Below are 144,179 nucleotides of genomic sequence, written 5' to 3'. Positions count from 1 at the left end.
ACAGGCAGGATCTCATAGCCTTGGGATTACAAGAAAATCTCTGAGTCTGACTTTAACCATTTCTGTGTCCTTAAGGTCTCACATTCAAAGAATGGGGAGTTTTGGAAAAGTCTCAGAGCCCCTAAAAATTTTGTTTTTAACATCACTTGCAAGACTTCTCTGGGGTCTCAGCCATCTCTGGAAGGGTACTGAGACTTGATGGGTTACCCAGCCTTCTCACTGGGTCTAACCCTTTATTATTCATTATTTACTACTTTGGTAATATTTAAAACAAATTGACAAAAATATAAAAAATTAAAAAGTACTTACTAAGCTCATAGTGTATTCAAAAGAAACTCCGGACAAATGGCTAACTATGGTGCCTATTAGCATACCAAAGTCTAAACTTGTCTCCAGACTTACTCTGCACTAAAAGAACCTGTTACAGAGTCCATGGTGGCATCTTAGATCTTCTTACCCCACCCTTACCTTAAACTTCTACAGCTCCTGTGCATCCCTTCCCCTAGCTTCTTAGTCCTATATAACCATATCCTTTTAACCACATGTTCTCTCTCTCTCTCTCTCTCTCTCTCTCTCTCTCTCTCTCTCTCTCTCTCTCTCTTTTCTTGGCTTTAAGTTTTCTTTTTATCCCCTTGGCCTTTCTCTCTTGCTCTTTCTCTCACTCTCTCCTCTCATGGCCTGGTTCACACTACTGGTCATGTCAGGTCAACTACTTTCTCTCCCTGCTCTGGACTCTTAGATGCCTCTGGCTGTCCTCTCTCATATCTACAATAAAATTCTTCCTCTCAACCTTGGCATGACCATGCCCTCACATTATACAATAGGAACGTTATAGTTGCTGCAAATGAATAAGTCAAATAGAGACACCTGACTTTGTGAAATTTTATTAAGGAGTATACAAAAAATTAAGAAAAATGCATGTGAACAAAGTAATTTGATATTGCTCTTAGTGTTGTGATGAGGATGTTATGAAAGATCTCCCATGCTCATGGATTGGAAGGATCAGCATTTTAAAAATGGCCATCCTACCAAAAGCAATCTACAGATTCAATGCAATCCCTATCAAAATTCCAACCCAGTTCTTCATTGAGTTGGAAAGATCAATGTGCAATTTCATTTGGAATAACAAAAGACCTAGAATAGCAAAATCCATCCTCAACAACAATAAAATATCTGCAGGAATCACTATCCCTGACCTCAAGCTATATTACAAGGCAATTGTGCTGAAAACTGCATGGTACTAGTACAGAAATAGGCATGTGGATCAATGGAATAGAATAGAAGATCCAAAAATGAGCCCTCATGTATATGGTCACCTGATTTTTGACAAAGGAGCTGTAAACATTCAATGGAAAAAGGACAGCCTATTCAACAAATGGTGTTAGTCCAACTGGTACTCAGCATGCAGAAGAATGAAAATAGACCCTTTCTTATCTCCTTGTACAATGCTCAAGTGTAAGTGGATCAAAGATCTCCACATTAAACCAGATACACTGAAACTATTAGATGACAAAGTAGGGAAAACCTTAGAACACATAGGCACAGAAGAATATTTTCTGAACAAAACACCAATGGCTCAAGCTCTAAGATCAAAGATTAACAAATGGAACTTAATGAGATTGCAAAGTTTCTGTAAGGCTAAGGACATTGTCAAGAAAACAAAATGGCAGCCAACAGAATGGGAAAAGACCTTTACCAACTCCACATCACATAGAGGCCTAATATCCAAGGTATACAAAGAACTCAAAAAGCTAGACACCAGAGAATCAAACAACCCCTTTAAAAAATGGGGCACAGAGCTAAACAAAATATTCTCAGCTGAGGAATATCGAATGGCTGAGAAACATCTGAGGAAGTGCTCCACATCCTTAGCCATCAGAGAAATGCAAATCAAAACAACCCTGAGATTTCACCTCACACCAGTCAGATTGGCCAAGATCCAAAACTCAGAAGAGAACAGGTACTGGTGAGGTTGTGGAGAAAGAGGAACACTTCTCCACTGTTGGTGGAGTTGTAAACTGATACAACCACTCTGGAAATCAGTCTGGCGATTCCTCAGAATATTGGACATAGTACTACCTGAAGATCCAGCTATTCCACTTCTGGGCATATACCCCAGAGACACTCCAGTATACAACAAAGATGCATGCACCACAATGCTCATTTGCAGCTCTTTTTATAATAGCCAGAAGCTGGAAAGAACCCAAATGTCCTTCAGTAGATGAATGGATACAAAAATTGTGGTACATTTACACAATGGAATACTACTCAGCTATCAGAAACAATGACTTAAGCAAATTCTTAAGAAAACAGTTGCATCTAGAGAATACCATCCTGAGTGTGATAACCCAGTCACAAAAGAACAGACATAATATGCAGTCACTGATAGTGGGATGCTAACCCCAGAGGCTCGGACTGCCCCAGAAACAACGCACAGACTGTGTGAAGTTCAAGAAAAAAAGAAAAGAAAAGAAAAGAAAACAAAAACATTATGCTCAATCCTTACTCACCAAGAAAATGTTGACTAATTCCAGGTTACATCCTGTTTTACATGTACTTTTTGCTCATTGTAACTAGTAAGACCTTTATGTAGAGTATCAAACCTTAAAAAAAAAAGCCAAGCACTGACAAAAATGTATTTGTATACATTTATGCAAAAATGTTTAAATTTTTTTTCTTTTTTCTTTGTTTTTTAAAATAAAGTTTAAAAAATTATGTTAGATGATGGAAAGAATAAGAAAACTATATTGAATATTCAGAGGGAATAGCAGAAACAACATTTAATATAAGAATTCATTGACCAGGAATTAATCATTTGTTATTCAAGAGGAGAAGAGTGTTCAAAGCTGAACAGTGAGTGAAATAGCCCTGAGGAACAAATAGCATTAGTATATCTGATGATTAGAATGTATCTACAACTAAAGTAGGTAAGTGATATATGATGATGTTGGTGAATGTGTGAACCATTTTCTCGAGTAAAAGTTTCCTTATACAAAACAACCTGTAGGACAGAGAATGTAGATGCATTGGTGAGCAGAAGCAAAACAGCTAGATTGGAGTCTACAGCCAGGGCAGAATGGCTACAGTGGCAATAAAAAGAAATGCATAAGCAATATTGCTTGGAAATACAATACTCTGGACTTTTATTTAAGCTAATATTTTAAAAAATATAAAAATCTGTTTAGTCTTTTTAGACATTGGTCCTAAGCAAAATGCTACAGCATATTCATAAATGAGAAAGATAAAGCTAGTGTATATTTGAAGTTATGCTATTATAATAAAATGAATATGAAAAATAATATACCTTCCTTGTGAGAAATCACTTTGCATATTTAGATATTAATGAGAAAAGGTCTTTACTAAAGCATCTGGCCTGCTGGGGCTAAGGTCCAAATAAGTGTTGGCCTCCAACAGAAGATTCTTACTAACTTGTATATGCTTTAGATTTAGGCACCCCAAAAACTCTGCCATTCTTAAATCTCCTCCTGGTTATACTCTGAACAATTTAAACAGGTAGGAGACTTCACAGGAAAGAAATTATATGTTACTAGAATTAATTTTAAGTATACCAGTAGTGTTCTTTTTGAAAAAGTTGTTAGCCAGGTTCATCCTGCCAAGTGGCACAATTGTTTCCTGATAAGATCACAGGGGAATCAAGTGCAGACCTGAACTTCAGAATAATGTTGACACTATGCGGCTTGGCTGCCCATTAAACCTATGTCCTTCAGGTTGGGATTTGGAGCCCAATAGCTGATTAAGGCTATCTCCTTTGTTATGGCAATGGAGCCTAGTGGCTGATCAATCCTGGTAAATAAACATTTCCATCCTAGCTCTAGTTTCTCCTGTCTCTAACAAGCCTGGCTTCCAGACTATTGTTATCTTTGGGCTATTTTGGAGACAGTGCTCCTTAAGCTACATTCCACTTTTGTGACTTAATATCTCCTAAGCAAATCTATTATTAAATTCTTTATAACTTTAATTTTACTACTTTGAGTTTCTCCTATATCACTATGATTTTATTGGGGCACCATTTGTTCCTAATTTATAAGCTACACTGAGGTCAAATATGATACAAACTGGATTCATCATCTATATATATATATATGTTTAGTGTCCCGGGAGCATTTTTTTGAAAATGTCTTCTACTTTAGAGAGTCTACCACATTCAGAACTGGTAGTTTCCTGTGGACATTTAAAAGAGTACATAAATGGAACTGACTTTCTACCTGATGGTGAATTGTTTGTGATTCATCTTAATATTTTTGGCTTTCAATCCTACATATTAAAAGTGAGTCACACGTATCCCCACAATGTCAGAAAGATAGCAGCCTGATGACAGAGAAGTAATTTAGGTTCTAGAAGTAATAAACTGTTGAGATGTATTTGTTTTGCTTTTAAATGATTAAGGAATACATGACTAACATATTTAGACATCTGTAGACTATCACCATGCAAAAAAGTACAGAAGTCCAAAATTATCTCAAAGCTAGGACACATATGTAGAAAGTTCTGTTTTAACTCAAAGAAGAATGTTCTAACATTCAGAGTTATCTGTTGTTAATCAGAGATACAAGGAACTCCCAGGTCTGAAAAATATATAAGCAACGTTTGCTTCTAATGTTGACGAGCCCACACCCCAAGGGAGATTTTTCCCAAAACTAAACAAATTTTACAGAAGCTGAGATTTGAAGGTTTCTAGTTAGACCAGTTTTATCTTTAACAAACAGAACTTGCTCACTAAACGGCCAAGAGCAGATGTACACCTTTTTCAGAAAAGAGGAAGGGGCAAGCTGGATTACAAAGTACAAGTCAGCACTTAGATTTAGGTCTATTGTCTCACACCAGAAACAGTTCCTTATTTTGTTTCTTCAATTTCTATATAACTTAATATTTCCCAAATAAGCTTGTTAATAATACTCAGTGTTGGAACTTAGTATTTTCATTTGTTGTGCATTTTTATGTGGATTTATTTGTTTTTCTCTTTATGATTAGCATTCCAATCATCAGAACTCATATGCATTGACTACATATTTTTTTTTTTGTCTCTTGACTTTTTGAATTCAGAGATTTTGTTCATGGTTACATTATCTTCAGCCACAGAATCACTTGCTAACTCAAATCGTAAGAGGGCACTTGAAAAACTTTCAAGGCCCGGCTGCCCAAGCCAAACACTCAAGAAGTCTGATTTCTTCTTTACTATATCCTTTTCTTACTACAAACCCTCCTCCATCTCCCGCTCTAATTCTTTTTTCCTGCCCTTTTATCTCTATTATCAGTCGACTTTTACCCCAATTTTGCTGTTTTTTCTCTTGAATTCCTATGATGTAAATAAGGTGTTCTCTAAAAATTACTTTTATATGCTTCACTGTTAGGAACACTGTGATTATTACCACCTAGTGACCTCTTCTTGCACATGTTAACCCCTATCCTTTGCACCACATCCTCATTTAAAGGCTGACTTGGGGTTTGGTTCTTTGTATAATCTAACCTAAGACAATTAAGCGTATACACTAGTACAACTACTTCCTCCTATTAGAAACACCTATCCATTAATCAACTCTGCCATTTAATAAAGCCAACTTGTATGGAGCTGAGTGGTGAAAGAAGTCGAAGTCCCTGTCCATGTAAAACTTCCATCCTAGGATAGGGGGGTAGACAGTGAAACAGAAAAGTAGGGGCTAGAGAGATGGAACAGAAATTATAAGCAAAGGACCCGGATTTAGTTACCAGAACCCAGTGTTAGATGGCACAATTGCCTGTAATTCTAGCCCCAAGATATCTGGTGTTTCTGGCCTCTAATAGGCACACACATTCATATGCACTTACCCACCCAGAGGCACATCAGAAGTATACATAAATCAATAATAAAATAAATCTTAAAATATCAAACCTTTCTAAGTGAAAATACAGGGGCTAGAGTGAAGCTCAGTGACTGAAGGTATGTCTATAACATGCACAGCCCAGGCAGTATTCCTATTAATTAAACATTTTTAGTTAGACTAGGGACAAATATTTCGTTATCTAATGTACGACATGATTGCACTTAATAACATGTTTCAAAATTGATAAAAGTCTCTATTTTAATATTTCTCCACAAAAAAGATTTGTGAGATGATTGATATTGACTTTATTGAATCTTTCTACATGTACATAGATCAAAACACAGTTCTATTGAAGAGCTTAGGAGTCTTGCGGAAGAGGGGGGAAGAAGGATCAAAGGAACCAGAGGAGTCAGGTGCACCATAAGGACCAGGCTCACAGAATCAACTGACCAGGTCTCCTGGGGATTCCCAGAGATCAGGAAACCTGTTGGTTTGACACATGTTATGGCTGGGTAGCTTGTTGTTCTTGCAGGATTCCTAACAGTGGTGAACAGATGCTGTCTCTGACTCAGCTTCTTGCTTTTGTGACCCCACTTTCTCATACTGGGTTGCCTTATCCAGCTTTAATGTGCCTGTTTGTGCCTGGTCTTATTGTAGCTTGTTTATGCCTTGTGGTTGATGTCCCTGGGAGGCCTGCCATTTTCTGAAGGGAAGCAGAGTGGGGGTGCATATGACTGGGAGGAAAGACTGGGGAGAGGGGAGGGAGGGAAAACTGGAAACTGCAGTCAGCATGTAATATGTGAGAGAAGACTATAAAAACCCGAACTTTTATGAAACAAACTACAAATAGTGTATGTTAGCAAAAGTTACAAATAAAATGTTGAGGCAAAGGTAACAAGTAACTAAAAGGTGGCTACTAGTATAGCGTTTCCAGGGGAGACTTTCCTGAGATAATTATATCTCAAAAAAAAAAAAAAAAAAAAAAAAAAAAAAAGAATGAAGTAGAACACTGAAACAGGAAAAGGAAAATGCCAGGATGAAGCTGAGAAACTGTAGGCTCCACCACAAAGTGCTTTCAGAGCATGTGCAAGGTCACAGGCTTATTTGCTAATATTCCACACCTCAAAAAAATAAAAGAGGAAAGAGATAAGAAAAATGGGAAGGAAGGAGTCATAAAGACGTGGGTGAGGAATACTAGTATTCAGCTAACTTTTTCTTTTGTACGAAACACAGGACTTCAACCAATAAAATGGTATTGTCCATAGTTGAGGTTGATCTTTCTACCTCAAATGAATCTAATAATCTCTAATGGGCATTCCTAGAGGCTAAGCTAAGCTAGATAACCCTTTACAGACATGCCTAGAAACTTGCCTCAGTGATGATTCAAAATCATGTTAAGTTGAAAATATTAATTATAACACACCCCTGGTCAACATGACACACAAATGTATCAATTTTAAAACATAACCTTCCTTACACTTACTAGGCTAATGGCTGCCCCATAATATAAATTGCTTTAAGTAAAACTTCAAGTCGCCACTGTCTTTGACAGGATTTAAAAATCCAGAGTCTGTTTCATCAGAGACTGGAAATACTCTTAATAAAATCTACATACTTCTAGTATAGCATAACACGGTATAAATGTTACTATTTCAAAAAAAGAAGAATGGGAGTACAAAAGGAATAGTCAGACTGAAAAAACAATCCAAAAATTTAACACATCAAAAATGAAATCCTGTAACACAGTGTTCTGCACCTGGAGTTCATGGTAGACTTTTCAGGGCTCTAAAGGGTCCATGTAAGTTCCACTCATTCTACTGTTGTGCCTGTATTATAGAAAGCCTCTGTGTACTTGTATCTTTTCTGTAGGGATATCATATAGTTCTGGCATTTAAAGCATCGTGGAGTTTCCATTGACACTTGGTCTCAATGCAGCCCAATTTAGAGCTCAATGGAGTGGTCCCTCCAGAGCCCTTACAGGGAATCCAACCTTGCTACAAACTTCCTGGCCTAAGTGGATCCCTGAATCACTTGTGCAAGACTCTCTTTAACATTTTCAATCACTCATCTGTAATACCTGAAAATCCAATACCACATGAACAATGTTCCTATGTTCCCCTGCTAGATTAAGACAGAGAATGGCTCCCTTAGGCAACAATTGCAGAAATATTTGTTTGCTGATCCTGGAGAAGCATTTCTTTATTATGCTGCCTAGTTTTATGTGAACTTGACATAAACTATAGTCATTTGAGAGGAGGAAATTGTAGTTTAAAATATGCTGCCAGAATCAGGCTGTATGCAGACAAGCTTGTCAGGTGCTTTCTTAGTTAGTGATTTGTGGGGAAAAGCCAAGCCTATTGTGGGTGATGTCATCATTATAAAGGTTGTCTTGGGTTCTAAAAGAAAATAGACTGAACAAGCCATGATGAAGCAAGCCAGTGAACAGCATTCCTTCTTCAGGCCTCTGAATCAGCTGTTGCTGCCAGGTTCCTGCCCCCTTTAAGTCTCTGTCCTGATATCCTTTAGTGATGAATAGCAACATGAAAGTATAAACAAAATAAATTCTTTCCTCCCCAACTTGCTTTTGGTCATGGTGTTTCATCATAACAATTGCAGTGCTAAGACAGGTTGATACCAGGATTGGGGTATACGAAAAGGCCAGACATGTTTTCTTAAGGGAGGACTATGAAAGGACTTTGGAACTTTGTCAAGAAAAGCCATTTTGAGTTCAATGCCTGATAAGCTCTTCTGTTGGAGGTTGAAAAATAAGAATGTTGAGGACAATGCAGAAGATGGAACCCAGCTTGCAAAGCTTCAGCGGGAAGTTTAAAATCTTTATCCAGACCATTTGTTATTTTGAATTGAGATTCTGGATTCAGCTAGAGCTAAAGAATCAGCCGTGGCTAATTAGATGCCAGAAGTACTAAAGAAAACCCTTTGCTTTGCTGAAATGTTCAGTGCTGGTTAGTTGCAATTGAAAATTAGTGATGATTAAGTGGAAACCCACATAACTGAAGTAAAATCTTCTGAGGAGTGTTTTCTCAGAGTCAGCACACAGAAGCTCTGTTCCAGAAGTGATCAAGGTTGTACCTCACACTGACAGCCAAATATGTTAGAGTAAGAATGATCCAGATAATACTGATTTTGAAGGCATGAAGGGGTAATGGAGTGAAGTTAAGGTTTGGCATTCTGAGAGCTCGGGAGAGGCCATTGGTGGACGTATACCCTCCGTGGCAAGTCGATGGACTAGGATTGAAGGTGACATACAAAGAAGTTGATGCTTGGCACCAAGAACAGAGCCTATGAGAGTCTGTTGGTGAAAGTGCAGCCCAGATTTAGCAAATAACTACAGCATTCTGGAGATGCCCATGGATGCACCATGGGATGACCACCAAGAACTGCACCACTGTGAAGTGGAGCCATCCAGAGCATAAAAAACAAGCTGTGGGGGGGGTGGTATTACAGGGCAGAACAGGAGAAATGACTCAACCCCTTCCTTCTCTCATGATAAAGGAGCACAGAAGATAATAAGTAAATCCCAGACATTAGATGTTGAGTGATTTACATGTTTGGACTGTAGTTTTGCTTTGATTTAATTGTGACTGTGACCTGGTGCTTCCCTCTTGAAGAAGATATTTAATTTATTTTCTATTTTACAGGCGCCTACAATTAAAACACTATAAATTTTTAAAGACTTTGGATTTTAAAAGAGATTGGCTATTTTTAAAGAGATTGAACTTTTAATGTGTTTGAATTTGTAAAGATTGTGGGATTTTAAAGTTATTTATCTTTTTACTATGAGATCTTGGGGATTAATAAGAACAGAAAGATGTGGGTTAATAGTAATGTGTTTGTGTGCCAATAGTAAGCCCAACTGAGACACTTAGGCAATTTATCTTAGACTAAGAGCTCCTTTATCATCATCATTCTTGGTTTAGAGTCTCTGAAAGAAATTTGCATTTTTACAAGTTGGTAGGCAGGTCTTATCCTTAGAGAACCTTTACTGTTTTCCCAGTACAAAGCATGCCTTGGCTACCACTTTAAACTTGTTTGGAATCTTGTTTTTTTTAATGAACATTTTTTTGTTTCTTTATGCACCCCCATGCTATTCTTTGTGATTTAGACTTGTATAAAATAAGAGAGCAATAAACATGCCATATCCTGAATGCTAGCTTGTCCTGAAATTTTCTTTTCAAATATCAGGCCATTTCTTTTCAATACAGCTACACTAATGTTTTCCAGATCTGATGTCTAGTCTTGGTAATCAGTTTGACTACATATAGAATCAGCTAAAATCTAAGCAAATAGACATGCCTGGTTAAATAATTTCGTGGTTGGATCATTTGACCTGGGAAATCCCATCCTTAATCTGGGTCACACCTTCTGGTGGCAGCCTACATAAAAGGACAAGAAAGAAGGACATTTTTGCATTTTACCTGCTTACCCTTACTCTCACCAGCAACCTGGATATTAAAGCATTCCTTCACTGGGTTTAGAATCTTCTTGAATCTAGCATAGATTGAAGACCAGTGAAGACATTAATCTTCATGGACTGAAAAGCTGCTAGGTTCTTGGCATTTACATGAAAGACAGCCATTAGTGGACTAACATCACCACAGTTTTTAAGTGACTATAATATAAATTCAACCTATCAGACCTATTCCTTTAGAGCATGTGACAAATACATCAAAAATGGACAGTTTAGCCATATCCTTTGCTAGAATATAGTCGGAATGTTCTCTAGTTAAGTTCCCAATAGAGCCCTTGTTTCCTTCTGAAAAATGAGGAAAACACACACTGTGCATATTTTCTCAGTTTTTTTGACCTTCCTAATTTCTACTGTAATGTACCATTAAGCTATTTCTGTGTACTTCGCTAGCACAAAATCTAAGATTATCCACGTCCCTCAAACCATTTCCAAAGGTTTTGGAAGCACATGCTCGGGTTTATCACAGAAACAGCCCCACTTTTTGCTACCAATTTGTTGAATGACTTACTTTTCTCCTTGTTCTGACAAAAATATCTGAAAAAGTAACTTCAGGGAAAAAAATGGCTTATTTGGCTCACAAGTCTAAGGTACAGTCAACAATAGTGGGGAAATCATGGTGACAGTGCTTGAGAAATCTTGTCACCTTAAATCTGCAGTCAGGAAGCATAGATAAACAACTGCTAGTCCTCAGGTTGCCCTTTTTGTTGTTGCTGTTGTTGTTGTTGAGTTCAGAACTCCAGTCCATGCAATGGTGCTTCCCAATTAACTTGGGTCTTTCCCACCTAATTAGCATAATCCAGATAATTTCACAAGAGCATATGAAGAGGGTATTTTAAGTTATATAATCCCTTTCAGGCATTTTACAGAGGCTTGTCTGTTAGATGATCATATCCAGCTAAAAATATTATCACACTACCAGAGGTGTTAAATTATACGTATGGTTTCGTTTAGTATGTCCTTATTTTTCATTTTGGTGATGGGAATGAAACACAATAATTCTCTAACAAATAATATTCTTTGAAAGGAAAGGTGTAACTCATCATTAATAGAAAAATTTAAAAAGCACTAATGACCAATATTGATAGTCTTATCTATAAGCATAATTTTTAGCACTAAGGATTTTTTCTCTTTACTTGTTTTTCTTTTTATGAAACCTAGCATTAGCTTATGTATTGATAGGTGTAATGAAGCTGTGATGGTGAGCTGGGACTCACAATAAGTTTCTAAGTAGCCCTATTATATGAGTAGTACATGGAGTACTCAGGTTCTGAACTTTGTGCTGAGACAGAAAGTAGAATATATGCTCAATGGGGGAAAAATACCATCTATTAACAACTGAAAAGTACTGTGTGGGAGGGTCACTGAGCCCTGATGACAAAAGATTGGGATGAGACCTAGGGAGCCAACTTAATAGCTTGTCAAATCAGTTTGCTATGTGTAACGGTGCCAAGTGACCACATCTTAGAAAATGTGACACATTGGCATATACAAAACCCTTGAACAACTGAACAACATGCTAGCTAATTGAATTTTGCTTTAGTAAGTCAGAAGGCAATTTGAGATCTTGTAGAGTCTCTGAGCTTATTGTGAAGAATATTAACTATGGAGACATGAATACAAAAAACTTTCATTCCTTTTAATTCAGCAAAATCTTTTTTTTAATAGCAGCTACTGCAATAGCCAAGTAAAAACTGGGGGGACAAAGAAACGGAAGCTGACTATAATGGAGGTATATTTTGGAAAACTCAGGGGAAGAGAGTGAATATGATGAAAATACATTGTATAAAATTTTCAAAGGACCAAAGAAATTCACATTAGGAGCTTACAGTTTAACAAAGTAGATTGACATTTATAGGATAATTTATTACTGAGGGGACTGTTTTTATTCTACAGGGTAGGCATAGAAAAGATCTGAATAATTTATTCCTATAGGAGTGTTGGAGAATTTTCATGTTTTAAAATGACTTTCAAGTAAGGGTTATAATTCTAGACATATAGAAGGGGGAACAAGGGCATTTCAGAGTAGGGGTACAGTATGAGCATATGAGCAAAGGCATAGAGTAGGAAAGTCTGTTTTCAGGGTATATTTGCCCATCAGCTGAATCCTTGTTTCCAATGATATGGCATGGAAGTCAAAAAAAAAAAAAAAAAAAAAAAAAAAAAAAAAGACTAAAACTGACTTGGGCACAAGTTTGGCACTGGAAGAAGCTGACAATGTTTTAAGGTTAACACAAAAAACCACATTTCATTGCGCTATTTGATTCATCATTTTTATATGATACTATTTTTTTCTTAGTTTCTTGAACAATGTATGCATTAATTTCCAGTGCCCTCCCATATACAAATAACAATCAGGCTGAGACATACTTTATGGAAACAATCTCATTTACAGTAGTCTCAAAATGAAATATAAAAATAAAACTGACCAACATATATAACTATATACAGGCAATGTACATATATATATGTGCAATGACAATTGTTAAAAGACATAAACTTAAATTGGAACGAGAGCTAAGAGGAGTGTAAAAGAGGATCTGAGAGAAAGGGGAAGGGAAATGGTATAATTATAATCTCAAAAAATCTTTTTTAAAAGAACTTTGAATGAAAAGAAGTTCAGACAGAAAAGCATTGAGAACAGAATTCTGCCAGACTTTAAAAGATCTACAACCAATTCTCCTTAATAATTAAACACACACACACACACACACACACACACACACACACACACACACACACACCAGAGAAACAGAAGTTCTCCCAAATTCCTTCTACAATCCAGTTTTATTCTAATACTCAAACCAAATACAGACTGGACAGAAACAAGAAAAGAAACCAATCAACCGATATTCCTAATAAACATGAATGCAAAAATCTCCAGTAAAATACTTTCAAGCCAAATACAGATATATGTCAAAAGATAATATACCAGGAAATTGTCCTATCCCAGAGATACAGAAATGATTTATCATACACAACTAAAAAAGTGCAATAAATTGTGTAAATAGATTTAAAGACAAACATATCATGGTTGTTTCAATAGATGTAAAAAATAAGCTTTGACAAAATCCATCACGATTCATGATAAAAGTTCTGAAGAGAGGAGAAACAGAGGAGACATACCTCACCAATAATGAAGACTATATGAAAAACCAAAGTCAACATTATCTGAAGTGGATAAAAACTTGAAACAATCCCATTAAAATCAGTAATGTGGGGCTAGAGAAATGGCTCAGTTCAGAGCACTGGCTGCTGCTCTTCCAGAGATCCTGAGTTCAATTCCCAGGAACCACATGGTGGCTCACAAACATCTGTAATAGGATCCGCTCTGGTGTGTCTAAAGAAGTGAAAGTGTATTCACATACATAAAATAATTTCTTTTAAAAATCAGTAATATGCCATAGCTGGCCACTTTCTGCATGCCTTTTCAATACAATACTGAATTTACTACCTAGGAAAGGCAAATAAATCGACTAGTAACTTACAAAGGGAGGGAGTAGAATGGAAAGATCAAGTGGGAAAAGGGATAGAAGAAGGGGACAAAAAAGAGAATGTGAGGATAATAGCGAAAATTAAGGATCATTGGAGTAGTCGTATGGAAACCTAATATAGCAGAAGCTTCCAAAAACATACATGTATGAAGGCTATCTAAATGAAATTGCCAAATTATAGAGGTAACAGTCACAACTGAACTGTATGTCTCTTGCCATAAAACTAAGCTTTTAGTACTGGAGTTGGGTTATTTCTAATTGAATTGTTGGCCAGTGGGGCCCCATGGGAAGCCCCAAATAACTCAGACTGTTGCTAAGGACATGGTTGCTCCGTAGGGCCCCATTTGCTGAAGACAACATCTACACAACTCATTACGTGTGAGGAAGGTTGAGCTGGTGCCCATATAGAACTGAACTGTCACCATTAGTTTCCTTGATCTTTGGCAAAGGAAGGTACTCTGTATGTAGCAAAAAGAAAAGAAAAGGGTTGTTTGATTCTCTGGTGTCTAGCTTTTTGAGTTCTTTGTATATCTTCGATATTAGGCCTCTATCTGATGTGGAGTTGGTAAAGATCTTTTCCCATTCTGTTGGCTGCCATTTTGTTTTTTTTGACAATGTCCTTAGCCTTACAGAAACGTTGCAATCCCACTAAGTCCCATTTGATAATCTTTGACCTTAGAGCTTGAGCCATTGGTGTTTTGTTCAGAAAATATTCTCCTGTGCCTATGTGTTCTAAGGTTTTCCCTACTTTCTCATCTAATAGTTTCAGTGTATCCAGTTTAATGTGGAGATTTTTGATCCACTTATACTTGAGCTTTGTACAAGGAGATAAGTAAGGGTCTATTTTCATTCTTTTGCATGCTGAGTGCCAGTTGGACCAGCACCATTTGTTGAATAGGCTGTCCTTTTTCCATTGAATGTTTACAGCTCCTTTGTCAAAAATCAGGTGACCATATACATGAGGGCTCATTTCTGGATCTTCTATTCTATTCCATTGATCCACGTGCCAATTTCTGTACCAGTACCATGCAGTTTTCAGCACAATTGTCTTGTCATATAGCTTGAGGTTAGGGATAGAGTGATTCCCGCAGATGTTTTCTTGTTGTTGAGAATGGATTTCACTATTCTAGGTCTTTTGTTATTCCATATGAAATTGCACATTGATCTTTCCAGCTCAATGAAGAACTGGGTTAGAATTTTGATGGGGATTGCAATGAATCTGTAGATTGCTTTTGGGAGGCTGGCCATTTTTAAAATGTTGTTCTTTCCAATCCATGAGCATGGGAGATCTTACCATTTTCTGAGATCTTCCTCTATTTCCTTCTTTAGAGGTTTGAAGTTCTTGTCATACAGGTCCTTTACTTGCTTAGTTAGAGTCACACCAAGTTATTTCATAGTTTTTGTGACTATTGTGAAAGACTAATTTCTTTCTCCACATGTTTTTCCTTTGAATATAGGAAGGCTACTGATTTGTTTCAGTTAATTTTGTATCCAGCCACTTTGCTGAACTTGTTTATCAGCTGTAGGAGTTCTCTGGTGGAGTTTTTGGGGTCACTTAAGTACACTATCTTGTCATCGGCAAAGAGTGATGTTTTTATCTCTTCCTTTCCCATTTGTATTCCCTTGATCTCCTTTTGCTGTCTAATTGCTCCAGCCAGGACTTCCAGTACTATGTTGAATAGGTAGGGGGAGAGTGGGCAGCCTTGTCGAGTGCCTGATTTTAGTGGGATTGCTTCAAGTTTCCCGCCATTAAGTTTGATGTTGGCTGTTGGTTTGCTATATATTGCTTTTATTATGTTTAAGTATGGACCTTGGATTCCTGTCCTTTCCAGGACTTTTAACATGAAGGGGTGTTGGATTTTGTCAAATGCTTTCTCAGCGTCTAGTGAGATGACCATATGATTTTGGTCTTTGAGTTTGTTTATATGGTGTATTACATTGATGGATTTCCTTATGTTAAACCATCCCTGCATCCCAGGGATAAAGCCTACTTGGTCATGATGAATGATCGTTTTGATGTGTTCTTGGATTCGGTTTGCAAGAATTTTGTTGAGTATTTTTGCATCAATGTTCATAAGTGAGATTGGTCTGAAGTTCCCTTTCTTTGTAGGGTCTTTGTGTGGTTTAGGTACGAGGGTTATTGTAGCCTCAAAAAATGAGTTGGGTAATATTCCATCTGATTCTATCTTTTGGAATAGTTTGGCGAGTATTGGTGTTATATCCTCAATAAAAGTCTGATAAAATTCTGCACTGAACCCGTCTGGACCTGGGCTTTTTTTGGTTGGGAGGCTTTTGATGACTTCTTCTATTTCTTTAGGTGTTATAGGGTTATTTAGATGGTTTACTTGGTCTTGGTTTAACTTTGGGACCTTGTATCCTTCCCTTATCCAGTCCCTCTATTGATACTTTCCATTCCTTGTTTTGAATTCATGATTTTTCTTTATTACAATTGTTACGTATAGGTGCATAATATTTATGTGTTTACATATCTTTACATACAAATACAGAATTGCAGCCAACCCAATGAGTCCATTTAGTGTTGCATATATATATACATATGTATATTCAAATCTATAATATGTAAAATATATTTTAGGAATTACTACTTCATACTGAATAACCATTTAGAGGACTCATCCCTGGTGAAAAGTTTTTCTGCCTCCCTCAGCAGCCTTTGATTTCCTATAACTCTTCATCATGGAGTCATGTGAAATTTTCTCCATACATTTTAGAATGTCAACTAGTGTTGATATTGTTCAGGTATTGTTTAAGCTGCCATATTGAAGCTTCCTTGATGAAAACTGACATCTACAAGTGTCTAAGGATATTTGGATTACAATTAATAATTAAATTATACTGGTTTAGTAAAGTGGCAATAATAGGCCCTCCTATAAGATTCATAACATTGTTTTAGAAACCTTTTTTACCTGATATATGTAGTACTCACTCCTCATCAAAAGGCTTCTCTTTATTTTCGATGGTGTATCACAGAAAACCAAAACTAGTGAAAGTATCGAGAATATCTCATCATGTTATCAGCCTCCACAACCTAACTCCTGCAACTAAGGCCAAGGGAACATTTTGGAAGAAGGGGCAGAAAGATTGTGATAGTCAGAGGACTTAAAAATCTGCTGTGAGATTTGGGGAGCTACATAAGTAATATTAAGTAATATTGCAACAATATGACTGCCTACATATAACCCAAGGAATGACAATTCTAACAGACATGCTAACATGCAAGGGCATCATCTCAGGGAGATACAAAGAACCAGGGATAACTAATGACTCTTGAGAGCAGGAGAATTAGTCTTTCCCATGTTTGAACATCCTAATTGGCTAAACAAATCCACATGCTTGTCCCTGAAGGTGTATACACATGAGCAAATCTAAACAGAATTAGAAGATTATATTTACATATTTACATATAAAATATTAAGGAAAATTTTATTACATCCTTAGGTTTTCAGTACTAGGTACAGAATTCTGCTAAACAGGTCTTAAGTTCAATTATACAGCTATTGGTTACCACCAAGATATAAATGCTATTATTATATCCTTTGGGATATCCCTCTGTGTTGGCCATTGTCTTGTCTCATATGCATAATAACTGGGTAGTATTGTTGATTGCTTTTTCTCTTGGAAGCTTCTTTAAGCCTCCTTTTAGTTGCTATACTCTGTAAGTATATGAATGTCTCTAAGATACTGTGGTTTGTTTGAGAGTTACTCCCATAACGTTAGAATACTTGGTTACCAATTGGTGAAACTATTCGAAAAGTATTAGTAAGTATTGTCTTCTTGGATGGGGTACACCACTAGGGGAAAGCTTTGCTATTCCTAAGGTTCCTCTTTCTGTCTCTTGCTTACAAATCAAAATGTAAGCTGTTGCTCAAGCTGTTGCTCCAGCTGCTATGTTAGCTGTTCCTGCTGCCATACCTTTTCTTACCATTGTGGCAAGACATTATGATAAATATCTCTTACATTCTAAGAGACTGGAACATTTGCTGGAGTTCGCAGCCATACATCTCAGATTGTTTGAGACTATTATTCTGCTGTGCACTCAGCCTGTCTATTTAACCTACTTTTAGGAGAACAATGTAACACTAAACACTGTCTTGCATTTTCCATCTAATTTACTTTCATGGCCTAACCTAGTTCACAACTGTAATCTTAAAGTTATGCACTTGTTCTTTCCCTGCCCCAAAATAACACATGTATCATTTGCTGAAACAGCAAACACAGTTTTAAACAAATTTCTAAAATCATCCATAAATGTTGAAAATATCTATTTATGGGTATTGGTTGATAAACAGTAATGTTGTAGTATTTTGTTTTTTGTTTATGTGTCTGGGGGGGTCATTTGAGGTCACTTGGAGCCAGTGACTTAATCTATTAAAAAACACTGATAATAATTTCTATAACATGTCTCTCATTTTGTCCCTATGTGATACTTTCTGGGCTATGCAATAAAGTCAAGCCATTTGTGAGAGACACAGACATACAGGCACAGGCATAGGCAAGACACAGAGACAATTTCACTAGACAGCCTTTAGGCAGGCATAGACTGGAAATCATATAACAGACAGACAGGGGACAGAATACACAGAGAATATGAAGTAGAGAATACAAATTTTAAGTCACTCTTGGTTAAACAACTCCATGGGGAAGAGAATTTATTTCCTTAATGAGACATTGGTGCATTATTAGTAACTTATAGTTCATCACCAGTAAATTTTATCTATTTACTCTGTTATATACTTAAATTCCCTGAAACCATAAACCCCACTAAATGCTTTCTTTTATCAGTCACCTTGGGCCTTAATTTTTTGTCATATCAATAGACAGGTAACCAAGACAGATAGGGAACTATTTTTAAAATGAATTTTATTTGGTTCTGAAAGGCATTAGTCATAGTTCTAAAGACTGTTACATGGATATTCAAACATTAAGACTACAAGACATACCTAGTACACTGTGGGGAAATTCTCTGAATCAGAGAATAGGGGGTTAATCCTGACAGGAGTAGTATGTTATTGCTGCAGCTCTGTTCTTTCATCCATCAGTAAATATGATGAGAAATTGAGGGACTCTAATTATGGGCTTTTTATGAAAATAGTTTGGGGGCATCTATTGCAAGAGAAAGAGGGCAGACACCAAATTTTAAAATCAGGATAATAGTTATCAATTTGTACTGAGAATCCTATTAAGCTGATAGCAAAGTGGGAATGATTTTTGATTAGCCATTGAATATTGGACAAGGAAAGGGAGGGGACAAGGATGTCAGGTTTTTTTCCTAAAATTTTTAGGGCTCTGTCCCTCCCATTTTAATCATATTACCAAATCCATCCACCCCATTTAGAAATCAGGGTGTGCCACCCATCGGGGTGTTGGGCCATTCCAGCAACCCCTGGGGTTGATATAGCACACAGTGTGATTACACCATCAGACTAATTTATCTTGGACTTTCAATCAAATTGATACGTTTAATCCATGAATTCACTCAATATTTTACTCTGCTAAACTTTTGTGGCTCATTGCTCTCTGGGCCTTGAGTAACATTCTCCATCATTCCTCCTTCATGTCTACTATGTTTCAGCAGCTTAAGATCCTTCAAGGAAATGTCATTCAACATTTCCTTAATCAAATATATGGTAGTATTTAGTAAAGTCTCCTGGAAAACTCTTCCAGTGATATTTCTGTTCTCTAACTTGTATGATGGTTTAAAATCCCCTCTAAAGTCACAGAAATGAAGTACAAATGATGGGAGAACTTGAAAAAATATTCTCTCCCAACCACTATAACTTACATTCATCTTGTTCACATATTTTAGACACTAACTAAAATAATGAGAATTCTGTACATGTACTGTATAACAGTCTACACAGTTCATCGAGTGGAAAGAACTCAAGATCACTGCTTAGATTTTACTTTAACTATATTGCCCTTTAAATTAAGAAAATGGAATACAACATAGGGAAATATAGATCATGTGCATGTTTGCTTGTATATTTATAATTGCAGAACTATAATAAGACATTAAACATATAAGTACTTATTATGAGCAGAACTACATGATTATGAGAAATGGAACATTTGTACTGTTTAATGGGAAAGTGTATATGGGTAGGGAATACATACATTTAACAGTAAGTATGCCATATAAATAAGCTCAAATTATCCACAAAATCTGTACATTCTTTAGTGTCTCAGTCCTCACAGAAGGCAGATAAGACATTCCCTTTCACTCCAAGTGCTAGTGGGAAACTGGATGTTTGCTAACATAAAATGTTGTGTGTCTTACAGATTATAAAATGAGGAAAGGGATTGGTAGAGAAAGAGGGTGTTTGTAGAACTGCTTCAATTTCAGATGTTTTTCAGACCAACTGAATAGTTGTGACTCATCTTGCTTTTACAAGTTGCTAATCTTGAACTAAGCTCCAGAACTTAGATAGCCATATGATTCGAAATGTTCTTTCCTGTGTGATACCTCAAAGTTACAACTCTTGTGTTAACAACAACAATCCCATATACAAACATAAAACAAACTTTCCTTTTCCTTCTCTACAATAGGAGATACACAGTGGAATATATTGGAACCAACATCCTAGTGATAAATGCCAATAGATCTCCAAATTGCAAATTTGCTAAACAGTATCCCCAGAAAGGATAAATACATTGCATATTTCAATCCGAGCCTTTTATTTACTTTTAAGCATGTGTGGTTTGAATAAGAATTACCCTTATAAGATCATCTATTTGAATGCTTAATCATCAGTGAATAGTACTACTAAGGATTAGGTGGTATGGCCTTGTTGGAGTAGGCATTGTGTGGGTGGAGGAAGTATATCACTGGGATGGGCTTTGACATTTCAGAAGCCCAAACTAGGGCCCAAACGTGCTTTCTTCCTGTTGCCTGAAGTTCCAGATATAGAGTTCTCAGCTACCTTCCTAGTGCTACCTAGTGTCTGTCTGAGAGCTACCATGCTCCCTGCCAAACAATGATGGACTAAACCTCTAAAACTGTAAGCAAGCCCCAATGAAATGCTTTCTTCTTTAAGAGTTGCCCTACTCATGATGTCTCTTCACAGCAATAGAACACTGACTAGGATAAAAAAAATAAGTACATACTTATGTACACATGTGGGAGCAAAAGTCAATGCCAAAAGAACCCCTCTTGTTTGTGTGACAAAGTGAACTAATTATCCACCCAACCTTGTGGAGCTTTCTTATACTCTGTGTTTTCTGTCTACAATAATGATGGTTCCTTCCTTTTTAAAAAAAATAAGGATGTACTTTATTATGTCATTTTATTTGTATTGGCTATTTTATGTATTTACATTTAGAATGTTATCCCCTTTTCTCCCTCTCCCTTCCCCCATATCACCCTGCTTCTATGAAGATATTCCCAATCCCAATTCAACACTCTGGCAATACCCTATTAATTTCCTTCTATCTCCGTGTAGACTGCCTAAATGTTGTTTATTCTTTGAGGATGAACTAAAACTTTCCACATTCTAGGAACTTTTACTATCCATCCATAATATTTCTCTGGTTATGTCCAGCTTTATTATCTATATTACACACTTTAAATTTCTTCTCTCAATGATTTATAGAGCATCAGCAGACATAGTGTAGTCCTCCAAAATAGAAAAGATGAAGTTAGTAGACACCACCAACTATTGGCTATTCTTTGAGGTTAATAAAAAGGCTGTTATCAGTCTCCATTGACCGTGGGCAATGAATACAGTTGAATGAGTTCCAAAATAAAGATCGGTACACTTCATAACCTATTTTATAGAGTACATTTGTGTCCTTCATGCTATATGAAGGAATGAATGTGGACACATTGAGAATGATATTTTTTAGTTAACCTTCAGTTTGAGAGACTGCAAAGCAATGAAAAACCAGCGGCCTTGGTGTGTACTATAAACCTTCTTCTCCCACTGCAGAGAGAATCAAGGAAACTTGCTTTGCTACAAAGAAAGAGAAGGTAAACAATAAGGAGAAAAGCCAAAACACCATAAATTTCAGAAACATGGAGTACAGAGTGCAGTTTAAAGATTCAATTCTTGTTCTTTTCCTATATGGCAAGTAGTATCAACCTATTATAATACAAATTAGGAAATACCCTGGTAAAAGTTGTAAAGCTCTCTAGATCTTCCAGGAAGACACATGAAGTAGACCCAAACACTCCAAATTACCACCTTGCACAGTACTCAGTTCCCTTTACCGGAGTTTTTATGATCAAAGTCAATGTTGTGTTACACATTGACATGAAACTCAAAGCCAACTCATAAACAAATTTATTTAACAAATATTAAGCCATTGCCATGTTTCTACTACTGTTTTCAGCATTGAGTATTAGTGACTATAGAAAAGATACTTGATCTCTACTATAATAATATTTACATTTTAGAGGAGACAAATAGATAACAAGCAAACAAATTTAGTAGCATTTATGACAGAAGTGACACAGACTGTTACAAACACTATGAAATTTGGTAATGGGATAAAAATAATCATTTGTGGTTGAGGAGCTACTATGAATAATTTTATAGACTGAATATTTGTGTTTTCTTCAAATTTTATTTGTTCAATCCCTAACTTCTAATTTATAGTGTTTAGAAATGAGGTATGTGGACAGTGATTAGGGCTGGATGATTTAGTCAAAAGAAAGGAATTTTGATATGGTAAAATTAATGTCCTTAGTAAAAAGAGCATTTAAAACCCCTTTTGTTCTTTTTCATTGTCAAAAAAAGGAAATGGTAGCCATCTACAACTCAATTGTAAATACCACCTTTACTCAAACTAGCAGGTGCCCTGACCTTTGTTACCCAGCTGTAGAATTGTGGTAAAGGTTATAGGATGTCTGCTCTTGGCTGCTAACTTGACTACACCTGAAATTTAACTGTAACCCAAGGAGCAGGTTTGACATGTGGGGAATTTTTCTTATTTATATTACTGGAACTGGGAAGGCTCACCATAATCTAGGTGTTTTGAAATGGGAAGATCAATTTTAAATCCTACCACACCTGATGGCAGCCTATATAGAGCACAGGAAAGAAAGAAGGAAGCATTTGTTCTTTGCCTATTTTCCTTGACTCTCATGAGCATATTAATGCTTTCACTAACATTAGAGGCTTCTTTGAGATTCTGGCATATAACTGAAGAGTAACTGAGACATCCAACCTTGTCGACATTCCATTAGTTAACAACCATTGTTGTATGAGCTGGACCATTAGAGAAGAACCCACTCTAATAAACACCGTATATTTATTCTTTCAGTTCTGTCTTTTAGGGATCCCTGAATAATAAAGTTGATATTTTCTTATTGCAGATCAAATAGACTAAAGTACAGGGAACTGTCAAAGTAGGTATGTTTGTACAAGTGAGGTTGAGATAGACCCAAAAGTTTATAGGAACAGCTATGTACATGTTGTGGTAAAGAGCATTGCAGGCACAGAAAACATAGAGCTCAAGATTAATAATGAAATTGATACATTTGAAAAAAAGGCCAATAAAATCAAAGAGCAAGTAAGGGACATTAATAGAGCATGAAGTTGGAAAGACTAGCATGGGTAACATCATGCATGGTCTTGTACGCTGTGGAATTAATTTAGTAGAAAATAGTGGCATTTAGGAGTCAGAGGCATGTGGATATCTGTAAATTTGAGGCTAACCTGGTCTATTCCAGGGTAGATAAAGTTAAACAGTGAATGAAACGCTGTCTCACAAAGTAAACAAATATAAAGTTGGTGAGAATTTTAAAGCAGAAAGTTACTATGATCTCATCCAAAATTTAATAAAATGACTGGTTTCTGTAAGAAAGTGATATAAAACAGAAATAAAAGACTAGGTAAGGGATTATTTCAGTAGGTCAAGTGATGATTAATAGCAGCAATAGCAGAGATGAAAAAAAGATTGAGTTGTTTATAAAATGACTAGTTTTAAATAAAGGTGGCTTATTAAATACCTAGATATTTATCTAGGCTTATAATTTAAGAAAATGATAAAATGAATAAGATTGATGGAGAGTCCACATGTCGGTGTCTCAAAGTTTGAAATGTATATTAACACTCTAATCAAAAGTATCAAGTAGAAAATTGCATATGCAAGTTTCATAGTTTCATGGAAAGATATTGTCTCTCCCATACCCTCTTTCTCCCTGCTCACAGTATTACCCATACTTCCTACAGTTTCAAAGTAAAATTTTACTGTCTACTTATCAGCTAGTCTCAGAGTTCAAAATTAGTTTTATTCTCACCTGAAGCTAAAAGAAAATTACCCCTCCCAACAAATTGTAAAAAATGACTTAAGCAGAAAAGGCTTGTTTTCCAGGCTTGGTAGAAATATAGTTAAGTTCTCAACACTGAGCCAAGTGAGTTGGTGCTTGCTTTTAATCTCAGCACTTAGGAGGCAAGGCAGGTGGCTCTCTGTGGCTTTTAGTCCAGCCTGGTCTACATAGTGAGTTGCAGGACAGTCAGGTATACACAGAGAAACCCTGTCTCAAAAGAAAAAAGAAAAGAAAAGAAAAGAAAAGAAAAGGTACAACTGAAGATTTTATACACTTATCAACAGGAAAGTCCTTATTTCACTGTTAGTTGGAGGACAGACACTAATAACAATGTATCATGAACTCTAGTGTAGAGGTTCTAATGTATATGTAATGGCCACAACCTCATAATAATTATCACAACTAAGCTTCGAGGTAAAGAGCGGTGAGATGTCGAGATGCCTACTCTGGAATCTCCGGTTGGGGAAAATAATACCAGCTTATATTCTATGTACCTCTACAAAATGGAGGTAAGGGCAAACATTGGTAAATGTTGAGAGTAGAGAATAATTTCTTCAGAGACTAAAACAGTAGGTATTTGTTTTCCAAGGCTTTCTTGTGGTACTATATGATAGAGATTTTGTCAACGAGTCATACTAGAGATTCTGGAAAAACTTATATACATGCTTATTGAAATGAATATAATAAATAAATAGTGTTTAAAAGATAAATGAATGACTTACATAGCAAGATCCATGCCAGCTAGGGCTAAGTCATAAGGTATTGTCTCAAAACAAACCATACAAAACAAAAATAAAGAACATTAGATCAGTGAGGACAATCTCCTCCTCCTCTCTGCCTTAGCTAAAGCCATGATGGCTAAAGCAGCACTTATACTTTTGTGTTTGCAAGGAAGATACCAAGAGTATCTGATTGATTTTGATTCTGGAAAGTGTTGGGCTATTCACTAACTACTAACCATTCTGAGTAAGTTAAGAACCCTTACTTCTTTGAGTCATTATTCAGTGGATCTTATATATAGCCAAATGCAATCCTAACAGATCTGTTCGTGTAGGGAAAGAATTCAATACATGTCTACCTGAATATATGTTTATTGTCATACTGTACCACTTGTCATACTAGGAACAATTCATTAGAATCATATACTGCTATAGACTTTTTAAGAAGTTCTGTAATGCAGACATTTTGTGGCATAGAAACGTGAAAACTCAGATTTAATGTATAAACAACAGAAAGAATGTGGTTGTGCTGTATAAGCAAAACCAACAACAGGAAGACATGCAGAAGAAGATAGAGAGGAAAAGGTGTGTTGCTTTTGCTCCAACAATCTCCCAACATCACCTCATATGTTCCAGTCACTTCTGAAAGAGATGTTTTTATTTTGCCTTCCTGAAACCCAGCATCTGAACTATCTCTAGGTGAAATAAGAGTCTGGAAGATGACACTGGAGATGTGGTACCAGCAGCAAGAGTGGAGATTGAAAAAAGTGGCTGCCTTGTTGAAATCTCCCAGTAGGAGTCAAAATCTTTCATGTAGAAAGATAATCCCCAAAAGAAATCATGGAGAGCTATGCTACAGAGCTCTCTAAAAATCTTCAGAGTCATCCTGGGCATAAATTTTTTAAAAGTCCCTGATTCAACCTGCATCCCAGCCAAATCATCCAACCGAGCATTTCTTCATTTTTTTTTCCTGACTGGGCTCCACAAAGTTATCCTTAAAATTGCATCCACTCTGGCTCTGTCCTAGCTGTTAGACCCATTGTCCTATTATGGGAGTATAGAAGAATTCCCAAATGTAAATTCTACTGCAAGATTTACTAGCAATCAAAGAAGTTAAAATCCCAGTATATTGAGAGTCCATATGACTCTATCCATATGAAGAAAACAAATAGCAAATGCTGGTAACAATGTGGACAAAAGAAACCCTTATATACTTCTGATGGGAAGTGCCCTGGTTCAGCCACTAAGAAAATCAATATGGGGTTGAGAGCAGAGAATACAGGGGGAGAGGGGGAAAGAACTAATCAATGTTTAGATACCATTTGCTCCTTATTTTCAGGTTTCTGGTTTTTTAGGTGTTAACATCATCATGACAAGCTTCATTTTTCAAAGTGAGAATGATTTCTGAGTCAGATCATGGCTTCAGCTGCAAAAAGTCATTAATTCTAAACTGTGAATTAGTAATTGAAAAGCAGAAATCCATGTCCTGAAGGAATATGAATTCTAATAAGAAAAAGGAAGAATACATTTGAAACACAGGGCACCACTCTAAAAATGCGTCATCTAAAAAAAAAAAAAACTGAAAATCCTGAGAGACAGGAAGAGACAGAGAGAAGGGGGTTGTGGAAGGAAAGGGGGAAGGGAGGTAGGTCATCAGGAAGTCTGTATATATTTGTTTTGTTTTTGTTTTTTCCGTGAGAAGAGGTTTACTGGGGGGAAGCAGAGAAGAGAAGAATGAAGAAGAAGGGAGCAAAGTAGATAGGGTAGATATTTATTTTAATTTTACATATTTTTAGTGAGCAATTCTTTGAAACCACTTTTCTATGTTAAAGAAATCTTCACCATGGTCTGAGTCTCAGAAGGTAGAAGGGTTTGGGTAGCGAGATGGCTTACTTGCAATTTTTAAAAAGAAATAATAGCAAAGTGCAGAAGAAATTCTTCTCACCAGTGATAACATGATAACCTCCAGATCCCCCCTTTCCTGGGTATCCTAAAGTGATCCTTGTGAAAATTCTTTGAGATAGTGCATGCCTGGTCAATAAATTATCATTCTAATCATGTTTTAAAAAGTTTCTTGGATGGCTGAGAAACACTTAAAGAAATGTTCAAACCCCTTAGTAATCAGGGAGATGCAAATCAAAAGGACCCTGAGATTCTGGCTTATACCATTTTGAATTCCTAGGATCAAAAATTTAGGTGACAGCAAATGCTGGAGAGGATGTGGAGAAAGAGAACCATTCCTTCATTGCTGGTAGGATTGCAAGCTTGTAAAACCACTCTGAAAATCAGTCTGGACATTCCTCAGAGAATTGGAAATAGATCTACCTGAAGTTCCAGCTATACCAATCTCGGGCATATACCCAAAAGATGCCCCATTATGCCCCAAGGGCATGTGCTTCTCTATGTTCATAGTGCCCTTATCAAAAGCTGGAAACAACCCAGATGACTCACAACAGAAAAATGGATTCGGAAAATGTGGTTCATTTACACAATGGAGTACTACTCAACTATTAAGAACAAAAGCATCATAGGTTTTGCAGACAAATGGATAGAACTAGAAAATATTCTTTGTGAGGTAACTTATACCCAAAGGACTCAATAATAAGTTGATATTAGCACCCCACAAAAAAGTACAGAACATAGGATACAATCCACAGAACTCAAAAGAGTTAAAAGCTGAAGAGCCCATGTGAGGTTGCCTCAATCCCACTTGGGAGGGGGGAGAAAGAAATCACAGGACAGTCGAGGAGGGAGGTTCTTAGGTAGGAAAGGAGACAGGGAGGGGAAGATGGGAACATGACCAGCTATTGTGTTGGGAGAACAGGACTGAAGCCCTGAGGACCAACAAAAAGAATGATAACAGGTAACTTGGGGAGGTAAGAGGTGGGATTACCCTATAGAAGGTACCAAAAACCAGTGACGTGTGAGACTCTCAGGACTCAAATCGTGGGACCTTAGATGAAATGCCCTACAGTGGAAAGAGGGAACTTGTAAAGCCCACCTCCAGCAGAAAGTCAGGGCATCAAGTAAGGGATGGGGTTGCCATCCCACAGTCAAAAATTCTGACCTATAATTGTTCCTGTTTAAAAGAACTGCAGGGTCAAAAATGGAGAAGAATCTGAAGGAAAAGAGGTCCAGTGACAGGCCCAGAGTGGGATCCAGTTCAAGGGAAGGTCCTGGTTCTGACACTATTAGTGATGCTATGGTGTGCTTACAGACAGAAGCCTAGCATGGCTGCCCTCTGAAAAACCCAACAAGCAGCTGAAAGGATCAGATGCAGGTATTTACACACAACCAATAGACAGAAGCTGCCGACCCCTGGAGTTGAACAAGAAGGAGGAAGCTGAGGGTGACCCTATAGAAGGACCAGCAGTCTAATTAACCTGGACCCCTGAGATCTCTCAGACACTGGATCACCAACCAGGCAGCATACACCAGCTGATATGAGGCCCTTATCACATATACACTAGAGGACTGCTGGGTCTGGGTTCAGTCAGAGAAGATGCACCTAACCCTCAAGAAACTGGAGCCCCAGGGAGTGGGGAGGTCTGGTAGGGTGGGAGTTTGGGGGTGGCAACATCCTTGTGGAGACAGACAGGGAGGAGGGAGGTGGCTTGGGATGTGGACCAGCCAGAATATGGACCTGAATGTCAATAAAATCTAGTCTGTAAAAATAGATTAAATTAAAAAAGATAAAGTTTTAATTCTTTAAATCGCAAACACTAACCCAAATAAAGGAGATAGAATCTGATCAATAGAGCTCTCTGCTCTCTGCCCAGACCAATGGTACTTAGTATACAGGACTATTTTCCTAAAAGTATATTCTGCACTTTGGCACATTCCTTTCATATCCCCCACACTTAGCATTTTATCATTTGTACCTTTTCCCATTTGTCCTCTTTGGTCACCTAGACAGTTTTACCTCTACTTTTATGCCATGTGTAAATATATGGTTATATACCCACTTACATAAGATCTAGTAATAATAAATGAGAAAAACTTTGGTCATTGTCTTTGTGAATCTAACTTAATTCACATTAATTAATCTAACATGATTGTCTCCAGTTGTGTCATTTTCTGCAAGTGATAAATCTCATTTCTTTTGTTATGGCTGAGAATTCTACTGCTTATATATATACACCACACTTTCTATATTCATATCACTATTGCAGGACAACTAGATTGGTCACATGACCTGGCTACTGTTAATAGTGTAACAAAAATATTGATGTGCATTTATCTCTTTGATAGGTGGCATAGGGATCTTTTGCACAAATAACTTAAAGTGAAATAGTTGGGTCATGTGATTTATTTAGAGCAGAGTAATATGGAATCTCAGTATACTGGGGGGATTTGCACTTCTTTGGTTGCTAATTAGGTTGAACATATTTTCCTGTATTTACTGGCATATTGAACTTAATTGTACTTTATCTTTTGAGAACTACACATTTCATTAGGCTGTTTATTGAGTGGCTTGTTTTGTTTGTTTTTGTATTACGTTTAATATTCTAGATGTTAATCCTCTTGTCAATTGTTCAAAAATAAAATAATAATTTGTAACTTGTCTCCACATGATTATTGCCCTTTAATATTATAAGCTCTCATATGAGAATTTTTAGCATATATCTTGAGCAACTGTAGTTCTAGTCAAAAGGAACTCAATGTGCTTCTATCTTCTAGTGTTTCTGGTATTTTTCCCTCTAACTTATTCAGAGCCTCAAGTCATACAGCAAGGTCTTCAATCGATGTGGAGTAAATGTTTATTCAGGGTGAGTCATAGAGCCTAGCGTGATCCTTTCTATACATGTATGTATGAGATATCTCAGCTACTTGTTGAATACTATCTTTTCTTCAACATGGTTTTGGTATCATAAAGAATGTATGTGGCTGTATCCATGTGGGCTTATATCTATATAAGCATTCTGCATTCTCTTACATTGTCCTTACATGTCTGCTGTTGAGAAAGTACACTGTTTTTGTAGCTGTGGTTCTGGCTTTGTAGTAGTATTTGAAATTTGTTATAACAATATTTCCAGAATTAATCTTTATGCTAAAGATCAGTTATATGAAGTGATTTTGGGTTTCTGCATGAATGTTATGATCTGTTTATTTCTGCTAGTAATACTGATAGGGATTTCATTGAATCTGTAGTTTGTGTTTATACTATATACTCTTTCTTAATTAATTATTTCTTATAAATTATAAGCACAGGAGGGTTTACATCTTCTAGAGTCTTCCTCTATTTCTTCACTGAAATTTTTCGTCTAAAAAGACTTATTTACTTCTTTGATTAAGTTTATTACAGATGTTAGGATGTTTTGGTAACACATTGTGTGTTGGTTGTTTTCTTGATGTTTTCTTTAGCATGTTTCTTAATGATACATAGGAAAGCTACTTATTCTTGAATATAAATTTTGTAACCTGCTGCTTGACTGTAAAAGTATTTATTGCATCTATGTTTTATGCTGTAATTTTTATCAGTTTTTATGTATAGAAGCAGAATATAGCAGTAAGCACACAGGAGCATATTTGCTATTTATATCATTACCCTGCTTCTACCTACCAAGGTCGGGAAAGTTATATGACACATGGCTGTAAATACTTCTTGAATATTGTCATCTCTTTCATTATAGTAATTTTGAGTAATTTTATGCTATATTTTATTGAGTATATTGTGTATATCTGTAGCCTGAAATTCTTCTTCTGTCACCATTGCCTATAGATTTTTTCTTTTCATGGTGTCCTGTAGTTCTTAAATGTTGTGTTCGTATTTTACCATTATTTCATCTTTTTTTCATGTCTCAATGTTCTGATTAATCAACCTTGTATTTCATTCCTGCTATACTTTGTGTCACTTGACAAATTTTACTGGTAATGCTTTCAACTCAGATTTTTCTTCAATTTTATTAGATATTCTCTGAATTTGCAAATGTTATAACTCCCCCCCCCTCCCCTCTCTCCTCTCCCTCAACTTGCTTTCATGAAGGTGCTTCCTCACACAATCACCCTCTCTACTTCAGTGCCTTGGCTGGTTGGTGATGTTGTTCTTCCCATGAGGTGGCAAACCTTTCAGCTCTTTCAGTTATTTCTCTAGCTCTTTAATTGGGATACCCGTGTTCTGATGTTTAGCTGCAAGCATCGTCATCTGTATCTGTATGACTCTGGGAGAGCCTCTGAGGAGACATCCATATCTGGTTCTGACAGTAAACAGTTTTGGCATCAGAAATAGTGCTTGAGTTTGGTGGCTGAATAGGGGGGTAGCTCTCCAAATGAGGCAGATTCTGTAGAACTTTCCTTCAATCCATGCTCCCCTATTTGACCTTGTATTTCCTCCTCTGTTTTGTTTTCCCTTCTAAGAAAGACTGAGGCATCCACATTCTAGTCTTCTTTTTGAGCTTCAAAAGTTCTGTGGATGGTTTCTTGAGTATCCCAAAAATTTTTTTTGGGGGGGGGTTGATATTTATTGGGGCGGGAGGGGGGTAGAATCTGCTTATAAGTGAGTACATATCAGGAGTACTCTCTTGTGACTGGGTTATAGTACTCAGGGTGATAACTTCAAGTTACATCCATTTGCCTAGGAATTTCATGAACTGGTTACTTTTAATAGCTGAGTAGTAATACATTGCGTATATGTACTACAATTTCTGTATCCATTGCTCTGTTGAAGGACATCTGGGTTCAATCCAGCCTCTGGCTATTACAAATAAGGTTGCTATGAACATTGTTGGGCATGTGTCCTTGTTAGATGTTGGAGCTACTTTTGGGTATATGCCCAGGAGTGGTATAGCTGGGTCCTCAGGTAATACTATGTCTAATTTTTATGGGAACCGCCAGACTGATTTCCAGAGTGGTTGTTTAAAATTCCACCAACGGTGGAGGAGTGTTCCTCTTTCTCCGAATCCTCGCCAGCATCTGCTGTCCTCTGAGTTTTAGATTTTATCCATTCTGACTGGTGTGAGGTCGAATCTTAGGGTTGTTTTGATTTACATTTCCCTGATGACTAGGGATGCTGTACATTTCTTTAGGTGCTTCTCAGCCATTTGATATTCCTCAGTTAAAAAGTCTCTGTGTAGCTCTTTACCCCATTTTTAATAGGATTATTTGGTTCTCTAGAGTATAACTTCTTGAATGCATTTTATATATTGGATACTAGCCCTCTATCAGATGTAGGACTGGTAAAGATCTTTTTCCAATTTGTCGGTTGCCCTTTTGTCCTTTTGACAGAGTCTTTGGCCTTACAGAAGCTTTGCAATTTCATGAAGTCCCATTTTTCAATTCTTGATCTTAGAGAATAAGTCATTAGTGTTCTTTTCAGAAAAATTTCCCCTGTGCCTATGTGTTCTAAGCTCTTCCCCACTTTCTCTTCTATAGTTTCAGTGTGCCTTGTTTTATGTGAAGGTCTTTGATTCACTTGGACTTGAGCTTTTTACAAGGAGATAAAAAGGAACAATTTGCATTCTTCTGCATGCTGACTGCCAGTTGAACCAGCACAATTTGTTGAAAAGGCTGTCCTTTTTCCATTGAATGTTTTTAGCTCCTTTGTCAAAGATCGAGTGACCACAGGTGTGCGGATTCATTTTTGGGTCTTTGAGTCTATTCCATTGATCTACCTGCCTGTCTCTGTACCACTACCATGTAGTTTTGTTTTTGTTTTTGTTTTTTTTGTCACAATTGATCTGTAATAGAGCTTAAGGTCAGGGATGGGGATTCTCCCAGAATTTTTTTATTGTTGAAAATGGTTTTTGCTATCCCCTGTTTTTTATTATTCCAAATGAATTTTCAAATTTCTCTTTTAACTCTATGAAGAACTGAGTTGGAATTTTGATGGAGACTGCATTTAATTTGTTGATTGCCTTAGGCAAGATCGCCATTTTTAAAATGTCGATCCTTCCAATCCATGAACATAGGAGATCTTTCCATCTTCTGAGGTCTCCTTCAATTTCCTTCTTCAGAGCCTTGAAATTCTTGTCCTACAGATCCTTCACTTGCTTTGTTAAGGTTATACCAGGGTATTTTATATTCTTTGTGACTATTGTGAAGGGTATTGATTCTTTAATTTCCTTCTCAGCCCGTTTGTCCTTTGAGTAGAGGACACTTTGAGTAGAAGGCCACTTGTTTGTTTGAGTTAATTTTATATCCAGCCACTTTGCTGAAAATGTTTATCAGCTATAAGAGTTCCTTGGTGGGATATTTGGGGGCACTGAATAAAACTATTGTATAATCTGCAAATAGTGATATTTTGACATTTTCCTTTCAAATTTGTATCTCTATGACCTCTTTCTGTTGTCTTATTACTCTGGCTCATACTTCCACGACTTTATTGAATAGATAGAGAGAAAGAGAATGGACAGCCTTATCTAGTCCCTGATTTTAATGGAATTGTTTCAAGTTTCTCACCAGTTACTTTGAAGCTGGGTACTGGTTTGCTGTATAATGCTTTTACTATGTTTAAGTATCGGCCTTGAATTCCTGACCTTTCCAAGACTTTTACCATGAAGGGGTGTTGAATTTTATCAAATGCTTTCTCAGCATCTAGAGAGATAATCATGTGATCTTTTCTTATATTTTGTTTATATAGTAGATGACATTGATGGGTATCCATATATTGGACCACACTTGTATCTCTGGAATGAAACCTACTTGATCATGGTGAATGATCATTTTTATGTGTTTTTGGATGCAGTTGGCAAGAATTTTATTGAGTATTTTTATATCAGTGTTCATGAGGGAAATTGGTCTAAAGTTATATTTCACTATAGAGTCTTTGTTAGGTTTAGGAATAAGCATAATTGTGGCTTTGAAGAATGCGTTGGGTAGTATTTCCTCTATTTCTATATTGTGGAATAGTTTGGAGAGTATTAGTATTAGGTGTTCTATGAAGGTCTGATAGAATTTTGCACTAGACCCATCAAGTCCTTGGCTTATTTTGTTGTTGTTGTTGTTGTTGTTGGGAGGTTTTTGATGACTGCTTCTATTTCTTTAGGGGTTATGGGGCTGTTTAGATCATTTATCTTATCCTGATTTAACTTTGGTACATGCTATCTGTCTTTCGAAGACTGTTTTGTTAATGGTCAATATGGTAAATTTTGGAGAAGGTACCATGAGGTGCTGAGAAGAAGGTATATTCTTTCGTTTTAGGATGAAATAGTCTATAGATGTCTGTTAAATCCATTTGGTTCATAACTTCTGTTAGTATCACTATGTCTCTGTTCAGTTTCTGCATCCATGATCTTTCCATTTATGAGAGTGGGGTGTTGAAGTCTTCCACTATTATTGTATGTAGTACAATATATGCTCTGGGTTTTAATAGAGTTTCTTTTATGAATGTGGGTACTCTTGTATTAGGATATTCTTGTATATAGATATTCATGATTGAGAGTTCATCTTGCTAAATTTTTCCTTTGATGAGGAAAAGTATGTGTTCTTCCTTTTCTTTTTAATGACATTTTGTTGAAAATCTATTTTATTCGATATTAGGATGGCTACTCTAGCTTGGTTCTCAGAACCATTTGCTTGGATTTTTTTTTCCAACCTTTTACTCCAAGGTAGTTCCTGTCTTTGTTGCTGAGTTTCCTGTATGCAGCAAAATGCTGGATCCTGTTTACATAACCAGTCTGATAATCTATGTCTTTTGATTGGAGGATTGAGACCATTGATGTTAAGAAATATTAAGGAATAGTGATTGTTTTTGCCTGCTATTTTTGTTGTTAGAAGTAGATTTATGTTTGTGTCCTTACTTCTTTGGTATTTGTTGCAAGAAGAATTGTTTCTTGATTTTCCTAGGGTGAAGTTTCCCCCTTTGTAGCAGAGTTTGACATCTATTATCCTTTGTAGGGCTGGGATTGTGGACTAATATTCTCTAAATTTGTTTTTGTCCTGGAATATCTTGGTTTCTCCATCTATGGTGATTGAGAGTTTTGCTGGATAGAGTAACCTGGGCTGGAATTTGTGTTCCCTTAGGGTCTATATGATGTCAGTTCAGGATCTTCTAGCTTTCATATTCTCTGTTGAGAAGTCGGGTGTAATTCTGATTGGTCTGCCTTTATATGTTACATGTCCTTTTTGCCTGACTGCCTTTAGTATTCTTTCTTTGTTTTGAGTGTTTGTTGTTTTGACTATTATGTGTCAGGAATAATTTTTCTGGCCCAGGCTACTTTGGATTCTGTAGGCTTTTTGTATGTGCATTGGCATTTCTTTTTTTGGGTTAGGGAAGTTTTCTTCTATAATTTTGTGGAAGATATTTCCTGGGGCTTTCAGTTGGGTGCCTCTGTTCTCTTCTATACCTATTATCCTTAGGTTTGATCTTCTCATTGTGTCCTGGATTTCCTGGATGTTTTGGGCTAAAAGCTTCTTGAGTTTTGCATTTTCTCTGAGTTTTGTGTCAATGATTTCTATGTTATCTTCTGCTCCTGAGATTCTCTCCTTCATCTCTTGTATTCTGTTGGTGTTCTAAGACTCCCGATGTCTTTCAGAGGTTTTCCAACTTAGGGATGTCTCCTTTTGTGATTTCTTCATTGTTTTTATTTCTGTTTTCAGTTCTTTCACCTAGTTGTTTGTGCTTTTCTTTAGCTCTTTAAGTGATCTTTGTGTTTTTTGTGTTTCCTCTTTAAAGTCTTCAACTTGTTTGCGTGTGTTCTCCTGGCTATCTTGTACTTCCTTTAAGTGTGCTATTTATGTGCTTCTTGAGGACCTCCATCATCATGATGAAGTATGATTTTAGGTCTAAATCTTGTTTTCCTGGTGAGTTGGGATATCCACTATTTGAGGTGGTGGGAGAACTGGGTTCTGATGTTTCCAGGCTATCTTGGTTTCCGTTTCTTAGAGTCTGTGCTTGCCTCTTGCCATCTTCTTATAGGTGATGCTAGAGGATCTTGTCTCTTACTGGAGCTTTTCTGTCTCGTGAGTCTTTGGGCCTGTGGTCTCCAGAGGGAGATTGTTCCTGAGTATTCGTCTCTCTGGGTAGGCTGTGAGTTCCAATGGATGGCAGAGCCCAGTACTGATGCAGGTGGGTTTGATCTGTACCACTGCCTATGCTGTGAGAGTTCTGTGCACTCTCTCCTGGTGTAGACAGTGGGCAGAAAAAGTTGACTCACCCTTCAACTTAGGATGGAGGGCCGTCCTGCAGCTCTGCTGAGCCTCCAGTAACCCTTCCACTTAGGATAAAGATCCCTCCTGCAGATCTTCTGAGCACCTATTCACCTGTGGTTGGGCCTGGGGTCCTGATTGTGGACTTGGGCTAGAAGTGTGCACTCCCAAGCAGTACTGAGGCCTGCAAAGTGAGAGTTCTGGGCAGCCTCTCTAGGGGTAGACAGTGGGCAGCTCAACTCAGATTTTTTTTGTTTGTTTAACTTCTGAACTTTTTATTTTCTAGAAATATAGTATTTTTTAATATTTCTCTCAGTACTGTATTCCAAATTCATATCTTATAGTGAAACTTCATCCACCTGATTGTATGCTCTTTGGTCTTTGCTTAGAAGTTTACTTCCATTCACTTTCACTTCAATTTTTTAATAATCATTGTTTTGAATTCTTTGTAATGTTATTGAATTTCTCCTACTATAAACCATTACTTTGTAATGTGTATTTTTCTGAAGGGTAATACTGCCTTGGTATTTTCTCCTTTATGTTTTACATTGAGACACTGTGCATCTGGTGTTGTTTAATTGATGGGACTTTTTAAATATCTGGGTTCTTTCAGCTGAAGTATTTACAATATTCAAGTGACACTGTGGGGTCCAAATTTCATTACCTAAACATCAATCCCACATGCTGGGTACACAAGCATATGACCCATATTTAAATAATGATCTTGGTACAAATGCTCTGATAGGACCACATAATTCTCAGTTTCCATTCTGATTACAGTGAATTCCATGCAGTGTTCCCTTCTGGCCACCAAACCTTTCTTGCATTTATCCATCTCTTCTCTGAGTAGACAGAATGGCATTTATAGAGATGTGATGTTCTTGTGTTTCACAGGGACCTCAATAGCAGCTAAGACAAAGTGACTGCTTCAGCCTTACAATATGACCTTACAACGTCCAGAGAAAAGGAACAGAAAGTGAGAATGTGGATTTCTCTTTATTTACTTACCTCTTCAAATCAAGAGCAGATCTCTTTGCCCAAAGTCAACAAAAAATGCCCTTTCTTTTTTTAGAGAAAAATTCATGTTCTTCCATTCTCAATCATGGAAAGTCTCTTTTCCTTTTAATATTCCATGGTGGCAATGATATATTTGTTAATTGATGAGCCCACATCAACATCAACAATCATTTTCACCTGAAGTCCATAGCTTTATTAGTGCTCTTTTTTTTTTTTTCGTTTAAATCACCCTGCTTAAAGAAACATAGGATTTATTATAATATCAAAGCCCCATACAACAGTTTTGTTATATTTTGTTTTGTTTTGTTTTGTTTTTACATATGACCAAAATTATTATAGGTTTACTAATTCAACTTTTTTTTGTTTTGTTTTGTTTTCTTTTCTTTTATTCTTGGACTTCACACAGTCTGTGAGTTGTTTCTGGGGCAGTGCAAGCCTCTGGGGTTAGCATCCCACTATCAGTGACTGCATATTATGTCTGTTCTTTTGTGACTGGGTTATCTCACTCAGGATGATCTTCTCTAGATGCAGCCATTTTCTTAAGAATTTGGTTAAGTCATTGTTTCTGGTGGCTGAGTAGTATTCCATTGTGTAAATGTACCACAATTTTTGTATCCATTCATCTACTGAAGGACATCTGGGTTCTTTCCAGCTTCTGGCTATTATAAATAGAGCTGCTATGAACATTGTGGTGCATGTATCTTTGTTGTATATTAAAGTATCTCTGGGGTATATGCCCAGAAGTGGAATAGCTGGGTCTTCAGGTAGTACTATGTCCAATTTATTAGTGCTCATTTTTGAACATATACAGCCTATAGGTTTTCACATTTTGGCATATATTTAGGGTTCTAGCAATTTACAGAAAATTTTAATGGCTTAACAGTTCACTGCACTCTTCATATTTCTTTTCTTCTCCAACAGTCCTTGGGAAGCTCTGATCTTTGCACCAGTTCTATCATTAACTATCATTATCATTAGATAAATAAAATAGTATAGTCTTTTCAAATTGGTTTCTCACTTGCTAATAAGCATTTATGTCTCTTTCACATGTTTTATGTCTAAACTTGATTTCTGCTTAGTTTTGATTAATATTCTATTTCTGAATAGTACTGTAGTTCTACCTACTGAAAAACATTTTTTACTCCAGACTTTCAGCAATTATGATTCATGTTGTAAATCTATGTGTATGTTCTGGGGCAGATACAAAATATCAATTCATTCAGGTAAATACTAAAAAGCACAACAGGTGGATCAGATAGGAAGTGGGTGTCTAATTTTTAATTTATTAATCATCTTATTTGTTTATATTTCAAATGATATCCCTCTTCCTGGTCTGCCCTCCATGAACACCACTACCCTATCCCTCTCCACTTTGACTTTAAGAAAGTGCTTCGAGACAAATCCACCCACTCCTGCCTCATTACTCTAGCATCCCCCTTCTCTGGGGCATCAAACTTCCACAGGACCAAGTGCCACCTCCAACTAATGCCAGATAAGGCAGTCCTCTGCTTTATATGTATCAGAAGCCATGGACTGGCCCATGTATACTCTTTGGTTGGTTGTTTAGTCCCTGGGGCCTTTGAGGGGTCCAGTTAGTCAATACTGTTGTTCTTCCTATGGGGTTATAATCACTTTCAGCTCCTTCAGCCCTTATCCTAACTCTTCCAGCTCAGTCCAGTGGTTGGCAGTGAGTATCTACATCTGTCTTAGTCAGGTGCTGGAAAAGTCTCTCAGAGGACAGCCAGCCATACCAGGCTCCTGTCTGCAAGCACTTCTTAGCATCAGAAATAGTATCAGGGTTTGGTGTCTGCAGATGAAATGAATCACATTGTGTAGTGGTCTCTGGATGGCCTTGCCTTCAGCCTCTGCTCCATTTTTATTTTAGCATTTCCTTTAGACTGAGGAAATTCTGGATTTAAATTTTTGAGTTGTGTGGGTGGCCCCATTCCTCCACTGGGGGCCATGCCAATCTACTGGAGATGGTCTCTTCAGGTTTTATCTCCCTGCTTTTGGGTATTTCAGCTAATGTTATCCCCATTGGGTTCTGGGTGCCTCTCCCATCCCTTATGTCTGAGACTTTTTAGTGGTTCCCGAAGTTCCCCACGCCCCACTGTTACCCATTTCTATTTATTCTCCTGGCCCTCCAGACTTCTCTCTTGTCTCTTTCCATAGCTGGTCCTGCCACCTCTTCTCCCCTCCTCTCCTCTCCCACCCAGGTTCTTCCATCCTTCTGCATTCCATGATTGTTTTGTTCCCCCTTCTAAGTGGGTTTGAAGCATCTATACCTTGGCCTTGCTTTTTATTAAGCATAATATGGTCTGTGGGTTGTGTCATGAGTATTCAGTACTTTTTGGCTAATATCCACTTATCAGTAGGTACATACCATGTATGTCCTTTTTAGTCTGGGTTACATCACTTAGGATGATATTTTCTAGTTCCATCCATTTGCCTATAAAGTTCCAAAATTTGCCTAGTTCCAAAAAATTTGCCTATTGTTCATGATGTAATCATTTTAATAGCTGAGTAATATTCTATTTTGGAGTGTATGCCCAGGAGTGGTATAGCTGGGTCTTTAGATAGAACAATTTCCAGTTTTCTGAGGAACTGCCATATTGATTTTCAAAGTGGTTGCACAAACTTGTAATACTACCAGCAACAGAGGAGTGTTTGTCTTTCTCTACATCCTTGCCAGCATCTGCTGCCACCTGAGTTTTTTATCTTGCCCATTCTGATTAGTGTGAGGTGGAATCTCAGTGTTGTTTTGGGTTTTATTTCCTTTATGACAAAGGATGTTGAATATTTCATAGGTGCTTCTCAGCCATTCAAGATTCCTCAGTTGAGAATTTTTTGTTTAGCTCTGTACCACATGTTTAAATTGGGTTACTTTGTTTTCTGGAGTCTAACTTCTTCTTGAGTTCTTTGTATAATTTACATATTAGCCCTCTATTGAATATATGGTTAGTAAAGTTTTTTTTCCCCCAGTCTGTAAGTTGCTGTTTTGTCCTATTGATCACGGTGTCCTTTGCCTTACAGAAGCTTTTCAGTTTCATGAGGTCTCATTTGTCAGTTGTTTTTAGTGACTGAGCCATTGGTGTTCTATTCAGGAAATGTTCCCCTGTGATGATGTTTTTAAGAAATTATGAAAGCTTCAAGTAGCTGTTCCCATTTTGCAGTGAGTGTTTCATTTCCTTATAGACATTGGTGATCTTGGTGCTTTGGAATAAGCCATTAAAATGACTGTATGCGCTAGTGTGTGAGAACACAGTCTAAGAACTCACGTGAGAATTCTGAGTGCTTGTGAGGAAAGTCCAAGAAAACAAGAGTCTTGTGACCTGAATTTTTTCAAAACACAGAATTGTTCTTTGGATGTGTTTCTGTGCTCCTCCAATGTATCACAGATAAAAGGGGATTTACTTCCGGTGTTATTTTTGTCTCATGTGGCTTGTTCTTGTGATTGTATAATCAAATAACGCTTGGTAAACCTTAGGATATAAATTGTCTAAAGCTCTGTACAAAGATGACCATTACATGAAGCTTTAGTTTACCTCATTTTTAGGACCTGACCTCCCAGTTTTATGCTGCCTACTAGAGCAGCAATGCTACATGTTGTTAAGTTGTAGTTCTCTAACAACTTGTAATATTAAACACCTTTGTGCTAATTTACCACTTGTATGCCTTCTTGAATGAGATGTCTATTCAAGTATTTTGCTCACTTTCTTATTTATTTTCTACCATCTTGTCTCAGGAATGAGTTTGGCACTGAACAATAAAAAAATTACTGTCTTTTGAATAGAGGGGATCAGAAAGTCAGAGTTTTTCATTGCTTGAGAGACTGTTTATTTTGATCTCAAATACTACACTTCAAAATTATATTAAAGTCAATTCTGCCGAAGCTAGGGAATTCTAGTTTTGCCATTCCTTTTTACATTAATTTAAAAGAAAACATTTAGTTTCCCATTCTTCCATCATATAAAATCCAAAGAGGCCTGGGAAATTATTTCATGAGATGTGTTTCAGTATCATGAACCTGAACAAATTGCTCAGAACTCCAAGGACTTCCTTAGAGATTGGATGTACTTTCTCAAAGTGTAGCAACAGCAACCTCTGAAGATGACATATTTTTAAGTATAACATTTGTAAGAACCTTTTTTTCTGACCCAGAATAACAGCTTTTATAAATTTAGAGGCAGAGAAACATTTTCTACCTTTCTTGAAGAGATTTTTCTTAACAACCAATTAAGAATCTGAATGTTTCAAAATCAAGCTATGTAATTCTGTCAGCATTTAGTGTAAGAAACTACTTGTGAACATCAAAATATACAGTGTGGGAAGAATAAGTCAGAGGTACATTACTTAGGAAGTGATTAAAATATGCAGAATAATACTTTTTTAATCGCATGTACTTGACCTCTTACTTTAGATCTGAATACTCTGTAAAGCTTTAGTCCTGACATTAACATTCCTTTCTTAGCTTGATTTGTTTCTAAGGCAAAGGTTTGTTATGCAGCATTTAAGACTACAATTGGGCCTCAGTCTATTTGCTTTTCTCTCCTGAATCCCTGGAACTCCAGTTCAGCTTATTTAACTCAGAAATACATAGAAAGATTCCAGCTTCTTGGTCAGGCACATGATTTCTACGTACTCTTGACAGGTTCTAAAGTTCTAATAGATAAATGCATAGTGGCTAAATAGGATAAATCTATTAATTAATCCCTGCCAGTGAAATATCACTCACAATTTCTCACAGTGATCAAAGTAATATGTAGAATCATGTTGTTCTGATGTCCAAAGTATTAGTCAATCAACAATTTCCAGACCCAATAGGGTTGACACTAACTTTTCCCACAGGTAGGTACACGATAAAGTACCCAAGCTCCTTGGATGTCTAGGGTCTTTGTTTAAGTTTGTATTTTGTTCACTTCAAGGTGGGGTGGAATTTGAATATTTCCTATAGGAAATGTTCAAAGAAGTAGCATGCATAAAGGCAGCTAATGGAAGGCTACCAAGACTGTAAACCTATGGCATATTTCTACCAATTAACTACTGAAATACTTCCAATTCGAGCATTAAGCAGTGCATGAAGATCAACAAATGTATTCCATTGGATAACCAATGGTTTAGTACTTAATTCTCTGCTTGGTGGAGATTCTATTTGTCAAGCATTTTAACACCATCATTTGAATATAGTGTAGAAAGGCAAGAGCCAGATGAATTTTACAGTAACTCAAAGGTATTTATTCCTTTACAAGACTACAAATGCTGAACTGGACTCTTCTTTTCAAGGGAGGCTTTTCCCAGGATGTTTAGGAGTCAGATCCTGAAAGCCCTCATTCTTGCTCAAGTGTCAAAACATTCATGCATATTTATGAATGTCAAACAGTCATGATTTGACTTTTTCCCACTGAAAGAGAGATGTCTGGTCCCTAAGCTAATCCAAGTTCAAGAAGTCACAGAAGTCTGTTGGGCTTTTCCTGTATAGTCATACTCTTTCTAAGACCAGGAATAACAGGTAGAAAACTTACTAAGATATGTATGTGTCAAGGAGACAAACAAAAGGAATGCATTAAATGTACCCTTGCATTTCCTGGAAGACCAGAGTGATAGAAGTTCTCACTGTAGCAAGAGTCATCTGCTCAGACTTTGAAATGGAATCCCTCTTTTAAATTTTTTCTGATCTGATAAAGGGCTAATATCCAAGATATATAAAGAACGCAAGACGTTAGACTCCAGAAAACCAAACATCTCAATCAAAAAAAATGGGATACAGAGCTAAACAAAAAATTTTCAGCTGAGGCATTTCAAATGGCCAAGAGGCACTTTAGTCATCAGGGAAATACAAACCAAAACTACCCTGAAATTCCACCTTACACCAATCAGAGTGGCTAAACTAAAAACTCAAGTGAAATCACTTGCTGGCCAGAATGTGGAGAAAGAGGAACACTCTTCCATTGCTGGTGGGATTGCAAATTGGTACAACCACTTTGGGAATCAATCTGGCAGTCCTTAGAAAATTGAATATAGTTCTCCCTGAAGACCAATCTATACTGCTTCTGGGCATATACACAAAAGATATTACACAAGAACACACGCTCTACTATGGTCATAGCACTCTTATTTATAATAGCCAGAAGCTGGAAACAACCCAGATATCTCTCAACTGAAGAATAGATACAGAAAATGGGGTTCATTTACATAACAAACTACAATTCCACTATTAAAAATGAAGATGTCAGAGCTTTTGCAGACGAATGGATAGAACTAGAAAATTTCATCCTAAGTGAGGTAACCCTGACCCAAAGGGCATACATGGTAGATATTAGCCAAAAAGTACAGAATACCCATGATTCAACCCACAGACCCAAAGAAGTTTAACAACAATAAGGACCTAAGTGAGGATGTTTCAATTCCACTTAGAAAGGGAAACAAAATAATCATGGGAGGTAGAGGGAGGGAGGAACCTGAGTGGAAGTGGGAAGGGGAGGGGAAAAGAGGGACAGACAGGAGAGAAGCCCAGAAGGCCAGCAGAATGAAGGGAAATATGCAGCTGTGGGGGGCAGGAAGGGAACCTCTACCAAGTCCCAGAGATCTGTCAAGTGGGAGGCTCCTAGGACTCAATGGGGGTGACTTGAGCCAAAGTGCCCAACAGTGAGGAGTTGAAATCTGAAAAGACCACCTCCAGTACAAAGACAGGGCCCCCAGGGTTTTTCTGCCTTGCTTTGGAGGAAAAAAAGGAGGAAGCTACAATCTAAGGCCTATGGGTGTGGAAGTGGTGGGGGGAAGAGGCAGCTAAGGCCTGCAAGGCCTCTCCTGGGGTGAGGGGGGCCAGGGCCAAAGATGCTTGGCAGGAACTAGGTGGAACAAGCCACTAAGATTAGGGCAGGAGGAGAAATAGAGATTAGTTGGTTAGGGCATGCTTTTCCAAGGCAGGAGATATCTGTGCCCAGTTATTGTGCATAGCATACAAGTTTAAAAGCAACAGACTGTGTGTAAGTCATTTTAATGCTCAGATTCAAAGGTATCTGGTGGGAGCTGGTGGCAGGGGATCCTGAGCTAAGCCAGGAGGAACAAAAGGAAAGCTGAGTGGGGCCAGAGCTTGGGCTGGGGTCCTGAGCAAAAGGTGGTAGTGATTTAAAACTACAAGAAACAAAATTCATAACTTAAAGTCATATCCTGAGGGCCAGTGAGACTTTTTCTTTTATCCATGAAGTATTTAAAATTACAATTTTAATTTTTAAGTATATATATATATATGCTCTATGACTTCAGTTTCTCTGTATATAATGATCTTTATTTTGTATGCTTCAGGATATCATCTTATTTTGTTGTACATGAATGTTCAATGCACCTTTTTGTGATAAGCCCTTCTCAAATGTCCACAAGTAGTTAATTAAAAAACAAATTACATTATTTCCCTATATTAGAATATAACACAGAAATTATTTTTAAAATAGCATGTCAACACATACAAGTCAGACCACATAGTACATACTACATGAATTGTACTTATACACAATTCTAGAAAACACAGACTTTTCATAAAATACAGAATTTTGAATGATGGGTTGAGTCAGCTACTGTAGCCCAGGCTAACTTCAAACTTGTTGTCTAAGCTGACTGTGAACTTCAGTCTTCTCCACTCTGTGTGTTCCAAGTGCTAAAACTCTATGTATGTGTCCCATCATACCTGGCTTTGAGAATCCTTTTCTTTCCTCACTTGAAAAATACTGTGCCACTTTCTCCCAGCTTCCGGGGTTCCTAAAAGATACCCTCTGTCACTCGATTCATTTACTATTTACATGATTATGTTCTATCTTGATTTGTTTTGTTTTGAATGAAAGCATGTTGGGACTTACCCGTGGATAGAGAATCACATGATGTAAAGCTAACATATTTTCAGCCCTGCTACCCTATCTACTGATTTCCTCTTTTTTCTTTTGTTGTTGCCTCTTCAATTATCTCCAGAGTCTACTTATCTTCAGGGCGATCTAAATGTACACAATGTTGTTCAAACTAGAGGCTTAATTATATTTTTGAAAGCTCACTTTTCTGTGTGGAAAAATCAATTGCAAGTCTAGAGAGGATCTGAGATAAACAGCAGAAAGAGTACAATAGCCCAGGCAACCAATGATTGTGACGTGTTTGTCCTGTTTGTTTTGAGAAACAGTTTCATTCAGCAGCCCAGGCTGGTCTGGAACTCACTATGCATTCTAGGTTGACCTTGTACTGGTGGTCTTGATATCTCCGTGCTAGGATTACATGCCAAGCAAACAAATGTTTGAGAGTTGAACTGAAGTGGGAACCAACAGAGACTTTTTTTTAAAAGGTATTTTTAGTCTGGCACAATGATCCACTGGAAACAGGTGCTGTCTCCGACACTTTTGTCTGTTCTAATGATCTGTGTTTTCCTACTGAGTTGCCTCATCCATCCTTAATATGAAGGGGGTAGCCTTTTTGCAGCTGGACATGCCATGCATGTTTGGTTGATATCCCTGGGAGGCCTGCCCTTTTCTGGGGATAAACAAAGGAAGAGTGGGATAAGATATGGGAGGAGAGAAGGGGGAGGCCGTGGTCTGGGGGTAATGTATGAGAGAGTATCTTTTTTAAAAAGTGAACCACTGGGTAAAGGTGCTCGTCATGCAAGCCTGATAACTTGAGTTCAGTCCCCAGAACCTACCATTGTTTTCGGACTGCCACATACTTGTGTTGATATTCAGTCCACAGTAATAATAAATAAAATAAGATAATTGAAAATAAAATATTTTGAAGATGTTCTGAAGAGAAAGAAAACAAGACACACTGTTTTGTTGTTGGAAACTTCTGGTTTGAATAATAAACAAGATAGGAATACTATCTAAATTGTTTTGGTTTGGTTTGGTTTTTGCATAGTACCTCCTCATATCCAGCTTCTTCTAAAATCTGAAAGGTTCGAGATTCCACTTGATTGGAAGCAGAATTACTAATAAGAACAAAATATATTATGCTTGGTTACAAAGATGGCTCATTGTTAATACTAAGTACTGCTCTTACAGGGGACCTGAGTTCAATTCCCAAAAACCTGTATTCAGTGGCTTGCAACTATCTGAAACTCCAGCTCCAAGGGATCTGAAATTACTGCTCTTCCTCCATCTCTCACCCACACATACACATAATTACAAAATAATTTTTAAAAAATAGTCTTTAAAATGCATCAAACTGTAGCTCCACCTCCTAGTCTCATACATCCATGCTAAGAACTTCTCAGCTAAATGTAAGTTTTATGGTTAAATGAATGGGTTCTCCAGAATATACTTGATTTTCATTAATCTCCACATAAATAACATATCAAAGGCACAAGGGTGTCTGTTGCTGCTCAATATATCAGTTTGCAAATTTTTAAATATTAACACCTAAATTGTTCTAGAAGAAAATAAAGGACTTACTAATAGATTTGCTTTAAAAGATTAAGTCACACAAGGAACAGGAGCACTAAAATATCTCAAAGATAATGCCCGTTACAGAGAAGTACTATTTAAAATACTTGCATGTGAATCTTTATTTACCAGGAATGACCAGCCATTGGACCCTGATTCCTATACAAAAGGTATACTTCTACATGGAAGCTGGATTGGGAACAGCATAGAGTCACAGCCATCATTAAGTTCTTGTCTGCTATTAAGTCCCCTCTCTTCCTATCAGGAAGAAAAGATAATTCTGTGACAGGAAGCTCAGCGGAGAAGACTACTCAGACACTGTTTACAGCCAATTATTATACAGGCTTTACTCCAGCCACCTGGGACTACCCTCAGGTATTCAGAACCCAAGAATAGCACTGCAAATGTAGAGTATGGAGCTTTTAAAGGTAAAACATATCCTGATACCTTGCTCAGCAGATGCAGGGAGAAATTTTACACAAACTAGTAGTCCAGCAGAAGGTAAGATAAAAAGTTAGCTGTACAGGAAGATTTGCGCAAGCAGGTAGTTTATTTTTTTTCTGAATGTATTGGATATATTTTATTTACATTTCAAATGTTATCCCCTTTCCTGGATTCTCCTCCATATCCCCTATTACTACCCCCTCCTACAACCCCATCCTGACATTCTCCTACACTGCAGCACCAAGCCTTGGCAGGGCCAAAGGCTTCTACTCCAATTGATGCCCAAGGCCATCCTCTGTTACATGTGCAGTTGGAGACATGAGTCTATCCATGTGTACTCTTTGGAAAGTGGATTAATCTCTGGGAGCTCTGGTTTGTTGGTATTGTTGTTCTTATGGGGTTGCAAACCCCTTCAGTTCCTTCAGTACTTTCTCAAACTCCTCCATTAAAGACCCAGTTCTATGGTTGGCTGCAAGTATCCGCCTCTGTATTAGTTATGCTCTGGAAGAGCCCCTCAGACATCCATATCAGGCTGCTGTCAGCACGCACTTCTTAGCATCAGCAATGTTGTTTGGGTTTGGTGGCTGAATATGGGATGGATGGGCCTTTCCTTCTGTTTCTGCTCCAAGTTTTTCTCCACATTTTCTCCTGTGAATATATTTGTTCCCCCTTCTAAGAATGACTGTGGCATCCACACTTTGGTCATCCTTCTTTATGAGCTTCATATGGTCTGTGAATTGTATCTTGGGTATTTCAAGCATTTGGGCTAATATACACCTATCAGTGAGTGCATACCATGTGTATAATTTTGTGACTGGGTTACCTCACTCTGGATGATAGTCTCTAGTTCTATCCATTTGCCTAGGAATTTCATAAAGTCATTGTTTCTAATAGCTGAGTAGTACTCCACTGTTTAAGTGTACTACAATTTCTGTATCCATTCCTCTGGTGAAGGACATCTGGGTTGTTTCCAGCTTCTGGCTATTATAAATAAGGGTGCTATAAACATGGTGGAACATTTATCCTTTTTTATGTTGGAGCGTCTTTTGGGTATATGCTCAGGAGTGGTATAGTTGGATCCTCAGGTAATACTATGTCCAATTTTCTGAGGAACCACCAGACTGATTTCCAGAGTGGGTGAACCAGCTTGCAATTCCACCAACAGTGAAGGAGTGTTCCGCTTTCTCCACATCCTCGCCAGCATCTCCTATAACCTGAGTTTTTTATCTTAGCCATTCTGACTGGTGTGAGGTAGAATCTCAGGGTTGTTTTGATTAAGTAGGTAGTTTAATAGAAGCCAAGATAAATTAGCTGGAACCTCAGGTTCCTAGGAAAAAACTGGGTAATTTTCCACAGAATTTTTCAAATTCTAATAAAACTTAAAGAATCTTCAGCAAGAATATAAGAAGGAGGGGCCTCTTTATTGTCTTGCCCCTTCACAAGTCTGCCATGTGGCCAAAATGACCCTGAGTAGCAACTATTCAAAAAAAGAGTATGACTGTTATATTTAAAACAATTATAGCAATAACTTTGCTATAAAAATCTCCCATCTGCATAAGTGGCCAGATTTGCAGTCCCCTAACTATTTAAATTGTTCAAAGTATAACCTTTGAACAATTTCTGAAATCTCTGAAAGAGAATTAAGGATGAAAGGGTTTGGAGGATGCATAAACCTAATGACTATAGGTTAGTAAAAATATTACATTTATTTCCAACTCTTATTTGGGTATTAGCCACAGTCATCAGTGTGCACTGTTTTTAAGAGCCTCTACTTTATCTCTAAGTGTACAGAGAAAATTCTCACTGAGAAGTCATATTATTTCTATAACAGGATAACAAGTAATTAATATGCTCCTCCACATCTATGTTACCTAGATTTCCAGAAACTTTCCAGAAAGCCACTGACCATGAACGAACAAATGCATTACTCTGGTCTTTGTTTTCATTTCTGGCCTCTGACCTGAAACATTTCATGGCCACTGGAAGCCAACACTGTGGGTTGTTAACTAAGTGCACAAGTTGCTAGGCAACCTCACAATTTGAAATCCAGTGGGTAAGAAAGAATAGTATACGTTTCTATGATAAATGAGAATAGAATGGTTTTGGAGTAGATGAATATTTGAGTCTGCACTCAATTTTCATCTGAGTCACCCTAAGTAAAATAACTTAATCTTCACTTGAATGAAGCAAGGCAAATCCAATAACTCAGGAATTAGAATTCTTTGATATATGTAAGATCACTGTATTTCCTGTTATTACCTTGTCTTCTATTTTTCCCTTTTATGGTCTTTTTCAACCCAGGGACTGTCCTATATTAGGCCATTTACCACTGAGCTATATCCCCATCCCACTGCTACTACCATTACTCTCTATGATGCTCCTTCTGTTCTCCATTTGCCATGTGGAAACTATAGTGAGAATGGACTATCTTACCCCTTTCCTATTTTCTTGTCTGTACTTCCTGATCAAAGTTTCAGAGAGATCCTAACATGCTGGCAACAAAGAGATGCTGCTGAAAGGTATAAAAAGGATGGATTTGTTTTATAAAGAGGTTTATAAACTACAAACATACCTCTTATATCCCTATCGCTACTCCTGCCCACAAAATCACCATGCATGATCCTACCTATGTTTGTTCAATGGACAGGGATGGTTCTTGTTTCAGTACCTTCAATGGTCACTTTTCTTGACATTCCAAAAAAAATTAGCACCCACAGAACTTGTCTCTGGAATGTTATCACTCTGATATAGATGCTTACATTGAGACACCAAACAAGTCTCCAGGACCCACAAGGGCTATAAAAATCTATAATATACTTCCCCAGATCCCTGAAACTCTTTGGTTTAAAATGTAATCCCACATCCAATGAATCATCAAAATTACCAAATTCAATATTCCAGTCTTTTAATAAGTACTTTAATGAACATGATTTATTATTTCAAATATGGAGAGGACAGTCACAATTCTCTTCAGTGCCACTATGTAAAAACAAGAAGGACTGTTTTACAGGTGCTTCTGGTTCCAAAGGTTGTAGGTATTCGTGACAACTACAACCCATGCATTCATTTCTCCAACTGTGCATTGTCAAAGGGAATTAAGGTGAAATTTGGAATCTTATTACCCACCCTACCTCTCATTTTGTATCATGCTTCTGTTTTTTGTCCTTTATTTACTCATGGGTTACCTTTGGGGCTCATCATTTGGCCTCAATTCAAAGTATGCTTGTCTATCTAGGTCCTGGAGTTTGAAACCTAATTAGATAGCTTTTTGGGGGGCAGTATCTGTGAGAAAGATTATGTTCTAGGAATTTCCATATTTTGGAGTACTAAATGGTGACATATCCTAGCTGCTGAAATTTGTATATAAAGGAGCTTACCTAATTCTCAAGTTGTATGGAAATTAATGAAAAAGTGAGAACATATGAACTCCATGTAAATAAGTAAGGAAATGCCCAGATAATTATGATTCCATTCTCTGCCTCCTCATTACCTCTACCCCTTTGACAAAAAGAGTTCTCTACCAGTACACAGCTTTCTAGGAACGTGGGATACATCCCAGATGTGTTTTCTCAAGATATCTTAAGCCTTTAGCTATTACTGCTTGAGAGACAGAAGCTTGAAGCTGTCATCAAGAATGGACCTCCTGTTACGCCGAAGCTTTCGTTGTCGATGCTGGTACCAGACTACACCACCAAGAGCCAGAGCAATGAGCAACAGAACCACACATATGGCAATCAAAACAGAAGACAAAATTTCGACATCCTTTAAGGGAAGGTTCATGCCCAGCATCTTCACATTGCCTCCTTCAATGTCCTTTAGAATCACTGCTGAAATAGAGGAAGAAAAAAGAGGTAACCATACATGAGGTTAGCTTTTATAGAAGTTTCCTAGGAAAACAAGTCCATGAAAGTACGACAGAAGACCTGTCTCAGTCCTTCAAAATACCAGCTGATTAAGATAGATTTCAAATTCATAATCAGATAATTATAATATCACAGCTGGAAGCACTCCTTGACAATCAGTCATGTACCTATTCTGTTTGCTGATGGGAAGACCTAAAGGTTACTTAGAATCGTGTGCTACAAAATGTATATATATATATAATAAATAATTAGAAGTGTTTTTCATGAACTCAGGGGTACAGAGCTAGGAGAAATTTGTGAAGAACACTGAATCAATCCAGCCTTTCAGTGTTCATTTTGACCATCAGACCATGACAGCTTGACACCATGCTGTCTGGAATACCACCTTTGTAGATCATGTTAATAATTTCATATTGATTTTTCCTAATGATTGTGATAGTTTCTGTCATGCAAACATTCCATTGTCTTTAAAGGATCTACAGGGCTAGTACAGAATTTGAAGACATAAATTCCAACCCTCTCAGTCAGTCTCTAAACTACCTTTCTTGCCTTGTCTGCTATTACTCAACCACAGAAACTCAATCATTATTTCCCATAAAGATAGTACATTTGTAGCTTATGTCTTTGCTCATGCTTCTTATTTTGCCTGAACAAGTTCCTCCTTTTTCTCACCTTTCTAGCTCCAATTGCAATTATTTGTACAATTAATACTGCCTTCCTCTAGGTTTCCAAATTGCCTGTATTCTTTCTGAACCTATAGTCTATCCAGTCTGTGACCTGAGGCTATGTTCCTGAATCCCTAATGAGTCTTAGTATACTCTTTTTGTAAAATGAAGATAATGACGACAAACAAAGGGGATTATTACTAAGTTTAAGTGAGTTAATGATATGCATGGAATATTTAGCATGACACCTGGTAAATAGCAAATATTCAATAATTATAAGACAATATTGATGTTTACCCTTACTGTGTACAGCATCTAGCATTAAAATTATTGTTTTTGTGGCTCATTCCATTTTTAGGCACTGGAAAGTAGCAATTATGTCTTATTTGTTTTTGTACCCCTGGTAACTGACACTTGTTTGATGAATGCATTAGATGAATAAATGTTTTCACAGAACTGGGGAAAGCTGCAAAGCAATGAGTTCAAATAGAAACTGAAGAGCATTCTGGTTCTGAGTTTGCATTCTGACATTTGTTTCTCTTGTGACCCTGAAGAAACTTCAAATTTAGAAAATTAGCAAGTTTTATTAAATCAACACTTTTGACAGTTTTTCTTCTGTGAGATTTTATGAACAATGCACACATAATATGCATGCATATGCATACAAATATGCACAGAATATATGCACACACACACACACACACACACACACACACACACACACACACACACACACACATATATATATATACACCGAAATATTATACACACACATATATGGTGTGTGTATCCTTACACACATATTTAATATCTGATATGCTGAGGTAGTATATATATATACACATATCTATAACACACACACACACACACACCCACCCACACACACACACACACACACACACATATATATATGACATTAGGTTACTTGGTTGAAGAAAATGTAATCTAAGCAGTGCCCTTTCAAACTTCCCTTACCTTTCTCTAACCTCTCCAAAATATAACCCAGTCCATAGTTAACAACTTATGAGAAATTTAAGTAGATCATTGGGACTTTAATAATGAGAAGTTGATTTTCAGTAGAGCTGAAAACCTCCAGAGTAAACTGATATTCTTTAGTGTCAGTTTTATGTGTGTTTTTCCCCTTTGGGACACAGCCTCACTATGCCTCTAGGCTTGTCTGGAACCTATGGCTCTTCTGCTCCACTTTTCAAGTATAGGGATATCAGACATGATAGCATGCTTGGGTCTAATAGTACTTGTACCTCATGCAATTTTCTGAATCTTTCCTGATAAAAGGCACAAATGGAGAAAAGGATAAAAGCATAATTTTGACCTAGGCACTATAGGAAATTCATCTTTATTTTCTCAAACAGAAAAAACATGAATGGCTCCCAAGTTTAAATTGCTTGGTAGTCCATAGATAAAAGGAGAAAAGAATAGAAGTAGTTGTTAAAAGATGCCGGGTACTTGTTCTAGTCTCAAATTGTATGTCTAGAAATCCTTGTTTCTGCTATAACTTTTTCAAGTCTAACCCAACAAAATTTGGATTTTTCATCCCCCTCATAAAATAGTTTGTGAGCTATGAACACAGCCTTGTAACTTAGGATGTACTTGCTTCCCCAAATTTCAAAGGTTAGAGGGAAGACATGAGACAAATGATAACATTGAGAGTACATACTTAATTGGCTTATGACATCTTACAGAAAACTTAAGTTGTTATATCATGGTGCCCAATTTTAGTCATGGTAGAAGTGTCACATATTACACACAGATACACACACTCTCCCTCACCATCTCTGTAACTTCCAAGCATGAATATGTTTATATATATATATATATATATATATATATATATATATATATATATATATATATATATCACCTTACATACCTTTTCCAATCTCTTTAGTAATGGTGGTCATAGTACTGAAATGTTCTGTGGAAAAAAGACAAAAAAAAAAAAAAAGACAAAAGGTTGATCCTATTATTCTTTGTATCAATCTGTAGAGTTTGTATGGAATATTTACATTACTTAAAGCAACTTCATTTTTAGAATTTGCTACTTCATTAAGGTCTCTCTGCTTGGATTTGAAACCTGAACGTAAAGAGCAAGGGAATCCATGACTCACATACCTTAAACCTAATTTTAAAAACAGGAGCGGGGCAGACACATCATAGGGCCTGTGTAGTAGGAGGTACCAAATTCTGTTGTTTAGCCAATTATCATTGTATCAAGCACCTCCTACATAGTACATTTATCCTTATAGACATGATCTCAGCTTTCATGAAAGAAGAGTACTTTTCCTGTGAACAATGATGAAAGCCAGCACCTATGACTGCACAGGACTCTCATCTCTAAACAGAACATTTATACTATCTACTGTAAGGCTTGGGAAACACTATGGAAGATGTGTCATAAAGAATGAAATAGTTGGAATTATATGGAGAAGGGCTGTAAAATGTCTTTTCTTTTTTTTGAGCAAGACAAAGTCACTGCAATCAGAACCTCAAAGCACATTTTGATGCCTATAGTGAGTCTGCATAAGAATGACACCGTCAACAGTCAAGCATAGATGGAGGAAGGGCTCAGAGGTCTCTAACCCTCATGGCTGGAATTTGCTACAGATAGATTCAAGGAAAGTAAGGACCATTGTCTTCAGTTAAGTGCCCACTGATGATCTCACCAGGCTCCAGCAAATAGTTCCAATCCAATAGTCATACAGACCGCTCTGATTAAACTGAATGTCACAAAACCAGATAAAGTCATGAAAATGAGAAAGGAACTGATTGCAGGTGGATGGTAGGGAAAGAGGTAGATAATGGGGAGACAGTAATCAGAATATATTAATAAACATGCATGAAACAGCCAGATAAGAAATTTAATCAGTAAGAATAGATATTAAAATGTTAATTTGATTTTGAATGATCACAGGAAATTAGAACAAGTACATAGAACTAGGAAGACAAAATATGTTACCCCTCCCCTCTGCCTTTATTGCTATGCTTCTTCTCAATTTCTTTACTTCAATTTTATTGAATATTATAGTTTCTCTTCCATAATTTCTCAATTTCCCTTCAGAAACCTCCTGCTCTTTGCTAAATATACTTCTCTACATATTCAGTCCTATGTCAAAATAATTCTTCCTTTCTTTTTTCAATCAGGGTGAGCTCTTTTCTGAGGCATTTGCTAGTCAATATTGTTTCTTGCATTTTAGTAAAGATTGTTTTAATTTTCAAGATAGCATTAACTAAATAGGAAAACAAAGCATTTCTTGTTATTCTTTTTTAACAACTTTATTTTAAAGGACAAAGATAAATGTACAGATTTTAAAAGCATTTTTGCATAAAACTATATGAATATTTTTGTCAGCACTTGAAATTTTTAAGGTTTTATGGTATTAATTGAAAACTTATTAGTTTCAATGAGCATAAAGTACATATAAAACAAAAAAGTATGTTCATCAATGGAAGTTTTTAGTTATTAATACAGTCTTCATCAATTTCCATCATTGGACTTCTTTATTCTAATCACTTGCCTATTCACTCCCAGTTTTAGCTGTCATGGTCAATAAGGGTCATAGTAGATTGGTGATCCAAACTTGCATCACATCAGTAACCAAAAATCCAACAAAAACTAATTTTAATACTTACTCTTTTATTAGCAAAAATCCCATTAGCCTTCCATCATTAGATATTTAATTCATAAATCATTTGACTTTCTCAAGTTTCCATTTCATTCCTATATTCTCAACTATATTATAATATATGGTTGATCACTTCAAAAACTAACATGTAGAATTACAGCAAATGTATGTACTTGCCCTGTATTTTACCCAATATGTCAAATACCACCAGACAAAAAAAGCATTCTCATATAAGACTCGAATTCTCTAATTTTAACTAAGCCCTCAAAGCTATAAGGCAATAATGACTTTATTTACCACCCCAAAGTAACTATTCTAACACTTCTTCCAATTTCTTCAAATAGTTCCCCTTCAGCTTATGACTTCATACACTGTACCACAGAGGAATCAAGAGATTGTATAGCAGAAAATTTCCCTGCCAAGACCTTCTAAAGTGGTATACAGATCCTTTTTTCTGTCTTCTCTCTTATTCACAACAGAAAAATTATCTTCCTCCAGCATTGTACTAATCTTTCACCTTAAATCTGATTCATATGCCTTATAGCTTCATCAGAAACTCTGCCCAAGAAGTTTGAAATAACCTAGAGGTCCCTCAAAAGAAGAATGGATAAAGAAAATGTGGTACATTTACACAATCGCGTATTACTCAGCAGTTAAAATGACATCATTAAGTTCCCAGGCAAATAAATGGAACTAGAAAAAAATATACCTGAATGAGATATCCCAGAATCAAAAAGATAAATATCATATATTCCTGCTTACATGTGGCTATTAGCTGTTAAGTCAATGATAATGAAGCTATGATTCATAGACACAACGGAGGGTAGGTGTAACAGATAGTTATCATTAGGAAAGGGAAGTAGATCATTATGAATTGACAAGGATGGGGAGCTGCAACAGGAGGATCAAGTGAAAAAAGTGAAGAGGGGGCTGTGGAAGTGAATGTAGGGAGAAGCAACTAAAATTAAGGGATATTTAGAGGGTAGTATAAAAATCTAACACAGTAGAAACTTCCTAAAATATATGCATACATGAAGGTAATCTAAATAAAATTGCCAAATACTGGGGAGGCAGAGTCCCAACTGGCCATCTCTTGTCACCAAATAAAGCATCCAGTACCAGGACTGGGTTACATCTAAGTGTGTTGGCCAAAGGGGCAGCATGGTAAGGCCCAAATGACATAGGCTGTTGCCAAAACTATAGGTTGCTCTTGACAAATAGATGGCTAGACCCCATTGTTGAAGACAATACCTACACAACTCATTGAACATGGAAAAGTCAAGTTTGTGCCTACATAAAAATCTCTACCCCTAAGTTCTATCATCATTGGTTCGGAAACATACTTGTGTGCTCTCAAAACATAAACACAAACACAGCCACAAACACTTTGATCTTCAAGGGTGTACTAACTGAACGATGTGCTAGGGCAAAGGTGGTATAAAGCTTCTGGGAGTAACCAACCAATACCTGATTTGACTTCAAGACCCACTACACAAGATAGAACTCACACCAAGTAATGCCTGGGTGACCAAGAACCAGAGACTAGATGGCCCAGGGACCTGAGACAAAAACCTCTAACACAAAACAAACAAACAAACAAAACACCAAAACAGATGGTGATAAAATGACTTAATGATCTCTTGCTATACATATAGATGGCCTTGCTCATCTATCATAGAAGTTTCCTTATTTAGCATATGAAAACAAGCACAGAGACCCACAGCCCAACACATTATGCAGAGCATAAAAGATCTTGGAATATTTATCCCTAAATTGCATGTCTCCATAAAATCCCTGCCCTCAAATATAAGGGAACTCTGAGGAAAAGGAGGTGGAAAGAGGGCAAGAGCCAAAGGGGTTGGAGGATACCATGAAGACAGGGCCCTCTAAATAAAGATGCCAATTGCTCATATGAACTCACAGATACTGATAGAGCATGCCCAGGGCCTGCATGGGTTTTCACTAGGTCCTCTCTGTATATATTACAGCTTCTAGTTCAGTGTTTTTATGGGATTCCTGCGTATGTGAGTCAAGCTTTGATTGTTGTGCCTTCTCTTGGAATCTTTTTCTTCTGTTATTTTTTCTTGTCCATATCAAAATGACATTTTTATTATGTCTTAATATATTTATATACTATGTGCACACACACATTTATAGTGGATGAAAGAATGAAAACCTAGTCACTGAACACTCCTTTATACCTTCTGGGAGAGGAAAATCAGTTTTCTCCAATGAAATGACACTGGGTATGTCAACTGTTCCAGAGCAGACCTCATGTGCAGGTATAGTTAACCAAACATATAATGTGCATCTTAAGTTTTTTTTATAGTATACTTTTATTTGGTTACAGTTTAGTAGGTTTTGTTGTTGTTGTTGTTGCTAGTGGTGGGGGTGGTTTGTTGGTTAGTTGGCTGACGTTTAGTTTGTTTATCTGTTTTGGGTATTTTATTTTTTCTTTGTTTTTTTGGGAGGAGGGTTGAGTAATGTTGTATTCTCTCTCTCTCTCTCTCTCTCTCTCTCTCTCTCTGTGTGTGTGTGTGTGTGTGTGTGTGTGTGTGTGTGTGTGTGTGTGTGTGTGTTTAAGAACATAAAGATGGGTGGGTAGTGAGAAGGAAAGGATCTGGAAGGACTTTTGGGACAGGAAGAATATGGTCAAAACATTTAAATTAAAATTGTTTTAAATAATAAAATTAATAAATAAAAAAGAATTAGGCCTTTTCCTCCCTATCTTTAACTCTTTCTTCAGATTGTTTTGTTAGCATATGTAGAATCCATGCAAAATGGAACGAATTCATACTGAATAAACAAATAAAACCACAGTGTATGTATGAGTCATAAGTGGGATCTTCTTAAAAAGTAATTTGAGGGACTCTGAAGATACATATTGAGATGCTTCAGATGGCTCATATATGAAGGTGATTCATTATAATGTAAGAAGACAGTCTAGTTTCTTGGCTCTATAGCACCATGATTGAATGTCTCCTGGGCCTATGGACTGATAGAATGACATCTGGGTTCTGGAAATTGTATCAACAGAAGCAATATTCTAGCATTATAGTATGGCAGAAAAAAATAATTTAGTAAAACAAGAACCATGTATTATCATTTTGTCTTCTTCCATTAAATGAAGAGCAGATTGATATTCTCTACTCTAATTTGCTAAGTCTGTTTGAATGGCCAGTGGTACCTTCCCTCTCTTTTTCTTCTGATAGAGTCAATACTTACTTTAATACCAATATTTTACAAAGCACTATGATGTATGTGTGTGTGTGTGCTACAAAAACAATACCTACAAGTAACATTATATGTATTGAGCAGGTTATAATCAGGAAAATATATGTGTATATACATATATGTTTAGAATAATAATTAATGGAAAAGAGGTAATAAATTTGGAAGAGAGCTAGGAAGACTGTATGCATGGGTTTGGAGGGAGGATTGGGAAGGAGAAATGTTGTAATTATATTATAATCTCAAAGAGAAAAACAAAGTAAAAAATATGTGTTTATACAATAAGGGCCTGCATGACTTCTAGTAAGAGAGTATAGTGCCGGTTGCTGGACACAGTTCATGTAGAAAAGGATTGTTAATTTTTAATTTAGACAGATAATTCTTAAGAACTGCCATTTACAACCTTCACTCACTTGGATCTAGGGGTATGGAACACTGAGCATGTGTTTAACACATGTGAGGCCCTAGTTTTAATATCAATATCTTAAAAAAAGTATAAGAACAAAACAGGAGATCCATGACCCCAGCCTGACCTTGGAAAGGGAGAGAAAAGAACAAAGGAATGAGAGAGACAGAAGTGAAGAAGAAGGCATTAATAGAATTGTGGGTGTTCTATCATTGGTTTGGAGTAGGAAGAGACTAGATGGAGTGTGTGCCCAAAATTCTAGTTCATACAGCAGCTCTCCTATCTCTTACACTGGAAGAACAATACAAGTGGTACTTGCCTCTTAGCAAAAAAGAGGGTGAGAACAGCTTCTCATGGCTAGTTTGCAAATGAAATGCTGTAAGGAAGGGAAGGGTCATGTCTGGGGCCTTTGTCTCCTGCAGCAGTCCAACTTTTATCTGGGTACAATATCTTCTAGGAATTTACTACTGGGTTCTCGGGGCATCTCTACATGTTCTGCTAGAATTGCTTGACTTGTAAATATTTGGGTTTTTAAACTTTATGTACTTATTTTATTTTAAATTCGTGTGTGTGTGTGTGTGTGTGTGTGTGTGTGTGTGTGTGTGTGTGTGTGTGTTTGCATCAATGTTCACATGTGTTTGTGTAAGTATGTGTGCTCATGCCCATGCATTCAAAGGCTAGAGGAAGACACTGGATATTTTCCTCTAGTGCTTTCCAATTTTATTTCCTTGACAGAATATCCCATTGAACCCAGAACTTGCTGTTTCACTTAGCTAGCTGTCCATTGGTCTCCTAGAATCTCCCTGTCTTCACCCTGCAGTAACCCTACAGTTCTTGGTTTATAGAACCTGTGTCAAACTGTTTCTATTAAGTGGCTACAAACTTAGGTTCTCATGCTTGCTTGCAAGCACTGTTGCTCACTCAGTCATCTTTTCAGCTCCACACATTTGTGTTTTTCTGAAAGTGACTACATCAAAGAATGGTTCATTGGCAATTTCCTTGAAATAGCAATTCCATTACACTTTAAATGGAGAATTTGTAAATAAATTATATTTTTTTGTCAAATCATGGTAAACTTACACAAGCACAAAGCCCTCCCAGTTTCAGGCTCTGCCACCGAATGTGAGCTTCTGACACTTGCAAGATACGATGAGAAATGCAGCTTAGGGAAATGCCTAAGGAGCTCTGCTCTATGATAAAACCCTGGTACTTTTGGGCCAGAGAAAGTTCAAGTGCTTCCTTACTATCACCTGGTTTCTACAGGTTATGCAAAAAGTTAAAAAAAGAACAAACATAGGGGATTTGGGTCTTACCTTCATGAGACAAGACAGTAAAGATGGTCTCCATGCCAGCATGAACATGGTCAGTCACGTGGCAGTGCATCAGCCATGTTCCAGGATTGTTGGCTACCATTTCCACAACTTCAAATGTTCCTGGGAAGAGATCCACCACATCTGCCCTGTAACTGTGCCCATTCTGCAAGGAAAAATAGGGATGTAAAGAAGAACTGAGATTGATAGGAACCAAGCTTATAGGAACAAAAAGTCTATGATGTCAATTTTAGGTTCTTAAGACAAAATGTCTGTGCCAAGAAGAAACTTCAAGGGTCCATTTTATTTATCTCTCCAAGAATCCAGTTGTGCAAACTAAAACAGCAGACCTCTCTTGTCCTACTTTGTCATGGCATGCCACAGATGAAACATATGCTATCTGTTCTTTTAGACAGTTCAGATCTAGTTTTTCTGAATTTTTTTCATAGACGTTCATACTCCTTAACTATTATTACCTTATTCATTTCTATTACCTTGTGCAATGGCTCTTAAAGCATTCTTTTAATAGTCTCAGAGGGGCTCAACCATATTTTCAGCTTACCTGATAGAGGAAACTCTCTGCATGAAAGTGTACAGTGTGAATATCAGTATCTTGGCCCATGGCTAGCATGTACCAGGCTACTCGTTCTCCTTGGTATACAGTAAGACCCTTGAGGTTGGCATAAAGTTTCCCATTGATGGCTGTAAAAGAAGAAAATATCTCACAACTTTTCTTTCATTTAAACTTTTCTAATGCCCTAAGTTCTAGCATTTCTGATGACACATATAGACTACTAATTTGCTACATATCTCTCTTTGAACCATGTTATTCTGAAACTGAAAAAAATGTAATAACAACAAACAACAACCCCACAGCTCTACAGATCAGCCAATACGTTCATTTAAAATACACCTCCACATCACCTTCCCAGATTCACCTCCTACTACCAGCATCATTGATTCCATTTTCTTTCACTATCATCTATAGTATCTATTCATGTTATTTGTATCTTCGGGCTTCGGAGTGTCCCTTTCATAAATATTGTTTCCTTATTATTTATCTTTAAAACTACACCTCCCTCATGAAAACTTTTCTGATTTCCTAAGCTTCTCTATGTAACCTCAATTTCTTATATCACCTTCCCCCTTTGAACTCCTCCAGTACTCCTCAGCATGATTCATTAGAACTTGCCAAAATCTGTCTTCCAGGTTTATTTATCTTTTAAGGTGTGAAAGCTTATGTTGCCAGCTTGTCGTAGGTTACTAATAAGCAGGAAATAAATTTATATACTACAATGCTGTAGCTTCCTTGAACATTTGTGAAACTGCAAGCAGGTAACTCAAATTACAAACAAAATGCATTGCTTTATTAATGCATTCTCTTCCAAAGTCACATCCTATGCTGACTTTGAAAGACACAGAACTATTCATTGTTACATTAACTCATATTTTTACGATTTTACCCTAAAGAATTTTCTTCCACATCTCAGTTTCTCACAGATGGGAAATGATTTCTACTCTATTCTTCAAGAGAGAAAAGAATGGAAGGAGCAGCTACAGTGTTTCTCTATGTCTACCACCATCAACTGTGGATTTAAAAAAAAGTGACTGAAATTTTTCAGCTCGGCCACTTCTAGATATTTTATCTCTTTGATCATAGCAAAGGGTGCAAATTGATTCACTAATTGGTTCTGGGTAAGATTCTACCTCTCTTAATGTGAAGAAATTTTGTTGTCCATTGATGTCAATGACAATTTAAAAAATTATCCATTGCAAGGAAAGTATCAGCAATCATATTTAGTTACAGAATAAAATTTAGTTTTCCAATTAGCATTCTCAGTAATAAGGCTCATATTTTACCTTAACCATTTATTTTTTCCCGTTGGTACAGAGGAGGAGGAGGTAGAATATTGTTTATTTGTCCCCTTGGACTTCAACATTATTTTTCTTTGTATTTATAGTACTAATCCTCGGAAAATGTTCAAATATAGCTGCTATCTAACTAGCTAGGTAAAGCGGTATCTAAAATTTGGACAAATGGACACCTGAGTAGATGAACGTGGGCATTAGCTAAATCCTGAATTGGGAGGACCTAACTGTGCCCTCATTTCCTTTGTTCTAGCCCATTTCTTTCCTTGATTTGACAGAAACTAAAAAAAAGTTCACTTTGTAAAGTTGTGATTCATCTGTTCTAGTGTGAATCACTCATCCTTCCATCAAGGAGAAAGAGATAAAACCTATAGGACAATGGGCTACTACTTTTGAGTTCCATTAGCATCATTATCAAAGCTGTACCCCACTCTCAGATCAAACAAATCTTGGGCAAGAAGTGCTGGGGAGAGGTTATTTCCTACATTCCACTGCACTGAAGCTCTCCCTCTTACTTGAGATTTCCTCTTTTTTTTTTTTTTTTTTTTTTTTTTTTTTTTTTTTTTGTGGAAAGCTAACAGATGTCTAGAGCCAAGCAGGGCTTTGATGATGCAATTCTTCCACCCTAAAATCATCCTAGAATCAAAGGTTCTTTATTGCATGTAACGTAAGCTCGGTGTGTTAGTCTCTGTGGCTGTCTTCTCCAACCACTCCATGTAAATTTAAATTTTTCTTTAAAAGTAGTACAAAAAAAAAAAAAAAAAAAAAAACCCGACAAGTTGTCATTCATTTGTCTATATTGGCAAAACAGATCCAGAATCTAATCTGGTTGTTAAATAACATGCTTTTGAGAAAAAGAAAAACACATCATTTTGAAACACGGGGACACTTAGCAGGTGGTTATTTATATATAGAGAGGGCTATACTCATCTTTCTTTATCTAGTAATGTTAAAAAATATTTAGTGCCTGTATGTGGTATGTGTGTGTGTGTGTGTGTGTGTGTGTGTGTGATGATAAGTTTAAAAAGTTATCAAGTTAGCTTTTTTCTGAGCACCTACCTCATCTTATCTGAACCACGTATTTATTTTGCAGATATATATGCAGAACACTAATGTTTTTTCCTAAATCATTTACATTCCACTGTCAAGCTTTCTAATCTTTTCCACTCATAGATAGAGATAAGCCTAGCATATCATCTCATGAAACCACTGAGGACTACTTTGCAATAGGAGTAGTTTCTTTTCTACAAACCATGCATTTTATTGCTCTCCAGAAAAGTTGCATCCTGCAAGCTAATGTGACTTGTTTCTTGGGGTCCATATATTGCAATATTCTCCTTCAAATACCAAGATTGGTTCTCATCAAAGATCAAAAACAACAAAGCAAATTCCCGGTCCATATCATTCCTGCCTCCATTGGGTTCCAAGATACCATTTCGGCAGATGACTAAGGGTCCCACCAGACCACTATACATATCCTAAGGAAACAAGAAAGACAAAGGGGAGAAAGACTTGAGGTTATTCCTGGATGGTATTATTCTATAGGGATTTGGGTTATAAATAAGCAGACTATAAGCCCCTTAGTACTTTATCATAAATGCCTTAACTAAGTATCTTATTCTGTTATGTTAATTCATTCTAATAATCATTTAAGGCATTGTTAAGAGGTGTTTAGGTAGATCAAATTAGTCATTCATTATTAAATATACCAGACTGATATATTTTAGATAGATTTCTATGCCTGCAATGCCCTCCTCCCAACATATTCCAACATGCCCTTAGATTTTGAAGTCCAGATTACAGGTAGCTTCCATTCCAGTACCCTTTCTACTTCTGTTTTGCTCAACTAGACTGTACACTTTAAAAGTAAGTAAGATATTTTACATCTGTAACAACCTTAACACCAAGAAAAATACCCATAATAGAGTAGGCACAATATATTGTTGATAACTTGTGATTAACTAACTACATAGACAATATTCATTTTCCAGATTAAGAAACGGAGGCAACATGACTTATTCCAGCTATTCCAGAGATATTCTAGAGTTAAATTCATGACTAGGCTCCTAATTTCTGGTCAACTCTCCCATTATTGAAAAATATGAGTAAGATCCAGAGATGAGACGACAGAAAATCCTCATGCCAAGTGTGTGGTATGACCCATCACCTATGTCCCTCTTCCTGACTATTAAAATAAGGCATTACAGACCCCATTTGTTTGTTTTTAACCAAATCTTTTGTGATTTTTTTGGGGCCAGGTAATTTGCTCAATTCTGAGATCTTTCCTTCAATATTCATTTTTTTCCTTACCTTGATGGGATCCACTGCAGAATAATAAATCCAGGAAACACAAGCAGAGTCACTGGGACCAGGACCAGATCTTTCTGGGATGTTCCACTGGTAAGTAATTACTTCACCTAAGAAGGAGAGTAAGAAATGTTTAATTGGACCAAGTAAGTCACTTCTCATTTCTCTCAATTTCTAGATCTCCCTTCAAGGCTCAGTAGGCGAGTCTCAGCTTCCTTAAGAACCTTTTCCATCATTTACTCCTGGCTCCATTTTATTTCTGTTACATGTTTTTCTCCCTTCTTGAAAAAAAAAGAAACAAACAAAAACAAAAAACAACCCAATCTCCACTCCCCAAAGCTCAGGCCTAACCATGTGGTAATGTGGTCTTCCTGCTGGTTTTAGTAGCTATGATGTTATATCATTTTTTGTGCCCGTCTTGATTTCCTGCTGCTGCCTTCTATTGAAACTGTTTACATAAGCTCTGTACTCATCTCTCCCCTTCCATTCAATGCTCAATGACCGATTTTAGTCACATATTATAATCTATGTCTTGAAAAATCTTAAATACTTCCAGACAGACCTCCTTTGTTACTAAGTTCTCATTTCAAATTTTTAATTAAACACTGCTTATTATTTTAATATTGTCCTAATAGGAGATAAAAATTGAAGCGTTCTATTGGAGTTTATAGTTCAGCAGTAGAAGATGTATGACATCCTAGTTTCAATATTCAGGACCAAACATAACCCAAAATGCTGATAAATTTAATTCTCTCCTTTGAAAAAGTAATACATTAGAAAAATCTGTGCCTCTACTGTTCAAAAATAACAATCATTATCCTACTTGTCAAAAAAAATTAGTTCTCTTTGCCAATTTAACATTCATGTATTCAACAGCCAATGAAGTACCAAGTCTCACTGATTCTATCTCTATTTTTAATACTCTATAGCAAATTTATTGAGGTATGATTTACACAACATACAATTTGCTCATATCTAACTACTCCAATTTAATTGTTGTATATTTATAGATAGAGATATTACATTAGAGCCCTTAAACATTTAATTATTTAAGCAACAAACCAATGAAATATTGCACCTCAAAAAAATACACTTTCACATAATTCTGTAACTACTACCATGATCTATTTTAAAACAATTTATTTCAGTCAATAAATCCCTATACTCTTGTCATACTTTAATCTAACCACAACCCCAGTGCAACCATACACTTGTTTTCTATCTCCTTCTAAACATTTCATACAAGTTGAATCATATGTTTTATTGTCTTTCTCTTAATACATTATTTCATTTTTATGACATTTTCATGGTCTATCCATGCTGCTGCATATTCAGTTGCTTTTTATTGTAACAGTATATGACGTTTTATAGATATATTAGATTTTATTCATCAATTCATCATTTGGTAGAAACTTGGGCATTTCTGCTTTGAGAGAAATATGAATAAAATTGACTTTAAGGACTACAGTTTTAGCTCAGTGATAAAGCACTTTCCTACAATGTATAAAGCTCCTAGTTTAATCCACAGAATCATAAAAATGCTGCTATTAATTATCACACAGCATTTTATATGAAGTTACATATTCATTTTCCTTGGGTAAGCAACATATGATGGAAACATTGAATTATACAATAATGCCATTTTTAGCAATTGAAAGAATTGGCAAACTGATTTCAAAAGCAGTGGAATCATCAAACACCATTATGTAGAGTCTGTGTACTCAATATTCTCATAAAAAATAGTTATAGTTTTTCTTAATTTTTCATAAAGGAGATCTGCTACTTTATTGAAATTCTGATTTATTGTTCTCTGATGTCTAATGATGTTGAGAATTTTTCTCTGGCATTTACTGGTATTTTTAAATACTTTTGTAGGAGAAAAATCCCTATATTATTTAAATCATATGCTCATTCCAAATTCTATTTGTTTTTAATACAAAAATAAAAACCTTTCACAATTTAACAAAACAAAACCTCCCAATTAAAACAAGCAAACCCTGCATTAAGGTCTTACTAGTTACAATGAGCAAAAAGTACATGTAAAATAGGATGTAACCCGGAATTAGTCAACGTTTTCTTGGTGAGTAAGGATTGAGCATAATGTTTTTGTTTTGTTTTCTTTTCTTTTTTTCTTGAACTTCACACAGTCTGTGAGTTGTTTCTGGGGCAGTCTGAGCCTCTGGGGTTAGCATCCCACTATCAGTGACTGCATATTATGTCTGTTCTTTTGTGACTGGGTTATCTCACTCAGGATGATATTCTCTAGATGCAGCCATTTTCTTAAGAATTTGGTTAAGTCATTGTTTCTGATAGCTGAGTTGTACTCCATTGCGTAAATGTACCACAATTTTTGTATCCATTCATTTACTGAAGGACATCTGGGTTCTTTCCAGCTTCTGGCTATTATAAATAGAGCTGCTATGAACATTGTGGTGCATGTATCTTTGTTGTATATTGGAGTGTCTGTAACTCGTAAGGCCTTAATGCAGAGTATCAAACCTTAAAAAAATAGAAAAAAAAAGCCAAGCACTGACAAAAATGTATTTGTATACATTTATGCAAAAATTTTTAAAATATTTTTTCTTTTATCCTTGTTTTTTAAAATAAAGTTTAAAAAATAGCCATATAAAAGGAAAAAAATAAAACAAGCAAACCTTTGAACAATTCACTAAAGATGATACAATACTGAATAAGAGTCTAATAAATCTTATAATCATCAGCTGTCAGGAAAAATTAAAGTCAAAATCACAAATCATAGTGACTTTTTGGTAACTTACTGGTACAATATTCCCTAATGTACACAAGGCCATGGGTTTGACTCCACCATCACTAAGTAATCACAATATTATATTACTGGTCATATATGATTTAATAACTGCAAGTAATTTTTATGTTTACTAAAGCTGAAAACCACTAAATAATGTATCATCTCGAAAAGTACCTCTTCTGGTATTAGAGCAATGGATGCTTAATTGAGTTGATGAAACCTGCTGTTGAAATACCTTGTGGATTGAAGCTTTTTAAAACATTAAACAATGCGTTATTACACAAAGGTTGACACATAATTGGATACCTCTTCACTTTTTACAAAATTATTTTCACTCTCAACAGAAGGGGTACTTTTGAACAACTCATGTGGTATTCAGAGTTACAGTTCTGACAGTAACTGAAAAGCAGAAATGCATCAGTGATTTAAGCTGAAAGCAGGTCACTGGTACGGGCTCTCATACCCAGTATCAGGAATGCACAAATGTCCGTATTCAAAAATACAAAATAGATTATCTGTAGGCATGGACAATGACAGCAGAAAACCATTATATATTGCCAAAGGAAACCAGTAACTGATGGTTACAGTGATCAGCCTGCTTTCAGTCATTTTCTTCAAGTGAGTTTTCAGAAGTTATCAGTGAAGAACCTACCTTAAGCTTTCTGTCACAGTTCATTGATAAGAGCAAAGCACTATTTCAGGAATTAGAACATGCCACTTCCTATAAACCCTCACATCCCACCCATCCGGCCCATGCCAGAGTTCTTCTGTTCTTTAAGAATTTTACAAAGGAGCTAAAAATATTCAATGAAAAAAGAACAGCATCTTCAACAAATGATGCTGGTTCAACTGGCAGTCAGCATGCAGAATAATACAAATGGATCCTTTCTCATCTTCTTGTACAAAGCTCAAGTACAAGTGGATCAAAGACCTCCACATAAAACCAGGTACACTTAAACTAATAGAACAGAATGGGGGAAAGAGCTTAGAACACATAGGCACAGGGGAAATTTTCCTGAACAGAACATCAATGGAATATGCTCTAAGATAAAGAATCAAATAGGACCTCATGAAATTGCAAAGCTTATGTAAGGCAAAGGACATTGTCAAGAGGATAAAATAGCAACCAAGAGATTGGGAAAAGATGTTCACCAATCCAACATCTGATAGAGGGCTAATATCCAATAAATACAAAGAATGCAAGAAGTTACATTGTAGAGAATCAAACAATCCTATTTAAAAATGGGGTACAGAGCTAAACAAAAAATTCTGAACTGAGGAATCTCCAACGGCTGAGAAGCACCTAAGGAAATGGTCAACATCAACATCAGGAAAATGCAAATAAAATAACCCTGAGATTCCACTTCACACCAATAAGAATGGTTGAGATCAAAAGTCCAGGTGAGAGCAGATGCTGGCAAGGATATGCAGAAAGAGGAACACTCCTACATTGTTGGTGGGATTGCAAGCTGGTACAGCCACTCTGGAAATCAGTCTGGTGGCTTCTCAGAAGAATTGGACATAGTATTATCTAATAATCCAGCTATACCACTCCTGGGCATATACCCAAAATATGCTCTAACATATAGCAAGGACACATGCTCCACCACATTCATAGCAGCCTTATTTATAATAGCCATAAGGTGGAAAGAACCCAGATGTCCTTCAATAGAGAAATGGAAACAAAAATTGTGGTACATTTACACAATGAAGTACTTCTCAGCTATTACAAACAATGACTATGAAATTCCTAAGCAACTGAATGGAAGTAAAAGATATCATCCTGAGTGAGATAACCCAATCAAAAAAGACCACACATGGTATACACTCACTTAAAGCTCTAAATAACTAAGAAACAATTCACAGACCTTATGAAGCTCAAAAAGAAGGAAGGTAAGAATGTGCATGCCTCAGTCCTTCATAGTAGGGAGAAGAAAGCACTCACAGGAGGAAATACAGGGACAAATAGAGAAGTAGGGGTTAAAGAAAAGATCTACAGAGACTGCCTCACCTTGGATCCACCCCATATGCAACCACCAAATCCAAGCACGATTGCTGATGCCAAAAGTGCTTACTGGCAGGAGCCTGATAAGGATGTCTCCTCAGAGGCTGTCCCAGAGTCATATGGATATACTTGAGGATACTTGCAGCTAACCATCAGACTGAACATGGGGTCCCCAATGAAGAAGCTAGAGAAAAGACTGAAGGAGCTGAAAGGGTCTGCAATCCCATGAGAAGAACATTATCAACCAACCAAATCCTTCAGAGTTCCCAGGGACTAAAACACTAACCGATGAGCACACATGGAGAGACCCAAGGCTCCAGTTGCATATGTTGCAGAAGACAGCCTTGTCCGGCATCAATGTGAGGAGAGGACTTTGGTTCAGTGAAGGTGTGCCTTCCTGGTGTAGGGGAATTCCAAGGCGCTGAGGTGGGGGGTGTTTGGGAGAGGGAGCACCTTCATGAATTCAAGAGGAGAGGGATGTTGGCATGGGGGGAATAACATTTGAAATGTAAATTCAGAGAATATCCAATAAAAATAGTAATGTGTACATATATAAAGGAATTTCTGTCACTACAGCTTTGGATGTAGATAGAAAGGAGGCCACCCCAACAGCATTCAGTAAAGTAGATTTAAAACCTTTGTTGGATCCATGATTCCCTTTTCCAACATGTTCACAAATTGAGTGAGTAAAGCATCATAACCATCATCTGAGAAACTCTGCAGAATGTTCTCAGCTATCAAAGATCCATCAACCCCTGCATTCTTAGCAACCATCATTGCAGGGATTTTGAGTGCTCTTTTAAATTTTTCTATATCTATTTTCTGATCTTCATTAGCAGGCTTTAATGAATCCAAGGCGGGGGTGCACCAAAGCAGAACCTAGCCCCATCCTAGAACAATGCCTTCTTCAACAGCTGCTCTCGTAGAATTGAGAGCATCTGTAACTCTTGTCTTTCTTCTCACTTGCTTCAACATCACTTGTTTCTCCAACCTTCAACACAGCTACTCCATCTGAAAGTTTAGCAAGTCACTCGTTCAGCTTTTCCTTTTCATAATCTCTAGCTGTGATGCGTGACTCCCCAGTGATTTCGCATATCCATTTTTCAATCTGAGCTTTGTCACCTTTTCCTTTCAAAAGCATGATATCATCTTTAGTGACAATGACCTCTTCAACTTTTCCTAAGTCATCAGTTTGAACACCTTCAAGATTTAGATTCAAACCCTCTTCTACAAAAACCACACCACGAGTAGCAATAGCCATATTTATAATCTGGTTCTTCTTATTGTCCCCCAAACCTTGAGCTTTTACTGGCACAACCAGAAGACCAACTTTTAGTCTGTTCAAAACCAGTGTGCTTACATTTTCAGCATCAGAATTTTCAGCAATTATGATCAAGGACTTCTGATAAGCATTGGCAATTTCAAGAGCAGGTACAATAGACTGGGCATTTTCTTTTCGCTGGAATATAGACATCTAGCAATTCACATTTTGACCATTTGATGTGTTAACAAAATACAGGGTAATATATTCTTTATCAAACTCCATGCCTTCAATAATTTCTAATTAATCACTCAGGGGTTTTCCATCCTTCACTCTGATGACACCTTTCTTCCAACTGTTTTCGTTGCATCAGAAATGATGTTTCCAATGACTATGTCCCTATTTGCAGAAATTGTAGCAATATGATCAATTTCTTCAGGGGTTGTCACAGATTTACATCGTATTTTAAGTTCAGCAATTACAGCATCAACAGTCAACATCATACTTCTCTAGATTTCCACTGGATTAGCCCCTTTGTTGACATTCTAAAAGCTCTCCTTGGCAATAAACGGTGCCAAAACAAAAATAGTGGCAATGCCACTCCTGGGCTCTTTGTTTGTTTTTTTGGCAACATCCTGAACAAATTGAGCCAAGATAGTTTTGTATTTATCCTTTAAATCAATTTACTTTGCAACAGTTTTGCAACAGTATCCCCATCTTTCATTAATTTGGGACTTCCCCAGCTCTGTTCAATAATCACTGTTCTTCCCTTGGCTCCATTGTACTAACTACAGCATGTGCTAAAACGTCTACTACACCTTGAAGCATTAAGGCTTGAGAATCCACACCAAATTTTACATTTGCCATAGTCATCAGTGAAATGAAGATCCAGTGCCCAGAACACTGGCTTCATCTGGCTGAGGACTGTGGGTAGTTGAAGCATTTCTGTGAAGCAGCGGTGGGAGCACTCATGGCAGTGCAAGCCATTGGTGGCAAGTGAGAACATGTTGTAGCTTTTAAAAATGTATTCACGGTTATCTATGTCCCCAGTGTTATTTCATTTTGTAGCTCCATATCCTGCTTCCTATGGTGAACAACTCCAAACTTTTCCCACATACTTCAAGTGTCACCGGTTTTGTATCTCACTCCCAAAGTCTCATTTTATATCAGATAATGAAATTGCTAAATAATTGTATAAGACTTATAATACACTGAGTTACTGAATCTTCTAAAAGAAACCACTGTATATATGAAGTAAAGGTTGGTCACAGGCAGATGTTAAAATAGATTTCCAAATGTCACACATCAGACTGAAATTTGAACTTATTAAGCCTAACTGTAGAATTACAGTCTAGATTAGTAGCTGTTCTCCTCCCTGTGACAAAATATCTAATATATACAACTTAAAGGAAGAAATTCTTATCTTGAGTCATGTTTTCAGTACAGCAATGATGGGCAGGGAATAACAGAGCAAGCAGCTCCCAATATAGCGGCCAGGAAGTAGAGTGGTAATAACTAGACAGTTGGCACTTCAGTCAGAACTGCAGTACATAGGATATTGCTGTCTACATACAGAATAGATCTTCCTGCTGTAATTTTCTCTGGAAATGCTATCACAGACACACCTAAAGAAGTATTTCACAAATCCCTGCAACCTCTTCAGTTCAATTAAAGTGAGAACCAAAATTAATTTTCACATGACCACCCTGAAAGCTCTCATCCATTAAAACTGTCATTACCAAGTCTAGAAACACACTTGTATTCATATCTATGCGTCCCTCCAGTCTCTGATGGGGAAGTTTGCTTTTTATGATTTAAGATTACTTCTTTCATAAGAGATCTTAATACCATTTCTTGAGTACCAGATTTAGATTCATCCTCCCACCTGGATCTTTAACTTCTCTGCTCATCTATCTTCCCATATATACCACGTTGAAGTCTCTCCTTGCTTCTGTGGTTCCCCCAAACTGGTGTTTTTTCTAAGCCTAATCCGGCTTCCTTTATGAGGAAGCATTTTACAGTTCCACCAACATTTACTGCCTCACTTTCCTCACTTCCTTTTTACTACTTCAACCTCCCTCTCTGTTATTGCTTCAAAAGTGTCCCTTCCCAAACATTATATATTGAAGTCATCACCCCTATTAGCTCAGAATCTGACCTTATCTAGAAACGTCGTCAAATGAGAAGGAAATCACTTTTAAATGAGGTTAGTAGGGCACGTTTCCATTACCCACAATCCTTACAAGAAGAACTTTGGCTGCAGATACACACAAAAGGAAAATGACCTGAATGTAAAATGCTTTGGTTATTTGTTTGTTTGTTTGTGTCAATTTGATGCAAACTAGAGTTATCTGTGAAAAGGAACATCAGTTGAGAAACTGCTTCCATTAGTATAGGCAAGTCTATAGGGCTTTCTTAACTAATGATTAATAAGGGGATAGCCAGCTCATTGTGGGTTGCCCCACACCTGGGCAGGTAGTCCTGGGTTCTATAATAAAGCAGGCTGAGCAAGACATGAGGAGCAAGTTAGTAAGCATGGTCTCTCCTTTAGTTGCTGCTTCCAGGTTCTTGACTTGTGAATTCCTGCCCTGACTTTCTTTGATGATGAACTGTGATGTGGAACTGTAAGCTGAAAGAAACCCTTTCCTCCCCATGTTGATTTGGCATTAGTCTTTACTAAAGCAATAAAAACCTAAAACAGAAATTGGTATCAGGTTCGTGGGATATTGATGTCATAGACCTGACCATGTTATTTTGAAGAAGAATGTGGAAGAACTTTGGAACCAGGAACTAGGAACACCAATCATTGAGTGATCAAAGCTGAATTAGGCTTATGGGAACTTGAAAGATAGAAATGCTGAAAGATTCACAAATGATGGAAGACTGTATTGGGCAGTTTCAGAAGGAAACGGACTCTACCAGGGCTATTTATGGGATATTTTGTATTAAGAATCTTTGATTCTGGTCAGCTGGACCTGAAGACTCAGCTGTGATTAACAAGAGACTAGCTCTAAAACATTTGTTTTACTGGGAGAGTTGATGCTGGTTCCTGCAGCTGAGAAATAAGCAGTGGTTAAGAAGAAACCAGCCTAACTTAGGAGAATTCATCTGGGAATATTTCCTCAGGATCAAAACACAGAAGATGTGGTCCAGAGTGGCCAAACTGTATTCTTGCTGCTAGCTAAAATTGATAACATGTAAGACTTAGATGACACTGAGTTTGAAGGCCTAAAGAGGTCATGGAGAGCAGCTGAGGGTTGCAATATTTTCAGGGCTGGGAGTACCTGAGGATAAGTCAGGAGAAGCCATTGGTGAAGATCCATCCTCAGTTGCAGTGGAGACCCCAGAATGTTGAAAGTACCAGTACTATGGACTGGCCACCAAGGATAGCAGCAACTGTGGAGTGGGGCTAGGCTGAATTTATGACAAAAGTTGATTATGCTGCAAATGGTAGAGATGTATAGGAGGAACACCACAGGCCTTTAGGAGCCCAAAAGACTGTGATTCTGTCACAGACATCAATCATTGAACTGTTCATAATGTTGTATTTTGGTTTTGTTTTGGTCTGATCGTGACTGTGCCCTTGTTCTTCCCTCTTGGGGTAAGGAAATATGGAACTTATATTTTATTTTATAGGACCCCATAGTTGAGCAGTTTTAGGTTTTATCCACTTGGTAGGTCCTGGATGGTGTAAGAAATCAAGATGAGCAAGCCACAATGAGCAAGCCAGTAAGCAGTGTTCTCTATGGTCTCTGTATCCGTTCTTGCCTCTAGATTGCTGTCCTGATTTTCCTCAGTGAAGGACTGTGACTTGAGAGGTCTAAGATCATAAAAATCACTAATATTTCTAAGTTGCTTTTGTCCATGATCTTTAAAACAACAAAACTTAGAAAACAAGGAAAATACAGTTATCTACAATCCAAATGGACCAAGGCCTATAAAAAAAAGCCTTAGAAAACTTTTGGTCTTAAGAAAATAATTGGTCACACATACCTTAAATCCCAGCCCTTGGGAGGCAGAGGTTGGCAGATCTCTGTGATTTCAAGAGCAACCTGATCTACAGACAGAGTTCCAGGACAGCCAAAGCTACACAAGAAACTCTGTCTCTAAAAACCTAAAAACAAAGCAAAACAAAAACAAGGCAATCTCCCAGTACTTAAATGTAGAGTTCTAGTTTCCAACAACCTAAAACAATAAAGTCTCTGTTGTTGGCATCATTTGAGATACTTCCTTGGGCCACCCCTAGAAAATTAGCACAAACTTTTGCAACTTTCATGTGATAAAAATTAGATAGTATGGATTCAGGTATGTCCAACCCATGACCTATAGGTTCAATGGTGTCCTGAGATACCTATGAATGCATACTAAGAGAAAAAAAAATTATGAGGTTGAAAGGTCAAAAGTTTGGGGCTACCTGAGTCATTTTATGTGTTTTCTCTGACATTGTGCTTCAAAGCTTTTACCAAACTACTACAATAATACACAATTACTCTTAAGGAAAAAATGTCTCATTCCCTGATGGAATCTCCAGAAACCACCTCAGACTGCAAATACTTCTAATAAACAATGAGGAAATCTTGAATTTTTTAATCCTAACAATAAACAAATCCCCAAGGCATGACATTTTATGCAAAACTGTGCCTAAAACAGCAAGGCAACAGCATTCTTCCCCAAAAACAAAACAAAAATGTGCTAAATTATCCTGTAATAGTGAACTAGATAAAATCCCAGATAACTCAAAAGAATGATATTAGGTATGTTCAAAGAAATCACAGTGGATACAAGCACATGAAAAAATTCTAAAAGAACAGAGAATGAAACAAGGAAGTCATTACTTAATATGAAAGTTTAGTTTAATAAATATATTAGATTTAAGGTACTAAAAGATCAGAAATACTGGAAATAAAAAAGTAAAATAAAAACAATCATAGTAAATAACTATATATATATATATATATATATATATATATATATGGATTTTATATTATAAAATATATAAGGGCTTAAGAGAAAGAAAGAATACTAAGGGGGAAAGAAAGGTAAATTAATTAGAAGATCTAGAGAATCATAAAAACGTAAGAAAAATTGACATCAATAGGTCATTATGAAAAGATGGAATCTATAGATCTTAGGCCTAGAGAGAAAAAAAAAGTTCATGCTACAGATTTAGAAAACACTGTCAATAAAGCCACCTCAAACATTTATCAGCCAACAGATTGGGAAAAGATCTTTACCAGTCCCACATCAGATAGAGGCATAATTTCCAAGGTATACAAAGAATTCAAGAAGCTAGACACCAGAGCAATGAGACAGCAAAAGGAAATCAAAGGGACACAATTTAGAAGAAAGAAGTAAAAGCATCACTATTTGCAGATGACATGATAGTATACATAAGTGACCCCAAAAATTATACCAGAGAACTCCTACAGCTGATAAACAAGTTTAGGAAGTTGGCTGGATATAATATTAACTCAAACAAATCAGTAGCCTTCCTCTACTCAAAGGACAAACATGTGGAGAAAGAAACTAGGAAAAAGATACCCTTCAAAATAGTCACAAACAATATGAAACACCTTGGTGTGACTCTAACTAAGCAAGTGAAGGACCTGAATGACAAGAACTTTAAACCTCTAAAGAAAAAAATCTAGGAAGATCTCAGAAAATGGAAAGATGCTCATGGATTGGAAGGATAAATATTGTAAACATGGCCATCTTACCAAAAGCAATCTACAGATTCTATGCAATCCCTATCAAAATTCGAACCGAATTCTTCATAGAGTTGGAAAGAGCAATGTGCAATTTCAACTGGAATCACAAAAGACTTACATTAGTGAAATCCATCCTCAACAACAAGAAAACATCTGCAGGAATCACTATCCCTGACCTCAAGCTATATTACAAGGCAATTGTGTTGAAAACTGCATGGTACTGGTACAGAAATAGGCACGTGGATCAATGGAATAGAATAGCTGATCCAGAAATGAGCCCTCACATATATGATCACCTGATTTTTGACAAAGGAGCTGTAAACATTCAATGGAAAATGGACAGCCTTTTCAACAAATGATGCTGGTCCAACTGGCACTCAGCATGCAGAAGAATGAAAATAGACCCTTTCTTATCACCTTGTACAAAGCTCAAGTGCAAGTGGATCAACAACCACCACATTAAACCAGGTACACTGAAACTATTAGATGAGAAATTGGGAAAAACTTTAGAACATATAGGCACAGGGTAAAATTTCCCGAACAGAATACCAATGGCTCGTACTCTAAGGTGAATAATCAACAAATGGGACTTAGGTAAGGCTAAGCACACTGTCAAGAAAACAAAATGGTAACCAACAGATTGGGAAAATATCTTTACCAACCCCATATCTGATAGAGGTCCAATATCCAAAGTGTACAACCAACTCAAGAAGTTTGACACCAGAGAATCAAACAATCCTTTTAAAAAATGGTGTACAGAACTAAACAAAAAGTTCTCAATTGAGGAATATTGAATGGCTGAGAAGCATCTAAGGAAGTGCTTAACATCCTTAGCCATCAGGGAAATGCAAATCAAAACAACCCTGAGATTGCACCTCACCCCAGTCAGAATGGCTAAGATCAAAAATTCAAATGACAGCAAATGCTGGTAAGGATACAGAGAAAGAGGAACATTCCTCCACTGTTGGTGGGGTTGTAAACTGATACAGCCACTCTGGATATCAGTGTGGTGGTTCCTCAGAAAATTGGACATAGTACTACCTGAAGACTCAATTATTCCATTTCTGGGCATATACCCCAGAGATGCTCCAACATCTAACACAGACAAATGCACCACAATGTTTATACCAGCCCTATTTATAATAGCCAGAAGCTGGAAAGAACCCACCAGAAACAATGACTTATGAAATTCCTAGAAAATCAAACCTTTAAAAAAAATCAAGTACTAACAAAAAATGTATTCATATACTTTTATGCAAAAATGCTTTTAAAATCTGTACATTTATCTCTGTTTTTAAAAATAAAGTTGTTCAGTTAAAAATGAAAGAAAGAAAACAGCCCTAGACTATAAGTAGTATTGTCCAGTAGAAAGAAAAGGTAGCTCAGAAGGAAAAATTTCTCATAGCTCAGCAATAGGGTGTTAAGAGCAAAAGCTTAAGCAATTCTGTCTCTCTGTCTCTGTATCTCTATGTGTCTCCGTCTCTCTGTGTCTGTGTCTGTCTTTGTTTCTCTCTGTCTCTGTCTCTCTTTCTCTTCTCTCTCTCTCTCTCTCTCTCTCTCTCTCTCTCTCTCTCTCTCTCTCTCTCTCTCTCTCTCTCTCCCTCCCTCCCTCTCTGCCTCCTACTTGTAAATAAAGTTTCTGATGGTCCTGTACCATACTTGCCTCCCACCACTAGAAAAGCAGAAGTAGATGGATTTCTGTGAGTCTGAAGCCGACTTAGTATAAATGCTAAGTTCCAGGCCAACCAAGGCTACATAGTGAGACTGTCTCTTAAACAAACAAACAATGAAGAAGTGAAGACACTCTATGCTAAAATTTTATAACATTAAAGAAAGAGTTAAAGCAAGACACTATGAGGTGAAAGTGCCTCCCATGGTTATAAAAAAATTAACATTGTACAACTGGATATAGTACTTGGGAATCCAAAGATACAATGTGATTCCCATAGAATTCCAATGGTGTTCTTCACATAATTAAAAAGTAATCTTAAAATTCACGTGAAAGCATATACACAAAACACTAAAAATAAATACTTTGGATAGCCAAAGCCATCCCAGCCACAAAGACTGATCCTTGTTTCCATGGTAAACTGCACAGGCAGAGCTAGAAAACAGCACAGTGCCGGCCAGCATAAAGCAATACCACAAATCCACTGACTAGAGAACCCAGCTATAAGCTCATGTAGTGATAACCACCAGATAGCTGACATTAATTTCAAAAGTATATATTTTAGAGAAACCTTTTCAAAAAAGCTTGCTAGTAAAATTGAATAGATGCACGTAGAAGAATGAAATTATATCCTTATCATCTTGCATTTTCTCTAAAAGCCAACCCCAAATTAACCTAAGACTTAACCCTGAACTGGTGAAATTGTTAATCCAAATAGCATAGAAAAATATCTCAAGGCATAGGTATAAGAAAGGACTTTCAAAAATTAGATTACCTTTGCTCAGTAAATGATGCTGACAAATGGCTAACAAGACCTCATACAAGTCAGAAGCACTGCACAGTTTCCAGTTAAAGGAGTGAAATGACAGAATATAGAATGGAAGAAAATCTGTTACTCGAATATCTGGCAAGACTACTATCTAGAATATAAAAAAAAAATAGAATTTAGAAAAGTAATCTGTAAGATATCCAACAATTCAATTAATAAGAAAACTAGTAAACCGTTCTCATCTGTAATACAAATAGCTAATAATCGTATAAAAACGGTTCAAACTCACTACTGTTCAAAGAAATAGAAATTACAGTTGCATTGAGATCCTGCCTCATCCCAGTCCCAGTAAGCAGTCATTAAGAAAACAGAAGAGACCCTTACACACTTCTGGTAGCAAAGAAATATAATCTGTTCGCTATGGAAATCAGTATGGGGTTCTTCAAGAAAATTTCTCCTGGATATTTACTGAAATAACTCAAAGTCAACATACCACCAATATTCTTACACATGATCAATGTTTTATCACAGCATTATTCTCAGTAGCAAAATTATGGAACTAATCTGTTTTCAACTGAAGGACAGATAAATAAAGTGTGGCACATAAAAACATGAAATACTTTTCAGCTATAAAGAATGACAAGGTTGTGTAATTTCTTCAGGAAAATGAATGAAACTAGAGAAAATCATTTTAATAGAATTAAGTCAGAAATACACATCATACACTTTCATCCATTTATCATACTTAGATTTTTTATTGAGGTACATTAAATCATGTATTTATATATGACCTAAAAGTCTAAGTAAAACTGTCCTAAAGAACAAATGAATAGAAGGATAAGATAGAAGAATAAGGGGATATAGGCAGGGAAATATGCTCAGTGTACAGTATATACTGACATGACATTGTCTTTACAAAATATTGTGTCATATGTAATATATAAACATAATATGAATTTGAAAAAAATAAAAAGAAAAGTTATAAGGACAACTAAAGAATACCCTACAATGAAAAAATAACCTTGATGAGATACTACAACTGACACATTTACAGCCATAGATACTAACATTAAATGGGAAAAAGCTATAAAGGTGTGGTTCAGGTATGGTTTGGCCATCATAAAACACCCCAAGTGTTGAAATTTACACCCTATTGTAAAGTAGTAAAATGGTACACATTTGATCCAGCTACAGCATTTAGAGATGTGATCTTGGGGAAGTTATTAAGGTAGAACACTGGGGAAAAGTTTATGACGAGACTAAACGAGCATACACACATTCATTTTCTGTCTCATCATATGGTGGCTTGTACGATCTCAAAATTCAAGGTCATTGCCACATGAGGTTCTCAGACCTTACACTTCTAGAACTGTCAGCCAAATAAATACCTCTTATTTGAAAAGTAGACTATCTCTGGTGTTTCCTTATAGTAATCAAAAGTTACATGTTAGTACACATAAACAACCTAACTTACATTTTAAGGAACTTCGAAAAGAACTAATATTATCTTGTACATGATGAATTATTAGTTTAAACACAGGAGTTACTGAAAATACAAAAGAAAACCTTCCAAGAACTCCAATTCACCAGTTAATTGCCTCTACCTTTCGTTAAGCTACCCACCTAGCACAAGAAGGTAATGTATTCAAAGGAATAAATCAGAAGACTAAAGTACAGGGACTGCAAAGCCTTTGTCCACTAAGTGTTCCAACTCACCAGGCTCAGCAGCCTGTGGCCAGCCAGTACTAGATTCTAGAACGCCATGGGCATGTATAGAATATGGTCGACTGGCCTTATTCTTGAACACCACAGTCAAGATATCACCAACCTCTCCTCTGATAAGTGGACCTGAGACATACAAAAGAAGCACAAGGTTCATTAGTAGAGGAGTGAAATGGTAGTTAATCTTCAGAAGTCTTAAAATTGGTATCACTACCCGCAGCATGAGGGTACTTCAAGAACAGAGAATAGGCTTCCTATTATCTCCACTTTCCTCACTCTATTTTCCTCTACATAATAACCAAAGACTCTAGAGAATCTGAATTTTGCAGACTAGTTGATAGTAGGACTGAAATCTTGCCATACTTAGCACATAGAAAAGCTGTAGTCTCTTCAGAAGTAAGTAGTTCTTGTCTGCCTTAGGATAATAATAAAGAAACCCATTGTACAAAAGCCCCATATGGCTTTGATTAAATTGATATATGGGAATAATAGTGCTCTATTTATCATTTTATTTTTAATTCTTGGAGTTTCTAAATTATCCTGCCTCTGGAGTTATAAAATCTACTACCTTCAGAGAAGCCAAGTTTCAAAGGTATAGAAAACGGAAACATTTTTTTTTTTTTGTTACATGTTACAGCAGAATTTATATTTCCCTCTCTTTCTTCATTATTTATATTCATGGGCATTTTATAAAATAGGGCCATACTTTTAATATTTTATATGGAAAATCTGAAAATAAGAGATTGGAAAACCTCCCTGATATGACATAGATGTCCTAGAATCAACCCAGTATTTAGATGCTAGGATAAAAGTAGATTTCCTTACCCAGGATTCCCAAGTGCTCCTCTGGTCCAGACCTTGGCTGAGGCCTTCTGAAAGTACCATCAGTGTATTCCCTGAATACAGCTTTCTTATATTTGGAACCCAGGAGCCCATCTTTGTTGCTCAGGAAAACATGGCCATAGCTAGAGGAATCCAAATAATGCTGTTAGCATCTGGTCTTCGACCTTTATCTTCAGATGTGGGGAGATTAAGTTAGAACTATTCTCATGTCCAATAAGGAAGGGAATATAGATATAATGTCAAATTACATTACCATAACTAAAAATAGTTTCTGAACCTATGTATATTATTTCCATCATCCAGATAGGTATTTGCAGTATACTTCCAGTATAACTTACCTAAGAACCAGCAACCTGTGACTTTGATTCTAGCCTTAATAGATTCAGATTTGAATTTTTTTAAAAAAGGACAAGGCATAAAGTTTCATTTGAGTATCAATAGTTGCCATTGGAGATAAAAAAAATGGGAAGATATAGAAATTTACAGATTTCTCATTATAGGATACTTAACAGTTGACAGTGTTTATCATTCATTTTTACAATGAACTTTCCAATAGGTGGGTCTCAGAAGTACAATAACTAGTCCAGTGTTGACAGGATTATGTGCAGAGGCACTGTTGTGCAGAAAGGAACACAGGACACAAAATGAAGCCTGATGTTTCTACCCTTGATCTCTAGTAATGTATTTTCAGCTAGCATGTTAAAAAAAATCAAAGCTGACAAAAAGAAATTCACATTTCTTAACTTTCACAGAAAGTTCACGTGAAGACTTCAGCCTAAACAACCAACTTACAAAGGTCAAGAATTGACAAAGGACAATGAAAGTACCACAAAGTAGAGAGAAGTATTATTAATAATGCCTAATAATCATTTTAATAATATTAAATTTAATAATATTTTAATATTGATAATACCTCAGCTTGCATTTTCTTTTCCCTCATTTTAATAATAGTATCACCTTGGGTTTATTGAGACATATGGTTGTTCACATAGATGTTACATTGTTCATGTTTACCTACAGTTACATATTCTCATGTGAAAGCTTAGGAGATAGAATATGAGAAAAACATGAAATATACAACTTCTACATCTATCTTTACAGGCAACATTGCTTACTGTAACTTGAAAGCTGGGGACAGCCATAAATAAAATGAGCATCTTGATCCCAAAGATGAAAGAAGGAACTGAGGGCAGCATAGTTCACTTGCCAGAACTGGATTGTTCATATGTAAATAACAGATAAAGTTGTACCTTATTTATACTAATCTCTTTTGGACCTTTTCTGTTTCACAGCTTAGTCTGTACCTTAATAAATGACTTTGAGACATTTCATTGCTTGAATAAATCGCTATGAACTTTAAATCCTAGTGCAGGTAAGTTTTAGCTAATTAGAAGGGAAGCGAGGCTAAGAGGGCAAGAATGTAGCCAAGTCTTTTTCTTCAGCTCAGTGGTAATGAGTAGAGAGAAAAATGAAGGACCAGAATTCAGGATCCCTTCATTCTGATCTCAGTTCTTCTGGCATCATACTCCGTGCAATTATAAAAATGCCTCCCATTTTAGTTTTCAGAACTTCACCCACAACAGGATTTTGTGAGCTGTGATCACTCCTTTTCCGAAGCCTTACCTGTCCTTCTCAGATGTGTTATGCCATTCCAGTTCCCAGCTTCTGTCAGGGCAATAATCCCACTCTACCTCTTCTGCCATGATATAGTAGACTCTTGAAGTTTGGTAATGTTGGCGTGGGCTGCCTTGATGACTAGAGCACTGAGAGACATTATAAATTGCCTGCATCCCTGCTTCTCGGTGGCTGCCTGCTTGGCAATAGATTTCAAATATCCCTAAAAGATGATCAGAGAGCAAAATCTGAGAGACAACGCTCATCAGAAGCATGACAGCATGACTTCCCTTTCCTCGTGATACTGCAGAGGTTTTTCTATGAAAACGCTCTTACATGCATTAAACTGCATTGCAAGCTTATTGAGACTAATGAGCACAGATGTCCAATTCCAAAGCTACTGGATTATAAAAAATAAAGTTTTACAAGAAAATAAGGAATTCTCCCAGGCTTCCGAAATCCTTAGAAACTTCTATTTTAAGATGGTGGGTAACCCTAGTTGTTACTTATTAGCTAAGCTTATAAACTTAGTATCTGAATGTTTCAGTTCCATCTTCAGTAAATTAAGAATGATGTTGCTTACTTCGTTCAGCTGTTTTACAAACAAATATAATATGGCTGGCAATACTATTTATCAAGTCACGGTTTTTGCTCCAGGAGTCTGGCAAACTGAATTGAATCCTTGAACTCACAGTGGAAGTAGAGACCCCATTCCTAAAAGTTGTACTCAGATTTTCATGTGTATCATACCATACATACACCCACAATCACAATCACCCATACATATCATATATGAATACATGGTCAATAGTAATTAATCTACAAGGAAATACAATTGTGGTGTGTGTGTGTGTGTGTGTGTGTGTGTGTGTGTGTGTGTGTGTGTGTGTGTGTTCAGTAAGTAAAACTAAACAGATTAATAATTATTACTTGGTAAAAAGCATTGAGCTCTTTTTTTCCTATGAAATACTTCAAAACAAATCATATTGACTTCAATATTTGAAAGAAACTGTCTGATCACATAGATGTTTACATGTTCTTCCTCTCTCTCTCTCTCTCTCTCTCTCTCTCTCTCTCTCTCTCTCTCTCTCTCTCTCTGAGACAAGCTTTCTCTATGGAGCCCTCCCTGCCTGTCCTAGAATTAACTCTGTAAACAGAGATTCACCTGCTGCTGCCTCCTGAGCACTGAGATTGAAGGTGTGCATCAGCTCATCCACCTTACATGGCTGATCTTTGAAAGGTATCATTCTATGTTTCCCACTATAAAATTTTCAGACATCTATATTGGATATCTGTTATAGGGAGAGATTTCTGGGCCTGCCTTTAGCCACAGGTTTCTATGTCATAGACTCCAGCTCAGATTATTTTAATCAAATGAAGCTATCTTCGATTTATTGTTTTCATTGATCCCTTAGCTTGCTGCCCACTGCATACCCTACCACGACAATCATCTCATCAATCACAAAGCCTCTTATGAACTAACTGTCCCTAGAGTATCAGTCTAGTCCCATTTCCACAACCAATTATTTTGCTATCTTTCTGACAGGTGTGATGGTACATGCCTGCAATCCCAGAACTTGGGATGCAGAAACATCAGAATTGGTTATAAGCTCAAAGCAGGTCTGGGATATATAAATAGTTTTCATACAGTTATTATATAGCAGAATTGTGTCTCAAACTACAAAAAATCATATACACAAAAAGATTTTTATAAGTTTTATTTACTCTACTATCATAATCTAGACTGTAGAGGGGGTTCAGTTAATAAGGGTTTAATGACAGTGCATCAGCACATAGAGTGATTTATGATTACTGCTCCACAGCCAAGCCAGTAAGGTGACTTCAAAAGTCTTGGCACTTGCTGACAAGCATGGCAGCTTGAGTTTGCATGTGGACCTCACATGAGAGAAGGAGAAAGCCAGTTCCACAAAGTTATCATCTGACCGCCATGCTATGTGAGTGTTGTGGCATGCAACAACTCACCCACAAATTAAATAAATAAATAAATAAATAAATAGATTAAAAATAGATAAAAACCAAAAGTTAAGTAATGGGTAAGGGCCTGGTGTTTAAAACAATGTAGGATAGCCACTTGATGCTATAAAAACAAGTAGGAGGCATTTTAGAAGAGTCATATTACCTTGCATAAATTTTCTTATATCAATCCTGTTTTTATTGGATATTTTATTTATTTATATTTCAAATGTTATCCCCTTTCCTGATTTCTAGAAACCCCCATCTCATCGTCTTTCTCCCTGCCTCTATGAGGGTGCTCCCCTATCCATCCTCTCCCTCTCACCTCCACATCCAGACATTCCCATACACTGGGGCATTGAGCCTTAACAGGCCTCTCCTCCCACTGATGTCTCACAAGGCCATCCACAATCCTGTTTTTTTAAGCTACTACTTTTTAAACTGTCTTTTGTCTAGGTTCTTAGTTTTGAGCTTCATAGTCTTAACACTTAAAGTTATTGTTACAATTAAAATTTCTCCACATGTATATATTTCTTTTACCATACCGTATCAAGTAGGAAAAAAATTCATTGAAGCCAACATTCTCTAGTTAATGTTTTACTTCCTGGTATCAGTAGTGATCTTTCTCCTCTGTCTCATTTCACTGTCTAGCAATAGCTACTCATTCTTAAAAGATCAGTCTGAGACCACAGTCTCAGTCTGATGTCTGCTTTCCTAGAAATCATTCAATTTGTAGGTTGAGAAAATTTTGTCACAGATCCCTGTGTATTACTATAGTTCTTGGCAGACAGTGTCATCATGAACTTGGTCTACAGACTTACCTCCTTTTCCCCACCATTATTAAGCTGCCTTATTCATTCTCACATCCCTAGCAGCAAAGGCAGGAAGAAAACAAATACTATCTTTAAAAAAGCTTAACAAAAAAGATGCAATAAGGAGTAAGTAACTAGAAAGAAGAGAATACAGAAAAAAAGGCTACAAAATGGAAGAAAAAAAATAGAAGAGAAAACAGAGAGAAATAAAGATGAACAGTAAATAAAGATAGGGTGGTGAGACATCTCAGTGGGTAGAGTCACATGTGGCCAAGTCCATGATCTAAACTAGATCACTGGTATACACATAGTAGGAGAGAATCAATCACCACAAATTGTCTTCTGACTTACACAGGCATACATGGGTATACACACACATACACACATACACACACACACACACACACACACAGAGAGAGAGAGAGAGAGAGAGAGAGAGAGAGAGAGAGAGAGAGACAGACAGAGACATAGACAGAGAGAGAAAGAGACACAGAGATGAAGAGAGATAGGGAGAGACAGAGAGAGATCCAAGTGGATCAAGGACCTCCACATGAAACCAGATGCACTCAGCAGAACAGGCACTCAGGCCAACTGCCACCAGGAACAGTAGAGATCCAGGAACACAGGCCTGGTGAGACTGCGCTGTGAGTAGCCGGGGAGCAGAGAGGTCTGTGCTAAGCACACAGAAAGTGTGTCCCCCCCATTAGCAGGGGAGCAGAGACCCAGCCTTAGGGTCTCTATTTCCACCTGGCAGGCCCCACATCTGATAGAGGTCTAATATCCAAGGTATACAAAGAACTCAAGAATTTAAACACCAGAGAATCAAACAATCCTATTAAAAATGAGGTACAGAGCTAAACAAAAGTTCTCAATTGAGGAATATCGAATGGCTGAGAAGCATCTAAGGAAGTACTCGACATCCATCAGGGAAATACAAATCAAAACAACCCTGAGATTCTACCTCACACCAGTCAGAATGGCTAAGATCAAAAACTCAGATGACAGCAGATGCTGGCAAGGGTGTGGAGAAAGAGGAACACTCCTCCACTGTTGGTGGGGTTGTAAACTGGTACAACCACTCTGGAAATCAGTTTGGTGATTCCTCAGAAAATTGGACATGGTACTACTTGAAGACCCAGTTATTCCACTTCTGGGCATATACCCCAGAGACGCTCCAACATACAACAAAGACACATGCACCACAATGTTCATAGCAGCTCTATTTATAATAGCCAGAACCTGGAAAGAACCCAGATGTCCTTCAGGTAGATAAATAGATACAAAAATTGTGGTATATTTACACAATGGAGGACTACTCAGCTATTAGAAACAATGACTTTATGAAATTCTTAAGAAAATGGATGCATCTAGAGAATATTATTCTGAGTGAGGTAACCCAGTCACAAAAAGAACAGACATAATATGCAGTCACTGATAATTGGATACTAACCTCAGAAACAACTCACAGACTATATGAAGCTCAAGAAAAACAAAGGCCAAAAAAAAAAAAAAACAGACTCAGTCCTTCTTAGGGAAAAAATGCATAGTACCCTTTCAGAGTGTGGTACACCTGGACCTCAAATCATTAATAATCCAAGAGCTAAGATAAAATAGCCTTGTGGCAATTTTTGGCACTCAAAGATCATTATGCTTAATCTATACTCACCAAGAAAACCATTTCCATGTTACTTTCTGTCCTACATGTACTTATGCTTATGGTAACTAGTGGGATTTCTATGCATGCTATCAAACCTCTAAACGAATTAAGTACTGACAAAAATTATTCATATAATGTTATGCCAAAATGCCTTTAAAAATCTGTAAATGTATCCCTCTTTTTTTTTAAATAAAGCTGTAAGGAAGAAAAAAAAAAGATGGTGAACAATGACATCTTTGACGGTTTTCTTTATCATCAGGGTTTAAGCTATTCATCTATTTATTTGTTTGTTTATTTGTTTGTTTATTCATTCATTTATATGCTTTGCAAATATATTATGATTTCCAGTTTAGTTCTTTTCTGAGAGTCCCAAGTTTGCATATGAGTGGATTTCTGAATCTTTATCTGTTACTTGTGCCTTTTCTTGGGCACTTTTCCTTCTGTTTGATTTGTTTGGTTCCAATGTGTTAGTTTTAGTTTTATTCTGTCGAATTTCATTTTAATATTATCCCTTAGAATCATGCTTTTCTTTCTAATGAGAGACATAAAGGGAGTGAATCTGGATGGGAAGAGAGGTAGGGAGGAACTTGGAAGAGTAGAGGAAGACGACACTGTAGTCAGGATACTGTACATGAGAAAAATCTATATTCAATAAAAGGGGGGAAATTAGAGTAACACCAAGAAGAAAAGAAATGTGACAAGAGTTGAAGGAAATTGGTAAAATTAAGAAATAATATAAAATGTAAGTAAGGGCACAGCTTGATCTTCATGAGGGTTCTGAGCAACTGGAATGTGAATTAGCCCCAAAGCTGTTGCCTACATGTGGAATATGTTTTTTTTCAATGTTATTGGATATTCTCTGTATTTACATTTCAAATGTTATACCCTTCCCCCCAACTCCCCTCCTTCCTCCCCTTCAACTTGCTTCCATGAAGGTGCTCCCTCTCCCAATCACCCTCTCCACCTCAGTGCCTTGGCTGGTTGATGATGTTGTTCTTCCCATGAGGTTGCAAACCTTTCATCTCCCTCAGTCCTTTCTCTAGCTCTTTCATTGGGGTTCCCATGTTCAGTCTGATGTTTAGCTGCAAGCATCCTCATCTGTATCTATATGACTCTGGGAGAGCCTCTGAGGTGACATCCATGTTTGGTTCCTGCCAGTAAACACTTCTTGGCATCAGCAATAGTGCTTGGGTTTGGTGGCTGCATGTGCAGTGGTTCTCCAGGTGAGGCAGTCTCTGTAGATCTTTTCTTCATTCCCTGCTCCTCTATTTGACCTTGTATTTCCTCCCCTGCTTTGTTCTCCCTATGTTCTTCTAGCTGGACTGCCTTGTCTGTCCTCTAGTGAGAGAGGAGGCACCTAGAATCAGACACTTGAAGTGCCAGGGTGGGAGGGGGCCATATCCAGTGTGTCCCAACACACTCAAGAGAGAAGGGGACTGAGGATAGGTGGAAGGATAGTGGGAGTGGGTGGCAGGGAGGTAGGCAGTAAGCAGGATGTAATAAATAAATAAATAAATAAATAAATAAATAAATAAATAAATAAATGAAAAACAAAATGAAAGATGGAGGAGGGGAAATATGGCTCAAAGGGCATCAAATTGGAGAGAAGAAAACATTACAAAGAACAGAGAGATGAAAAGAATATGAGAGAGTCAGACTCATACAGTAGATGGACAGAAGACAGAAGACAAAGGGAGAGTGAAGCAGAAAAATCAAATCTGCGCTTGCTCTTGGCTAAAGGATAACAGCTCTTTTTAAAATGATACCAAAGGGAAGTGCTTTTGTGTCCCTAATGTAAAATTGATTGATGCTTATTAGTGACTCAGAGTTTATTATTAATACTTTCAAGCTAACCAAATTCTGGTGTCCTGTATGAAGAATCTTTAATGTATTAAATTCACACAGTTTGGAGTTCTGTGTGAGAAACCTTTAATATGTAAGTGAAGCATTTTAAGCACCCAGTGTGTATGTATCACATGTCAGGGATGTGAATTTTGGATCTCTCAGGTGCAAAAGGGAACAGTGGTCTGTCAGTCTCCCAAAATCTCCCACTTTGTGTGTTTGTAGTATGGAATGGGTTCCAAGAAAAAAAGAAATCTGGATATATCAGTTCTTCAGAACCTATAGGTTACTACTCTCAGTAACACTGGTCCTTGAAAGCCCCCCCCCCCCTTCAAATACATCTTTTATTTCCTTGTTCTCATTCCTTATCAGGACCTGTTTGATTCTACTTCAAATTCCATCACAAGAAGTAGCTTTTTTTTAAGCACAGCAATGCCCACCCTGTCTTTCCACCCCCAGGCTCTCTTGATTCCTCCATTGCATATCCATGCACAACAGTTTTCAGATTTACTTTTAAAAAATTAGCTCTAAGACAACATCAGCACAAGCTTGTAAAGTTTCACTGAGCACAGCATGCATATACAATTCAGCCAGAGCCTCTTTGCCCCAGCCCCTATCTTCATCAGACAATTTAGCAGCCTGGCCACCTGCTGCTAGAGCAGCAAGTGAGCAAGCCTCTGCCAATTCTTCCCCTGAGCCTACCTGGCCAGTCCATCGCTAGCATTCACCTTGAAAACATTCTGACATTGCACTGCCTTTGCAGGCAAATGATTGCCATGTTACTTGCTACTGATACAAATTGGAGAGTTTGAAAAGAAACTTTAAGTTACCTGAGTCACTAAAATAAAAAAAAGAAAATCTAAGCAGAGACTCAGTTGCCCTCCAGCTCCCAACTGAATAATAAACCTATCAGTAGTGTCTCTCAACAGGCTCATAGATGGACACAGGATCCCAAAGTAAACAAATAAATAAACACATAAGTAAAGAAACAAACAAACAAAATCTTTGACTCTGAGTTTTGTTAAACTATCAGACAAACCCCACAGAAACATTTATGGACATTGCTACAAATAATAAAGAGATTGCTGGCACTTTATTTCTTTCACTGACTTGTGAAAATACAAATTCTGACTAAACTTCTCTAAGTGTTTTCAAACATGAAAAGAGGGCTTTGCCTTCTTCTGGAGCCTGCAGGCTTCCTACTGAGAGAAACCAACTCACCAACAGGTTTCAATGGGTAAACAAGCTCCAAACTAAGCTACTGTTATGGATGTAAAGACTGCTTTTTACCACCCCTTTACAGCCTAAAAATGAAAAAGATTTGCTTTCCAATGATTACTCTCAAAACTCAAGCACCCATATGTCATAGTATTAAAATGGAAAAATAGTACATAGAAACTAAAAGGAGAAATGGGTGTAAAAATTGAAGAAGGTTAAAATGGTTGGGGGTTTTTATATGAAAAGTAAAGCTAGAAAGTTTATGGAAATTTTGAGAGTCTGAGTAAATGACTTAAGGCCTGTGAAATATGAGACATATATATGTATATATAATGTTAAAACATCAATGTTTAATTCATTGACATTAAATTTCTACTTCAAGTAATGAAAGTTCTCACTGGTTATTATTCTACTATTGGGTTACTGAAACTTTAAAAACCATTGCAAATGTTTGGAAGACATGGCCTCAAACACTTATGTTGGGGGTACTTAATTTTATTTTATCATAATTGTAATGATACCTTTATGGGTTTCGTTTTTGCTACAGATCAAACACATGATTATGACTAACTGCAGAAAAGAACTGGCTGCTTTCTCTGGTAGGAGGCTCTCAAAAGAGATTAAAACAGACAATGTTCCTTCTGATGATCTAAAATTTTTATCTCTTTTTGTCACCTTTGAAAAGTTCATGTCTCTCATGGTTATAAGGAATGCCCTATAACCCCAAGGACAAGTCATAATTGAACAAGCTTACTTATTAACAAAATAGCAGTGATGGGGGGGGCATTAAATGAAGTGACTGCTCAGCCAAAACAATGTATACTTTCAATTAAAAAAAATTTCTCTCAGTCTTTTCCCAGACACCTATTAAAAATAATATAAAAAGCAAGGAGTGTTATCCAAACCCATGGCTTTATATAAATTCTATCAAGGACCTAACCCATGTCTAGATCCTGTTTCTTCATAACTTGGGCCTGAAGCTTTAAATTTTCATTTAATATTACAGGTTTTCTCTGGATCACAACATGAACTAGAATAAGAAGATAACCTTGTGACAAAAGAGGCACACTTTCCTGAATTTCAACCACAAATAAACTGCACGCTACTTCTCATTTTCACCCCTTACCAAAGTTCCTATTATTACAACATTATTTTGTCTCCCGATTTTATTTCTAAAGCAAGCCCATGCATGCCTGGATACCTGGTAATCTGACTTGCCCTGGCATGGAGGATATGATTCAGAACAACTTAATTATGCCCCTGAATGTATGTATGCAAAGATCCATTGGAATGATTATTGCAGCTATCCTTGCTGCCACAGATAAAGCTACAACTCTGAAAGTATCCTTAACTCAGTCCATCCAAGCTAAAGCAACCTTAAATGCCTATCCTCAAAATAAACATCTTGAAATGGTGTTTGATACTAACTGCCTCAATCCCTCTATTTTTTTCCAGGTTTAAATCACAAACTGTAGTCTTTTAAGGGAGAACCTCTTTGTCATAGTCCTATTCTGCCTTTGTCAACTTTTCAAAAGGGCTACAAAGAATAAAGTGATGCTGGTTTAGGAAGCCCCACAGTACACCATATCTTAACCAGCTCTTCCTTTACCAGTGACCACATCCATTGATGTGTTACTTCTTTAATACAACAAAAGAAGGGGAACTGAAGTGGTGTAATCTGATAAAAATATCTCTTAGATTCTAAGAGATTGGGGACTTTGCTGAACAGTACAGTGTTAATGATATACCTTGAGATCACTTAAGACTTAAGATCTTTGTCCTACTGTGAACATATCCTGTTTGTTTAACCTGCTTTTACAAGAACAATGCAAGAGCTAACTGTACTTTCCTTGGATTTGCCATGTAATCAACATTTATAACCTAAATTAATCCATAGCTATAATCTTAAATTATATATTCTTCCATGACCCTGACCCACAGTAAAGTAAATGTTCTAATAATCATTTGCTAAAAAGACCAAAATAGAGATTAAGAACATTCTTATAAAATGAGTGACCAGGAACAGCTGAGATCCAGGGACACAGACCTGGTGATACTGCACTGCGAGTAGCCAGAGAGCAAAGAGGTCTAGGACGAGCGCCCAGAAAGTGCCCCCCATGGGTTCAGGGGAGCAGGAACTCTGCCATAGGGACTTGGTTTTCACCCAGAGGACACTTGCATGCAGAAAAATGCTCAGGGCATCTGACACCGGGAACAGTGGAGATCCAGGGACACAGGCCAGGTACACAGGAGAGACGGGAAACAATGACTGACAACAAGACCACATATAATCACAAACAACAAGATGGCAAGAGGAAAGGAAAAGAAATTACCCCAAGGAAACCAAGACAATCTGGCAACACCAGAACCCAGCTCTCCCATCACAGCAAACACCGAATGCCAAACACTCAAGAAAAAGAAGACTCAGACCTGAAATCCTACATCAAGATGAAGATAAAGATCCTTAAACAAGAACTGGAGGAAAAGCATAAAAAATAGAAGCTTTCAAAGAGAAAACAAGAAAAACACTCAAAGAAATCAAAGAACTAGAGGAAAACAGAACCAAAGAGATGAAGGAATGGAAGAGGGAATTTAAAACGGAAATTGACACAATAAAGAAAACACTAAAGAAGACAACCCTGAAGGTAGAAAACCTAAAAATGAAGTCAGGAGGCACAGATGCAAGCATTTGCAATAGACTACAAGAAATAGAAGAGAGAATCTCAGGGGGTAAAGACAACATGGAAAACATAGACAAAACAGTCAGAGAAGATGCAAAATCCAAAAAGCTCCTAACCCAAATGTCCAGGAAATCCAGGACACAATGAGAAGGCCAAAGCTAAGGATAATAGGAATAGAAGAGGGCTAAGAATATCAACTAAGAGGCACAGTAAATATCTTCAACAAAATCGTAGAAGAAAACTTCCCTACCCTTAAGAATGATATGACAATGAACATAAAAGAAGCCTACAGAACTCCAAATAGGTTGGACCACAAAAGAAATTAATCACTTAACCCATGATAATCAAAAAGCCAAGTACCAAAAGCAAAGAAAGAATTCTAACTGCAGTAAGGGAAAAAGGTCATGTAACATATGAAGGCAGACCAATCAGAATCACACCCGACTTCGCAACAGAGACTATGAAAGCTAGAAGATCCTGGACAGACATCATGCAGGCCCCAAAGAACACAAGTGTCAGCCCAAGCTGCTATATCCAGCAAAACTATCAATCACCATAGATGGAGAGATCAAGATATTCAAAGACGAAACTAAATTTGCACAATATCTGACCACAAACCCAGCACTACAATGAATTGTAGGTGGAAAATCCAATACAAGGAGTGAAACTACACCCTAGTAAAAACAAAAAACAAAAAAAAAAAAAAAACAAAAAAAACAAAAAAAAACCTAAGCAAGAAAACCAAAACAAGAAAGACATACAGGCACAATTCTGCCACTAAAAGCAAAAATAGCAGCAAACAGCAACCACTATTCCTTGATATCTGTTAACATAAATGGACTCAACTCCCCAATAAAGAGACATAGACTATCAGACTGGATACATAAACAGAATCCAGCATTTTGCTGCATACAGGAAACTCAACACAGAGACAAAGACAGACACTATCTCAGAGTAAAAGATTGAGAAAAAACCTTCCAAGCAAACGGCCCCAAGGAGAAAGCTGGAGTGGCCATTCTATTATCTAATCAAGTAGGTTTTCAACCAAAAGGTATCAAGAAAGATAAGGAAGGATACTTTTTACTCATTACAGGGAAAATTTGTCAGGAGGAACTCTCAAACCTTAACATATATAATCCAAATACAAGAGCACCCATATTCATAAAGGAAACCCTACTAAAGCTCAAAAGATAAATTGCACCTCACACAATAATAGTGGGAGACCTCAACACCCCACTCTAATCAATGGATTGATCATGGAAACAGAAACTGAACAAGGCCACAGTGAAACTACCAGAGATTATGAACCAATTGGAATTAATAGACATCCACAGAACATATCATCTGAAAACAAAAGAATAAACCTCCTTAGCAACTCACCGCACCTTCTCCAAAATTGACCATATAATCAGACACAAAACAAGCCTCAATAGATATAATAGATTGAAATCCTCCCATGCATCCTATCAGATCACCATGGTCTAAAGCTGGTCTTTAATAACAACAAAGACAACAAAAAGAATATATACATAGGAAATAAACAATGGTCAATTAAACTTAAACAATAGCATGGACAAAGAATAAAGAAAGAAATTGAGGATTTTCTAGAATATTTGAAAATAAAAAAAAAAAAAAAAACAACACACCCAAACCTATGGGATGCAATGAAAGCAGCACTGAGAGGAAAACACATAGTGCAGAATGCTTCCAAAAAGAAACTAGAGAGAGCATACACTAGCAACTTGACAGCACAGTTGAAATCTCTAGAACAAAAAAAAAAAAAAAAAAAAAAAAAAAAAAAAAAAAAAAAACCAGATACAACCAAGAGGAGTAGACGGCAAGAAATAATCAAACATAGGGCAGAAATACACCAAATAGAAACAAAAAGAACCATTCAAAGAATCAACAAAAACAAGATTTGGTGATTTGAGGAAATTAACAAGATTGATAAACCCTTAGCCAGACTAATTAGAGGGCAAAGAGAGAGTATCCAAATTAACAAAATCAGAAAGGAAAGTGGAGACTTAACAAATGAAGCTGAGGAAATTCAAGAAATCATCAGATCCTACTACAAAAGCCCATACACAACAAAGCTGGAAAATCTGGAGGAAATGGATAAATTTCTAGACAGATACCGGATACTAAAGTTAAACCAGGACCAGGTAAACCATCTAAATAATCCCATAACACCTAAAGAAATAGAAGCATTCATCAAAAGCCTCCCAACCAAAAAAAGCCCAGGTCCAGATGGGTTCAGTACAGAATTCTAATAGACGTTTATTGACGACATAATACCAATACTCTCAAAACTATTTCACAAAATACAGTCAGATGCAAAACTACCAAACTCATGTTTCAAGGCCATAATAACCCTTGATCTTAAACCACACAAAGACCCTACAAGGAAAGAGAACCTCAGACTAATCTCGCTTATGAACACTGATGCAAAAATACTCAACAAAATCCTTGCAAACAAAATCCAAGAACACATCAAAATGATCATTCCCCACCATGATCAAGTAGGCTTCATCCATGAGATGCAGGGATGGTTAAATATATGGAAATCCATCAACGTAATACACCATATAAACAAACTCAAAGAAAAAAATCACATGGTCATCTCACTAGATGCTGAGAAAGCATTTGAATAAATTCAACACCTCTTCATTTTGAAAGTCCTGGAAAGAACAAGAATAAAAGGTCCATACTTAAATATAATAAAAACAATATACAGCAAACCAACAGTCAACATCAAACTTAACGGTGGGAAACTTGAAGCAATCCCACTAAAATCAGGGACTCGACAAGGCTGCCCACTCTCGCCCTACCTATTCAACATAGTACTGGAAGTCCTGGCTGGAAAATTAGACAGCAAAAGGAGATCAAGGGGATACAAATCAGAAAGGAAGAAGTAAAAACATCACTCTTTGAAGATGACATGATAGTGTACATAAGTGACCCCACAAATTCCACCAGAGAACTCCTACAGCTGATAAACAAGTTCAGCAAAGTGGCTGGATACAAAATTAACTCAAAGGAATTGGTAGCCTTCCTCTACTCAAAGGAAAAACATGTGGGGAATGAAATTATGGAAAAGGTACCCTTCACAATAGTCACAAACAAAATGAAATACCTTGGTGTGACTCTAACTAAGTGAAGGACCTGTACGACAAGAACTCCAAACCTCTAAAGAAGAAAATTGAGGAAGATCTCAGAAAATGGAAAGATCTCCCATGCTCATGGATTGGAAGGATCAACATTGTAAACATGGCCATCTTACCAAAAGCAATCTACAAATTCAATGCAATCCCCATCAAAATTCCACCCCAAATCTTCATTGAGTTGGAAAGAGCAATGTGCAATTTCATCTGGAATAACAAAAGACCTAGAATAGCAAAATCCATCCTCAACAACAAGAAAACATCTTCGGGAATCACTATCCCTGACCTCAAGCTATATTACAAGGCAACTGTGCAAAAAACTGCATGGTACTGGTACAGAGATAGGCAGGTGGATCAATGGAATAGAATAGAAGATCCAGAAATGAGTCCTCACGTATATGGTAACTTGATCTTCGACAAAGGAGCTGTAAACATTCAATGGAAAAAGGACAGCCTTTTCAACAAATGGTGTTGGTCCAACTTGCACTCAGCATGCTGAATGAAAATAGACCTTTTCTATCTCCTTGTACAAAGCTCAAGTGCAAGTGGATCAAAGATCTTCAATTAAACGAGATACACTGAAACTATTAGATGAGAAAGTAGGGAAAACCTTAGAACACATAGGCACAGGAGAAAATTCCCTGAACAGAAAACCAATGGCTCATACTCTAATGTCAAATATCCACAAATGGGACTTAATGAGATTGCAAATTTTCTGTAAGGCTAAGGACACTGTGAAGAAAACAAAACGGCAGCCAACAGATTGGCATAAGATCTTTACCAACCCCACATCTGATAGAGGGATAATATCCAAGGTATACAAAGAACTCAAGAAGTTAGACACCAGAGAATCAAACAACCCTATTAAAATGGGGTACAGAGCTAAACAAAAGTTCTCAATTGAGGAATATCAAATGGCTGAGAAGCATCTAAGGAAGTGCTTTACATCATTAGCCATCAGGGAAATGCAAATCAAAACAACCCTCACACCAGTCAAAATGGCTAAGGTCAAAAATTCAGATGACAGCAGATGCTGTCGCAGATGTGGAGAAAGAGGAACACTTCTCCACTGTTGGTGGAGTTGTAACTTGTACAACCACTCTGGAAATCAGCCTGGCGATTCCTCAGAAAATTGGACATAATACTACCTGAAGACCCAGTTTTTCCAGTTCTGGGCATTTATCCCAGAGACACTCCAACATCTAACAAAGACACACATGCACTGCAATGTTCATAGCAGCCCTATTTACAATAGCCAGAAGCTGGAAAGATTCTAGATATCCTTCAGTAGATGAATGGATACAAAATTTGTCGCACATTTACACAATGGAGTAATACTCAGCTATCAGAAACAATGACTTTATGAAATTCTTAAGACAATTGATGCATCTAGAGAATATCATCCTAAGTGAGGTAACCCAGTTACAAAAGAACAGACATAATATGCAGTCACTGATAATTGGATACTAACCCCAAAAAGCCTGAACACCCCAGAAACAACTCACAGAGTATATGAAGTTCAAGAAAAAACAAAGGCAAAAACAAAAAAAAAATGAAAAACCACTATGCTAAATCTTTACACACCAAGAAAACTTTGACTATTTACAGGTTATATCTTGTTTTACATGTACTTTATGCTCATTGTAACTACTAAGATTTTAATGCATACTATCCAACCTTTAAAAAAATCAAGTACTGACAAAAATGTATTCATATACTTTTATGCAAAAATGCTTAAAATCTGTACATTTATCTTTGTTTTTTTACATTAAAGTTGTTCAATTTTAAAAAATAATAAAATGAGTATCTATCATAAATGTAGAATACATCATTCATATTTTGCTTGAGAAACACTGGTGCTTATATTACTGTTTGCTAGCTGGATCAGCTGGAATCAGCACTTAATTTCTTGTAAATCTCTATTAAAGATTTCTGTTAAGGACCTTCATTCCTTCTCCATGTGATAATGTGTTGTTCCTTTTTTAAAGCCCTTTGTTAGGGTCAGATACAGGCAAACAAATATAGACAACTTTCAAGCAGACACAGATTCGCACACATACAACAGAAAGTCTAAGGACAGAAGACACAGGGAAGGCAAAATAGAGAATTTCAAATATGGACTTGTTCTTAGTTAAATGACATCAAGAGGAAATGCTTTGATATTTTTTTTCCTTAATGCAACAGCGACGAATTATTGGTGACTCAGAGTTTACTATTAATGTCTTCAAACCAAGAGCACAAAGGAAATGGGTAAGAGAAAGAAGAATGGACATTACGAACAAAGAAAAAGCTCCAATAACAAAAAAGAAACCTTATTCAGGGTCCAAATAGTAAAAGAAATATCTATGGTATTGAGTAACTAAAATGAGTTTAATGGAACATAATATATACAGACTTTAACCTTTTATCTGACATCTTCCCTGTATTAAAGATCTAGTACTAGAATTTCAGTTCAAATAACAGAGGCATACTAGTCAGAATAATATTTTAAAATACAAGATGGTAATTTTTATTAAAATTAATATAAGTCTATTAAAATCCTAAATACATAAATAAAAATATTACAGCAAAGAAAATGATGATGATAGCAATCATCAACAGGCCCACATATGAATTCTTGACATGTTTTGTTTAATTTTTAATATCTAATCTTGTTGCTTGTTTTTGTAACATAAGCATCAAAGAAGAACATGATTTATCAATACTAATCTTCACAGATTCCAAAGCCAGATTCTGATCCAGATTTGTAATTATATTTCTTAATGACAGAGCAAGTGCTCAGGGAACAAATCTTTCCATTTGTCCCCTGACAATCCTCAGATTTAAAATACCATCCAGGAGTGAGAATTAACAAGATTTGATGAAGGATGAACTGGAGAAAAAGCCAAAAATGTACAGTCAGTACTTCTAACCTGAGCACTTCATTTATCTCTTCCAGGTAGTGTTCTTTGCATCTATTAGTAAAATAACCGATCTTAAGTGATTTCAAAAGAGCCTTACTAGTTCCAGTATTCTGACTTAACAGTTCTTTGACAATTTTTTAAAAATATGAATGTGTATAAAAGGGGGGAGGAGACTTTCGTCATCACTCATAATTAATACACAATTCAGTAATCTTAGCCAATAGTGACATTTTAAGCTTTTACTCTTGAAAACCTATCATTATATTTTCCTCCATGCTTCCCACCAAAACATTTTTTTAATTTGCTTTTGAGATAATCTTGTTGCTCAGGATGGTCCCTAAATCATGAACTTAAGCAAGAAAGTTACCAGGACTATAAAGACATTGTTGTGCCTAGCCAGCTACCCATTTGGTCAATAACATGAAAATAAAACATTAATTTCATTCATTCAAAGTTAGAGTGAACCCTAGGAAAATATATAGGTGTTTTGGAGGATCCTGACTGATTTCTTTTCAGAAAAGAGATTAAATTTGGTGTTTGACTTTGGAATTAAAGCTCAAGAATATGATCTTTCTAATTCAGATCTTCCCCACTCTACACCCCAACCCCCATTCACTGAAAGCACAGACTCTTCTTGCTTCTTAAAACTGTACTAACGGATATTTGTAATTTGCTAACAACTCTTCCCTGCCAAGAAAATGTTCTAGGTAGATGGGAAACAATTATATATGTGAAGAGAATAGTTTATGTTGTGCTTGTAAAGTTTACATCCATGAAGAAATTATTAAATCGTTGAAAAGAATTCCTTTTTAAAGGAATTATATTATAAATATAATTAGAGTTTACACAATGAAAATTTTTAAAAAAAAATATTCAGTGGGGATTGTGGTGGTATGTAAACTTATTTACAATCATTCTTGCCATCTACTGGTTGGAAAAAGAATACACCCTAGGGACTGAAGAAAATCCCTGTGTGTTATAAAATGCTTTGAGATTACTGGAATATGAGAAAGAAAGAAACAAAAAGCATTTGAGTCAAATTTCTTAATGAAGAAAGGAGAGTGGAATTACTGTTGAAAACATGGGAGAAGAGAGGAGAATAAAGGAAAGAGGAGAAGAGAGTAGAGGAGAGGGAAGGAGAGGAGAGGAGAGGAGAGGAGAGGAGAGGAGAGGAGAGGAGAGGAGAGGAGAGGAGAGGAGAGGAGAGGAGAGGAGAGGAGAGGAGAGGAGAGGAGAGGGGAGGGGAGGGGAGGGGAGGGGAGGGGAGGGGAGGGGAGGGGAGGAGAGGAGAGGGAAGGAGAGGAGAGGGGATGAGAGGAGAGGAGAGGAGAGGAGAGGGGAGGGGAGGAGAGGAGAAGAGAGGAGAGGAGAGGAAAGGAGAGGAGAGGAGAGGAGAGGAGGTTCTGAGAAGGAAATGAGGAGGATGGAAGTGTGGGAGGAAGAAAGAAGGAAAACTGAATCTGTACAGAGAAAGGGAGTGATTAAAGCAAAGTGATTAGAAAGCTGGTAAAGGTCCTTCTGGGGTTTCATTTCTGACCAAAGATGGCTAAACATACAGTCAAGTGAAGTGGGTTGCTTAAGTCGTAGGTAGTATAAACAGGAACTGAATTCCAGATCTTCAGATTTCTAGTCATTCCTTTCCATGCCCAAAGAATGACTTTGTTTTGGATTGTTTTACATTTCCTCTGTTCCTTACTACATCCCAAAGGAATACCACAAATGTTCCTCAAATCTTAGTCATTATGAAGGCACGTAGTTAAACAAAACATAGCTTTCGCTAGTCTTTTGTTTTCTTTACAAATACATTTGACTAAACACACACACACACACACACACACACATAGGGTAGGGTACAAAAATCTTTACAGAATACCAGATCAGAGTTGAAAACACAGGTGCATTTCTTTGACTGTCCAAATATATGGGTTGTATTATAATCGATCTCTATATGGCTAAAGTGCTGTGTGGCTTAGTGTACCCTCTGTCATATCATCACTGAAGCTGAGCAGTGCTTGAACTGCTCTTCCCGCAAAACAAAGCTTTTTCAACCTTCTACTCACTCTGCAAATAATGAAAACATCAAATCATCAGAACATGGACAACATATTGAAAACATAGTGTTTTGAAATTCTCTCAAGGCCTTGAACACACCCCCTTTTTTCACCAGCCCTTCCTCCTCCCATGTTAGCCTCTGCCAGTTTTGCCTTCCTATGTAACAAAGCCTTTAAGTTTTGTGCCTGCTGCTAATGCACTTACCAGGATTGTCAGGCTGCATGACAGCTGTCACAAAGGTGTGAGGAAAGAGCATGGCTGCACCTTTCCTCATTCCCTGAAGCTGTATAGTGTTGCCCTCAAACATAACCCCATGTATGTCAGTCTCTGTGCCTAGGCCAAGTAGGTGCCAGACCACAGTATCACCCTTGCACATGTCCAGCTTGGGCAGGTTAGAGAACAGAAATCCATTAATAGCTGGAAAATAAAAACACAAGACAAAGTAGGGAGATGAGATCAGATTACTCAAATCATAGTCAGCAGCATATCAGCCCTGTATTTTGATGTCCCATAACTTGAAATTCCTGAGCATCCTAAATTCTTCTGCTTCCTGTGTTGGTTGTCAATTTCTACTCAGAATTTCTTTAGGATGAGAGCCCAACTAGTTTGTTTGGTTGGTTGGTTGGTTTGGTTTGGTTTGGTTTGGTTTGGTTTGGTTTGGTTTGGTTTGGTTTGGTCTCATCTCTTTCCTCCCCTTTACCACACTCTGGAAACAATGGACTATTATCTACTACTTCAACTCTTACATGTATAATCCAAATAAATACATCTAAAACTCACCTGTTTACCCTTGGTTTTTCCAATGTGTCTTCCATGTTACATGCTCTAATTTTCTTGCTCTTTTTCTTGTTCTTTTTCCTCACTGTTCTAATTCTACACTCTTCCATAGAGTATGTTTCCCAAAGTTTCATATTCAAACTAACTCCTCCTCTTTATCTTCACAGGGAATACAAAAGATATTTGCTCACCTACAACTCTTGGGGAAAAGCCTCTTTCCAGATACCCCTACCTAAAGTATTTATACACAAATATCCCCCCACCATTATATCTAGGAGATCTATCATCTTTATATCTTTAAAGTGTTAAAGATAGTGTATTTACAGTGTATGTTTTTACATGCTTCTCCCTCAAACCTAAAATAGACTTCAATTCTTGCTTCTATGTAATCTACTTATCCATCATGCCCTCCCTATCCTCTGTCTTTCTGTCTGTCTATCCTTCCCTCTAAAGGAAGATTTCTGTAGTACAATGTATTCCAGAGTGTCCAAAAATTTCCTACACTAAGAATCTCAGTTTTCTGTCTCTCTATGACTGCCTATTAGGAATTTAACAAATTCAAACTGGAATAGCATGATTCGTGAAAGTGTCTTACTTTCCCCACAATAATGGAATAGTTTGGGAAGGAAAACAAAGATGTAGAAGTCAATATATTCAATTTTATGTTTTTTTACTATCTACTTTCCCCCAAATATAGGGAAACCTTTCCATGCTCCCACCTACACTGGAATCAGAGTCCAGGACTCATTTAACCAACTCCCTGGGTTCTGATGAGAACATTGCTAATTCCCAGTTCTGTCTCTACTGCCTTTAATGTCTTGATTGCAACCCAATTCACTCTTCAGCTCCTGCTTAAGCATTCCCTTATTCAATGGATCATCTACATTTACTGATCCTTATTAATGTTCTTCTTTTTTGAACTTAAAAGTCTCTTCTAGACATTTAGTAGTCTGCCTGGACTGTTCTATAATTATTATCACATCATGGAAAATTGCTGGGTGCTCAGTGATATCTGGGACTAGTTTTTTCACTCCCTCTTTCATCCACCTACCCATTAATTTGGTAGTTCAGTAATTCAATTAACATTCACTATGTGTTAGAACCTAATAATTAAGTAGTGTAGAGGATGCACAGATAATCAACATACTTTAGAAGAAGTAAAGAACTATATACCAGTTACAATGTTGACGAGTGTATGAAATATATTCTTTTAAGATTACTAAAATACAATGGTACACAGAAAAGAGAATAACTACCCTGGACTTCCCTAGATTTGAGTTATAAGAAGTATGAGGTAGCTTATGAGTAGAATCTTAGGAATTGGGAATAATTTTCAAATACTGAAGATAAATGCATGAGAATGTGTATTTCAAGCAAAAGGCGTAACAATGTAAAAATATGAAATAAGTGGGAGTTTTTGGTTGTGGAAAGAAAAAATGACCATACTTTGCTGACTTAGGAGATATGGGAGAAAAGTAGAGGAAGACAAAACTGGATGGAGGTTACAGCTGTAGCCCAGGGATAGTACACTTGCCAGCAGGCAAAGGGGCCCTGGATTCTACTATGGGAACAACAAGAAAAAGAATAAAAGAATATCATCCCAGCTTAATCTGTCACTTGTATAGAATTTTCATCTTCTACCACTATCTTTTAGTACCTCTCATACTGTGTAATACAGACCATAGCACAAGACACCAGTGTAAGAACAACTACTGTTGCAGTGTGGTGACATGGTTCAGTAGTTAGGACAGCCTCTTCTAGCCTCTATGTATAACTACACACACAGAGTAGTGGGGGAGGTGGCAGAGGGAGAGAAAAAAAATATCAATCATTATTTTTAAAAGGAGAACTATTGTTTTACATTGTATCCTTCAATCTAACTTGTTTCTTGAATAGAGATGATTAATGAGATGAACATTTTTAGAAACTAGTTACAAGTATGATTTGAATTACATTTTGCTTGAGGCCTCAAAGTTTTGTTAAAGGCAAAACTATTCCCCATACCATGCATTTGATTGGAGTCTTGGAAGCCCTTGACATCCTCTGAGAGCAGTCGGGAATCCAACATACCAGCTGCCTGATTGGCATTATTGTACCAGCTCTTGTTCTCATCAAACACAGTGAAGAGGAGAAAAAATTCTTTATCCACTCCTTTCTGTAGTCCCATTGGAAAAAATAGAGGGAGGAATGACAATGGTTTCAGCAGTTGAATATTGTGTAGTTGTAGACCCACAGATACCTGATTCATTCTCATTTCTTTTTTCAGATTCCAAGCCAGGCCCATATCTCATGCTCAGAGCTGCAGTTGTTGCTAGGTAGGCTTTCATCAGGAAAGCTTAAAATTGTAGAGGAGATAAGGTCAGAGTAAAGAAACAAGACTAGATGCAAGTGATGTATGAAAGCAGTGAAGAAACACCCGGTGTGGATTAAGGACACATAGAGCAAGCAGTATGTGACCAGAGATAGCCCAAAGCCACCTAGGGAGAGAATTCGGAAGAGAGTAACTAAGAAAGCACAAAAGGTTTACAAGAAATCTTTGAAAACTGAAAAAAAGTAAAAAGCATTATCATTATTTATTATTTTTACAGCTACCGTTTACTAGGCGATTACTATTCCAGGAACTGTAGCACACTTTTTGTGTGCTAATTTTATGACTATCCAAAGAAATCAAAGAGAGTGTCTTCCTTTGTTAACGCTTTCTTTACAGATGAGGAAGTTGAGTTAAGGAGAATTTAAGTAACTGGCCCAAGGTTACACAGTTAGGACTATTGGGGTAGATGGAAAAAAAAGCAAACATATATCAAAGTAGGTGTATTGATTAGGAACAATTTTGTGGACCACTCAGGTGGGAGGGAGAATACTAATTGAAGGATAATAAAAAGCAAGGAAGAATTAAAACCTAAAGTGGCTATGTGTTTACATGTAAAATAAAATACATAAAAACAAGAGGTCTAATTGCGTTGTTTATGTTCCTTCTATTCCCTTACCTCCAGGATCCAGCCCCATTCTTGACACAACCCAGCTTTATCTCTCTCCATCCACTCTACTCAGACTCCCCAGAAATACCTGCTTGCCATCTGCACCCAAGGCCCCAGCCTTGCACACCAGTAGAGGGCCAACCAGGCCAGAATTTGTATCTCTTGTAGGATCTGCAGCAGAGAAGTACATCCAGGTTAGACAGGCAGGATCCTCAGCAGTGGGCCCAGCGTGGGGAGGAACTGTCCAGTGGTATATTACTTTTTCAAACGACTTGGCTATTTTGGGATGAGATGTGCCTGCAGGAAAACATAAGATCACTATTTTCATCATCAGCTCCAGAGAGTATAATAAAAATGATAAACTACAAAGACATTTTAGGGCATCAATGATGGCAGTATACATGCAACCTGATACTGAAAATCTCCTGGTTTAGGAACATGCAAGAATGGCTCTAGTAATCAGGAGCCTAGTTTTTCTGATATCACTAGCTTTTACATGAACTGAGTCAGTATGAACATAATAAAGTTTCAATTTTCTTAAATCATATGACTTCACTACTGAAAGATATTTCAATGTTTCTTTGGAATGTTTCTTATTTGAAAACATACATTAATTTACAGATATAAATATATATGTATATATAAAGATATATATATAGACATACAGATATATATATACATAGATATATACATACACACATATATCTATATATATCTATATATATATACATATATACATATCTACCTCTGGATAAAATACTTCATTGAAAGGGAGACTTACTACCTGTCATTATGGTCCATTTCATCTTTGAACAGTTCTGATTATGAACACCTTTTCCATTTAATATATCGGTATGTATGTAGATTTATGTTAAGACGATACATGATTGGACCTGAGAAAGATAGGGAAAGGTTGAGGAGGAAGAGGAGACAGGAGGCAGAGACAAGATGGAAACAGTGTATATCCAGCTTGATAAATTTGTTATTATTATTTCTAAGAGTCTTTATGGGTCTTTTATCTCATATAGAAGGGCATTTTGTATCTTTGTCCATTGGATATACGTTTATTATGTCGAGGGTTTGTAGATTGAGAATTTAATATATAAACCTGTTTGATAATCTACTGGACTTTGGGGTCATGTTTGTGCTAAGCAATGGTGAAACAGAACACACTGGGGCCGTTGTATCCACCCAAACAGAAACAACAAGGGCAGTGAAGTGAACTGTACCAGAGTTCTTAGAGGCAGCCTGGAGCGCCAAGTGGTCTGGAGACCAAATGTGTGTGCTCAGCTCTGCACTAGAGCAGTGTCTGTGAAGTGAGACCACGAAGGTGATAAAAACTTAAGCCATGCTTTAAATATTTACCACAACATATGTATGTGAGGAAGTACATATATATCTATAAATATATGTGTGTGTGCATGAACATTACTTATACTAGAACTTCTTCATAATCATTTATTTTTATGACAGTGCTAGAGAATAAATTGAGGGCCTTATTCATGCTAGATGAGAGTTCTACCACTGACCTGCAGACTGTCTTAAGGCTGTAACATTTTAAATGAACATCAAACATGCTAAACCAATGCAAAGAACTGTGTTTTTATTTTAATTTTCAGCATTTTAGTAGCCAAAGAAGTTTACATGAAAGTACCTAAATAATTTTTGATCTATCAAATTGTCAATGTTTTATAAATTTTAATTGGTGTGGTGAAAATGGTTCAAATGGTACCTAACTCACTCACTTATAAAGAGTTTCCATGTAAACAGAAATAATTCTTCTTGAAAATAATACTGGCAAAATACATCAAAAGAGCTGAAAAAGCTTTATGCAACAGAAATGAAATATGATATTTAGTAATTACTGTAAAAAAGGTTAAAATAAGGCAGCCAAATAAATGTCAATCAAAACAACAGTGAGTTACATTGGTATTGCTTATAAGATTCTCATTTTGTCCTAAGTAAATAAATAAAAAGGTTTTCCTAGTGCAGGTAAAATTATAAAGAAATAGACCCTTTTAGATACTGTTGATGCAACTAAATATTAATCAGACTACAAATCTGTACAGACAACAATATGGAAGTAGGTGATATAGATTACAATGTGAATATCTTCTGACAAGCTAATTATGTTCTGAAGAATAATCACAATAATCTTACAATAGCATACAAATATATATTGGTACTATATCTTGTTGCAAAGAGAAAATATTTGATGTTTTATGAACGTTTCTTCGTCACTCATCATTTTTAATTCCTTAAATTTTCATAAATAGAAAAACACAATGGATGTGCCACAGAAGAATGAACTATTTGATAAGAGAAGGGGAAAAACAGTGGGAGAAGAAGCAACATAGAAGGCAATGAAAACATTGAATACACATGTGAAAATACCATTAAAACTCAATTTTTACAATAAAAAACAAAAGAAAGGTTTTAAAAGGCACAGTTATGATCCTATCATTTATACTCTATTCCTTTTTATAAAATTTTGTCAACTTTAACATATTTATATCTACTGAGGGTTATAGCTCAGTGGTAGAACATATTCTTGGCATCTGTGAACTCCTAGGTTTTATGCTCAGACACCATAAAGGAATAAAAGTCCCCACTTGTGCATATTTACATCTATTAGCATACATGTGGAGTTTTGCTTGTTTGGTTTCATTTGCTGAATCATTTACAAATAAAATTTAAACCACCACGACCTCATAGTTGAAAATACATCAGTATGAATTCCTATGATATGGCTGGGCCGATGGCTCAGCAGTTAAGAGCATATATTGCTCTTGCAGAAAACCCGAGTTCAGTTCCCAGCACACCCTTCAGGTAGCTCACAACTCACTCCAGCTCCAGGAGGATTGGACACCTCTAGCTTCCAAGGGCATCTGAATTGTTATGCACATACACAAACATACATGTGCATAATTAAAAATAATAAAACTGAGCTTACTACCATGGTCCCTGTAGCCGTGTCATATACTATGGAACCAAGTAGGCTAACACTGCTCTCCCTTCCTCCATCCTTCCATCAGTTCACCAAGTCCTAAAGCTGCTTGCCAGTAACAGCTACCTCCTCTCAGTCTGTATCCCTCTAGCATTCACCAGCTTGATCCCTACCAAAGATCCTCCAGTTATCAGACATCATCCAGAGTTCCGAAGCCCTGGCAACTGCCTGATTAGGACCTTCTAGTTACTCTATGTATTCTTTAAACCGAAGAACAATCCACATTGCCAGGAAAAACTTGCTCAAGACTTTATCCAAACCTAGATGGAGGTTGTATTCCCAAATACCATTTAAAAAGATGAAATCAAGATTCCAACCCTATTAGGAATGAGCTCTGTCCAGAAAACATTGTAAAAGTTACCATTGAAAGAAGAAAAATGAGTTGAACAAAAACAAACAAACAAACAAATCAGTCAACAAATTTACCCCAGATGTGCAAGTTCTAACACAGAAAAAAACAACACACTCATATACACACACCAAAAAAACAACAATCAAAGAAAATGACATGCTATCTCCAAAACACAAATTCCCACAGTAATACTCCTTGTTGAAAATAAATGGGGACACTTTTAGACAAAGATTTCAAAAGATTATCACAATGGCAAACAACTCCAACTATACAAAAGCAGAGAGGACCTGAGATAAGGAAATCAATCTAAGACATGAAAATAGAGTTTTCATTTTTAAGAAAAACCCAAACTGAAAAGATGCTGGAAAAGAAAAACTCAAAAAGCAAATTAGAAATGTGAATGGAATTGGTGTCTGATTAATAAAAGAAAAAAGAAATGGAAATGGAAAGCCTCACCAACAAAATGTGTCATGCCAAAAACATATTTAATGATAGCTGACCAAGTAGAACTGTTAGATTATTTAGTAAACAGCAATGAAAAAATTCAATACATAGGAATTGAACATAGAAGAGCTTTAAAACATTAATGAAAGACCTAGACTCCAAATATGGACACAGAATAAGGAAAAGACAATTGAACTGAGAATATATTTAGTAAAATCAAAGAAGAAAACTTCCCAACCCAGAGATAGAGAAGCCCATCTAGGGTAAAAAAAAATCTTAAAGAGTGCCTAGCAGATAAAAAACATATCTATTAAAGTTAAAACATTAAGCATGGAGGATAAAGAAAGGTTACTGAAAGATACAAGACAGAAAAGTAAAGTCACATTTAAAGGCATAACTGTTAGAACAATGATTATTTAACAGAAACCTTTAAAGCCAGAAAGGCCTAGATGGATATATTCCAAATCTTGAGACATGACAACTATCAACACAGACTATTATACCCAGAAAAACTATTAAAATTAAATAATTAAAATTGTCCATGGTAAAAACATACTAAAGGAAGTTAGGACTAGAAAACCATCTCTACAGAACTAGAATAATATTTTGATATGAAAAAATATATAACCAATAGTTCATAAGGAACAAATAAGTAATGTCAGGACAAGTTATCAAAAGAGATATAAAAATATACCACCAAATCACTAAAATGACAAGAATTACCACAATCTATCCAATAATAACTGAAGACTATTGATCTCCCTTTATAATAAAAAGACAAAAAGAGACTGCATTATAGCAGAAGATTCATCTGGTTGTTTCCTTCAAAAATTATGACTCACTGTGAAAGACAGATACCGTCTTACGATAAAGGGACTTCTAAAAATGCATTCCAAGCAAATGAAACTGAAAAAATAGCAGATGTAGCTACTCAAATACTTTAGAAAACTGGTCAGAGATGCAAAATGGATACTTCATGTTCCTTATATTGGTGAATCAATAAAATTGATAAATAGACCAATAAGTAAAATTGTACCAAAGAGATAAATTAATTAAATTAAATATAAACAGGAAAAAAAAAAAGAATCCACTACAGCATAGTGACAGTGGGTGACTTCAATACATGACTCTCACCAATAGGGAGGTGGTCATCCAGAAATAAACTAAGCAGAGATAGGCTGGAACTAAATTACATAAAAAAGAAGAAAATCAAACAGACAGACATAACAGTAATATACAATATACTCATACAAACACCAAAATATACACATTATTCTCGGAAGCCTATGAAATGTTCTTTTTAATAAACAACATACTGGTACACAAAGCAATAATCAACAAATATTGGAAAACTGAAGTTACATCTATATTTTAACTGATCAAAACAAGTAGTACTAGATATGAACAGGCAAAGAAATGACAAAGTATAAAAATGCATAGAAACTAAAAAGCACGCCACTAAATGATAATTGGGTGAAGGATGAAGCCATGAAGGTAATTTTCAAAATTTCTAGAAGAGTTGCAGAGATGGCAAAAAGTTATGTGTACTTTCTGCTTTTGAAAAGAACCTGGGATTTTTTTTTACTACCAACCACATGACAGGCCACAACTCCCCGTAGCCTGGGTCCCCATAACTCTAGTTCTGGCTTTGATGTGTACCAGGCATGCACGTGGTGCACATACATACCTACAGGCAAAACACTCATACACCTACATTTTTTTTAAAAATTAATCTTTAAAATAAACCTAAAAAATCTTAGAATTGAATGAAAGTGAAAAGACCACATTTCAAAATCTATGGGACAAAATGAAGGTAGTCTTATGAAGAAAGTTCCTCACTAAATCTCTGCATAAAAAATTAAGGGTTCTTCAAAATACATATGAGACAAGAGACATTATAATAGACACCAAGGAAATTCAGAGAATCATGGGACATAATTTAAGAATCTATTATTCCACCAAGTTGGAAAAAGTTTAGAAAATGGGTGAATTTATAGATACATTTGGGCTAAAATATTTAAATACTTCAATCAGAATTCTCCTATACTTGATAAACACATTCAACAAAGTAGCAAAATAGAAAATTAACATACAAAAATCAGTAGCTGTTCTCAAATGAGGAAAGCCAAATATGGCTAAGAAACACACTTTAAAAGGTTCAGCATGCTTAGCCATCAGGGAAATGCAAATTTAAAACTACTTGGGATGTCTTCTTACCTCAGTCAGAATGACCAAGACCATGAAAACAAATGGTAGGACATGCTGCAGAGAAGGTGGAACATTCATTTGTTGCTGATGAGAGTGCAAACTGTTACAGTTACTATGGAAATCAGTGTGAAGTTTCTTCAAAAAGCTATAAAGAGATCTACCACGTGCTCCAGTTCTATCACTCTTGGCCATATCCTCAAAGGATTCTGTATGTTCACTGTGGTTCTATTCTCTCTAGCTAGAAAATGGAAGCAGCCTAGATGTCTATCAACTGATGAACGGATAGTGAAAAGTGTTACATTCACACAATGTAATATTATAGCTGTTTAGAAAAAAAGAAATAAAAATTTCATGTAAATGGGTACAGTGGTAAATAATACTTCTGAGTGAAGAAATCCAGGCTCAGAAATGCTAACATATTTTCAGTCATTTGCTAATGTTAGCTTTGACTCTTTGAACATGTATATTTGATTTGGAATACCCATAGAAGTCAGAAATTCAGCAAGGTGCCTTAGGGATTAACATGTTTAATGGAAAAGAAAAGAGAATGCAGCAATATTAACGGCTAAGGGAGAATAACAGTACAGGAAGGGCTAAATGGGAAAGGGAAGGATATAGCCGCACAGAGGAGGGAATAATAGAAAGACATAATCAACAGTGAACTTTTTTTAAAGCCATAGGGAAAGCCTAGTACTATAAAGGTTTCATAAAATAAACTCATATACATCAACAAAGAGTTTAAATGCAGTTACTCTGCAGCAGCACAGCATGCCCCTACTAGTTACCACAGGCCAAAAAATGACTGGCAGTTATGGGTTATCTATTTGGAGATGTTGAGAAGTACAATCCCATTCATCTCTAAATACTAATGATTCCTGACAATACTTTTGGTTACCCTCTAGAACTGGATAGAAAAACTCTGTTACTGAACCTTCCATAACTTGTTTCATAGAACCTGAAGAAATCAAGCTGATACACCTAGAAGCTTCACCCATACGGACTAGCTGCCATACTGTTAAATGGTGGTAAGAATGCTAATAGAGGAGAAAAGGAATCACCAACCTTACCTTGCTGTGAACTCTATGAACTATAACAATGGCCAGCCTGGCAAGACTTACCACTGGCCCAATAGTGTTATGGAAAGAACCAACTACTTTGTGACTGGACCCAAGAACCCATAGATAGATAAGTTATATAAGTTATATATATATATATATATATATATATATATATATATATATATATATATATATATATATATATAAAAGTAATATAAGTTATAACTTATAAGTTATATATATATAATATATATATATATATATATAACTTATATATATATGCCCTAGGGAAGAACATATTACTATCATTCTGATAAATTGACATAATAGTAAACTCATTGTTAAAGACTGACATCTCTATTGTTCTATGAAGAGATAACTCTCATCAGAGAAACTTTTTTTCAGTAGATAATGAGTAACAGAGAAACTCATAAATGGCCAAGGTATAGAGAAAAAGAGACTAGATAATACTTAGCTTTGAACAGAATATTTATATCCAAGGCTCAAAAATCACTGAATAAAGGGAGCAGAAATATCCTAAAAAGCAGAGGCAGAAGCTGAGGATGGATACACAGAATCAGTGTTTTCTGATCACAGCAGGGTAGCTATGCATGCAAAATCTTAGCAGTTGAGACAGCCTGTATAAGACCTGAGCAATCTCAAAGCAGACAAAATTTTGTCCTGAAGAGGGGAGTTGAATACAAAGTCTCACAACTACATAAGGATCTATTGGCTGTTTGTGGAGGAAGGGTCCATTTTCTTAAAGTATGCAGGCTCTGGTGTGCTATAGACCTTCCAGTAAGGCCACATATCCAAGAATATATGTGCAGAACAATTGAAGTTGATTTTTTATTTTTGTTGCTGTTTTAAGATACCAAATTGTGTTGGTAGGGAAGTGGAGATGATCTGGGAGTAGTGGGTTAGGGAAATGCATATGATCAAAATACATTGTATGAAACTCTCAAAGAACTAATGAAAATGAAAAAAAAAAAATTTGTGTTACTAAAACATTATTACCAAATCTAAGAAATTCCCTAACATTATGCAAGGAAGGACTAATTTATGCCCAAACCTTTTAAGTTATCTCCAGAGTTTCTGATTGGTTTCATTTTTAAAGTCTGTGAAAGGATTTTACCAGGTTACACAGGGTACCCTAAAAATGAGTATGATCCCACAGTGGCTTCACTTTTCCTGGTAATTCCCTTCTGTTTCCCAGATTCTGTGATCATAGAAATGAGCCACCAAACCCAACGGGTTTTGCATTTTTGACAGTCTGTTTTTTTAGCACCAAGATGGCTTCAAACTTGGGCACCTGACTTGGCCCCTAAAATATTGGTATTACATGTATACCCTCACATCTCAATTTTGAATGTTTATTCAATCTATTTTGTATCAAGGATCAGCAGAACTTTGCAGGTTGCATTTAATTCCCTCTATAACTCTGTCCCTTTCTTCATATTGACTTAATAAATAGCATGGTCTGAATGGCTTATAGAAATTATTTTTATACTTGTTTGCAACTTTGACCATTAGTGCTTTTGATATGTTTATCTTAGAATAAGCATATGATAATATCATCTGAGAAAATAAGAAATCAGTTACACAGTAATCTCACTTCTAGAATTCTGTCATGTAATGTAACACAGTACCCCCTCATTGAATCTTGGATATACACATTTGTATGTCATTTTTTAAATGTTAGGACTATTTAAAATTTCTTCTAAAAAGTTATATGCCTTACCAACAGATGATAAAGCAAATAAGCTATGGAAAATCCATGTGAAAGAATGCTACATAGGTCAGTAAAATGTTATATTATGACCATAGACAGGTAGAATGTAACATTGACAACAGTAGGATGAAAAACTGTATAAATTATATCATCTCATTCTTTAAATATATTAATAACAATGTATAATTATAAAATAACAATATATAACTACAAAAATATTTAAAAGGCATATGAAAACATGACAATTTTCCTATGAATGATTATTTTATAACTGTATATATTCATGTTTTATCAAAAGTTCATGATGTGTATATTTTACATTAAGAATATAGTCACATGTACTTTAATTTTGGTGCTGAGAATAGAACTCTGGATTTTAACCATGCCAGATATACCTGTGGCTTCTAAAAATACTATTTAAAAGACTATATTTTCAGCAATAGTTTCTAAAATACATTTAAAATATATTTCTATTTTTATGAGGGTTTTTTATTACTCTATTATTTATTCATTCAAATGACAACAACTTTGATCTTTCTCCCATCTCTTCACTTATTTTCTTCTAGAACCACCTATAGCCTACATTGTTGAAAACCCAGCTCACCATCATTATACACGGTGCCCTCAGAGTTTTTCTCATAAAAGACGCCATGGGGTTGTATGCTGAATGGCTGGGAGGCACGGTTATAGAAGACCACCTGGATGGTGTCACCCACTTCAGCCTTTATCACTGGTCCTGGAAAATGGGAAAGTGAGACTATGAGAATGAAAACAGATGAAGAATAGAAACAAAGATATAGGGAAAGGAATTATAACTGAATATACCCAAGATAAAAAATACTTCTCTTTAAAAATAATCTAAGAATAAGATATTTATAACAACAAGGGTAATATTCAATCTACTGTCCCTTGTAATCCTCACATATTACTCTAAGTTATTACTCTGAGGAGGGGTTATTGCCTCTATTATACAGATTAAATAACTTCAGGGAAGGATTGACCTATAAAATTTAAACAGCAATTACAGAGCCAGAACTTAAAGTAATGACTTCTTTTATACCCTTGTCAGATCCATTTCAATTAATCTTAAACTTTTTTTCTGTTCTTCCATAGTTATGTTTCCTAGTAGTTTCTATCTAACATCTGAGCTCACCAAAAATCTTAACCAAATTACAATCTAAGAGAATGCAGGCTATGAACTAGATGGGTAGACCAAGCAGAACTTCTGAGCTTTGGTGTGTGACTTGGGTCACTTTGAGGCTACCAACACATTGGCCTGATGGCTTATACTGCCTCTACTTTAAGGTTAAATCTTCTATATTGGTTTCCTAGTTCAATTTCCACATGGTCTTCATCACTGAACAAATGGGTATATACAGAGAACACCAGCCAACAAAAATTGAACACCTCTCTTTTCTAGGAATGATATTTTCTCCTAACATTTCTAAAAATGTTTCCTATACAGAATCAATTGCACACAAATATCCTGGAATATTATATTATTTCCAAAGCTTTCTTTGACCTGATCTACTTTATTTCCTGGTTCCATGAAATTATTGAACTACCTTATCTTCTTCTATTACATTAATAACTGTGCTTTAGGCCTTCTAAATATACTTTCCAATATCATACAGCAAGCCTAGTTCTATATCCCTAATAATACTGAACATGTCTATATGTTGTGGTAGTATACTTCTGGCTCTAGACATACTGACCTTACAGCCTTTTAATAGCTCCTCAACAATACTCCTACAGAGGCAATTCACAGAATGTAATCTATATAATAATGGTAATAGGGGACATTACCAAAATATTTTAGTAGTGCAAATTTGAGAAATAATATATAATCTCAATTTTCAGCTTGAGCATTCATCATAAACAAATATAAACCTATGGTTCTCAAAAGTCTTATCACAAAATTCCATTTAACTATGCTTAACCTACTGACTTTTAAATACACTCAGACCATGGATACATTTTACAAATACTCATTTCTTGAGTCTGAACTTGGGATATCCATTTACAGAGAGTTCCCTTGAGTTACCACCAGACTCAAGTCATAAATTCTTCTCACTTCTTTGTTTTTATTTCATGAATCACAAGAGTTCAGGATTCCTCACCTAGTATTCCAAGATGTGTTTCTTCTTCCTGATGTACCCTTTCTTGGAATGTCTCATCTTGAAAGGCTTCATATCGAACTTTCCAGTAAGTACCTCCAATTCGACTAGAGCTCTTCTGGAAGTACTTATCTGGGCCACTGACATGTAAAAGGGTAAATGTTATATGAATAGACTGAATATCAAATAAACTCCCATCTCACTCTTTATCACACAGACTTCTAAAGCTTTATGAATGAATCACCTAGGTGAAGTCACAACAGTGAAGACACCTTCTCTGGTTTATAGCACTATTAAGTGGTATACTAAGAGTCTTCTGCGTGCAAATACACTTGCCCACTTATGAAGAAGCTTCCAGAGCACACTAGCACTTCCTTTCTTGACAGTCTCCAGAAACTGGGCATTGGATGGATATAGGTAGCTTTTATCCTTTTTTAGTAACTTCTAAGATCACATTTTTTACATGATTAGTGCATTTTTACAGAGCTTCAGCTGAAGGACTGGTTGCTCTCTCCTTCCACATAGGTAGGCCCTCTCTGGTGCTGCCCCAAGGGAATAGCCAGCCCCAGCAACTAATATCCACCTCCTTGTCTCTCTTGTAATCTTTGTCACTTGCTCCATAGTTACATGTCTGCATTTATTGGTTTATTTATTTTGTTCCTAGGGGGTCTAAAAGTTTGTTATCTGCTTTTCCCTAAACAGCTAGCAAAGAACCCCTGTTGCCCTTTATCTTGTCACGAATAAAGTCTCTGAGTCAAATGCCCTTTAAGCTCACTGAGAAACTTACTCTGAAAGTTTCAGATACCTCCCCTTTCAGATACAAGCCTATTTGTCTTAAAGTCTCTTCTAAAACCACTTGTCCAGGGACAGTTGGTACCCAAGCCCTATAAGAAAGTTAAATAAGAAAAAAAAAAAAAACAAAAAGAAAGTTAAATAAGAAGAAAAAACCTGATGTGAGTAAAAAATACCATGCTCTTGAGAACAGGAGTGTAAATTGTTAGGATAAAAATATTGTGGCCTTGAAAACAGCTAGGAGACTAATCATTCCCAAGTGGCTTCCCAAAGCAGATTTATCTGCTGCTTATCCTATGATATACAAATATAACAGTATAAAAACAAGAAACAACTAATTATAAGTCTCACGAAAGAGACTTATGAGACTGGTGAACCTCTTAACTGGTCAGAGAATCCAACTGACTATTTTGGTTCCTGGGTTGCCCAGCTAGCTTCTGTTCAATGGTATAAATGTCTGATTTGATGGTCTTCCATCCCTCTTCTACTTGCTATTTTATTCTTTATTTCTAGTTACTGTACAGTTAACAAAATCCATTCATTCAAAATCAAATGCACAGCTATCACAAATCATTTCCTCACATGGAACAATCTCCCTAGGCACTGGGCAGACGTTAAGCAATCTTAAAATATGTTTGCTTGTTTGTTCATTTGTTTAAATAAAACCCACCACTATTTAAAGAAAGAAACACTATCAATTTCTGCATAAAAAAATCTGTATTTCTTTAATACTAAAACCAGTTAAAGGCACAAACACACAAAGATTTACATTATAGAGTAATCTTGCTGATAGGCATAGAAACTACATTTCTTAATAAAATATTCACAAATAAAATGAAATAATACACCAAATATGTTATTACTATGATCAACTTGACTTTATTCCAGGAATGCAATAGTGCTTCAACATATGCAAATTAACACATAAAAATAAGTAGTCAACCTATACATCAACAGTGACCATGCTGAGAAAGACATCAAAAACAAATCCCATTCAATATTCTCTCCAAAATTACTTTGGAATAAATGAAACCAAGGAAGCAAACAACGTATACAATGCAAACTTTTAAATACTCAAAAAAGAAATTGAATAGTACTCCAGAAGATGAAAGGAAATCATATGCACATCAACAGGAGGAATTAATATTGTGAAAATGACCATGCTACCAAAAGCAATCTATAGATTCAATACAATGTCCATCAAAATTTTGTCACCCTACACAGAAACAGGAAAATATATTAAAATTCATTGGGAAGGATAAAAGATCCCAGATCACCAAAAAATTCTGAACACATACACACACACACTCTGCTAGAAGTATCAGTATAACTGATTTCAACTTGCTTTACAAACTTATAGTAATAGCAATTACTAAAAGAAAATCATGGGTTTTAAAGAGCAAGGACAGGAACATGGAAGGATTTGGAGGCAGGAAAAGAAAGAGGAAAATTATGTAATTATAATCTCAAACAGTAAAAAAATTAAAATAGTCATACAATCATTTAAAATAGAACAGGAGCAGACATGTAGATAACTAGAGCAGAATCAAAACCCACATAAAAGCCGTCCCACTCAGTTACAGCCCCTTGAAGTTTTATAAAGATATCAAAATACATGTTGGAGAAAATACAGACTTGTCAACAAATACTACAAGCAAACTGAATACCCACATGTAGAAGATGAAATTAAATTTCTGTTTTTCAACCTGCACAAAATCAACTACAAACGGACCAAAGAGCTAAATGTAACACGCGAATTTCTAAAACTGCTAGAGGGTAAAGAAAGGAAAATATTAAAACCATATAGCCATAGATAATGTCTTCCTGAGAACTACAGTCATTCAGAATATAAAAGTTGACACTGAGAAATGGAAACATGAAATTTAAAAATAATCTGTACAGTAAACGAAACAATAACTAAGTATAGATAAACCTTGCAAGCTGACATTTCACAAAAGATTAATAGAATAAAAAAACCCACAACAATTTAAAAACTCAAACAACCCATTCAATAGGATAGCTAATAAAATGAATAGAAAAATTCTCTTCAAAACACAACTCTTTAATGTGTGTGGTGTGTTATAGCTGCATATGATGCATATAAGTATGGGAGTATATATGCCCATGTGTGTGCATACAGAGTTCAGAGAAGAACAGGGTCTTCCTCTCTTGTCATTGTACCTCATGGCATTGAAACAACATTTTGCACTTTCTCTATGATAAATGACCTTTGGGATCCATCTGGTCCTACTCCCCAAAGTTAGGTTTTATAAGCACAAATAGATGCTAGAGTTTCAAAGTAATAACCTCATGTTTGAAGAACACATATTATTCCCAACTGAGCCATATACTGAGCCCCTAAACAGTTTTCAAATAAGAAAATGCAAATAGATAATAAACATATATGATAAATACACTCTTCCACATCAGTAATCCCAGAAATACAATTCAAAAAGTCACTGAGTTTGCATCTTACCTCCAGTAGAATATCAGTCCTCAAGACAAGAAACAACAGTAAATGTTGATTCAGGTGTGAACACGAGGGAACTTTTTTTTTTAATTGAAGAATTTTATTTTTTAAAAATACAAATATAAATGTACAAATTTTAAGCACTTTTGCATAAAGGTACACGAATACATTTTTGTCATTGCTTGGCTTTTTTTAATAAGGGTTGATAGTGTGCATTAAGATCTTACTAGTTACAATGAGCATAAAGTACATGTAAAACAGTATGTAACCCAGAATTAGTCAAGGTTTTCTTGGTGTGTAAGGAGTAAATATAATGGTTTTTACTTTTCTTTTTTTTTTTCTTGAACTTCACACAGTCTGTGAGTTGTTTCTGGGGTGTTCGGAGCTTTCTGGGGGTGAATATCCAATTATCAGTGACTGCATATTATGTCTGTTCTTTTGTGACTGGGTTATCTCACTCAGGATGATATTCTCTAGATGCATCCATTTTCTTAAGAATTTCGTTAAGTCATTGTTTCTGATAGCTGAGTAGTACTCCATTGTGTAAATGTACCACAATTTTTGTATCCATTCATCTACTGAAGGATATCTGGGTTCTTTCCAGCTTCTGGCTATTATAAATAGAGCTGCTATGAACATTGTGGTGCATATGTCATTGTTGTATGTTGGAGTGTCTCTGGGGTAAATGCCCAGAAGTAGAATAACTAGGTCTTCAGGTAGTGCTATGTTCAATTTTCTGAGGAATCACCAGACTGATTTCCAGAGTGGTTGTACCAGTTTACAACCCCACCAACAGTGGAGAAGTGTTCCTCTTTCTCCACATACAAGGGAACTTTTACACACTGTAGCTGTAATGTGAACCAATATAGCCACTATGGAAATCAATAAGGAGTATTCTCAAAAGTAAAAGAAAACAACTCCTAGAAATAGGTCTATCATATAACAAGCTGCACCAAAGGAACACAAAACAACCTATCACAGACACACTTACTCATAAGTGTTTACTGAATCACTGTACACAGTAGCTAAATTATGAAACTAATTGATGTACCTAACAATACAGGAATATATAAGGAAAATATGGAATTTTTACACCACAGTTAAGAATGAAGTTACAATAATTGCAGAAGAATGGATAAAACTAGAGAGAATCATATTGATCAAATTAAACTAGTTTCAGAACAATGTATATTGTGTGCTTTCTATCCTCTGTGATTTCTAGATTTTATAACCACCTAAAATCGTGCAAAGATAGAGAACAGAAAAATAGAAGCAGAAATAAATGGAATTAACTGTTCAGGGAAATAAAGACTACAAATGGAAGAGGAAATGATTGATTAAAAGGAGGTTAGGGGAGGGAGAGACACTGCCATCAGGACTGCCTGCTGATAGCTGAGCACACAGAGGAGACCCAGGAACAATCTCCCTCCTAAACCCACAGTTGAGTCTATGCTCTCTGTCTCCGCTGATCTATCTGGGGAGAGACCTCTAGGAAATTTCAGGGCACAAATATCTACAAACAAAAATGGAAATAATAAAGAAAAGAACAAAGGGAGACAACCCTGGAGATAGAAAACCCAGAAAAGAGGTCAGGAGTCATAGGCACAGGCAAGCATCACCAACAGAATACAAGAGATGGAAGAGAGGATCTCAGGGGCAGAAGATAAGAGAGAAAACATTGAAACATCAGTCAGAGGAAATGCAAACATCAAAAAGCTACTAACCCAAAACATCTGGGAAATCTAGGACACAAGGAGAAGACCAAACCTAAGATTAATAGGTGTAAAACAGATCAAAGACTACCAACTGAAAGGCCCAGTAAATATCTTAAACAAACTTATAGAAGAAAATTTCCCTAATCTAAAGAAAGAAAACCATGAACATACAAGAAACCTACAGAACTCCAAATAGATTCTACCAGAAAAGAAATTCCTCCAGACACATAATAGTCAAAACAACAAATGTTCAAAACAAAGAAAGTATACTAAAAGCAGTAAGTGAAAAGGGACAAGTAACATATAAAGCCAGACCAATCAGAATCACACCATACTTCTCAACAGAGACTATGAAAGCTAGAATATCCTGGACAGATGACATACAGACCCTAAGAGAACATAAATGCCAGACCAGGCTACTAAATCCAGCAAAACTCTGTTACTATAGATGGAGAAACCACGATATTCTTGGAGAAGACCAAATATACACAATATCTGTCCACAAATCTAGCCATATAAAGAATAATAAGTGGAAAACTCCAACACAATGAGGAAAACTACACCCTAGGAAAAACAAGAAAATAATCCTCTTGCAACAAAACCGAAAGAAAAAAGGCATACAAATTCTACCTCTAACAACAAAAATAACAGGAAACAATGATCACTATTCCTTAATATATATCAATGCACTCAATTCCCAATAAAATGACATAGACTATCGGACAGGGTTTGTAAATAGGACCCAGCATTTTGCAGCATGCAGGAAACTCATCTCAGCCATGAAGACAGGCACTACCTCAGAGTAAAAGGATGGGAAAAAAGCTTTCCAAGCAAATGGTCCCAAGAAACAAGATGGAATAGCCATTCTAATATCAAATAAAACAGATTTTCAAAAGTCATGAAAAAATACAAGAAAAAACACTTTTTACTCATCAAAGGATAAATCTATCAAGATGAACTCTCAATCCTGAAAATCTGTGCTCCAAATACAAGGGTCCCCACCTTCATAAAAGAAACCCTACTAATGCTCAAAGCATATATCACACCACACACAATAATAGTGGGAGACTTCAACACCCCACTCTCATCAATGGACACATCATGAAAGCAGAAACTGAACAGACACAGTGAAACTAACAGAAGTCCTTAACCAAATGGACTTAACAGACATTCATAGAATATATCGTCCTAAAACAAAAGAATATACTTTCTCAGCACCTCACAGCACCTTCTACAAACTGACCATATATTCATTCACAATAGAGCCCTCAACAGATACAAGAAGATCGAAATAATCCCATGCATCCTATCAAATCACCATGAACTAAGGCTGGTCTTCAAAAACAACAAAAGGTCCACATAAACATGGAAGCTGAACCACACTCTACTCAACAATAGCATGGTCAAGGAAGAATAAAGAAAGAAATAAAAATCTTTTTACAATTTAACAAAAATGAAGACACAACATACCCAAACTTATGAAACTCAATGAAAGCAGTGCTAAGAGGAAAATTCATACCTCCGAGCACCTCCAAAAAGAAACTGGAGAGAGCATACCCTAACCGCTTAACAGCACATCTGAACAAAAAGAAGCAGATACACCCAAGAGGAGTAGAAAGCAGGAAATAATCAAACTCTAAGTGGAAATCAACCAAATAAAAGTAAAAAGAACTAAACAAAGAATCATCAAAACCAGGAGCTAATTCTTTGAGAAAATCAACAAGATTAATAAGCCCTTAGCCAGACTAAAAAGAGGTTGCAGAGAGAGTATCCAAATTAACAAAATCAGAACTGAAATGGAAGATATAACAAGAGAAACTGAAGAAATTCAAGAAGTCATAAGATTCTACTACAAAAGCCTATACTCAACAAAACTGGAAAATCTAGAGAAAATGCACAATTTTCTAGACAGATACCAGGTACCAAATTTAAATCAGGATCAGATAAATTATCTAAACAGCCCCATATCACCTAAAGAAATAAGAGCTGTAACCAAAAGCCTCCCCCCCCAAAAAAAAAACCCAGGACCAGATGAGTTTAGTGCAGAATTCTATCAAACCTTCATAGAATACCTAATATTAATACTCTCAAAACTATTCCACAAAATAGAACCCCCAAAAATCTACCAAACTTATTGTTTGAAGCCACAATTACGCTCTTCCCTAAACCACACAACCACCCTACAAAGAAAGAGAGCTTCAGACCAAATTCCCTCATGAACATTGATACAAGAATACTCAATAAAATTCTTTCAAACTGAATCCAAAAACACATCAAAACGATCATTTACTATGTTCAAGTAGTCTTCATTCCAGGAATGGTTCGATACATAGAAATCTATCAGTGAAATCCACTATATAAATAAACTCAAAGGAAAAAAAAAAAACATGGCCATCTTTTTAGATGCTGAGAAAGCATTTGACAAAAATCATGTTATATAAGTCTTCTAAAGGCCAGGAATTCAAGGCCCACCATACTAAAACATAGTAAAAGCAAAATACAGCAAACCAACAGCCAACATCAAACTAAAAGGTGAGAAACTTGAAACAATCCCACTAAAATCAGGGTCTAGACAAGGCTGTCCACTCTTTTCCTACCTATTCAACATAGTACTGGAAATCCTGGTCAGAGCAATCACACAGAAAAAAAAAGTCAAAGAGATATAAATTAAAAAGGAAGAAATCATTATTTGTAGATGATATGATAGTATACTTAAGTTACCCCAAAAATTCCACCAGAGAATTTCCATAGCTGATAAACAACTTCAGCAAAGTGGCTGGATATAAAATTAACTCAAACAAATCAGTAGATTTACTCTACTCAAAGGAAAAACAGGCTAAGAAATTAGAAAATCAACACCCTTCACAATAGTCACTAATAATATAAAGTACTTTGGTGTGATTCGAACCTAGCAAGTGAAGGGTCTGTATGACAAGAACTTCAAGTCTCTGAAGAAGGAAATTGAAAAAGACTTCAGAAGGTAGAAAGATATCTCATGCTCATGGATTGGAAGGATCAACATAGTAAAAATGGCAATCTTTCTTAAAGCAATCTACAGGTTCAATACAATCTCCATCAAAATTCCAAATCAATTCTTCACTGAGTTAGAAAGAGCAATTTTCAAATTCATTTGGAATAGTACAAAATACAGGATAGCAAAAACCACTCTGAACAGTAAAAAGAAAAACTTCTGGGGGAATCACCATGCCTGACCTCATTACAGAACAATTATGATAAAAACTGCATGGTATTGGTACAAAGACAGTCACATAGATCAATGTAATAGAATTGAAGTCCCAAAAATGATCCCACACACCTATGGTCACTTGATGTTTAATAAAGCAGCTATTCAATGGATAAAAAAAAGAGCCTCTTCAACAAATGGTGCTGGTTCAACTGGCAGAAGAATGCAAATCGATCTTTTCTTATCTTCTTGTACAAAGCTCAAGTCCAAGTGGATCAAAGACCTACACATAAAACCAGATACAGTGAAACTAATAGAACAGAGCCATACTGATACAAATGTGGATGCTTCCAGCTAACCATCTGACTGAACATGGGTACCACAATGAAGGAGCTAGAGAAAGGACTGAAGGAGCTGAAAGGGTCTGAAACCCCATGGGAAGAACAAAATTATTAATTAACCAAATCCACCACAGCTCCGAGGGATTAAAACACCAACCAATGAGTTTTCATGATGAGACCCATAGCTCCAGGAGCATATGCAGCAGAGGATAGCATTCTCTGCCAGCCATGAGAGGAGAGGACTTTGGTCCACCAAACGTTCTTTTTCCCAGTGTAGGGAAATAGCAAGGCTTTGAGGTCGGAGAAGGGGGTTGGGAGAAGGAAAACCTTCATGGAGGCAATAGGAGGGGAGGATAGGACTAGCAGAAAGGGGATAACATCTGAAATGTAAATACAGAGAATATCCAATAAAAAAGCAAAGAAAAGAAATAAGAGGTTAGGGGAAAACAGGGTGGGAATCATATACCCAACATGTATGATTCCTGTAAGAATTGTTAAGAACATAACCCAGTATGTATATCTGTAAGAAAAAATTAAAAGTAAAATATAAAATACAAGTCACTGTTATTACTGGCAATGGACACTATAAATTTATTGTGTCATTTCTTCTGGTATTCATTTTCCATGAAACAAGCAAAATCAATGGGAATGAGGCAATCTGACTTTCTAATTAGCAACTCTGAAAGGCCTTGCTGCCTGAGCTGCCATGAGAAAAAGAAGTAACAGTCTAACATCCAGCCTGTCTATACTTGCACCAGCACCAACTATGCATGCCTCGAGACATGTAATCAGATTACAACTGATTATCCTGGTTCCTTCACTTACAGGTCTAGTCAAGACTATCTGAAATAGTTTGCTCCAATTGTTTTGCAATCAGAAGTCTTGATAAACCATTTCCACTGTAGTCAAACAGTGTCACTTTCTGTGAGAGGACAATACTAAGACTGATCTTAAATGTAGCCCAAATGACTGGGTTTGTTGTAAAATGAAGTTATGATTGCCAAAACAAATGGCTATGATTGGTCCAAATGCACCTCCTCAGACTATAGAATCAGGCAGCCTAGACTTACTTAGAAAGTCAACTGTAAGATATAGTACTTTTTATTTCTCTCCTGTATTGCTGCATTATTTCAAAGCAAACATTTCTCTCAAGAAGTGCTTTTGACTGATTTTTGTTATGTGGTCTGAAATTGTAGCAGGAAGAATTGGCACTGACGATAGTCTAAACTAATAAGTGTGCCTTCCTTGAGATAAACATTGATACCATAGGCCTTATACAGCCTGGTTTGTAGTTGAACAAGTTCCTGCTTTTGACAATAATTTGATACTAAGATCAGTGCTTGAGGGATGAATGATATACACATGTATAGCTTGAATACAGTATCATCCAGTGCCAACCACAGGCATTGTACAAACCTAACACTGCTTACTCATTACCACCTTTCCTCCATGTTGATTTGACCTCTGATACTGGGTACCTCCTGAACAGCCCAGCATGCATTTCTAAGAACCAAGCTACCAAGTACTAACTGGTGCTGCTTTCCTTGCTGTTTGACAATAGCCCTGAAGGCAGTCCCAGAAGCTGGTGCCATATTTCTAGATGGAGTTTCAAAAGGACTTTTTTGCAATCTGTACCTAGTTTGAGATCCCATCCAAGATTTCCAATACATAACACTGGGAAGTACCATTGGATAACTGAGTAAGTAACATTTGTAGAAGCCTTACACCTGCACAGTAGCAATGCCCAAAGGCCTGAATTTAACTAGCAGGGCTAACATCTCAGCTGCAGAATATCTGATAGTTCCAGCCAGAGTCCTAAACATCAGCAGAAATCACGAGGATTCTGTTTTCAGTGAGAAGAGATACCCTATTCTTAAATAAAAACTACCAAGCCCTATGTCCAGTCTCTAAATAGAGGTGACTCACAAGCAGCAGCAGGGACCTCCAGTGCACCCTGGCTCCAGCATATAGAGATTGATACCACAAGATTTTGTAGAAAACAATGATAGCTGAAGAAGCCACTGAATGGTTTGAAGGTGGTCAGTTCAGAAAGAAGACATGAAATGGAAGTAGAAAGCCTGAGAGAGTGGGCTGAAAGAAGCCACAGGAAAGAACTGATGGAGTCTCTTTAGCAATCGAGGTCCAAAGAACTCCTAAATCTTTAGAGTCAAGAGCCTTCTGATTCTCAACCAAGATACATAAAATTAACTGTAGCCAAAGGCCAAAATTCTATATACTCTGTGCTACTAAGTGGCCTAGTGTCTAAAGCCAGTTTAAGGACTGCAATATAAGAGGGTGGTACTTCTGTTACTTCTGTTTGTTACCAAACATGGAAAGAAAGCAAAGCTGCCTATTCATGAATTCCATGAAGGTAGAGTGAACTGATCCCAATCCAGGTACTGTATTCCACCTTCCAGTCAACCCAGACCAGTCTGTTCAATACTCCCTTGCTTCTTTTCTAAACCATCCTTGTATCTTTCCCACATTTTGCCCCAGTCATCTCCCAAATGTCATCTCTGTGAAAGAAATGCCATTGTCAGTGACCCAAGGAGTTGGAAATGAGGTATAGCAAACAAGTTAAGAACGAAGCTTCTGCTTTAACTTGGTTCATATATAAAAGAAAGAATTCTGGAGACATTCCTACGAAAGGGTAGCCATGAACTCACCGCACACAGCCTCTTTTCCCATAAATTTCTCTCATGGGTATAAAATTTTTATACCCATGCTCAGATTAAAAGAAGAAAAAAAAGCAAATAATTGATTAAAAAACAGAAAAGTCATTTCAGTTGATGAGGAACTGGTTCAACCTGGGCTCTTTAGGCTCTTTCCCTTCTAAACGTGGCCATGTGTATCAGTGAGAACAATTTCAATTCTACTTGAAACATTGAAAATATGACTTAAACTTGCAAAAGGCTGGCCACATAGTGCAAATAAGAAAGACACACAAAGTTGGTTAATAATAGCAATTGCATCTAGGCAAATTGTAATCATCTAAGTAGAGATTTCAAGGAGTATAACAGGTATTTGGGTAGGTGTAGGGACAGGAGCTTTCTGTCTCTTACCTTCCTGGCTCTCTCAAACTCTTCCCAGTTCTGCCATCATGCCCTATTGGACCATAGTCCCATTGAATCTCATGGGCCTCAATGAAGTACTGACGAACTTTGCCTGTGAGCTGGTCCACGGGTGGGTCCTTGGAGCAAGAGTCAACCTTATAGAAGGCCTGCATGCCACCTGGAAAAAACACATATCTTTCTCTTTCTACTGGTAAGATCCCCACTTAGAGTATATACTCTTCTTTTCCTTGTTTTGCCTTTCATCCTCTTCTAGTCTTTTCACTTCTATTCCCAAATGTGCCACTTTTCCTGATTCCTTAAGATTCTGGATAATAGAGTGAACCCAGGCAGTCACTGACACATTTACTAGATATCATCCATGTATTTGCAAAATATATATATATGGCAGCACCATCATAAAAAATTGAGTCCAGAGATCTAAGTTTAAGCCAAATATGGATCAATATCTATAAGACCTTAGGTAAGGCTTCAGTCTGAGCACATACCTTTTCTAAATGAAGACAATGAGGATGTCTACCTCAGGAGGAATGTGTATCAAGTCTAAAAGAAGGCTACATTATCTATAAACTGGGAAGCAAGAAAAATAATGAACCACTTCCCATACATGGAGATGAAGCTTTATATCTGTAGTTTTCAGAAAATTTAGTTTGTACATATTCTCCAAATATGGATAATAGTACATTGAATCATAATAATAACATGTTTCACTTATCTACATTTCTTTAACTCAGCTTCATTAACGTTTTTTTGTCTCAGAAAATCCTAAGGAGACATTTACACCCATATTAAAAGCCTGAAGTATAAGGAAACACAAGCAATACTGATTTTTTACTTTTTTATTTTATTTTACCTTAAGGGGTATTAATTGAGCTAGAGACATGGCTCAGCAGTTAAAAATCACTGCCTGCTCTTCCAGAGGTCTTGAGTTCAATTCCCAGTATCCACATGGTGGCTCACAACCATCTGTAATGGAATCAGATGCCCTCTTCTGGTATGTCTGAAAGCAGCTACAGTGTACTCATATAAATATAAAAAAATCTTAAAAAAATATAAGGGCTACTGATTTCTGATGAACACATATATCAATTATTGTGCCAAGTGTTCTACATTCTGTCTTCATCTAAATTTCTAAGTACCTGTAAGAAACACTTTTACCTCCCTCCTTCAAGTTGGGAAGAAAATAAAAATCTGAGAAGTTAGGTAACTTCTCCAACATTATAGATAATAACTTACCTTCTAATTACAGAAGTCAAGTGCTCATTTTTTCTGGCCACATTACTCCCTTGGAAATTTTTAACTTAATATTTCTGAAATTTCAGTAAAACTTTTTGAGGTAAAAATCATCATTGTTCTCCTCAAGACTTACCAGAGTGACAGAGAACCAGGATGTGAAGTCATGCTGTCTTGAATTCAATGCTCATGCTTGTTCTGCTATTATGTCACATCCCTAACCCCAGGAAATATCTATGCCCTTTTCCCAAGCACCTATGATGCCAAGGACAGACTTCAGTCGCTGGAGCATGTGTATCAATCCAACCACCCAAGAATCATTGTCCTACCAGTATATATAGATTCCTACCTGTTCTCATCCACTTTCACATAGTCACATGAGACTTTCCCAATACCCCTATAATTCATAATATATCAAATAATTCTAGAAAGTATGAACTAAGCTATCTAGAGAATATTTAGATGAGGTATAAAATTAGAAAGAAACTTACCCATAGGTGTGCAGTGAATATTTCAATAAACCTCAAAACCTCAAAATCACGTGTCTAATGTTCTTTCCATTTTCTTTTACATCTTTCTTTGCAACAATGCCCCTCAAGATGCTACAACATTACTTTAACCACTTTCTTTCTCCAAAGTCTTCCAGACTAACTGCTGCTGTGTCCTTACTGTGGGGTCACTAATCACCCACACTACACCATGAGTTGCTTATTCTTTCATCAATCCATATTAAACTAACTGAAAATACTTCTGAATCCTATCCCTTAACCTTTTCAGAAAAAAAAAATGAAGTTTAAAACTGTCTATTTATTCCTAGGTAATTTTGTGTTAAATTTTATTGGGAAGATTAAGCTCAATTTTTTTCTAAATTTACCCAGCATGCTAATGGCAGAGGGAAGAAATAACATAAATATCTCACTTCAGTTTACTTATTTATATCAATAATCCTAAAAGACCTACTAGATAGATGGCTCCCAGATAGAAACCCTGCTTTCTACTGACCATTAATGGCATTTCCCTCATATATTCCAATCATGAAAATGTTAGAACGTACTTCTCAAGTGGCTGTTCACTTCACAGCTAATTAACCATGTTCCAGGCTTCTGGGGCACCATCTCAGCAGTCACAAAGGTGGCTGGAAAAATGTGAGCAACATCAGTGTGGTGTCCACGGATGGTCAGCATCTGTCCATGGAAGAAAGCTGTATGGACATCTATTTCATTGCCCATGCCAAACAAGTGCCAGGCCACATGCTTCTGTGCACACATGCTCAATTCTGGTAAGTTTCCAAAGACAAACCCATTGATTGCTGCAGAAAAACAAAATCAGAAACTAGGAAATGACAGATAAATGGTAAAAGTCTTACCATCTGACAGTAAGAGTAGATAACATTCAAATGAAGTTACAAAGAGCACACTGCACTGAACATATGTTTTATTTCATTTAAACGTTATGAATGATTAAATTAGTAGGCAAATATCATTAGTCATATTCAAAAAATGAGAAAACTAAGACATAAAGAAGTGAAGTTTCTTCTAATAACTTCTAAGTTATTTCTATCTAAGAACTATACATTAGGTAATAAAAAAAATCAATATTCTAAATCCAGCCATCTGAGGAAGTTCTATGAGATGTTTTCCAATCAATTCGTTCCTTTCTGACTAGTTTCATTCTGAAGTTTCCACAGTGATACATTACCTGACTATCAAGGCTACTGTAATCTATTTTTATAAAAACCCAAGATAAATTTAAACTACCTAATCTACATTTTATATCTTTACAATGATATTTCAGTTCAGGTTTTGACTTTGGGTGTAATCCTATAACCTAGCAAATATCTTCCTTCATTAACAAAACCAAAGTCAGAAGATAGTTATATATATATATATATAACTAAAATCGATTCTCTGCTTATGACTTGGGGTTCTGTACTTTTATCTTTAACTTAATATAATAAATCCTTTTTTAGTATAATACAATTATTCATTGCACTCAGATTGCTGACCCCAAATATATGAATATCATCTGCATAATGTGAGTAGGAGGACTGTATCCATGCACTCCCCAGTTAAAAAATAGATCTAGGCCAAAAGTCCAATATAAGCAAAATGGTGAATTTCTGTAGAAAATAGATAATTCTGTTATCTTGCAACCTTTTAAAACCAAGGAAATATTAATTACTTTTATGAGTGGACAACTCATCCAGTTGCTAAATATATTATATATGATTCATAATCAATAACCTTCACTATTCTGCACTATGAGAAAGATAGCCTTAATGGCAAGGACACAGCCTACATCACTGGAAAGATAAGAAGTGAGATTTAGACAAAACTTGCCAGTCAGAGAGCTGATCTCCCAGAAGCACTTTCACTCCTAAGCTCACAGGTGCAACCTTACTTTCTCTCCACTGACTGTCTAAAGAGAGACCCACCAGAAAGTCACAGAGCACAGAAATGGCAGGGCTCCCTAAGACAGGACTCTTCAGGTCTCCATCTGCGCCCAGAATCAGGGCTGTCCCAATGCCACTGGGACCCAAAACCTGCCTGCAGAGAGCTGATCTCCCGGGACCACTCTCACCCCTAAGGCCACAGGCACACAGGAGGAACAAGCTCCAGTCGAAGACAGCAAGACCAACTAACATCACTGGTAACAAGACATCAAGAGATAAGTGCAAGAACCTAAGCAACAGAAACCAAGACAACCTTGCAATATCAGAATCCAGTTCTCGGAGCACAGAAAGTAGTGGATATCCCAACACACCAGAAAAACAAGATTTGGAAGTAAAATCATACCTCATGATGATGAGAGAGGGCTTCAAGAAGTACATGAGTGACTCCCTTAAAGAAATACAGGAGAACACAGGTAAAGAAATAGAAGATCTTAAAGAGGAAACACAAAAATCCCTTAAAGAGTTACAGGAAAACACAAACAAACAGGTAAAGGAATTGAACAAATCAGAACCTAAAAATAGAAATAGAAACAATGAAGAAATCACAAAAAGACACGACTTGAAGTTAAAAAACCTAGTAAAGAGATCAGGAGTCATAGATGCAGCACCACAAACAGAATACAATAGACTGAAGAGAGAATCTAAGGTGCAGAAGATAACATAGCAAGCATTAACACAATAGTCAAAGACAATACAAAATGCAAAAAGCTCCTAACCCAAAACATCCAGGAAATTCAGGACACAATAAGAAGACCAAACCTAAGGACAATAGGTATAGAAGAGAGTTCAGATTCCCAACATAAATGACCAGTAAATATATTCAACAAAATTACAGAAGAAACTTCTATAACTTAAAGAATGAGACACCCATGAATATACAAGAAGCCAACAGAAATCCAAATATATTGGACAAGAAAAAAATTCCTCCTGTCACATAATAGTCAAAACACCAAATGCACAAAACAAAGAAAGAATTTTAAAAGCAGTAAGGGAAAAAGGTTAAATAACATATAAAGAGAAACCTATCAGAATTACACCAGATGTTTAAACAGAAAGTATGAAAGCTACAAGACCCTCAGCAGATATCATACAGATTAAGGACAATATAAATGCTAGCCCAGGCAACTATATCCAGCAAAACTCTCAATTATCATAGATGGAGAAACCAATATATTCTAGAACAAAAACAAATTTACACAGTATCTTTCTAAAAACCCAGCCCTACAAAGGATAATAGATGGAAAACTCCAACATAAGAAGGGAAAATACACCTTAGATAAAGCAAGAAAGCAATCTTCTTGCAGAAAAACCAAATGAAGATACCCACAAAAATATAATTCTACCTCTAACAACAAAAATAACAGGAAACAACAATCACTATTCCTTAATATCTTTTGACAACAATATACTTAATTCTACAATAAAAAAATAGACTAACAGACTTGATATGTAGACAGAACCCAGCACTTTGGTACATACAGAAAACTCATCTCAGCAACAAAGACAGACATGCCAGAGTAAAGGCTGAGAAAATTTTGTCCAAGCAAATGGTCCCAAGAAACAAGCTGAAGTAGCCATTATAATATTGAATAAAATTGACTTTCAACCAAAATTTATCAAAAAAGACAAGGAAGGACACTTCATACCCATGAAAAGAAAGAAATATCAGGATAAACTCTCAATCCTGAACATCTATGCTACAAATGCAAGGGCACCCATACTCCTAAAAGAAACTCTACTAAAGCTCAAAGTATATATTGCATTACACACAATAATAGTGGGAGACTTCAACACCCCACCCTCATCATGGAAACAAAAACTAAACAGAGACACAGTGAAACTTACAGAAGTTATGAACCAAATGGATTTAGCAGACATCTATAGAATATTTCATCCTAAAACAAAAGAATATACCTTTTTCTCAGCACCTCATGGTACCTTCTCCAAAACTGACCATATAGTTGTTCACAAAATGGGCCTCAACACATACAGGAGCTTAGAAATAATCCCATGCATCCTATAAGACCACCATGGACTAAGGCTGGTCTTCAATAACAACAAAAAACAACAGAAAGCCCACATAAACATGAAAGCTAAACAATGTTATACCCAATGACTTCTTCAAGGAAGAAATAAATTAAAGACTTTTTAGAATTTCATGAAAAGAAAGGCACAACATACCCAAACTTATGTGACATAATAAAAGCAATGCTAAGAGGAAAACTCTGAATGCCTCCAAAAAGAAAGTGGAGTGAGCATACACCTGAAACCTGTAGAACAAAAAAAAAAAAAAAAAAAAAAAAAAAAAAAGCATATATACTCAAGAGGAGTAGACTGCAGGAAATAATCAAATTCAGAGATGTTCAGAGATGAAATCAACTTAGTAGGGGAAAAAAGAGAACTATACAAAAGTCAACCAAAGAAGGAGCTGGTTCTTTGAGAAAATCAACAAAGTAGATAAACCCTTAGTCAGACTAAACAGAAGGCACAGAGACAGTATCCAAATTAACAAAATAAGAAATGAAAAGGAAGACATGACAACAGAAACCAAGGAAAATCAAAAATGAGCACATCCTACTACAAAACATATACTCAACAAAACAGCAAATTCTGGAGCAAATAGACCATTTTCTAGACAGGTAAAAGATAGCACAGTTAAATCAGGATCAGATAAACATGTAAAGAGTCCCATAATCACAAAAAATTGAAGCATTCATTAAAACTCTCCCAATCAAAAAAAAAAAAAAAAAAAAAAAAAAAAAAAAAAAGCCCAGGATCATATGGGTTTAATGCAGAATTCTATCAAACTTTCAAAGGAGACATAATACTAATACTAATACTCTTCAAACTATTTCACAAAATAGAAGCAGAAGGAACATTACCCAAATTGTTATTCAAAGCCATAATTATGCTTATACGTAACCAAACAAAACCCTACAAAGAAAGAGAACATCAGACCAATCTCCCCCATGAATATTGATGCAAAAATACTCAATAAAGTTCTTACAAACCAAATTCAAGAAAGCATCAAAACAATAATTCACCATAATCAAGTAGACTTTATCCCAGGGATGCAAGGTTGGTTTAACATATGAAAATCCAACAACCCAATCCACTATATAAACAAATCAAAGAAAATAAAACGTATGATCACCTCATTAGATGCTAAGAAAGCATTTGACAAAATTCAACATCCCTTCATGTTAAACGTCTTGGAAAGATCAGAAATTCCAGGCCCATATCTAAACATAGTAAAAGCAATATACAGCAAACCAGTAGCCAACATCAAACTAGATAGTGAGAAACTTGAAGCAATCCTACTAAAACCAGGGACTAGAGAAGGCTGCCCACTCTCCCCCTAACTATTTAATATAGTACTGGAAGTCCTAGCCAGAGCAATTAGACATCAAAAAGACCAAAGAATAAAATTGGAAAGGAGGAAGTCAAAATATCACTATTTGCAGATATAATAGTATACTTAAGTGACCCCAAAAATTCTACTAGAGAATGCCTAAATGTGATAACCAACTTCAGCAAAGTGGCTGGATATAAAATTATCTCAAACAAATCAGTAGCCTTGCTCTACTTAAAGGATAAACAGGCAGAGAAAGAAATTAAAGAAATGACATCCTTCACAATCATCACTAATAATATAAAATAACTTGGTATGACTCTAATCAAGCAAGTGAAAGATGTATATGATAAGAACTTCAAGTCTCTGACTAAAGAAATCAAAGAAAATCTCAGAAGATAGAAGATGGAACGATCTCTCATGCTCATGGATTGGCAGGATTAATACAGTAAAAATAGCCATCTTGCCAAAAGCAATCTACAGAGTCAAAGCAATCCCCATCAAAATTACAACTCAATTCTTCAGAGATTTAGAAAGGGCAATTTGCAAATTCATTTGGAATAACAATAAACCCAAGATAGTGAAAACTATTCTCAACAATAAAAGAATTTCTGGGGGAATCATCATCCCTGACCTCAAGCTGTATTATAGATCAAGCATGATAAAAACTGCATGGTATTGGAACACAGAAAGGCAGGTAGATCAGTTGGATAAAATTGAAGATGCAGAAATGAACTCACATACCCATGGTCACATGATCTTTGACAACGGAGCTAAAAACTTTCGATAGAAAAAAGACAGCATTTTCAACAAATGTTGTTGGTTCAATTGGTAGTCACCATGTAGAAGAATGCAAATCAACAAATTCCTTGACCAAGCTCAGGTCCAAGTAGATCAAAAAATTTCACATAAAACCAGGTACACTAAAACTAATAGAAAAATATAGTGGGTAAGAGCTTAGAACACATGGGAAATTTTGATGAAAAGAATACCAATCTTTAAGATCAAGAGTTGACAATTGGTACCTTATGAAGTTGTAAAGTTTCTGTAAGGCCAAGGACACTGTCAAAAGGAGAAAATGACAACCAATAGACTGTGAAAAGATCTTTACCAACCCTACATCTCATAGAGGGCTAATATCCAATATATACAAAAAACTCAAGAAGTTAGATTCCAGTAATCAAATAATCCTATTCAAACATGGGTATAGACCTAAACAAAGAGTTCTCAACTGAAGAATGCTGAATGTCTGAGAAGCAGCTAAAGAAATCTTCAACATCCCTAATCATCAGAGAAAAGCAAATCAAAACAACCTTAAGATTCCACCTCATACAAGTCAGAATGATTAAGATAAAAATCTCAGGTGATAGCAGATGCTGGCAATGATGTGGAGAAAGAAAAACACAGCTCCAGTATTGGTGGGATTGCAAGCTGGTACAACCACTCTGGAAATCAGTCTGGTGGTTCCTCAGAAAACTGGACATAGTACTATCTGAGGACCCACCTAACCACTCCTACGCATATACCCAGAAGATAGATGCTCCAATATATAACAAGGACTCTTTCTCCACTATGTTCATAGCAGCCTTATTTATAGAAGACAAAAGCTGGAGAGAACCCAGGTGTCCTTCAACAGAGGAATAGATACAGAAATTGTGGTATATTTACACAATAAAGTACTACTCAGATGTTAAAAACAATGACTTTATGAAATTCTTGGCAAATGGATGGACCTAGAAACTATCATCCTGAGTGAGGTAATTCAGTTACAGAAGAACACACATGGTATTCACTCACTGATAAGCAGATACTAGCCCCAAAAGCTCATAATACCAAGAAACAATTCACAAACCTTATGAGCTCAAGAAGAAGGAACAACAAAATTTGGATACTTCAGTCCTTCTTAGAAGGGAGAATAAAATTCTCACGTAAAGAAATACAGGGACAAACAGAGGAGCAGGGACTGAAGAAAATATCATCCAGAGACTGCCTCATCTGGGAATTCATCTACTCACTATTGCTGATGCCAAGAAGTACTTACTTACTGGCAGGAGTCTGTATGCCTCTTCAGAAGCTCTGCCAGAGACACACTGATACAGAAGAGGATACTTGCAGCTAACCATCAGACTGAGCATGAGGACGCCAATGAAGAAGCTAGAGAAAGAACTGAAGGACCTGAAGTGTTTGTAACCCCATGGGAAGAACAACAATATCAACCAAACAAACACTCCAGAACTCCCATGTACTAAAATTCCAACCAATGAATACACATGGAAAGACCCATGGCTCCAATTGCATATGTAGCAGAGGATGGTATTGTCTGGCTTCAATAGGAGGAGAGGCTTTTGTTCCAGTGAAGGCTCATTTTCTCAGTGTAGGGGAATGCCAAGGCAATGAGGTAGGAGTGGGTGGTTGGGAGTGGGAACATATTTATGGAACCAAGGGGAAGGGAGGGGAGATGGGGGGGTGGGAAAGGGGATAACATTTTAAATGTGCATACATAGAATAGCTAATAAAATGATTATAAAAGAGAGATTTGAGTTGTTCTATTTTTTTATTTATAGTGTTAAGATCCTCAATATTTTCAGACAAAACAAAAAATTTACATGTCCTTGGTCTTTCCACCTACTCTAGGTCTTTGTAAGTATAAAAAGTATCACAATTGTGAATTGTTATAACAAATACTAGGCCCAGTGAAATCTTTCCAGAAGAGCCTTGATTGTCACAATGCAGCCACTTCCTCCTAGCTCACCATGCATCCTGTTGCTGTCTTGAAACGCTTCATCTTCTTTGTCCACTGAGGCAGGTTCTGAGCAATAAGTAGCAATGTTGTCATCAAGGTGCCAGCTAAGGTTCTCATCTATCACACTGAAGAGGAGGAAGAAATTATGGTCCACATCCTTCCTCTGAGGTGGGGAATTACCATCCAGAGTCCCTGCACAAGCATAAAAATTATCCTAGATAATAGGCTACAAGGGTTTCTCATAAGAAAAAATAGGAAGAGAGAGAGGATAGGGCTGTATAGATCTGGCAACAATAGAAAACATTTTTGATGCTAACTTTTACTTTCAAGTTTGCCCGGTGAACCTATTACCTATTCATAGATGGGGAAACACCCATCTCAGAATAATTTCCTCCCATCATCCTTCTCTGTATCTTAATTCCTGAAATCCTACGATCTTCAAACATGATTACTCTTTGAGAATAACCATTTCAAATCAATCAGTCAAATCCATTCCTAAGTTCTTATCATTTACCTTTCTCAAGTGTGTGCTGGCTGCCATCATCACTAATTTGAATTTTAGAAACAAAATAAGAAACAACAGAAAAGTAGTGGGGTTGTTTGTTTGTTTTTTTTTAAGGCAATTAAATATACACATCGGAAAGAGAGTTTGACAGGCTAACAAATAGGTATCACTCAGGTTGCTACTCAATACGGTATTGGTTCAAATATCTCACTGCTTCCCAAAGATGTCCCAAATTATATCTTATGGCTTGCTGTGTGAATAAGTACCTCTTTTACAGGTGATAAGAGGTCCAATAAGACCAGTTGCAATGTCTCGTGGAGCATCTACATGAGAGTGGTAAATCCAGGTAAGGCATGCTGGGTCTGCTTCAGTGGGTGAATGACCTTCTGGAATACTCCAGTTATAGACATGGCTGCCCCCAGGGGGAACAGAATCATCAGCTTTCAGATACCCAGAGGAACCATCTGGGTATAGTGAACCTACAAAATAAAAATGTCCATGTCCAGTACCAGTTAGGAGGAAAGCAGATATAGATTAAAAAGAAGACATGAGTCAGTAAGGTCACTGAGTGGGTAAAGGCATTTACTGAGCTAGTCTGGTAACATGAGCTCAATCCCTGGGATCCATGTAAAGTCAGAAGAAATCAACTATCTCCACAAAAGTTATCATTAACATGTATACAGTGGCATTCACACACACCTCACACACATTTCACATACACATAAACAATAATAATAAATTAAATTACATTGCAAAATATAAGAGATATGTGGGATACTTAAGTCAAGTCCTGAGGAATATTATACCCTGAGGTTCGATACTACAGTGTTCCTCACCCCATTTCTCACATCAACAATAGGCAAAAGAGAGAAACAAACCATTGTACATCATGCACTAACTCTGGATCTTACAATAATTCTGCACCCTCTTCTCCATCGATTCATAAGCCCTGGGGGATGGGATGCAATATAGATGTCCCAATTAAATCTGAACACTCCTCAGTTCCTAAATCTTTGCATATTGATCAGTTGTAGGTGTCTGTATTTATGGCCACATACTACTGAAAAACCTTCTTTGTTGGCTTTAGAGATGTTTTCTGGGCACCAGAAAACAAAGTTCCACACATGAATTCACAATGGCATAAACTTAATGCATAAGATCAACAAAAGATCAAACCAAGCAAAATGCAAGCACAGATGGAGTGGGGGATAATCATAAAGTTCTACCCTTATTAGAAGAGCTAATGGCAAATGATGGCTTCTGGGAAATGAGAGTCTATTTTTTTTTTCAGAACATGGCCTCTAAGAGGTTACTGATGCTCCAGTTAATGGCCCTCCATCTATACACATACTGGCAGCACTAAGTGGAGTATTGAGGTGACTTTAAGAAAGAGTTCGTGAAGTTGGGAAGAAGGAATAACTGTGAGGATAGGGGAGATATTGGAGGAGAGGCGATGATGGATAAGATGTAAATTTGATAATTTACTTTTTAAAACACAAAATTAAGTAAAATTAAAAAAACTAAAAGAATTCGGAGGAAAATGGAAATCACTTGGGAAGAGCTATATTCGGAAAAAGTCATGACGGTACAGTTCTTTTAACACTCAGAAGTTGGAGACTCTCCAGCCTGTGTATATAAGGAGACCCAGTCTGAGGGTATGGGAACTCCTACCTTTCAAGCACTCACTTTAAAATGCACACAGCCTACAATCAGCTATAATCTAAAATCAGTTTAATGATCAGTGGGCTTACTTTCTCACTGTAGAGAAAATAAAACTGAAAGTAATTTTAATTCTTTACATTAAAATATTAACACTTCTAATAATTTTGACATAGTAAAAGGTGTTGTTTGATGGTTTGATACAGGAAACTCTTTACCCTACTTTCTCTTCCTCCTAAGTGCTAAAATCACAGATATGTATCACCACAGTAATAGTCACTTTGTATGATTAACAAAGTGTTATTAATGTACATATACATCATATATATCATATACATACACATAATATACTACCCTAGAATGCCATAGAACACCAAAATTTATTCTTTCTATCTATGACATTGAATTTTTAGTAATCTCTCCCCATTTCTTATCTTTTTCTTTGCTATTCTCGATGTCTATGATGAGAACTATTTTAGATTCTTCTCCAAATTACACAGTGGATGTAATCAGCACTGATATTAGCACACAACCATGTTTAAGCTGAGTAAAGGTTTGTTATGGCAAATCAGTAAGTAAGAATAAAGTTATCTAGTTTCACCACTTACACAGGATGTGTGCTTGGTCACATAGATGACAGATACATAGGCAGGAAACACATCAGGATGTATGTTTGCCCATGATTGAATGAATGGATGAACTACATAGCCTTGTGGGTTTTGTCATTATAAGCCACTAACTAATGTAATCTGAAGAAATAATTTAGTAATCCCTAGTCAGTCTCCATAATCCTGAACAGTATTTAATACAGCTTGCTTCAAAATTTACAAAGGAAGAAAGGAAGGAATGGATGAAGGAAGGAAGGAAGGAAAGAAGGAAGGAAGGAAGGAAGGAAGGAAGGAAGGAAGGAGAGAAGAGGAAAGGAGAGGATGGAAGAGAAAAGAAAGGAAATGAAAAGAGCTGTTTTGGGTTGGGTATGATAGTATTCAAGCACTCAGGAGTCCTAGGAAGAAAAACCATGAGTTCTAAACTATCCACAAGCACAAAACAAGATTCTGTTCAAAAGACCAAGAAAAAAATGTTGAGAGGGATAACTCTTCCTCCTAGCTCTTCTTTCTCAGAGAGCCATAAAGGAAAATCAGTACTTTGTAGAAATATAAGAAAGAAAAGGTAGGCTGCTTTACCTTCTGAATCCTTCTCATAGAAAACACCATGAGGGTGAATGGTATAAGGCCGGCTGGCAAAATTCTTCAGATGAATCAGGATGACATCCCCCACCTCAGCCTGTAACAGTGGTCCTAGGAAGCCCAACCAGGCAGGCTTGGCTATTTCATTGGTGTATGTGCCATCACTGTATTCCTTATAGACAGTCTTCTTGTAATTACTCCCTATCCTGTTTTTGTCAGACTTTAGGAAGCTGGAAGCCACTCTAAGAAAATACAAGACAAAATTACAACTTTTCTACCATCCTCAAACAACTAGAAGTTTCTTCCCCAGAGAATGCTAAGGAAAGAATAAAGGAATTAGATTACACTTGTGAAAATATAATGTGAAGTAGAAAGTTGAGGCATACAAACTTGCTGAAATTTGAGCAACTTTTAGCATCCAAAGAGTCACTCTTACATAGTACAACCAAATATACAGTGACAAAGCGATAACTAGCTGTATATAACAACTCTTTTTAAAGGTCAACGCCTCATTCATGTAACCTTTAGCATCGTGCTGCTATATACAGAGAACAAAGGTCATGACCATAGGTTTAGGAGGAAGGCCTCATTGGATTAAATGCCATCTGCTCCATTTTTCAGATTTTTGAAACATTGGACAACCTGCTTTAACTTCTACATACATAATTTCACCATCTTCTGAATAACTTCAATGTATACAATCTGACCATCTTCCAAATGAGGATAATCACAGGATTCGACTTAGAAAGTTGTTATGGTGACAAAAAGAATTTTATGTTTTAGGTCTTAGGTGTTAAAGTGCACGGTTAACATGCCTTAGATCTGATTCTTAGAATCATGAGAGAGAAAAAGTAAAATAAAACTTCAGGAAGGAATTTTTAGGATAGTAGCTGGAAAACTACCAAAGTTCAGTGCTATTACTTGAAATTACTAAGGTGAGTAATTTTTTTTACTCTTTCAGAGCAAATTTAATAGAAGAATTCTGACTTCAAAGCTGGATGAACAGTTTGTAGCAAAAGACAGCTTATGTTAATCATATACTCCAGTGTTAGAGAACACTTGGCCTACAATATATGAGGTTTTAAGGTTTATACCAGGACTATGAAAACAGAAAAAAATGGGAGTTGTTAGTACTTTAAGATGGAAAACTTTGGGCTTTAGAAAGATAAATGAACCACCATTGCAAAAGAAGCTATAATACATTTATTTATTTTCTTTTAACTTTTGGTAAAGCATCAACCAGTTTCTAAGATCAAGAAATGTTAAGCCTTCCCATTGTTAGGCAGGCTGAAGCAGCAAGATTTTCATGAGTTCAAATACAGCAAAAGTTACATAGTGAGTTCCACAATACCCTGTCCAAGAGTATAGTTAATACGTCTCGGAAAGTAGGAAAGATAATGAAAGAAAAAGAGGGGATGGGAGGAAAAAAGAAAGAGATGGAAGGAGGAACAGTGGACCAGAGGATATAGTGTACAAAAAGAAGAGAGGAGGTGAAGAGAGGAGAACAGAGCAGAGTGGAGAGGAGCAGGGGAGGGGAGGGGAGGGAAGGAGAGGAGAGGAGAGGAGAGGAGAGGAGAGGGGAGGGGAGAGGAGGGGAGGGGGAGAAGAGAGGGAAGAGAAGTAACTTTAATGTGAGGGGTATGATGGTTAAAAACAGAATCAAGTACATATTCAGTTTAGAGATATTCAAATCCCCCCACCCAGCTCCTCCATTTACTAGCTATAGGATTTAGATGAGTCACTTGACTTTCTTGAGCATGTTTTCTCATATATGAAATCAAGGCAGCCTATGTTTGCATGTTACTCAGTGGCAGAATGTACAAGACTCTAGGTTCTATCCTTATATCACAATATTGATGATATACATATTAATTTTTATAAAGAATTTTCTGGAAATGGATGACATATTTGTAGATGTATAGTATGGCGCCTCTCCTAGAGCTCTTGTCTACAAGCTCTCTGTTAGTGTCATTTCCTTGCTTGTTAGACTTTTTCACATATCTAGAATTAGGGTAGTTCTACCAGGACACAAAAGCACAATTTTACTATACATGTCTTATAAATATCACACACCTTTTTTATTTAAAATAACCTAAATAGCTGTTGATAGATTGGTATTATAAATCCCATCAAATGCAAAGAAATATGTACTCATAGAAATCTAAAAATGCTAAGGTGTTTCATTGCTGAAAAAAAAAATTGGGATGGAATTTGGATCCTAAGTCAAAAGTCAACTTTGTTTTCAAAACACCTGTTGTTTCGTGTGAGCCAAAGAGACTGGAAGCTGGGTGCTATGATACCCTAAGAAAGGACCCCCAAAATCTAGCACTTGAACTGAATTTTTTTTCTCTTTCTTCTCTCTCTCTAATAATACATGAGATGAAGCCTACCTGTCATTGTTCAGAGTCTGATTTGTGATGACATTCCTTCCTTTGGGAGCATAGTTCCACTGCATATCCTGGATGCCCAGGTAGTAGTTTCGAATGGCCCCGTCGGTTGGTAGAGACCACAAGGTGTGCAGCAACAGTAAAGCCCAGAAAAGATGGCCTGCCTTCATGGCCCACAGTACTTTGAGAAACAGGGAATGGAATTTGCTGGTTTGAAGGAAAAAATATAAAAAGAGAACAAAGAAATTTTGCATATGTCTGGAAAACTGTAGTGGCAAGAAACAAAGGAAATGACTGAAAAAGCAAAACACAATTAACCCAAAATTTTAGTTGTTGTCATTTTTGTTCTGTATTTTAAACTCATTAGATTCCTTTCAGAGCAACAAATATCCAGTGGACTTCCTATACAGGCTATTAGAGAATAAAGTTAAAAATTCACCCATACTACTAATCATGTATCCCTTCTTCAGAAGAGAAACCTGAATTCTGTTCATTCAGCAGTAAGGAAGAAAGAATGGACTCTGACCCTCTAACCAGGAAACAGTCATCAGAATCATGATTGAACTATACTGACTGACTTGCTATCTTAATGAACTTAGTCATTTTTCCTTTGTCTATTTTTCCTTAAGCCAAAAATGACTCAGAGCTGCTACTTCCCATAATCAATAAATCATATTCAGAAACATGTGAGAAAACATCAAAAGACATTTGCTGGAATATTCATAGACGCAAAATGAAGCCTGCCAAGATGTCAATCAATATTGAAATAGTTGACTAAATTGCACTCTATTTACACAACGAAATTCAAAATGTCAGAAATAATGAACAACCTAAGACTATGCACAACACAATGGGAAGATTGGTAGATTCAACTCTAAAGAAAAACACAAATTATACATATTGTATAATTTCATTCAGGTAAAGTGCAAATTACAGAAAATGAATCTGTTCTATTAAAATTAAGGAGAGAGGTGAAAAAACAGCTCAGTTGTATACTACACACTGAATGTTAGTTCCTGGGTTCCTTCCCTAACACCTTAAAAAATGAAGATAATGTTCACCCTTGAGGCAAAGATCAGTGACTGGGAAGGGAAGAGGTCATGTTCTGTTCCTTTATCTGTATTCTATTTATTTGGATGTGTTCAGTTTCTAAAAAATATGTTTAGCAAAGTAGAATTTACAGACATTTTGTATATATTTATTTTTTTGCTTTTAAAATGATAAAAAATAGAACAAAAAGAAATGGAAGTATGTGAGGGAAGTTGTTTGAATATCTTAGAGATTCTCCATTGGTTCCCAATTCTGTATGTAAACTCACTTCACTAGTTCCATCCTGATTCACTGCCATACTCAGCTTTCTAACCTCTTATTTCAATGTTTAAAGCAAGAAGGTTAGAATTCTTGAACCTGGACAGAAAGTAATAAGTCATACTATACACAGTGACCAAAACCAGAAACATAAACATACATTCCTATGTTCATACATGAATTTACTTAAAAGCACAAATGCACATATTTATATCCACATGCAGCCATCTGGTCAACATAGAGACATAGTCACTTTGGAATAACAACAGAAATAAGTAAATATTCATTGTGTCTATGGTGTGTTCATTCTAACATCTAACACAAATTAAAAATTTGTTGTAAATAAGTTTGTAAGCAATCACACTATGAAGTAAACGCCATTATTC

At 36.5% G+C, this 144,179-nt stretch overlaps 1 protein-coding gene and 1 pseudogene across 11 annotated transcripts; both read right to left on the bottom strand.

Annotated features, from left to right (window-relative positions):
• Positions 1 to 50,362: 50,362 nt before the first annotated feature.
• Positions 50,363 to 142,655, bottom strand: HEPH (hephaestin; the record flags this gene model as incomplete). Of its 10 annotated transcripts, none has more annotated exons than XM_080910704.1 (20): positions 50,363 to 50,595; positions 53,188 to 53,232; positions 59,891 to 60,053; positions 60,450 to 60,589; positions 63,009 to 63,234; positions 64,067 to 64,173; positions 79,959 to 80,090; positions 80,790 to 80,929; positions 82,431 to 82,644; positions 100,926 to 101,138; positions 103,503 to 103,653; positions 104,565 to 104,773; positions 113,882 to 114,013; positions 115,398 to 115,534; positions 126,959 to 127,127; positions 129,255 to 129,509; positions 136,757 to 136,939; positions 137,519 to 137,731; positions 140,096 to 140,340; positions 142,489 to 142,655. In XM_080910704.1, 20 exons carry the CDS (start codon positions 142,653 to 142,655, stop codon positions 50,363 to 50,365), a joined length of 3,474 nt encoding a protein of 1,157 aa, XP_080766830.1. The 10 variants fall into 10 exon arrangements, with proteins under 10 accessions (XP_080766830.1, XP_080766832.1, XP_080766833.1 ...); XM_080910706.1 differs by having other exon boundaries at positions 50,363 to 50,592; XM_080910707.1 differs by having other exon boundaries at positions 113,882 to 114,007.
• LOC308415777 (60 kDa heat shock protein, mitochondrial-like) lies at positions 69,451 to 71,039 on the bottom strand (annotated as a pseudogene). The gene has a single exon. The product of its transcript is annotated as a 60 kDa heat shock protein, mitochondrial-like (transcript).
• Positions 142,656 to 144,179: the final 1,524 nt, after the last annotated feature.

This window comes from Micromys minutus (genome assembly GCF_963924665.1).
Source record: "Micromys minutus genome assembly, chromosome: X".
Lineage (NCBI taxonomy): Eukaryota > Metazoa > Chordata > Mammalia > Rodentia > Muridae > Micromys > Micromys minutus.
This window is presented reverse-complemented; position numbering and strand designations above follow the sequence as displayed.